The sequence below is a fragment of the Glycine max genome, chromosome 11, assembly GCF_000004515.6.
Source record: "Glycine max cultivar Williams 82 chromosome 11, Glycine_max_v4.0, whole genome shotgun sequence".
Taxonomy (NCBI): Eukaryota; Viridiplantae; Streptophyta; class Magnoliopsida; order Fabales; family Fabaceae; genus Glycine; species Glycine max.
Genome location: NC_038247.2, coordinates 9246587 through 9389474, shown reverse-complemented (window position 1 = coordinate 9389474; position 142888 = coordinate 9246587). Strand labels below are relative to the sequence as shown.

At 33.2% G+C, this 142888-nt stretch overlaps 19 protein-coding genes, 1 long non-coding RNA gene and 2 pseudogenes across 25 annotated transcripts; 11 read left to right on the top strand and 11 right to left on the bottom strand.

The window, feature by feature from the left end:
* Positions 1-409, bottom strand: part of LOC100809308 (pentatricopeptide repeat-containing protein At2g15630, mitochondrial-like) — a 2747-nt pseudogene extending 2338 nt beyond the window's left edge.
* Positions 410-1816: 1407 nt separating this feature from the next.
* On the bottom strand, positions 1817-2196 carry LOC100500529 (diphthamide biosynthesis protein 3). The gene has a single exon (XM_003537865.5). It carries the CDS (start codon positions 2082-2084, stop codon positions 1824-1826), a length of 261 nt encoding a protein of 86 aa, XP_003537913.2. The 5' UTR covers positions 2085-2196; the 3' UTR covers positions 1817-1823.
* A 1687-nt stretch (positions 2197-3883) lies between these two features.
* Positions 3884-19710, top strand: LOC100808763 (serine/threonine-protein kinase SMG1). Its single transcript, XM_014764002.3, has 15 exons — positions 3884-4202; positions 4317-9267; positions 9356-9544; positions 9969-10083; positions 10252-11302; positions 11619-12066; positions 12466-12519; positions 12635-15464; positions 15556-15669; positions 15813-15943; positions 16566-16658; positions 16797-17066; positions 17343-18000; positions 18546-18621; positions 18699-19710. The coding sequence occupies exons 1-15, from the start codon at positions 4000-4002 to the stop codon at positions 18796-18798; spliced, it is 11283 nt and encodes a 3760-aa protein (XP_014619488.1). The 5' UTR covers positions 3884-3999; the 3' UTR covers positions 18799-19710.
* A 3352-nt stretch (positions 19711-23062) lies between these two features.
* LOC112998379 (uncharacterized) lies at positions 23063-23546 on the top strand. The gene has a single exon (XM_026124395.2). It carries the CDS (start codon positions 23147-23149, stop codon positions 23363-23365), a length of 219 nt encoding a protein of 72 aa, XP_025980180.1. The 5' UTR covers positions 23063-23146; the 3' UTR covers positions 23366-23546.
* Positions 23547-24488: 942 nt separating this feature from the next.
* Positions 24489-29227, bottom strand: LOC100808238 (extra-large guanine nucleotide-binding protein 1-like; annotated as a pseudogene).
* A 2738-nt stretch (positions 29228-31965) lies between these two features.
* On the bottom strand, positions 31966-36079 carry LOC100807706 (putative uncharacterized protein DDB_G0282133). Its single transcript, XM_041006705.1, has one exon. It carries the CDS (start codon positions 35636-35638, stop codon positions 32564-32566), a length of 3075 nt encoding a protein of 1024 aa, XP_040862639.1. The 5' UTR covers positions 35639-36079; the 3' UTR covers positions 31966-32563.
* Positions 36080-46943: 10864 nt separating this feature from the next.
* Positions 46944-50881, top strand: LOC100812348 (proteasome assembly chaperone 2). Its single transcript, XM_003537863.5, has 7 exons — positions 46944-47128; positions 47374-47539; positions 47637-47695; positions 48561-48679; positions 48814-49051; positions 49933-50053; positions 50648-50881. The coding sequence occupies exons 1-7, from the start codon at positions 47069-47071 to the stop codon at positions 50725-50727; spliced, it is 843 nt and encodes a 280-aa protein (XP_003537911.1). The 5' UTR covers positions 46944-47068; the 3' UTR covers positions 50728-50881.
* A 3024-nt stretch (positions 50882-53905) lies between these two features.
* LOC106795171 (uncharacterized) lies at positions 53906-54764 on the top strand. Its single transcript, XR_001383468.3, has 2 exons — positions 53906-54124; positions 54410-54764. It is a non-coding gene; the product is annotated as an uncharacterized lncRNA (long non-coding RNA).
* Positions 54765-57227: 2463 nt separating this feature from the next.
* On the top strand, positions 57228-58736 carry LOC100810890 (9-divinyl ether synthase-like). The gene is given in 2 exon segments (NM_001317567.1): positions 57228-57987; positions 58055-58736. Coding segments are annotated over 2 exon segments (1437 nt in total). The 5' UTR covers positions 57228-57230; the 3' UTR covers positions 58735-58736.
* Positions 58737-65901: 7165 nt separating this feature from the next.
* Positions 65902-68974, top strand: LOC100811430 (cold-regulated 413 plasma membrane protein 1). Of its 2 annotated transcripts, XM_003537861.5 has the most exons (4): positions 65905-66271; positions 67518-67625; positions 67720-67790; positions 68405-68974. In XM_003537861.5, the coding sequence occupies exons 1-4, from the start codon at positions 66144-66146 to the stop codon at positions 68656-68658; spliced, it is 561 nt and encodes a 186-aa protein (XP_003537909.1). In that variant the 5' UTR covers positions 65905-66143; the 3' UTR covers positions 68659-68974. The 2 variants fall into 2 exon arrangements, with proteins under 2 accessions (XP_003537910.1, XP_003537909.1); XM_003537862.5 differs by lacking the exon at positions 67518-67625 and having other exon boundaries at positions 65902-66271.
* Positions 68975-69216: 242 nt separating this feature from the next.
* On the bottom strand, positions 69217-76893 carry LOC100806645 (long chain acyl-CoA synthetase 2). 2 transcript variants are annotated; one of them, XM_003538982.5, is made up of 19 exons: positions 76608-76893; positions 75878-75941; positions 75167-75256; positions 75027-75083; positions 74577-74625; positions 74356-74432; positions 73823-73859; positions 73634-73728; positions 73354-73518; positions 72776-72886; positions 72598-72685; positions 72381-72447; positions 72224-72299; positions 72035-72152; positions 71522-71767; positions 70894-71033; positions 70544-70726; positions 70103-70222; positions 69217-69680 (listed from the first exon to the last, which is right to left on the bottom strand). In XM_003538982.5, the coding sequence occupies exons 1-19, from the start codon at positions 76754-76756 to the stop codon at positions 69642-69644; spliced, it is 1971 nt and encodes a 656-aa protein (XP_003539030.1). In that variant the 5' UTR covers positions 76757-76893; the 3' UTR covers positions 69217-69641. The 2 variants fall into 2 exon arrangements, with proteins under 2 accessions (XP_003539030.1, XP_040862638.1); XM_041006704.1 differs by lacking the exons at positions 75878-75941; positions 76608-76893 and having other exon boundaries at positions 75178-75222.
* Positions 76894-80646: 3753 nt separating this feature from the next.
* Positions 80647-83071, bottom strand: LOC100806115 (RING-H2 finger protein ATL65). Its single transcript, XM_003538981.5, has one exon. It carries the CDS (start codon positions 82550-82552, stop codon positions 81353-81355), a length of 1200 nt encoding a protein of 399 aa, XP_003539029.1. The 5' UTR covers positions 82553-83071; the 3' UTR covers positions 80647-81352.
* Positions 83072-86754: 3683 nt separating this feature from the next.
* On the top strand, positions 86755-89325 carry LOC100805586 (mitochondrial import receptor subunit TOM6 homolog). 2 transcript variants are annotated; one of them, XR_005887130.1, is made up of 3 exons: positions 86755-87064; positions 87541-87577; positions 89123-89325. XR_005887130.1 is itself a non-coding variant. In XM_006590852.4 (2 exons), the coding sequence occupies exon 1, from the start codon at positions 86877-86879 to the stop codon at positions 87039-87041; it is 165 nt and encodes a 54-aa protein (XP_006590915.1). In that variant the 5' UTR covers positions 86763-86876; the 3' UTR covers positions 87042-87064; positions 89123-89325. The 2 variants fall into 2 exon arrangements, 1 of the variants encoding a protein (XP_006590915.1); XM_006590852.4 differs by lacking the exon at positions 87541-87577 and having other exon boundaries at positions 86763-87064.
* A 1105-nt stretch (positions 89326-90430) lies between these two features.
* LOC100810360 (CASP-like protein 5C1) lies at positions 90431-93419 on the top strand. Its single transcript, XM_003537859.5, has 3 exons — positions 90431-91741; positions 92813-92945; positions 93038-93419. The coding sequence occupies exons 1-3, from the start codon at positions 91611-91613 to the stop codon at positions 93239-93241; spliced, it is 468 nt and encodes a 155-aa protein (XP_003537907.1). The 5' UTR covers positions 90431-91610; the 3' UTR covers positions 93242-93419.
* A 521-nt stretch (positions 93420-93940) lies between these two features.
* Positions 93941-95404, bottom strand: LOC100809831 (pentatricopeptide repeat-containing protein At2g15980). The gene has a single exon (XM_003537858.2). The coding sequence runs from the start codon at positions 95402-95404 to the stop codon at positions 93941-93943; it is 1464 nt and encodes a 487-aa protein (XP_003537906.1).
* A 3122-nt stretch (positions 95405-98526) lies between these two features.
* Positions 98527-99719, top strand: LOC100805046 (uncharacterized). Its single transcript, XM_006590851.4, has one exon. The coding sequence runs from the start codon at positions 98901-98903 to the stop codon at positions 99618-99620; it is 720 nt and encodes a 239-aa protein (XP_006590914.1). The 5' UTR covers positions 98527-98900; the 3' UTR covers positions 99621-99719.
* Positions 99720-105001: 5282 nt separating this feature from the next.
* LOC100527018 (uncharacterized) lies at positions 105002-106123 on the top strand. The gene has a single exon (NM_001250443.3). The coding sequence runs from the start codon at positions 105282-105284 to the stop codon at positions 105714-105716; it is 435 nt and encodes a 144-aa protein (NP_001237372.2). The 5' UTR covers positions 105002-105281; the 3' UTR covers positions 105717-106123.
* A 1859-nt stretch (positions 106124-107982) lies between these two features.
* LOC102661758 (nonsymbiotic hemoglobin) lies at positions 107983-109446 on the bottom strand. Its single transcript, NM_001357481.1, has 4 exons — positions 109082-109446; positions 108866-108980; positions 108635-108751; positions 107983-108394 (listed from the first exon to the last, which is right to left on the bottom strand). Exons 1-4 carry the CDS (start codon positions 109192-109194, stop codon positions 108254-108256), a joined length of 486 nt encoding a protein of 161 aa, NP_001344410.1. The 5' UTR covers positions 109195-109446; the 3' UTR covers positions 107983-108253.
* Positions 109447-112638: 3192 nt separating this feature from the next.
* Positions 112639-114021, bottom strand: LOC100809295 (non-symbiotic hemoglobin 1-like). Its single transcript, NM_001255274.3, has 4 exons — positions 113864-114021; positions 113574-113688; positions 113343-113459; positions 112639-113000 (listed from the first exon to the last, which is right to left on the bottom strand). The coding sequence occupies exons 1-4, from the start codon at positions 113965-113967 to the stop codon at positions 112863-112865; spliced, it is 474 nt and encodes a 157-aa protein (NP_001242203.2). The 5' UTR covers positions 113968-114021; the 3' UTR covers positions 112639-112862.
* Positions 114022-117517: 3496 nt separating this feature from the next.
* Positions 117518-119555, bottom strand: LOC100804511 (plastid division protein PDV2-like). Its single transcript, NM_001317590.2, has 2 exons — positions 119148-119555; positions 117518-118315 (listed from the first exon to the last, which is right to left on the bottom strand). Exons 1-2 carry the CDS (start codon positions 119343-119345, stop codon positions 117644-117646), a joined length of 870 nt encoding a protein of 289 aa, NP_001304519.2. The 5' UTR covers positions 119346-119555; the 3' UTR covers positions 117518-117643.
* Positions 119556-121344: 1789 nt separating this feature from the next.
* Positions 121345-123907, top strand: LOC100803987 (putative pentatricopeptide repeat-containing protein At3g18840). Its single transcript, XM_003538977.5, has one exon. It carries the CDS (start codon positions 121567-121569, stop codon positions 123643-123645), a length of 2079 nt encoding a protein of 692 aa, XP_003539025.2. The 5' UTR covers positions 121345-121566; the 3' UTR covers positions 123646-123907.
* A 2274-nt stretch (positions 123908-126181) lies between these two features.
* Positions 126182-134459, bottom strand: LOC100803450 (uncharacterized). Of its 3 annotated transcripts, XM_006590847.4 has the most exons (12): positions 133724-134459; positions 133468-133584; positions 132895-132967; positions 132623-132706; positions 132328-132441; positions 131800-132234; positions 131300-131706; positions 131047-131146; positions 130894-130953; positions 130728-130814; positions 130461-130589; positions 126182-126909 (listed from the first exon to the last, which is right to left on the bottom strand). In XM_006590847.4, exons 2-12 carry the CDS (start codon positions 133557-133559, stop codon positions 126607-126609), a joined length of 1884 nt encoding a protein of 627 aa, XP_006590910.1. In that variant the 5' UTR covers positions 133560-133584; positions 133724-134459; the 3' UTR covers positions 126182-126606. The 3 variants fall into 3 exon arrangements, with proteins under 3 accessions (XP_006590910.1, XP_014619485.1, XP_006590911.1); XM_014763999.3 differs by having other exon boundaries at positions 133468-134459; XM_006590848.4 differs by lacking the exons at positions 133468-133584; positions 133724-134459 and adding an exon at positions 133226-133435.
* Between the last annotated feature and the right edge of the window lie 8429 nt (positions 134460-142888).

The window sequence follows — 142888 nt, the reverse complement described above, 5'->3', positions numbered from 1 at the left end:
AATATTTCGATTTGATGACCCCAACAAGACGTTAAAGACACTTTGAAAAGAAGAAAACACCATTGTTCCTTTTACGTATTTTACCTGGACGTGTTTCTTTTTGGTTTACGGAATGACTACCAGAGTCATTCCACCTTCTCCATCCCACCCCAACGGAAATGTTACCGACTCCCTAAAACGCACGACGAATCTCAAAGTAAACAATAGCCCGAAATTAAAGGGGGAAAAAGTGGCTAGAGTGACTTGTTCAAAAAGAAACATTAGCACATAAGTAGCTGATATAATTCTGTAAACGGGTGGTATTAAGAAGTCTATTACAACGATATGTTTCACACCAGATAATTGACATGATATCGTATCAAAGTTCAATGGCAAGAATCTTGGCTCCCTCTTCCCTTCAGAAGAGCAAATAACAATAGTATTCTTGCGGTAATATAAATCTATCATATTATTCATTTCTCCATTTCTCCATCAAAAATACCAAGAATTCCTATCTGCAAAACAATATATGTGATGGTATGATAAATCAAAGCCATGACAAAACCTACTCCGCTCTTCATGTCAGGACATCTGCAAGACAAAGCATACAGATTACAGTCATTTAAGCAGAGAATAATATAAATTATTTACAATTCTGTATAAAATCACAAGCAATAGTAAGTAATCAGCTCCCAAATAATAATAATCACAATAAGTAATCTGATTACAACTACATTCAAGTATTCTTCAACTTTCAACTCCTTGAAATCTATACTATGAGAATAGAACCACAACATGAAATCTAGAGTCCCAGACCCAAAGGTACACAGCATATGCAATCGATCACTCTTCCACAAACATAGACGCAATAAAAAGGAAATTTATAAAAAGCAAAATGAATGTCCGGTAATAAAAATAAATCCCAGTTTACAAGAACACACGAAAAATCATTTGCAATGGTGTGAGAGGGAGTTGCTGACCAGAAATAGAAAAGTATGAAAATTACAAGGTAAACTTAGTATAAAAAAACAGAGTCAACAACATTAATTCTGAGGATCCTAAAGCATGTGTTAAAACCCTTCTAGTTGCACAAAGGATGATAGAACTTATGTATTGGAATGAAACCCTTTTAGCCAACAACATGTGTTAAAACCCTTCCTTCAAGTTACATATTCTATGAAGAGATCCCTTGGAATTGATTTTTTGGCGGGATGGAATGGAAACAACAGCACTATGTTTCTTAAAGAAATTTTAAAATAGCAGAGATAGTAGAATCTGGGATAAATAATTTTCTACAAAGGATTCTTTACCACTAACGAGCCATGAGTGCACCAGCACAACCGATCACTGGATAAGAGGCTCTGTTACAAACAAGCACACACTTGTTCTCTAAGCTGTGTACCAAAAATGGCAAAACTTGGGTTACTAGAGAACTTCGAATTCAACCAAAGAGCCATCCTAAAAAAGTTGAATAGTTAGAGACACGCTAACTCCATTTGCTTCAACTGCTAAGCCACACACAGACACCAACAGAATTAGCACTTGCACCCTCCCACAGACCCACTATCCCACTGCTTATTTTTTAAAGTTCACAGGACCACCTTTCATTTAAGATAATCAGTCATTGTACCAACCATATCGAGAACCCCATAAATTGCCTAAAACTTAATCAATGTTTCTATTTTTTCTCTCTACACAATTACACATACTCTGATAGCACGAACTTATGCTTCTACTACATGCAATCCAATAGACTACGTGCAAAATTAAATTCATCAGGAATATAGAAACAGCCTATATCATTACGATTATGGATAAGAAATATCAAATAAGGGACCTGAAATTCAAGCAACGGTGAGGGGTTGCTGCTTGGAAGGTTGGAGGCCCTTGTTTGGTCGATTTTGATCGGAATCGGAGAGGAAATCTTCGAGGTTGTAGATGACGGTGATGTAGAGAGAGCAACTAGGGCATCGAGCAATCTCTTCGCCGAGCTTAAGGTCTTCCTTCGTGATCTGGAACAGGTCCCCGCACGGGCACGGGTACGTGTACGCCTGCAACTCCTCGTTCCACTCCATGTCCTCGATCTCCACATCGTCGTACGACATCGTTTCGCTCTCTCTGCGCTTTCGTTTCGACTTTGGGGTGGGCTTTTCAGAAGTACCAGCAACCCAACAACACTCCTATGCGGAACAAAAGAAGCTGTTGCTAAAATTAGGATTCTCTTAATTTGCTATTTAAATTATTTTTAATAGTTTAATTTAATCTCCAAATTTTAAAAGATTGAAGATATTCCAAATCAGACCACCAATACCCATAACTTGGGATACATTCGATCAACGACCATCAATTTTAAGTTTTACTGACGGATGAATTGGAGGAACCCAATTACTAATTGTAGTATAAGGGCCTAAAGATGCATGCAGTGCCTTGCATCATTGTGCTACCAAATAAAAGAATTTATTGTACTACCAAATTAAAAAACTTGTTACAAGCAACTAAATTTACTTTTGGGTTTTTTTTTTTTATTTGGAGTGATTAAGAAGATCTATCTCAATGTGGATTATTAAATGTTATAAATTTTCTGATATAATATTTAATTCTTATGAATAATAAAAACTTCTAAGTATATTTGTAAATATGATAATGTTTAAGAATTAATTAAACTTTTTAATATTCTGCTTAATTCTTACTAATAAAAAAATAAATTAAACAATTTAGACCCTCTAAAGTATAAGAGTGTAATTTTTAATAAAGTAACGAGATTATTGGTCTATATAACACTTTTTTTTTTTATATAGAAATACTATATAACACTTAAACCGTAGAACTTACCATATTTGATCCATGTTTTTTTATACACTCATATTGTTTGCATTTCAAAAAGTGATTAAAAATCAAATTAAAAGTCCCTTTAAAAATAATATTTTTTTTTATCATTTTATAGTGCAATTAATTGTCTGAAAATTATTCTTTATGGGTTTTGATTTGATATTGGTTATCTTGAAATGTATATAATTTTAAGTAGAATGACCATGGTTCTTTTATTTCATTAGCCTAGTTTTTTTTTTTTTTACTTTTACTAGCCCACAAAAAATATTTATTTTATTGAGGCATAAAAGGTCCACGGACAATCTATGAAACCTATAGTAAAGCCCGTTTAACGGGCAAACTAAAAAACCTACAATTTAAACCAGCTAAACAAATTGAATGCCATATATCATGGAGGGGTGCAGGCAACCCAGATGTCCAACTAGACTCACCTCGTGGTGGGAAGGATTTAGGAATGGTTTTGAGTATTTTCTTTCTATTAAGAAAAGTTTCACAAATTGAACACATCATATTATATTTTCTTTTATACTTTTCTCATGATTTTAGAAGACAAGTGCTCATGAAGTGTTGACTAAAAATTAAATAATTATTTGTCATAAAGTTTTCAAGAATAAAAATAATAAATATTGTTTCTTATATAAAACAATAATAGAATAAAAAATTAATAAGAATCAAAACAAATTTAATCATTTATTGAATAAAAACATATTTGAGTTTTGAGTTTTTTTTACTCTACGATCCTAATAACTTATTGTTGATTAAAAAGGTAAAGAATTAAATTTTTTCCTAACAAATTGATCCTTAAAAAAGAAAGATTTAAATTTAATATCTAAATATGTAAAAGATGTTGGTATAAATAAAATTTAATGATAAATTAATATTTAAATTTTATAATTTAATATTAAATTAATAAAAAAATATATCTTATTTTCAAATTAGTTGTCGAATATTATAAATTTAATAAAAAAATAATCATATAAATTTAGTGATATAATTAATTTATTTTACTTTTGATTTATTAAAAACTAAAGAATGATGAATGTGAATATGACAATTTGGAGGACGAATAAAAGAACATTTTTGGGAGGAGGAAAGGGGAAAGAGAAACGTATTAGCATGGTTGCTTGTGGGGCTAGAGGGGCACGGTAAGCAGCAGCAGCAGCAAAGCAAGCAATGAAATGAAACGCAGTGATGCAAGGCATTCAGCAACACCAGCACCTCGCTGCACTCGTCTCCGCTGCACTCCCCAAGGATGACTCCGCCGCCGACCCCTCCCCTCGTCTCGCCGCCATCCACTCTCTCCACCGCGCCATCCTCCACCCTCACAACTCCCTCCTCCTCTCTCACTCCGCCACTTTCCTCGCTCAGGCCTTCTCCCAACTCCTCTCCGACAAGTAGTTCACTCTTCTCACTTTTACTCCACTTTTAACCTAATTTCAACCTCACTTCACTCACTCACTCTTCTTTTCCGTTTTCAATTAACTTCCTTCTCTTCAATTTCCTCGCAGATGCTACGAGGTGCGCCAGGCAGCCGTCACGGCCTACGGCGCTCTCTGTGCCGTCCTCGCTTCGATCCCCGTCGCCGCCTCCAACGGCCGGCAGAACCACCTCATGCTCGTCGACCGCTTCATCGGCTGGGCCTTGCCGTCGCTCAACACCGCCGTCACCGTCGACGGCACTAAGGAACTCGCGCTCGAAGGCCTCCGCGAGTTCCTCAACGTCGGCGGAACCGACAGGTACGCTTTGCCGATTCTGAAGGCGTGTCAGGTGCTGCTTGAGGATGAGAGAACCTCCCTGGCTTTGTTGCATAGACTTATTGGTGTTATTACTCTGATTTCGTTGAAGTTTTTGAGGTGCTTTCAGCCTCATTTCCCTGACATTGTTGACTTGCTTCTCGGTTGGGCGTTGGTTCCTGATTTAGCCCAATCCGACAGGCGTGTTATTTTGGATAGCTTCTTGCAGTTTCAGGAGCATTGGGTTGGTAGTCTTCCCATGTCTCTGAGGTTGCTTACCAAATTCTTGGGGGACATGGAGGTTTTGCTTCATGATGGAACTCCCGGTACGCCACAGCAGCTTCGCCGGCTTTTTGCTCTGCTTTCTTGTTTTTCCACGATTCTGCAGTCCACTGCTTCGGGGTTACTAGAGATGAACATGCTTGAACAGATATGTGAGCCGCTTAGTGCCTTGTTGCCGCGATTGCTGAGGTGTTTGTCTATGATTGGGCAGAAATTTGGGTGGTCTGAGTGGATTGAGGATTCTTGGAAGTGTTTGACTCTTTTGGCTGAGATATTGCGGGAGAGGTTTTCGAGTTTTTATCCTCTTGCTATTGATATCTTGTTTCAGAGCTTGGAGTTTGGAGCAACTGTGCAGCGGGCAGGGTTTAGGAAGATTAGCTCTTTCCAAATTCATGGGGTTTTGAAGACTAATCTCCAGTTGTTGTCATTGCAAAAGCTTGGCCTCCTTTCGTCTTCGGTGAAGAAGTTATTGAAGTTTCATGCGGCGATTTCTCAGCTGCGATTGCATCCAAATCATTTGGTAACAGGGAGTTCTGCAGCTACTTATGTTTTCTTGCTTCAGCATGGGAATACAGAAGTTGTCAACGAAGCCATTGCCTCCTTGATTGAGGAACTGAAGCTGTTGAAGATTGTAATAGGAAATAACACTGGTCATTCAGATGAATCTAATTCTGTTGTAGATACTAAAGCATTTTCAAAACCTGAATTGTTGGCATTGATCAAGTTTGATTTGAAAGTTCTATTAGCGTGTGTTTCCATGGGCGGGGATAACAGTTTGATTGGACAAAAGGATGTTGCTTCATTGTATCTTAGTAGGTCAGAAAAGTTGGTGTCCTTTATTACAAAAGAGATGAATCCTTTTGAATTACCCATTCAGGCTTTCATTGAGTTGCAGATCACTGTTGTCAAGGCACTGGAGAGGCTAAATTCAGTTGAGTTCTTAATCAAGTGTTCTGATAGAGAACAGAACTGTAACAAAGCTTTTGTTGAGTTTCCAACTAAAACGGAGGACAGTGATGATCAATTCAGTAATGGGTTTTTGGCTGTGATTACTGAGCATTTGGAGAAGTATAGCAAGCTCCTTATAAAAGCCTTTCATGTTTCTTCTCCTCTGGCAATTAAATTAGTTGCTCTAGATTGGGGACAAAAGTTCTGTGAGAATGTAATGGCTTTTAATAAGATCTTAGGCACAAGAGATTTCTCCCATGAAGAATGCAAGTATGCTGGTGTAATCATGAACTTAGTTTTCTCACTTTTAGGTGGTACATTTGAGAGAGAACCAGAAGTAAGGTCACATGTTGCAAAAACTTTGGAGATGTTTATGCAAGCAAAACTTTTGCATCCTGTGTGTTTTTATCCCTTAGCTGAAGTGATACTGGAGAAACTTGGGGATCCAGCTACAGAAATACAGGATGCATATGTGAAACTACTTGCCCATATTTTGCCTACTACTATATATACATGTGGCCTCTATGATTATGGGAGATTTAGGCCTGTTGACCCTGTGTTAGGCAAAAATTCTAACATGCACTGGAAACAATTATTTGCCCTGAAGCAGTTGCCACTGCAACTTCACTCACAACAGCTTGTATCAATCTTAAGTTACATTTCACAAAGATGGAAGGTACCTCTTTATTCTTGGATCCAGCGCCTCATTCATGGTTGCCAGAGTTCAAAGGATGCTTTTTTAAGTCTGCCTGAGGAAACAGGAAATTTTGGTGCTAATTCTCCATGGTTGGATATACAAGTGGACGAGGACATACTTCAAAAAATCTGTTCTGTCAATAATTTAGCTGGTGCCTGGTGGGCTGTACAAGAAGCTGCTCGGTACTGTATTGCTACAAGACTACGGACTAACCTTGGTGGCCCTACCCAAACATTTGCTGCTCTAGAACGCATGCTTTTGGACATTGCACACCTTTTGCAACTTGATAATGAACAAAGCGATGGAAACTTAAGTATGATAGGGTCTTCTGGTGCTCACTTGCTACCAATGAGATTACTGTTGGATTTTGTCGAGGCTCTAAAGAAAAATGTATATAATGCATATGAGGGGTCTGTCATTTTACCACCTGCTTCCCGTCAGAGCACTTTATTTTTTCGAGCAAACAAAAAAGTATGTGAGGATTGGTTTTCTCGTATATGTGAGCCAATGATGAATGCTGGATTGGCTGTACATTGCAATGATGCCGTTATTCAATATTGTACACTTCGTTTGCAGGAGCTCAAGAATCTTTCCGTGTCAGCTTTGAAGGAAAAATCTAGGGCTCAGGTAACTGATAATCTCCATAATATCAAAGGAAGGTATAGAGGAGATGTCTTAAAAGTATTAAGACATATTTCACTAGCTCTTTGTAAGAGTTCTGATCCAGATTCTTTGATTGGTCTACGAAAATGGGTTTCAATTACCTTCTCCTCCTTACTTGGGGAGGAAAACCAGTCCTCCAGTGAGGGTGGAACTGCTGGACCCCTTTCTTGGATAAGTGGGCTTATATATCAGGCAAGAGGTGAGTACGAAAATGCTGCGGCTCACTTTACTCACTTGCTACAGACAGAAGAGTCACTCAGTTCCCTGGGTTCTGATGGTATACAGTTTGTCATAGCACGCATAATTGAGTGTTATGCAGCTGTATCTGATTGGAGATCTCTTGAAACCTGGCTATTAGAGTTGCAATTGCTTCGTGCTAAACATGCTGGAAGAAGTTATTCTGGTGCTCTGACAATGGCTGGCAATGAAGTTAATGCAATCCATGCATTAGCACGTTTTGATGAGGGTGATTATCAGGCTGCATGGTCAAGCCTTGATTTGACGCCTAAAAGCAACAGTGAGCTTACCCTTGATCCAAAAATAGCCTTGCAACGGAGTGAGCAGATGCTTCTGCAATCATTGCTCTTCCAGAAGGAGGAAAAAAGTGATAAGGTGCTGCATGATTTGCAGAAAGCAAGGTCAATGTTGGAGGAACCACTTTCTGTTCTGCCACTTGATGGCTTAGCTGAAGCAACACCTCTTGCAATTCAGTTGCACTGCATTTTCCTTGTAGAAGAGAATTGTAAGCTTAAAGCAACTCATGAGAAGGCCAAACAAATACCATCAATACTAAATTCTCTTAAATCACTGCCATCTTCTATTAGTAAAATCCGTCAAGATTGTAATCCATGGCTGAAAGTCCTTCGGGTTTATCAAACCATTTCCCCAAGTTCTCCTGTTACTCTAAAATTCTGCATGAATCTGCATAATTTAGCTCGCAAGCAAAATAATCTTTTGTTGGCAAATCATCTGAACAACTACATCAAAGATCACGTATCTGCTTGCCCTGAGGAGAGACATCGGAATCTTCTGGTCTTAAACTTGCAGTATGAGAGCATTTTACTACAGTATGCTGAAAACAAGTTTGAAGACGCTTTCACAAACCTTTGGTCATTTTTGCGTCCCTGCATGGTTTCTTCAACATCTAGAATACCTGATACTGAAGAGAGGATTCTGAAGGCCAAAGCATGCTTGAAACTCGCAGATTGGCTGACACGGGAATATTCAGACTGGAGTCCAGAGAGTATTGTTCTCAAGATGCCAGCAGATTTTGAAATGGCTGAATCAGCTACACTTGGCAAAGATGGCAATGAAGAAAATATAATTTGTAAATCGAATTTGGGTTCTATCACTGAGGAAATTGTTGGTACAGCAACAAAATTGTCTTCTCGTATTTGCCCCACCATGGGCAAGTCATGGATTTCTTATGCTTCTTGGTGCTTTAAGCAAGCCCGAGACTCACTCCTTGTTCAGAGGGAAACTATCCTCCATTCTTGCTCATTTTCTTCCATACTAGTTCCAGAAATTTTACCTGAGAGATTTAAGTTGACTAAGGACGAGGTGCAAAGAATTAAGTCATTGGTTTTGGGTCTTTTTCAGGACAACATTGATATGAAAGGTTTCATAGATGAACAGGAAGAGAGAAGCTCTTGGCTTGATTCTGCAGAGCACTCAATTAGTAGCAATCCTCTGCTGACATTGGTTTGGAATATAGTGAATATTATAGAAACTGCCGCAGGGGCACCAGGTGCAGAAAACTCTGGTGGTGAATGTCTTTCTGCTATGGTATCTTCTCAATTGAAGATTTGTTTGTTAAACACAAATTTTGGGCTGGGAGAATTTGACATAATATCTGCATTGGATGATTTTGTTGATATTTGGTGGTCTTTGAGGAGGAGAAGAGTGTCCTTGTATGGACATGCTGCTCATGGTTACACACAGTATCTTTCGTATTCTTCTTCCCCTATTTGCCATAGTCAGATGCATGGTTCTGAATACGAGGCTTTGAACCAAAAAACTGGCAGCTACACCCTGAGGGCTACATTGTATATATTGCATATACTTCTCAATTATGGTGTGGAGTTGAAAGATACTCTTGAATCTGCTCTTTTGGTTGTTCCTTTGTTGCCATGGCAGGTTGCATGCTAGATGGCTTTTACTTTAACTTATTTCAGTTTCAAGGGGAGGATAGTTTACTGAAATGTTACTGAAATTGTCTTTGTAGGAAGTTACGCCTCAACTGTTTGCACGTGTAAGTTCTCATCCTGAACTAGTGATTCGGAAGCAATTGGAGGGCTTACTGATCATGCTGGCCAAGCAATCTCCCTGTTCTATAGTGTACCCGACACTAGTTGATGTTAATGCTTATGAAGAGAAACCTTCAGAAGAGCTTCATCATGTGTTGGGTTGCCTGGTAATATGAAAAGTTCTGTGTGCATTTTGTAGCTTATATATTCTTTTTAAAACAAATATCCTCCCCACACCATGTGGATAATTAGTCATCAAAATTCTCACAATGTGACAATTCAACTGATCTTATTCTTTTCAGATTGATAAATGATTTCTTAGTCCCAAAGTCTGATGTGTATTAGGTATTTTAGTAGTTCTAATGTCTGTAATATACTTTGGAGGGACAGATAGATACTAATCTGGTTTTCAGCATAATAAACATCCTGATGGGTACTCATTAGTTTGACCTGGCATATTTATCAAAACACGTGATGTGCTTATTAATTTGACCCACATTTATTATTGTTATGGCTTTTATACTGACCTTTTGTTAGCTTGCTTGTTCAAAGTAGTGTATAGGATGATTAAAAATTATTTGTTTCATGCAGAGAGAACTTTACCCCCGATTGGTTCAGGATGTTCAGCTGATGATAAACGAACTTGGAAATGTTACTGTACTCTGGGAGGAATTATGGCTCAGTACTCTTCAGGATCTTCAAACAGGTTGCTTACCTTTTTTTCCCAACATTTTGTTGATTATGAGATCCATTTTTATTGAATTGCAATGAATAATTGATTACTCTTTTTTAATGTTTGGGGGATGTATATCATCATTTCTTTTTATTGCATAATTAGGTGAAGAGAAATGGGGTTAACTATATTTTGTTGCAGATGTGATGAGGCGAATAAATGTGCTGAAAGAAGAGGCTGCAAGAATCGCAGAAAATGTCACACTTAGTCAGAATGAGAAGAACAAGATAAATTCTGCTCGATATTCTGCAATGATGGCTCCAATAGTTGTGGCTTTGGAGCGTCGTTTGGCTTCAACGTCTCGAAAACCTGAGACTCCTCATGAAGCTTGGTTCCAGGAAGAGTATAAAGACCAACTGAAATCAGCTATAGTATCCTTTAAGATTCCTCCGGCATCTTCTGCAGCTATAGGTGATGTGTGGCGACCTTTTGATAGTATTGCTGCATCCTTGGCATCATATCAGAGGAAGTCTTCTGTTTCCTTGCGAGAAGTTGCACCTCATTTAGCTTTGCTATCATCTTCAGATGTTCCAATGCCAGGTCTTGAGAAACAAATGAAAGTACCTGACTCTGGCAAAGCAACTGATCTCCAAGGGGTTGTCACTATTGCTTCTTTTCATGAACAAGTCACTATCTTATCAACAAAGACAAAGCCTAAGAAACTAGGTATACTTGGTTCAGATGGTCAGAAGTACACATATCTCCTTAAAGGACGAGAAGATTTGCGCCTTGATGCTAGAATTATGCAATTACTGCAGGCTATAAATGGTTTTCTGCATTCTTCTTCTTCTGCATGTAGCAATTCTCTTAGCATTCGCTATTATTCTGTGACTCCAATCAGTGGTCGGGCTGGCCTAATCCAGTGGGTGGGCAATGTAGTAAGTATTTATAGTGTATTTAAAGCTTGGCAAACCCGTGTCCAGCTAGCACAGTTTTTGGCATTGGGCCCTGCAAATACAAAATCCTCAGCTCCTCCACCTGTTCCCCGTCCCAGTGATATGTTTTATGGGAAGATCATACCTGCACTTAAAGAGAAAGGAATCAAGAGAGTGATTTCCCGAAGGGATTGGCCTCATGAAGTCAAATGTAAAGTTCTTCTTGATCTCATGAAGGAGGTGCCTAGGCATCTTCTTTACCAGGAGCTATGGTGTGCTAGTGAAGGATATAAAGCTTTCAGCTCAAAAATGAAGAGGTACATTCAAGTAACTTCTGAGCCTTTATTGATGCATTTTGTGGTTATGCTATTTATAAATAAAGTTGAATGGTTAAAGTTCTTTGCACGAATATGGATTTGTTTTTTTTTTAAAAAAAAAAACTATCTATCCCTACAAGCATAGATGTGAGACTAATCCATGAACTTGGTTCCTCTTTTAAACCAAAAGTTTTGGTCAATCAACACTTTGAAGTCTTGTAATTCTTTTTTTACATACTCTACAGTTAGCTTTATAATCATCATCATCATTGTTGTTGTTGTTATTATTATTATTATTATTATCTTCAATCTGTAGGTATTCTGGAAGTGTTGCTGCAATGAGTATGGTTGGTCATGTTTTGGGGCTGGGCGACAGACATCTGGACAACATTCTTATAGATTTTTGTAATGGGGATATTGTACACATTGATTACAATGTGTGTTTTGATAAGGGACAAAGACTAAAAATTCCAGAGATTGTTCCCTTCCGTCTGACCCAAATGATTGAAGCAGCTTTAGGGCTTACTGGAATAGAGGGTAGCTTCAAATCAAACTGTGAGACAGTTATTGGCGTTCTAAGGAAGAACAAAGACATACTTTTGATGTTATTGGAAGTATTTGTTTGGGATCCACTTGTGGAGTGGACACGTGGTGATTTTCATGATGAAGCTGCAATTGGCGGTGAAGAAAGAAAAGGCATGGAGTTGGCTGTTAGCTTGAGTCTATTTGCATCTCGAGTACAGGAAATTCGTGTTCCCTTACAGGTATGTACTGATCTAAAAAGCTATACATGCCTTCTATGTAAGCAAGTATTTGTGTCTGACATAATTAGATAAGCAGTGTTCCAAACTCTGATATAGTTGATATCTGGTTCAGATGTGTTAAGAAAAATGTGTGCATGCACATGAATATTGTGTTTCAAGCATTTGTATAGTTTTTGGATATTACATGAGACATTTTAGAATTTGTGTAATGTATTTGATATCGATTTGCATACTTGTTTTTGTATTTAAATTCTTTAATTTGTAACCTTTAATTATAAAATCCAGTGTGTGAAAATTGTTGTAATACGATTTAGCTAGGTGTTTATACATTTGCTTATACTTGAGATCTATCTAACATGACTAATAGCTGATTTTTTTCTACCCCAAATCTGTGAATAGGAACATCATGATCAATTATTGACTAGCCTGCCAGCTGTTGAATCAGCACTTGAGGTATTGATGAAATAAATGCCATGAATTTTTTTTTGGCTACATTTAAATTGTGGCTTTGTTTTATTTTTTTCTCAATCCATAGTTTATTTAATTAACTTTGAGAATTATGTACCAGAGTTTTGCTGACATTCTAAACCACTATGAGCTTGCCTCTACTCTATACTGTCGAGCTGACCAGGAGAGGTCTGGTCTTATATTGCGTGAGACATCTGCAAAGTCGATTCTTGCTGAAGCAACCAGTAATTCAGAGAAAATTCGAGCTTCTTTTGAAATTCAGGCTCGGGAATTTGCCCAAGCAAAGGCTATGGTTGCTGAGAAAGCTCAGGAGGCAATGGCTTGGGCTGAGCAGCATGGAAGGATTCTTGATGCTTTACGGTGCAACTTAATCCCAGAAATAAATGTTTCTTTTAAGCTGAATAACATGGAAGCAGCCTTATCTCTTACATCTGCAGTCACTGTAGCAGGGGTTCCACTAACTGTTGTTCCTGAGCCAACACAAGCACAATGCCATGATATAGATAGGGAAGTTTCTCAATTCGTAGCTGAGTTGGGTGATGGACTAACTTCTGCCACAACTTCTTTGCAAGCATACTCCTTGGCTCTGCAAAGAATTCTACCATTAAATTACCTTTCAACCAGTGCAGTCCATAACTGGGCACAAGTTCTACAGCTATCTATCAATGCCCTGTCATCAGAGATTCTCTCTCTTGCCAGAAGGCAGGCTTCTGAACTTATTGCAAAATTTCATGTAGATAGCATTGATTCTATCAAATGCAGTCATGATGATCTTTGTTTCAGAGTGGAGAAGTATGCAGTAGAAATAGAAAAATTAGAAAAAGAGTGTGCTGAAATAGAGAGTTCTATTGGCTCTGAATCAGAATCAAAAACTAAAGATCGCTGTTTATCTGCTTTCATGAAATTCATGCAGTCCATTGGTCTTTTAAGAAAGGAAGATGTGATGTCTTCTGTTCAATCTAGACCTTTAGGTGAGCTAGAAGAGGAGAGGGAAAAGGCACTATCAATTCTCAATATTGCTGTGAGTTCACTTTATAATGACGTTAAGCATAGAATACAAAATATATATAATGATATGTCTGGAGGAAGAAATCAATACAATATGTTGCAGAATGACTCTGGAACTATTTTTGCTGAGTTTGAAGAACAAGTAGAGAAGTGTAATCTTGTGACAGAGTTTGTTAATGATCTATGTCAATTTATTGGAAAGGACACTCCTTCTGTTGATATTAACAAAGTTCGTTCAAAGTTTTCTTCTGAAAGTAATTGGGTTTCCATTTTCAAAGCCATTTTGATTTCCTGTAAGGGATTGGTTAGTCAAATGACAGAAGTTGTTCTGCCAAATGTAATACGAGCTGCTGTTTCATTAAATTCAGAGGTTATGGATGCATTTGGATTGATCTCACAAGTTCGAGGATCTATAGAAACTGCACTGGAGCAGCTTGTGGAGGTTGAAATGGAGAGAGCATCACTGATTGAACTTGAACAGAATTATTTTGTTAAGGTTGGTCTTATTACTGAGCAACAGCTTGCTCTTGAAGAAGCTGCGGTTAAGGGCAGAGATCATCTTTCATGGGAAGAGGCAGAGGAACTTGCATCCCAAGAGGAAGCTTGTAGAGCACAACTGGACCAACTTCATCAAACTTGGAATCAGAGGGATGTAAGGACTTCTTCTCTTATAAAGAGAGAAGCTGACATTAAAAATGCCCTGGTTTCTGTGAATTGTCAATTTCAATCTCTAGTTGGTTCGGAAGAAGAAAGGGAGCTACATATTTTGAGAAGCAAAGCACTATTGGCTGCCCTCTTTAAGCCTTTCTTGGAACTGGAGTCCATGGATATTATGCTGTCTGCAGCTGATGGTTCAGTTGCATTGCCCTCAAGTAAATTTCATACTTTGGCAGATTTGATAAATTCTGGGAATTCTATATCTGAGTATGTCTGGAAAGTTGGAGATCTATTGGATAACCATTCATTCTTTATTTGGAAAATAGGCGTCATAGATTATTTTCTTGATGCATGCATACATGATGTAGCTTCGTCAGTTGAGCAAAATCTAGGCTTTGACCAATCACTCAATTTTATGAAGAAAAGGCTTGAAATCCAACTTCAGAAACACATTGGTCATTATTTGAAAGAAAGAATTGCTCCTAGTTTACTGACTTGTTTAGATAAGGAAAATGAGCACTTGAAGCAACTTACAGAGTCATCAAAGGAACTTGCTTTAGACCAGGTGAAAAAGGATGGGGCTGCGAAAAAGGTTTTACTTATGCTTGAAGAATATTGTAATGCACATGAAACTGCTAGAGCAGCAAAATCAGCTGCTTCTCTCATGAAAAAACAAGTGAATGAATTGAAAGAAGCTCTACGAAAAACTGCACTTGAGGTAGTTCAGATGGAATGGATGCATGATGTTAGTTTGAACCCATCATATAACAGAAGAATCAGATTTGAGAAGTATCTTGATACTGATGACAGCTTGTATACAATCATCTTAAACCTCAGCAGATCTAAATTAATGGACAATATACAATCTGCCGTGTCAAAAATCACAACATCAATGGATTGTCTACAGTCTTGTGAACGAAATTCTCTTATAGCGGAAGGACAGCTTGAGAGAGCAATGGCTTGGGCGTGTGGAGGTCCCAATTCCAGTAGTTCTGGAAATACTTCAACTAAAAATTCAGGAATTCCTCCTGAGTTCCATGAACATATTAAGACTCGGAGGCAGATTTTATGGGAATCTAGAGAAAAGGCATCTGATATTGTGAAGTTATGTGTGTCAGTGTTAGAGTTTGAAGCATCAAGAGATGGGTTTTTGCTTATACCAGGCCAACCATATCCCTTCAGGAGTAGTGTTGATGGTAAGACATGGCAGCAAGTGTACTTGAATGCACTAACAAGATTGGATGTTACTTTCCATTCTTATACACGTGAGTTTACTATATTCCTCTGTTGTTGAACTCTCCTTGTTAGTTGAACTTCTGCATAAAGTAAATATGTACTCTACTGTTCTTTTAATAGGTACTGAACAAGAATGGAAGCTTGCTCAATGCACTGTTGAAGCTGCTTCCAATGGATTATATACTGCAACTAATGAGCTCTGCATTGCCTCTCTAAAAGCAAAGTCAGCTTCAGGTAGAGCTTGCCATCTTGGTTACTGTAAATGTATACATTGAATTTCATACATGCATAATGCATATGCTTGTTTTCTTTCTATGTTGATGTATCAGCATTGCGGTTGTGTATGTGTTGATTTAGCATTCTTTAACTGTTCATAGGTGATTTACAAAGCACGGTTCTTTCAATGAGGGATTGTGCATATGAGGCTAGTGTTGCACTGTCTGCTTTTGCTCGGGTTTCAAGGATCCATACTGCTCTAACTTCTGAAAGTGGTTCTATGCTTGAAGAGGTAATGCCCAAATTTGATATTTTCATGTGTTAATGGGGAGTCTAATTTTGAACAAATTTTTCCAGATGATTTATAGAATTTTATATCTGTATTGATGTCCAATCTAGGTATTATGCACATGGTTCTACATAGATAATTTTAGAGCTTCTAACTTGCAAGTAGGCAAAAGGATTTTAGGTTAATTAGATTTTGCTTTGCACTTGGTCTTTTAAATTATAATCGTAACATGACCCAAGTTGTTCACAAGTTCACATGATCAAATATAGCATCTGAACATAAATGCAATTTGATGCATTTGTTTCAAAATCTTCTGGCTCTGTAGATCATCCGTTAGCGATCCTGAAATAGGCAAACCCTACTTGTTAACGAAGTAATGTTAAATTACTGACTCCTCCCTCTCCCAAAACAATCCCAATTCATTAAAAAGGATTATATATACAAATAAGTGAAAGTGCCCATCATCACCAGATCTATTGTTTCTTATTATGAATATATGATTACTGTTAAGTTATTACAAACAATCTACAGAAAGTATGCAAATAAGTTACTATTTTTTCCATTCATTACCATTAAGTCCCTTCCTATGGATTTTTTGCAACAAAATGTTGCTTTGTTTTTGTAGGTTCTAGCAATAACTGAAGATATACATGATGTTTATAATCTGGGGAAAGAGGCAGCTGCTATCCACCTTTCTCTTATGGAAGGCCTTTCGAAGGTTTTTTTTTAACCCTTGTATCTCAGTTTGTAAAATATTGACCTTTTTAGGCTTCGCCTAAAACTGTCAATTCTATATTTTGTGATATTTACTTCCCTAAAGCCAAATTGTACTTTGGTGGTTTTTTGTTTTTGGTAGGCAAATGCAATCCTTTTTCCACTTGAATCAGTGTTGACTAAGGATGTAGCTGCTATGGCTGATGCTATAGCTCGGGAAAGTGAGATCAAGAAGGAAATATCACACATCCATGGACAAGCTATATATCAGTCGTATTGTTTAAGAATCAGGGAGGCTTGTCATACCTTTAAGCCCTTGGCACCCTCTCTGACGTCAGCTGTGAAGGGACTTTATTCATTGTTGGCTAGACTAGCAAGAACTGCTAATGTCCATGCTGGCAATCTGCACAAAGTAATGTTTCAAGATATTGTTGTTCTGTGTGTGTGTGTGTGTGTGTATGAAGAGGGATCAACTTACACCGAGACTAACTCTTCCATCCTCCCCATTCATTTTCATGGAATCTAACAGATAAGATTAGTGATTTATTACAACCATTAGATTTCAAAAAAATCAATGGTGAGGATGGAGAGTAATTCTAAAAGAGTTACTCATATATATATAAAATTATTTTGACTGGCCAAAGATTTTTTTTGTTTATGGTTTGAAAGATCCCTTTTCTGTTTTCAGGCGCTTGAAGGAATAGGAGATAGTCAGGAAGTAAAATCAGAGGATATTGCTTTGTCAAGATCAGATGGTGGTGGTGGTGATGCTGTTGAATTTGATGATAAAGAAGGGGAAAGTCTCTCTAGGTCCGAAGATGATAAGACTGATGATTTTATTGGCTTTTCTCGACTTTCTTTGGAAGACAAGGGATGGGTATCACCACCAGATAGCATCTACTGTAGTAGCTCGGGATCTGACATCTCATTAGCTGAAGTTAGTCTTCCTGATAGCTTGAATGATTCAGCAGGAAATAAAGACCTGCTTTCACAGGGGTCTGGTAGCAGAATCCCCACAGGTTATATGCATACCACTCTATTGTCTCAAACTGATGTGGAACAAATCTCACCTTTTGAGTTGTCAGAATCTTCTCCTGTGGAAACTGATCTTAATCGTGCTGGTTCTGTGAAGTCAATTAATGAGGCTACTGAACATGCTGAAGCTATATCTTTATCAGGTGATAAATCTGTTGCCATCCCTGGCAACTCCCAAATTCCATCGAATGAGAACCTAGACAAATTTGATGGTGAAGATGAACTGCTGTCTGCAAAAGAAGTTAAAAATGCTGCTGAACATCATGAAGCTCCTGATCCCTACATAAATGCCAATACTCGTGTTGGAAGGGGTATGTACAGAATCTTTTGTATACTATTTGTTCCTTGACCCTATTTATTTAATATACTAATTCCATATTAGTAAAATAACAGCCAGTTTTTCATTCAGAACTGGTTTAATCTTCTCCTGTGGTGTCCCACTCCCAATAAATAAACACATGAAAGAATATGAACCTTTCAAAATTGATGTTTCCTATAAAATAATCACAGTTTAAATTATCTATAAAATTTTAATTTCAAAAGGGACCAAGGCTTCAGGTGATATGCAGCTCAGTTTGCATTTCTGATATTTTAAACATCTAGAATAGGTTTTGAAGATTGCACTTTGATTCCCAAATATATTCGTGAACTGTAATTTTTTGAAAAAAGAGAAAAAAAAAAAAAACAGAAGTGGCTTTCTTTTCCAATGTATGAAGCTCAGAAGCATAAACATCAAATAATCTCTTACACCTACAAGTACCTCATAATATCTGTGTCCATTTGACGTCATAATATCTTATGAAAATAAAGGAATTGACGTGCCCTTTTTTGTTTGTCTTTTTGCACTTTACGCTAGGTAAAAATGCTTATGCCTTATCAGTATTGAGGCGGGTTGAGGTGAAAATTGATGGTCGAGATATCTCTGAAAACAGGTAAGTGTGGGTTTTTGGCAATCACAATATTTTGGTGAGTTTTTTTGTATTAATGCTGGGCCTTCTTTGGATTTCAGAGAAATTGGTACTGCAGAGCAAGTAGATTATCTACTAAAGCAAGCTACTAGTGTAGATAATCTCTGCAACATGTACGAAGGTTGGACACCATGGATTTGAGGTTTCAAGAGGTTCCTCAGACTCAAGCATCTCAAGTCCCATTATATTATGCAAGATTTGGCCTCAAGAATTGTTGTGTTGACCATGGTAAGGAATAAGTCCTTTGGCCTGATTATTTCCTGATGATAGGAAGCTGCCAGGACAATGTTTTTGCAGGTCCCATTAGTCTGGACTCGGGCCATATCTTGAAGTCTGCCATTGATCACAATCACTGATCTATCCATGGCCAAACTGTTTAGCTTCTGCCATCCCTTTGATTTCAGCATTTCTCCTGGCAGAGTTACTATTTTCCACCTTGCAGCGGGCTTGCTTGCATCTGTCATTCCATGTCATCTCACAGGGAAGTCCTTGGCTCCCAGCTGGTCTCGTGAGAGATGAAAAAGCATCACCATGCCTTCAATTCTGCTGGTTTAAACGGTAGCTTTTAACACCTACCACTTGCATTGCCATATTGATTGAGGAGTATGTTCTGGATCCTTAGCTCTTGAAGGCTGAAAGAAAGAATATCGTATGCTAACAACCAGGCAGCGAAATGGCTGGAGCATCATACTTTTGCAATAGTGAAGTCCAGATATGAGTTGCACATATCCATGTATCATTTATCTGTTGATAGGTGAAAGAATCAACTGCACATTGCTGGTTTATTCTTCATGTGATTGGACGTATTGAATCCAACATAGTGATTGTTCTTTTTGATCAATTGACGGAATTGTAACTTTTTTAATCCATTTACTGTCTTACCGCTCTTGGATTCTTTTTTCCTTCTTTTTAGACTGGAAATACCTTACGAGACCTTGTATGTGTATCCGAAAGCTGTCTACATATGCCTCACTTGTAGTACTGTTAGATCTAGTTGCTTGATGTAAGAGATTCAAACATGAAAATTTTCATAATAAATATCCTATTATCTCATCAGAATAATCTTACTATCTCATAGATTCAAACTTGTAGTACTGTTAGATCTAGTTGCTTGATTTAATAGTTTGCATCCCAATATCCTATTATCTCAGAATAATCATATTCGTATGACGCTAGTCCAATGTGGACATGCAAAGAATCAAACATGAAAATTTTCATGATAAATATATTTGGCTAAAGATAAGGATGCTGTGGATGAGCACCAAAAGTTAAAGAGTCATCCTTGCGCAAAACACTTGCGAAGGTGCCACTTGGAGCATTGAATCAGAGTGCGAGATTCTTCATTTGGGTTTGTGTGCCGTTAGCTAAAGCAAAAACCTCGTACTTGAGGCAGCCAACAGAAAAGAGCAATTGCAAAACTAAGACAATTTATTTATAAGGCGCCACGTCCTCATTCCACGGTTTCGCGCCAGCGGTTTTGCATGTTAATAATATAATACTATTATATTATATTGCTAGCACAAGATGAAACTAAAGCTTCTACTTCCCGTTTTACGTTGATTTCAGTTTCGAAGCACCCAGACAAAAAGAACACCTTTACATTTTTTATTGATAGTAACGAAATAAAATATTATTCTTTCTTATTCTTTAATATTATTCTTACTTAACCAAATGACTGACCTCGGTCTCATTATAAATATAACGGTTTTGGTTCAATTCTCACAAGAGGCAAAGCATCTCATATTTTTCTTGCTAGCTCTTTAGTGTTTGCTGCTTATTTTCAAATAATGTCTGCACTGGTGGATATATGGTCAAGGGAACTGACCAAGATCAGGGAAAAGGAGCAATCCCTTAATTCTGCTGCCCAGCCCCTCCAGGAAAATATGGACAAGAGCTCATCTGGGTTCGCTGTGGTTGCTGCCAAACTCATGCAATTTAACAAGCCTAGGTTTCTCTTTTCGGATGCTTCAATTTCCATCCTTGTTGAATGTTTTAGCCCTTGATGAGAAAAGAAATTAATGCTTCAGTGAGACTTTAGTTGGTTTCTTTTAACCCATAGAAATGATGTGTGCATAGTCTGTCTAGTAGAGCCAGAGGGAAAGATTTATTAGATAATATGTATAAAGTCATATGTTCCATTTCCAGTGACACCATTATTTTCTATTTGTGTGTTTTGTGTACAGATATATTTGTAAAAGAATGAGATATAATATGCAGAGAAGACACTTGAATATTTCATTCATGATCATGATAACATTTTATGAAAAACTTGTAAACCCATGTACATAATTTTCATCACAAATCCATTTTTATTATATCTATTAGATTTTATCAGATTGTTTAAGGAAAGATTTTTGAACCTTCCTCAGCCTTTGAATAACAAATGGTGGGTGTTTGGTGGTGTTTGTCACCACAAAGCAAGGACTAGTGGAAACGTGGTCCTGACTCTCTGGTACCATCTTAGAATGAATAATGTGAGAAGTATAACTCAATCTCAAAAGTTAGCTCAAGGGGTGAGAGTTGTTCTTCATTTATATGTATTCTAATTTGGCTTTATTTGTAGAAGACGTGGAATTTGGATTATTTTCAATATTTTCAAACCCATCTTTATTTCTCTATATTAATTTAAATTGAAGTATTTTACAAATTTAATTCACTTTAAATAATGATAAATAAATTCTTACTTTTTTATTTTACGAATTTCTTCATTTTAAAGAAATTAAATCTAATTAACAAGGCAAATGAATGGGACTGTCGTGGGAGTGCGACATGCTGGTTCATGTCAGTTTGTCAATCTGACTCAGGCTAGAGACTTTTCATTGTTGTTTGTTGCGTTTCTTTTCTTTTATTTGTCTCTCTCTTCCATTATAACAGATTGAACATTTGAACCATCACAATTCACAATGAGAAGAAGATTGGTTAACAAACAAAACTTTTGGGGACACATCTTGTTCGAAGTATCCCATTGACATTTTTTTTTCTAATAAATGACATTCTATATGTATTTTGTAAATAAAAAGTGAAACTCATGTAAATTAAATGAGATTTACATAAAATTTATTTAATAAAAATGAATTATAAAGGATATATCAAATTAATGTCAATTTTGTGTCGCAAGAAGGATTAAATGCATATCACGTCCTACTTCAACCATACATCAACATTCAACAGCAAACGAATTATATAAACAGCAGCATAAAGCAGAGGAGTGGTGTGTATAATTTTTATTTTCTATTATACTGAGTTCAAATAAGCTTTCAATATAGTTTAAGTACCTTAAAATTTTAATACAGGATAACGCTGTGTGTATTAAAATTATACACAACTAATAATAATTGATAAAGTAGTAGTAGTTTATGTCTCTTAATCAAGTGATCCAGAGTTTGAATTCTGATTGACCCTTAAATATGAAATAAATTATGTTGGAAGGAAAATATTTATCTTGTGAGCGCTCACGGAATGAAAATTGATCATTAATTTCAACTTAAAATTATTTTGTACCAATATCATCATTAAAAAAAAAAACTTAACCCAAAAGTTTATGCTGATAGGATTTCCCTTGATTCTTAAACACCTTCTCATTTTGTTGAAGGAGGATTTTAATTTAAAATATTTTCTATTTTATGGGAAGTCCTCTTCTAATATGTTTTAGATCGAATATTCCCATTGTCAAATAATTGACAATTGATATATGCAAATATCAAGTAATTATATTCTTATTGCAAGCAACTGTGATATGCAAATATCCTCATTATCAAGTAACAAAATTTCACGATTTGTTGCACATCTGTTGAAATTTTATGGTGGCCTGGATCACCGAACCTGTTTCTCTTTCGATATGCAAACAATGAGATAGCGAGAGTTTAGAAAAGTTGGAAAAAGGTTAGGGCGTCACTGAAATAAAGAGAGAACAAATCAAATAGAAATGCCGGGAGGTTAATTTTCTTAATCTGTTTAAACTTCCGCTGTTTTGGTGGTATGAATATATTGATCTGTGTAACATGTTTTATATCGTTTTATAAATCTTACATATGCATCTTTTGTAAGAGAGAAATGAACTACCTGAAATTCAGTAAAATTTGGGGGAGAATGGTACAATATAAGGAAAAAGAAAAGCAATAATTGAATGTTGACACTCATCTTATCCTTGCCCTCAATAAATTTCAAACCATGGTGCTATCACAATCAAATTCCATACCACTGGGGCCACAATTCTAGAAAAGTATTAATAGTAAGCCAATAGTATTCTCCCACCGAATATCCCAAACTTTAGAGTATATCCAATTGAATTGACTCGGTCCTGTGTGCCACCGCATCCAAGGTGCGCCAAAAGCTCATAGTTTTCAGACACAACACTACTAAGCCCCTTTCATTAGCCTTTCTACTATTCCTATATAAACCACACTCACCTCAGCTCCAACCTTCAAGCAAAAACAAGAGAACAAAGAGTTTTAATTATTGCCTCATTAGTTTCTAAGTGCTGAGAAAAATGTCTGCTATGGTAGAGGTATGGGTTGGGGAGCTGACAAAGCTTCGAGAAAAAGTTCTTGCCCGCAAGCCTTTCTTATTATCCAAAGCCAAAGAAGGATCAGAAAGGAACCAAGAAGAAAAGGAAACTCAAACTGCGGTGGTTAAGAGAGACACTACTAATGGAACCATGTCTGAGGCAACGGTGTGTTTGCTTATGGATCGATTTGTGCCTTGGTGATATGAGCAATAGCACAACCAAGATGTCTTGTATTTTCTTCAACTTTTTGGGGTTATGATATGTCTTGTATATTTACTATTTCCATCTATGAGTTCTTAGTCAGCGAAATATGTAATGGAAATGTTATCAACTATTGTACAGAAGTACTGATATCTAATCAAAACAAAATATTTGGTATGAAGTTTTGCGTTTTGGGTTTAATTTTATAGTACTTTATAGAAAATGCAGATAAGAATTTCTCTAGTACTTTAGAAGGTGATTCTGTGAATGTCTGTTTATCATAAGGGAGATGATGGGCGTGGCTTATGGTTAAGTTGTTTGATGCTAATTGTTGGTTTAACTGCCATTGTTTTTTTTTTTCTGCTGCTAAATTTCACAACTTTTTCTATGCCATAAAAGTTTAGATATTACAATTATTAGAAATAAAGTGCCCTCTCTTCTCTGGATATTTGTCAAGCCTAAAAAAAATCAGGGTCAGTACTCAGTACGAGACAAGATAGTTATAGTCATACCTACTAAAGTCATTGATTTTGTGATAAAGGTCTATTGAACAGTTTGCAACATAATATAAGGGTGATAAAGAAACAGATTCTTTCATACTAACAAAAAAACTTTATTTAAGCATTGAGTAAAGATCTTTCATTCATCCCAAAGATATTTTTTATATTAAAAAATACTCTTTCTAATCCTATGCATATTTATATGGTTCTTGAATTGGGTGACAATAGCAAATTGATCAACATAGGGATGAAAGTAGATAGGCCTGTGGTTCATCCATGTAAAGTCTATTTAGTCCAATTCATTTCAAAAAGTTAAACTCAAATTTTTTTTAAAAAATTATTTAGTTAAAGTTTTATGAAAAGTCTATTAACCATGATGGGCGGGTTCTTTTAGCAACAATATTTTATAATAAAAATATTATTATTAATATAACATATAATATTATAATTATTTTATTTAAATAATAATTATTTTAATTTTTGATAATTTGAATTATTTTAATTCATGTTTAAAATAGGTATTTTATTTAAATAATAATTATTTTAATTTTTGATAATTTGAATTATTTTAATTCATGTTTAAAATAGGTTATTTCATATAAGTATAGATGGATAATAAAAATATAGACTCTTTTTTGTAAGACGTAAAAGATTTTATAGAATGTAGCATGTAATGTTTATAGAAAAATTTTGTCTATATCTTGATTTAAAATTATTTTATTGTTTTTAGTAAAAAATTTGGTTTTGTTTAAAAATAATATTTTTTACACTTCTTAACATGAAACATACCTTTATAAACTCATGACAGATAATAAGATTAAACTTAAACTATAAAAATATAAAATAAGTCAAATCAGAATTTAATCAAGACCAATTCATTTTCACTCTAATAATCAACTCCAAAAAATGACACACACCCAAAAGAGAAAAAGAAATCATTGAAAGTAAAAAGAAAAAAAAAATTCAATGAAAGAATAAATTATTTAAATTTTTAATTGGTACCAATCAATGAATTTTTTTCAGGAAAACATTAAGAGATTGTAGACTACTAGTTTATAATGGGGCAAGGGATGACTGTGATAATAATTACTTCATTTGACTGGAAGCAATATAAGGTTATTGTAGGAAACTAAATAAGGTCCTTAATTTGACAATTAGTACTTTTTAATTTTAATTAGACATTTTCGCCTAAAAATAGTGAAAGAAAACAATAATTATATGTGCCAGGCGTATGATTTTAAGTACATTCTTAGAATACTTCAAAAAAAAAATATCTGCATAAAGTTTATCTCTATCTAGCACACAAATGCCAACGTCTATAGTTAAGTCGGCATTGAGAATGAACTTTGGTAAACTTTAATTTTGTGTGATTTTCATTTTATAAAATCTGATTTTAGTTAAAATTATATTTTAAGTGAAGTGAATTTTCTTTTTTGGCATAACCTGGTCTTCATGCATCTACATAATCCCCCTAGTGATTGTAAAATCACATTTAAAAAAAAAAAAAGTAAGTGCATGTTTAGGTTGCATCGTTTCCTTCAATATTAATCCCAGTATTGATTCCAAAATGTGAGAGAAAAAAAAAATCAATAGAATTTTCTAGGAGCGGTGGTAGTTATATTTTTCATAATGGAGGATGATTGCTATGTTTATTAATACTAGCCGTTTTATGTTTACTGAATCAAAGTCACAAAACCATTCACATTGTGTCAGAGGAACCTGTTCAATCTTTTCCTCAAGCAGGTCAAACTTGGTCAGCAATAAAAGGAATTTCTTGTTGCTGAAGACTCTCTGAGTGGTGATGCTTTCAAAGAGATGTTTGGCTGCTAAAATTTTGTTGATAGAAACTCCATTACTGTCTACTATGTACTCATCATAGTCAGTTAAGGCCACAGAAAATAAGACTACATCAGCGTCTTCAAACATGTCCAATCACTTGCAGTTTTCTCCAAGGCTTTTTGGATGTACTCTGGTGAGCTGGTACCTACAAGCACAACATAAAAATGTGGTAATAAAGATTTCTGTCCATTGCCAAGTTGTTTTTATCCATTGCAATGTCTATGCTTTGAGTGACATAAATCAGCTAGTTTAATTAGTTTTGGTTTGAAATTAAAAAAAAAAAAAGAAAAAAGATTGTGCATTACTCTAAAGCTAAAGATGGTTCGCTAACTAGACTTCAGTTCAATTCAAAAGTAATATATTATCATGTGTAAACTTGATGAAATGAAAGGTGACCTGAGTGAAGGATCATCTTCATACTCAGGGTCCAATGAGTCCTCATGACCTGTCACAGTATATGAAAATTCCATAGAAGAAAGGCCATTGGATAAGGTTATCCCCTCAGCATACAAGATGTCCATGTCCAAGGGTTCATAATCTATCCTGGAAATTTCAACAGCCTGCATCAGAAGAAATATTTAGAGGATGATGTGATTGAGGTAATCTTGTGTTACATATTCTCCATACAAAATTCCCACTAAACTGATTGAGGTGGTAATCCCGTGTCTTATTTAAAGTAACTCTAGTAGTCCAAATGGGATTAAAATAAGAAAAGATAAACAGTTTTTATACAGTGATAAACCATTTATATTGTGTCAAATCAGTTATTCCAACTCTATTCCCAAACAGAACTATTAATATAGAAAATGGCAACATAGTAGAAATAGAACAACTTCAGAAAAAAATAATAATAAAAAAGCTGCATTAAATGTTAATAAGTGGAATCAGTTATGAGAGTACAAATGAATTATCATGTGATGATGAACATGTGGAGGGCAAAGCATTATCTTACCCTTTCTAGAAAATAACTCGCACTTCTTGGTAGATATTTTATTTCATTTATCCTTTTGTATGTGGCCTGAATGGCTGCATCCCTCCACAGTTCCTCCACCAGTGGCGCATATTCACGTGCAGCTGCTGGAAATATTGCATCCAAGTTACCTGACACCATGTATTTGAGTAGCCATTCGGAGAATGCTCAGTCTTGGGCCAATGGAATAGGTTGTGTCAACAATTTCCCCAGTTATCCCTGTTGCAAATTAATTATTAATAGCTTTTGCCACTAACATATTACCAATATGTTACATGGAGATTTACAACACCATAGACACGTGGTGATTCTAGACTATACAAATATAATAATTTCTTCTGTGATCTCAACCAACCAAGTTAAATCCCGTTAATTCACATGTGTATTTTATAACTATATGACACTAACTAACCAAACTAACTTCACTAAGATAATACCCCACATTGAAAAGAAGTTCAGTGTCCGTGACTGATACCAAATAACAGTTTAACTTTGTGCATAACAAAGGAGGAAATTAACAGCACTCTTGTTATCAACTCATTCAAGATCAATGTTATCTAGGGGGAAAAATGGTGCACACAAATACTTCATTCAAACAGATCAGATCTCTTGGTTAGATTTTTATTCAAACAAAACAAATTACCAGAAGAAGTTGATTCATCAAAATGCTGTCCGTTAGTTTTCTCGCACAAACTTTCTTCAAAAATTTCTCGCGCCTCCAGTATTAACCCAAGGTACCTATACAAGTTGCTTTGAATTACCAGCTTGATGTTTTGGCGCTCATTTTCAGAGAGAGGAACATTATACAGAAGCTTGGCCTGCAATAAAAGGTTGAGTCTTAGTGTTACTAAAACTGAAGCCTTCAACTTGAAATTTACCAATAGTTCTTCAGATGTCAGGGAACTATACAGTATACACCACAAAAGGGAAAAATAAAATAAAGTCAAGACGCAATTTCTAAGGCAAAGATTAAGCACTAGCAATGTGTTTGACAAGAATCAACCATTAAATATTTATAAGCAAAATTGTCATTACTTACACACATATATCAACAAAAATCTTTCTAAAACTGATATTATGGAGAAAAATAAAAAAGGAGCTGCATGGAGGAACCTTAAAAGCTTTCAATACATTTTGCAGTAAACTCAAACTAATCTAAGTCTTACATACAATACTATATTGATTAAATTTGGACATAACATAGCCCATATTATGAGACTACAAGTAAATTCAAGAGCTGAAATTAGAAGCACATCAAATACAAAACAAATGCATGAGAAAATAATTTCTCTCTAGCAGCATCTTACCTGTTCAAATATGGTACATGTTCCTGACTTGACAGAACCAACTAGTAAAAATTTGTGAAGCGTTTACTGTTGAAGGTTATGTTCGCTAATTTCGTTTTCTCCTTGGCTGGCAGGAGTCAAAGAGCTAGAAGGAACTGGCAGTGACAGCATTAGAGAAGCTAGCTTCATTGTAGACTGTTAAAAGAATTCATACCACAGTTATTGGTGAGGGATTTATAACTATAGGAAAAGCCAAAACAAGGCAACATCCATATAACTTAATTAGAATGCACTGATTTTAAAAGTTTTTTACACCTTCCGTCGTCTAATCATGAAATTGTCAATTTGCCATGTATGTAACTTTCTAATAATTACTATAAAAGTCATATCAAATTACTTTTGACAGAATAAAAATCTTTACAAACAATGTATCAAAATTAAACTCTAACATCCATGTACACATGAATTACCTTCTCCCATATATGCCCCTTGACATTTTTCTGTCCCACTTCGATGTATGATCCATCATGACTCATCCAAAAGTCAGTTGTTCCATCACAGGGCACTCCTGCCCACTGCAAAACGAACAAACAGACAAAAGTAACACACTTCAGTTTAACAGTCTCAAAATCCATAACATGAAATTTGCCCAATTCAAGAACAAACCTTCAGTAACCAGAGCTCTTCTATGGTAATCTCTCGACCATTTACAGTTACATTTGTCTTTCCATTGCTTGCATTTCTCTCCAAGTTGCCCCCAACCTCCAACCGTGGGCAAATAATTTGACTTGGCCGTTGACCTTCCTGTATGATCAAGTAGCACACCATAATTAAGCTTTGCTTGTAAAAAAACACATAAAGAGTAACTTGAAGTTCAATAAGCAGCACTCCGAGTCAGATTAAACAAAAATAAAGAGTATTATTATATACGAAAGTTTGAATCTTTAATTACCTTCCCCCAAAATCCAGATGCTTTATCATACCAATAGAAACCGGGTTTCAATCCTTTTGGTGGGTTTGAACAGGTCAAAAGCAAAGTGAGCTTATCCCAATCAAGAGGCTCTCCATTCACAATAACATTTTCTGCTGGTATCTGATTTGTTTCACAAAACATCTCATCCTTAACTGATTTTTTGTTTCTTATTAGACTAATTTTTTGTTTCTACTGACAAAAAATTCTGGATTCTGGATCTCTTAGTGTCTATAACAATCAAACACATTAGGAGATAACCCTTTTTATACCAAGTACAGTTGTGTTTTTGGTCATATTCCAAAGATTCTTTTGGATATAAAGTTCGAAGTCCTATGTTTGTTAAGGGATCACTAAGACGTGGGAACCATATACTTCTCATCTCTGCTAACTCTTTATCTTTCTGATACTCCGTATTTCTTATTCTTCTAACATTCCTTTTGTCCCAAAGTGGGTATTTGGACTGAAGAAACTTGTTTATCTCATTTTAAGCTATTACTACTTCGAAGGTCCAAAAGACATTAATCTACGCAACAGAGGACTTGAAGAATAAAAAAAAAAAAGTAGTCACAAAACCATAGTATTTCCAATTTTGTTGTACTCCTGACTAAAAAAATGTCATTCACAAAGGGGAATTAATTAACTGAACACTTGTGTAATAGAATACTATTTAAAGTAATTAAGTAAGTCTTTGGGAGAATGATGGTAAAAGATTCTAATCCGAATATGTAAGTAAGGACATTTTCTGAAACATTTTTTACAAAGAGCTTAAATTATTTTTCATCGCCTCTACGACCATACCTTAAAAACCATACTAAAAACAACACAATATGAGGTAAGCTTTCACGTTCCGAGGAATTATGAAACAAAGAATGTTCTCATGTTGTGTTGGCCTTTTTTTTATTGTTGAAAGCGAATGGTCGTCCAATGCTGCTCTGTAAAATATCATGACTAACGATTAAGGCCACCATTAGTCCCTCCCATTTGGGGCACGAAAGCGTAACTTTCCGCGTCTCCCTCAATCATAGAAGCAACCAAAGTAATTCAAGTGCTCCTCTTGAAAGGGAACCTAACTGGGCCATCCCTTTTCTTAAGGCCCAAGCACATCCTCCTGTCATTATTACCACACCCAACCGTCCAAATATCAAGATTTTTTAACTGTATGTGATTGCAATTAAGACTGCATTGGCCGCATTTGTCTATGATTTTCTGTGATATCAACAAACGTGACAAAATCGCAATGTGGTTGCAATCGATATTTAAAACCATCTGCCAAACACCTTTCTTGCAATTAAAACTATGATCAAAGTAAGCACTGATGGAATGAATCCAGAAAAATTTGTAGACATTTGTTAGAGTCAGCATAGCTATTGATTTTTTCCACAGTAGCAGCAGGAAGGAAGAGATTAACATAAAGGAACTCTCATTCTTGAAGTACAACTGACATTTTAGAAAAAGACATTAATCTATGCTACAGAGGACTTGGGGGGGGGAAAAGTAGACACAAAACCATAGTATTTCCAAGCTAATGCCATGAAAACTTTTCAAGCTAAAGAAAAATTCTGTCACAACAATTGTAATAAAAAAACTCAATGGAAAGAAACATATTAAGAATACGTGTAGGCTGCTTCTACCTACACTGTGTTTGCCTAACAAAAGGGTTATATTCAAATAAATTTAATCTTGCAGCAACAACAGAATTAAAATCCCCAATTTTGCTGTAATCCAGACTAAAAAATCTCATTCACAAAAGGAGAATTAATTAACTGAACACTCATGTAATAGAATGCTATTTAAAGTAGTTAAATCAGTGTTTGGAAAATAATCGTGTTTAGCAGAGTGATGTTCAAAAAGTTTAATCCAAGTATGTAAGGAGCTGCTAGCATTTCCTGAAACAATTTTTACAAAGAGCATAAATTATTTTTGCTGTTAAATGTTCTCTGAATTTATTTATTTTTTTATGGTCAGAGGTATATATAAGTCTCATAATTTCTCAAATGCTTAAATGGTTTGCTTATTGACTTATTCATGTCAATTAAGTGCAGTAAGTCTGTTACTCAAATGACCAAGCCAGATATCACCCATACAAATACAATATTGATACAAATAAACTAAAGCTGATATGCTTATCAAATTTAACTCATGCAATCAAAATGGGTTAGAAGTACAGAAGTATTGTGTACAAAATGACCATAAAAAATATTGCTTATAATTTTGGTAAAAATGCTTTGACAAATTATCCAATTTTGTATGAAACATATCACATACCAGTACACGGATATGAGCTCTCAATTGTGAAGAGCATAATATCATATAACAGTAGTGCACTACCATCAGACACTGTTCCCCACTAATTAGATACCAGTTAGGCAGTCAATATAAAATAGCATTAGTATTTAAATTTATCACACTAGTATTTTTTGAATCAGTTGGCAACAATCTTTTATGCTTCATTCAAAGCTTTTTGCCCTGTAAAATTATATGGCAATATGTAGTATTCGTATTTCTATTAAAAGTGTACAGGTGCCGCATTATAAATAAAGGAATGAATAATAATATTTTCACACCTTAGAGAAATATAAAATGAGCTTATCAAGAGACATAGAAAAATTAGAAGAAAAGAAAAAATGTGATGGATAGTAGGGTGTTTGTTATAAAAAAGAATTGTAAACGAAACAATTTCATTAACAAAAGTTTAAAAAAATTAAAAGTTTTTCATGCGTTTATTTTAGTTTTCCAAATAATTAAAAACTAAAAAGAATATAAAATCTAATTAAAATGAGATAGCTTCTCATAAAAATCAGTTGTTTTTTTAGAAAAATAAATAACTTTTTAATCACAAACAAATATAAATCAATTTCTATTTCTTAAAAAAACTCTTAGAATACAATTACTTTTTCTCGTTTAAGTTTTTTTTTTTTTGGCAATTTGTAGAATAAAAAAGAAAGAAAAATTGTAAATGAAATATAAGAGAAAAGATGACGAAATCATAACTATAAAGTTAAAAAAAAAAAGGGAAAGAAGAAGGCAACACATCAGCAAAAGGTATATATATACAGGCTAGAAAAGCACATTTACAAACTCTAATTGATCCCACTTACTTACGCTAAACAAACAACTGCAAGCAGGGGAAATCCTAATGTTAAAACCTCTTCTCCATTGACGACCATACCTTAAAAACACAATTTAAGGTAAGCTTTCACGTTTTGAGGAATTATGAAACAAAAAATGTCTTGATGCTGTGTTGAAACTGAAAGCGAAGGGTTGTCTAACGCTGATCGAGTTAGGCCACCATAAGTCCCTCCCATTTGGGGCACCAAGGCATAACTTGCCGCGTCTCACTCAATCAAAGAAGCAACCAAAGTAATTCAAGTGCTCCACTTCGGAGGGAACCTAACTAGGCCATCCCTTTTCTTAAGGCCCAAACACCCCCCCCCTGTTACTATTACCACACCCAACCCAACCGTCCAATTTTCACTATCCCGCGTAAGTTCCACCTCTTTTCTATCTTCATTTCCTGCCTTTACTCTTTCTTCACATTGCTTCCACTTTTATGTACATGCAATTGAATTAATACACATCTTCCTAAACATTAATTAATTTCCTTTTGCAACAAACTAATAAATTACATTATTAATTACAATATTGATTTCTACTTTGCAACTGCCTCTCGTTCCTGTTTCGAGTGTCACCGGCACCGGTGCTATTGTTTTGGAAGGGGTTGTTTGTGTAATTATTGTTGGCATTGGCATTGCTTCTGGTACGATTACTGTTGCTGTTTTGGATGCTATTGCCATTGCTTTTAGCACCACCACTGCTACGGTTGCTATTGCTCTTTTCATTGCCATTTCCACTGCTTTTACCACCACTATTTTGGTTGTAATTTCCAATGACATTGCTTTTAGGACCATCACTGTTGCGGTTATAATTGCTATTTCCATTGCCAATGTCATTGCTTTTAGCACCACCACCGTTGCTGTTGTTATTGCTATTGCCATTACTTTTAGCACCACCACTCTTGTCGCTGCTGTTGTTATGGCCATTGGCATTGCTATTGCTTTTAAAACTATCATTGATGCGGTTGTTGTCTCCATTGTCACCGATTTTAGAACTATCATTGTTGCGGTTGGTGCTGCCATTGCCATAAGCAACATCAATGTTGTGGTGGTTGTTTCCATTGTCACCGCTTTTAGTGTTATCACTGTTGCGGTTGTTGCTGCTATTGTCGCCGCTTTTAGTGCTATCACTGTTGCGGTTATTGCCACCAATGCTTTTAGCACTATTAATGTTGCGATTGTTGTTGCCATTGCCAGAAGCACCATCAATGTTGTTGTTTTTCTTGCCATTGCCAGAAGCACCATCAATGTTGTTGTTTTTCTTGCCATTGCCAGAAGCATCATCAATGTTGTTGTTGTTGTTGTTGCCATTTCCAATGATTTTAGTGCTACTAGTGTCGTGGCTGTTGTTGGCATTGCTATAAGCACCATCATTGTTGGGGTTGTTGCTACCATTGTAACTGCTTTTGGTGCTATCACTGTTTCGGTTGTTGTTGCCACCAATGCTTTTAGCACTATTAATGTTGCGATTGTTGTTGCCATTGCCAGAAGCACCATCAATGTTGTTGTTTTTCTTGCCATTGCCAGAAGCACCATCAATGTTGTTGTTTTTCTTGCCATTGCCAGAAGCATCATCAATGTTGTTGTTGTTGTTGTTGTTGCCATTTCCAATGATTTTAGTGCTATTAGTGTCGTGGCTGTTGTTGGCATTGCTATAAGCACCATCATTGTTGGGGTTGTTGCTACCATTGTAACTGCTTTTGGTGCTATCACTGTTTCGGTTGTTGTTGCCACTGACAATGCTTTTAGCATTATCATTGTCGCAATCTTTGTTTTCATTGCCAATGCTTTTAGCTCTGTCATTGTTGTTGGGATTGTTGTTGCCACCGTCATTGCTTTTAGCACTGTGGTTATTGTTGTTGCCATTGTCCTCACTTTTAGTGTTATCATCATTGTTTTTAGCACCATCATCAGTGGTTCTGCTGTTATTGCCATTATCAAAACTTTTAGTACTATGACCATTGCCGTTGCTGTTTCCACTGTCATTGCTAACACTGAATATTCTGGGCAAAGAATAACTTGTTCGAAATGGGGAGGAAGAGGAATTGACCCTGATAGATCCGGGTGAGGAATAGCCGAATCCACCTGTTGCGGAAGTAACACCAATTCTTCTCGGCGATGAATAACTCCACGCAGGTGATGAACTAACACTAATTTTCCCCGGTGAACCGGCATGACCCGGTGTGGCCCAGCTTTGGAACATGCTCGCCTCCGGCGCTTGTTCAGACACGCACCACACCTTCACGGACTTGTCCAAGCTCCCGGTGTACACAAACCACCGTTGATCCTTCTTCTCGCAAGGCTCCTCCGGGGGCGGTTTTTCTTCCCTCACAGCAATACACTTAACAGGACCAGTGTGCCCCGTCAGAATCGAATGGCACGTGTGGAACCCATGTTCGTCACGCTTCCACAGGCAAACATTCTTATCTGCGGAGCCACTAAAGACAAGGTTCCCCGCCGCAGCGAGACAGAGAACAGCGAGCTTATGCCCCCTCAAAACGCCGCCGTGTGAGAACCCGCCTTTCTGGTCACACTCCCAGAAATTCACCAACCCATCAGAAGAACCGCAATAAACCACTTTTGCCAAACGGTTCACCGCCAGCGCCGTAACCGCGTTCTCCTGCTTCAGCAAAACGCGGTCCAGCACGTGCTTGGCCTTCTTCCCGTCGTTCTTCCTCCTCCATACCTTCACCGTCCCGTCCGCGGAGCCCGTCAACACGCACCCTCCGAACGCCGCCACCACCGCGTTCACGGCGTCCTCGTGCGCGTTAATCGAATCCAAGCACTTTGAATCCTCCACGCGCCACACCTTGAGCGTCTTGTCCCACGACCCCGAGTACAACAACCCTTCCTCCTCGTCCAAACTCAGGCTCGAAACGGCGTCGAAGTGCTTCACCTTCACCGCGTTCCGGTGCCGCCGAACCTCCACGTAGTTCTTCGGATTCATCGAACTCTTCACGTACTCTTTGAACGTCGGCAAGCTCCCGATACGTTTATGGTTGCGCGGATTCTTCGACGAAACCTTCCACACTCTGATCTTCCCGTCTTGATGGCCGGTGAAGATCTTCCCGCCGGAGATAACAATCGTTTTCACCAATCCGCTGCTTGATTTGAATCCCGCGAAGTCTTTGAGATCCTTCCACACTCTTATGTTCTTGCTGTCGGAGCCGGTGTAAAGCAAGTCCCCGGAAACGGCGAGGGAATATATGTGGCCCTCCTGGCGGACGATAGATCCGAAGAGGCCGTTTTCGGTATCGTCATGGTGGTGGTGGAAGTGGTTTATCGCCGGTGAAGAAGGCAATATCCACGGAGATTTATCGAGAGGAGAAGAAGAGTTGTTGTTGGGTTGGTAGCTCCACGGAGACATGGTGTTGGGAGAGGCATTGTTGCTGCTTGTGGTGCTGCTATCGGCGTAGTTTCTGGGGCTGGCGTTGCTGTGCCGTTGTTGGTTATGGGAGAATTCATCATCGTCGTTGTTGGAGGTGGAAAGCGACGTCGGTTCGGAGTGCAACAAGGCTCCGAATTTTTGTCTGCGTACGGTGCTGTTTGTATTTCGCTCTACTAACATGGCGCCACCGTGTGCGTTTGTCATTCAATAACTACTTGGTTAGGAAAAACTAAACAACAACACCTAATAACTGGGTTAGGTTTTTTTGGGGTTTCGGAGAATGGAAATTTGAAAATGTTGAGGTTGAATTTGTGTGGTGGAATTGGAATAGTTGGGCGAGAAGTTCGGGGACCCGTATATATATAGGGAGAGGTGGATAAATGTTGGGCTGATGGGTGGGTGACACGTGTGGCGCGGGGAAACCGGCTGAGCCGGTAATGTAGAAACCGAAAATGGTAACGATTTTTTTGTGGGGGAAAAAATGGAATGGGATAATCTACGTTGCGTGAGGATTGTAACTGAGTACGTGCTTTTGTGTGTTCATTCCATAAATGAATGAGAATGCGATTTGTAAATTTGAGATTGCTAAGTTTGACTTCTGAATTTTTATACTGGGGAAGGAAGGAAGGAAGGGATCGTCTTATTTTGACCTTTTTAGCTTGTCAAAATAGCACTTTTCAGCTGATGAAACCACAGCGTTTAAGACATCTACTCATTTACACATGCCGTGTGGCCCTTTGGTGGACGGTTTGACTATATTCTATTCTAACACCAATTTTTATTGTTTGGAATGGTAGTATATGTTTAATAATATCTACAAGAGATGTATTTTCTTTTTTCAGGGGAAAAGATTTACTTTTTTAGCATAAAAATTCTTATTGAATATTTTTTCACTATGTATTAAGGTATGCTGCTAAAGGCAGCTTCTTTAATTGCCAAATGTTCGTGCATGCAATACTTTTCAATTCTGTCAGCGATAATAGTCATTATTTACCTAACCCTTAATGATTTACCTTTTTAATTCGTGGCTAGCTCCATCTGTCTTATACTCAGTGAAATTGTCCTCCTTTTGAGTCCCTTGACTTTTGATTCCAGCAATAACTTTTTATATGATGCAAAATTTAAAGTGCAAAGATTGACAATGTTATTTTTTTGTCATATAATTCAAACAAGTGACCACCTCCTAACACTATGCAATGGAGGCAAGTTAATGTTGAAAATGTTGGATGACCTTAATGTCAAATTTATATATGCTGCTACGTATACATCTCTTGCAATAGTTGATCTGGTCCAAATATATATGTTCAATTAGTATGGGTTTTCCAGATTAATTAATAATTATCGCATTGGTTACAACAACCAAAACATAAACATTTCACCAAAAAGAAAGAAAAGAAATGGCAATAAAAGCATGTATGTTGCTTAACGCTTTTACATATGTAATTAATGTCCTTCGCTGTTATGATGAGATTCTTAATTGTGAAACCTTTACGGATAATGATGAAGAAGAAACTGAAGACATGTTGTCCGGAAGGCGTTAAGTTGATTTATTTCAATTTATTAAGAGTAAGTTAATAAGATCTAATAATGATTACAATAACTAATTAATTTTAACTATTGCATCTTAAGAAAATAAATAACAAGAATGAGAATAAATAACAAGAATGAGAAGTAACTCTTATGTGGATCATATGATTTTTAACCATTATATATAATATTTTTAATACGTGGATCATATGATTTTTTTTAAAGGGGTGGATCATATTTTTTTTTTTAAAGGAGTGGATCATATGATTGATTAATAATTAATAATGTAACAAATTTAAAAATCAAATTCGTACACGTGACAAAGTAGCTACAAAGAAAAGAAACATGTGACGACTAGCGTCTATGGATTAATCTATTACTGTTTCAAATGTATAGCACAATATATTAGAAGGTTCAACACGTTCAATGGGTCAATTTAGATTCCCATGGTCTAAGGAATATGTGCAATGGCACAGCCGGCCATGAACGAACATTCCTAGTGCAACATAAATTCGTGCCTAATGCCCATTGTCTCATTGTCCAATTCGTGCCTAATACACAATTCGGTATTTCGGTTTCCCTCACAAATTAGGAATTTTTTACATGACACAAGACACAGCCAAAAACTTGGGGTGTCAAGTCAAAATGTTTGTTGAACCATATGGCCTTTTATGGTACCATAATCCAAAGCTATCAAAAAATGTTTGCAACCGCGGTTTCATAATGCACTTCCTTTTTTGAACTTACTAAATAATTGCATAATGTCTGCGTTGCAGCGTACTATTTACACAAATTGCACCCATCTATCTACGTCTTTAATATTGCTATCAAAGTTTGAACGTTAGATTGAGTGAGGACCACTAGTTTCTAGAGTGGAAAAAGTCTTGCCCAGATCGAACTAATACCTGGCCAAAGATCTTCCTCGTTTGTCTTTCCCCTTTCATACTTATTAGGATCTGAACATTAGTAGAAAAGAAAAAGAAATGTTACAGTGTGAACTTGAATTCCAGCTGAATATGCTGCAGTTGTAATTTCTTAATGGATAATATTGCTGTATAATTAAATGGGTGAACGTGAATCAGCATCTATTCCATTGATTAGCCAAAATCTCATGGTCATCTATAAATTATTACTCAAAGTTTACTACTCTCCTTCCATCTCAAATTATGTCGATCGATCTCCGTAAGTATTTTATTTTAATTAATCTTAGCATATTTTTCATTTTTTAATTTTTTTTAAAAAATTATTAAATGTTATTCTTATAAATAATTCGATAAGGAGAACTTTTGTACGTAGAATAATTCTATATCTTCCCGACATGGTTTGGAAGCTCATTTGGATCCCAATGCATACGCATATATGACGTATGTGCAAAGAATGCCGCACTGATACGTTTACATATCTACAAGTGGGGATTGCTTCATTATTAGTATGTTATTAAAGCTTTGGTTTTCTGGTGGTGACCGGCACCTGGCTGCTTAAGTTTAAGAGAGATCAATCATGTAAAATATTTTTGAGTTTTCCAATTTATAATTGCATGAAAAATATCTTCTGAAAATTAAATAAATTTAATCATTAATTTGCATTGATTCCTGTATTTATTCATATACTTTATTTACTGTTCCATTATATACTTAAAAATCATATATTTTAAGTTCATAGACGAGCAAAATAAATATATTTTAATCGTTGCAGCACTTTGTTTCTAGCTAGAAAATTTCTAGCGGTGTAAAATAAAATTTTAAAAAAATATGATGGTAAGAAAAGGTTATTATTGGTAAAATAATTCACATTCAACAAATTATAAAATTAAGAGAGGAAGGGGGTTATTTATGTAAAAAAATCATCTTACATTTTATATAATTAACAAATTATAAATGGTTATTATATATAAATATTTTATTTAATTACTATATATAGCTCGCAAAAATATGCTAACTTTTTTTGTTTTCTTATTTTTCTCTTTTTACTTCTTTTTTTTCACTTTAGAAACCATTCTGTCTATTTTATCACATAATAGAACTGTGGAACTCAAGCTTATTAGTTTCAACGAGCATGCAAATGCAAGTTAAAAAAATATTTTATATTTTATGTTAATAAATTTTGAACTGCATTACAATTTTTCTCTAGAGGTCAAATTCTATCATGTCTTATGTTCAATATTTTTCGGGCTCTTTAAGTGTTAAATTGTATATTCATTATTTTCTTTTTGCTGGTAGGTAAAGGTATCCTTATTATATTAGCTTCCTTCAAAATGTAAGCAAACCTTTTTACCTACATTTTGACTTTCATACATATTGCAATTGCGTTAGGGATTGGGAGCCTTCTTACTCGTACATATATATACGATCAATATCATTTACTTTCTATTATCAATAACTCACGTCCTTTGTTATTATTATTATCATGAAGAAACAAAATATCGTAATGAAGATTAATTTTAGGTTTAAGTGGTAGTTAAACCCTTTAAAAAAAGTGGTTGTTAAACAAAACAAGCATCTTGTATACTTTATAATTATGTATGTATTTAATCCTTCAATACTAACATCCTCTTTAATCAATATTCCACGCAAACCTGTTAATTAGCAAATGTTTCTAAAAGATGCATGGTATTGAAATACTGGGCATTTTTTTTCAACAACAAAAAAAAAAAGTACTGCACATCTGTGAAGAAGATCAGAATTTAAGAGAAGAAAAATATAATCCAAAAGTAATCAACCAGGGATGTCGCATGCATGATCATGTAAGACGTCATATCACAAGCTTGATACCAAGGTTCGCACATGTGTCAATTTAAATTCACGTGTCACGAATGAACGTTATGTACGCATGCTTGAATTCAATGAAGGAATTGCACCAGGCTCTCGATCAATTCAAGTTCCAAAGGGTGCTGTTAGTGTTATACACGCGCGTGATTCATATTTCTGATACAATTAATTCTACTAGACAGTTTTCGATATTTTGTGATGACTAGTAAACATGCACAAAAAAATATTCATAATTAAACTAGCTACATGTATACCGTATAAGTGTTTGGTGTGAGGCTACACCAAATCAAAATCTCACCAAAGTGTCCCTAAGAATTTGTCTTGGACACTTGGCAAAAAAATGTAAACTTCATTTGGCTGAAAATGCAGAGTTGCTTCCTAGCATGTTTGCTAGCTCGTAGTTGCACCCAACTTCTCTGTTTACGTGTAAGTGAACAATCCTTGCCGTATTGCTCCGGCTACACAATAATAGAACATAAAAAGTGATGAGAAACTTTCAAATCAAGCAAATACGACTTTAGTATTTGATTTTGAAGTAAATGTGTTGTTGCTGAGAAACTCTCAATACTTTATTATTTTTTTTACTGTTTGGTTTTTTGTGCCTGCTAATCATCAAACACGTTATCCTAATGCCGAGCATGATTCTTACGTAATACTATACACTTCAGTGGCAATCTAACTAATTTTAGAAGAAAAAAAGTGCCACTGAAGGACTATAAATCTATAATTAAGAACCGGGAAGTAGTAGTTGTTTAGCAAAAACTTACACGCTCTAACATTGCAATTAATTAATCAGGGACAAGTGTCCCAGTGAGCTGTCACACAGCTGCTCCGGTTGCATCATAAGAATAAAGTATTGAGATATTTTTACACAAATAGCTCACTTTTAAGTTAAAAATTTATTAACTCATTCATCTATTTTTTTAGATAAAGGTTCTCACATAAATTCTACTAAAGAAAACTTGAATCTCAAAACAGATCGAAAATGAAAAAATAAACTAGCTAAAAAAAATTAAAAGGCCTAAGATAAAGAAGTTCAGACCAAACAAATTAAAGGCTTGCAAGAATGAAAACACACTAAAAGGATCTAATAACACTAATTAGTTTGGTTTAGTAGAAAAGTAAAGAAAGGATTGGCGATGGAAAATTTCAATCTGGCCGTCCTCTCTTTGGAAGAACATTTAGTAGGAAGGAAACAAAAATAATTATGAGTTCCATTCAAATATTTTTTTTTCTTAATTTAGAGAGAGAATGGTTATATGAATATATAAAAAAGACAACAATCAGATACGGAACTAAAGCATACTGTGTTACATGGGCAGTTCCCCTCCTAAATAACAGAGCCTCTTTATCTTTAACATTTACAATTAAGAAAAAAAAAAAAAAAAAAGGTCGTTCCCTCTCATATTCATTCCTAAGTCCATCTGACTGGAATGAATGAATTTGCTGTATATATTTATATAATAAGATTGTTACAGGGTTAGACTTTTCCCCAGAAATCTGTACAAAAAGTACATGGATGCACGTGTAGATAAAACCCCACTTTTAGTGTTAATAGTTCATCTTTTCAATTCAAGATTTACAATTAAAATTAAGAAAATGATTTTAGTTTTGGTTACCAAACTAAAGTGTTATATTGATAAAACAATCATACAATACCGTGTGTTAAATTTACTTTTATATGATATATGATATTTTATTTTCATTTCCTTATATTAAATTTTCGCCCCCTAGTATTTTTTTCTAGTTCGGTCGCAACATTCTTATTTATTATATATAACATTTTTTATTTAAAACATTTAACTTATTTGTTATATATATTTCCTTTCTTTTCTTTCAACTTTTTTTCTTAAATCAAACATTCCATAAATTTCAACAAATGAAAGAGCCAACAAGACTCTCGCCTCTAAAGCATTATATTTTGTGGGTTAAAACAAGTTAAATGAATTTATTTAAATTTATTTCTTGAAAAAATACTTATTTTAATAAAATAAGTACCTTTCTATTTTCTTAATATGTTCATCTAAAATGTTTTTGCTTAAAAAAGATATATTTTTATTTATTTTGATAAACAAACTCTATCTTATTAAAAATGCTTTTTTTTAAATATTATTTTAAAATTGTTTTTTGTTAAGTCTAAACAAATCGGTCCTGGATAGTTAAGAAAAAAATTACGAATTTAATCTCTCTTAAAAAAACTAACAAACTAATAATTAATATTTCTAAAAAAAAGTATAAGTAAGAAAGTTGGGAATTGAATGAGTCATGATATTTTTAAAACAAATAGGCCACTCGTGTTAAATTTGTTAACACACATTTTCCAAATTAAGATTTTGGACATGATGACTAAGGCTGTGATGGCTCTCATGTTAGATGATTTAGAATGTTCTATCAAAACCCACATAAAAGGATGTCACACCTCTCATACATGAGATTTCAAAATATTGAGCAAGTAAATGAATGAATGAATATTTATCCCGTGTTGCACTTGGAACTCCATCCTAAGCATAATTCACTTGCATATGAGCTCTATAAATATATAACATAAAAGAACCATCAAGTAACAACATTTTCCCTGATATAATATATATTGTGTTAGTTAATTCTTTGACTTGAATGTTACAGAATCTTTCCATCCCTCATATTCATCTCATGCATCTAAGAATATTACTCCATCCTCATCTCATATCTAACTAAAAACAAATGCCATGGACCATTGAAGACTAGGCTAGATGATAGATTCGTCAAACTATATAAACTCTAATGATCCCAAAAATATACGATGTAATTTTAAGAAATTAATAGTTATAATATTCACATCTTAAATGTGATTTTTCACTTCTCAACAGATTTCACACATGCTATCCCCGTTCATCTTCTTCTCTCTCTTTTTTCTTTTCAATTTATATTCCCTCTTCAATCCAAATTAGTTCAGCTTATAGAAGAGATATATCGATCGAGTAATTGGCTGGTTGGCTGTGCGTGGTTATGAAGCCAATCATAATAAAGTTGATAATTGCGTAGCAAGAACGTCAAAGAATTTGAATGATTTGAATTTTTTATTCATGATTGGAAAATTATGTTAGTGTTGACAATGTGGCACTCGTTCGTCTGTTATCCTTTTGCCATGAGATTCTTCATCCCCGAGAAAAAGAAAGTAGCTGCTTCTTCTTCTTTTTGCCCCCAACACAATCATTGATTTCTGGTCCCATACTATTTTTCTTATGCTCTGCCACAAATTAGCCACAAACAACTTAAAAATTATTTAAAATGAAAAAAAGCTTTTTAAGGGGACATTCAAATTGTCAGCTTCCATTTGTAACTACTAGCTGGGGATGATACTTCCAAACTGGAATTTTTCCTGGTTTTTCTGCAATTAAAAATATCCTTTACTGTATGTAATTAAATGTTTGTCATCTTGATCATGTTTTTTAAAGCAGGGACAATGAGAATAATAATAATAATAATAACTTATATAAATAAAATAAAGCTAATTTGATAGTACCAAATAGGAAAAAAAATATTTCAAGAACAGCTAATTAAGAACTTTTTACTGAAACAGTGTCCAGCAAGAAACCACGGGTTTTGTCATTTTCGGTGTATAATAAGCCTTTTTGTTTTGATTCATCATACCTTCAGTTATGCTGACATAAAGCCCAGACTTTACTGTGCCCTCCGTTTGTGAATAGTGATCAAATAGTATTAATACTAGTTTTGACTATCTTGCTTCTAAATGAAATATTGTTACTAGAATATCCACCTGAGATTGTTCAAAGCATCACTTCATGCTGAGCGTATATCAATATCATATATCATTGCCGTATAAACTCTTTCTAAGTTTCTATTCACTTGATACTTCCCATGTTGACAAATCAATTTTCAATGTATGATCAATTATGATTTTATTATTATCATTATTATTTTTATTACCGGGATCTTATTAATCTGTATGGTAATTATCTTACCATTTGGTCATACGAACAGAATATATATAAAAAAAAAACATAAAAAAAATTAAAACACATGCATGTGAAATAAATAAAATTGTGTAACTTCTTAACATAGTATGGAGGCATTATAAAAATATCAGAAGAGTGGGGAGGAGATCTAGAACTTCCATTCTTAGATGAAAAATGATGAACCATGGATCTAGGCTATAGTGCTTTACACATGGCGCCCTGATGCAGAATTATTGGAGCATATTGGTGTTGGGGTGCCCAGAAGTGACAATGGGGACACAAGAGAGTGTGTGTGTGCGTGCAGGTAACCAAATCATAACAGGTAGCCACCAAACGCTATTAGTGCTCTACAGATGGCTATATTCTGCTCACTGCACTACACATAGCTTGGGCCCATTCACCATACCCCAAAAAAAGAAGTGTCTTTGAGGAATGCATGCAGTCAAACTCCTCTTTTGACTCACAAACAAATATCTCCCATTTTGCTCAATGATGGAACAAGGATGATGATGTATCATGTTGCTTCATCCCTATATCCATTTAAGCACTAATTCTTCATCTATTATCTTTAATCATAAAGGATCATTATTGTATGAGTTGTTTTGTGACAAATTCTAATTTTTTTTTGCCACAGGATTATATTTTATATCTTCTGTAAGTGGATATATTAATTTGTTTCTGGTCCGACAGGTGTTTGAAGTGATTTTGTGGGGATGTTGTTGTTGAATTGACAATATTAATCATGGAAATGTACTGTACGTGTCGGGTGCTGGTGCACTGTAGTGGACAAAACAATGAAGATGAGGATAATGTTGAGATGGATGATAAACCAATAATTGCAATTTCTAGAGCTGTCACACTTCTTAATTAAACGTTGCTGATTGCGGTCTGCATACTCAGTTGATCGAGAACTAGAGTAACGTCAAGATCCAACACACGGTTAAGCTATATCTTAATTTCCAATGACATGACCTGATCAATGTAAGAAAAATCAATACCGTGTGGTACCAAAGATTTCTGGGTTTATATACGTGACAAAATATTTAACTTAATTTTAATAAATGTACACAACAACCTTGATTCTAATATAAATTGGTAAAAATCCTAATACACAATGATTCGACGGTAATATATGGATATTCTAACTCTCTATAATCAGTAATGACTATTAATGCTTCCAGGATCAGCAAACCATGCGTAAATTTGGTAAGACTGCTTATTAGGTTGTTGTGTTTGAAAACCTGTGAGAAGAATTTACGTTGAACGTGATTTGGAAAATGAAGGATGCAAACCTTTTTTAATCTTAGGAATCTTAGTTATATTCTCTCAAAAAAAATCTTTAGTATATTATAATGTCTATATGATTATTTTTTTTTTTATTTTTCTTATATTAACTAATGTTGGATTGTTTTATCTTAGCCAAAAGATTTTAAGTTTGAGTTCCTGAAAATGCAATAATAATTTGTATCTTTTAATCAAATTATTTTGAATTTAAATTTCATTTTATATATGAAATAAATCATAAGAAGAGAATTTATTATGTACCAATATCATAATAAGCAACAAAAAAAAATGCAATTGCATTAAAAGTTTGGATAAAAAATTATAGATGGTTCTAAAACCAAAAAAATGCATTTAAATGATTATTTTACTTTAAAAGTGTACTTAATATTTTATTTATTATTTTTTGTAATTTATTAATAAAATTTATATTTAAAGATATAAGTAGGAATAAAGAAAAATAAAGGATATAAAGGAATATCAAAATTCAAAGTGCTTAGCTTTTTTCAGAAGAAAAGACAAGTGAATCGTGATACACAAATAATAAGTTGGTCATATTCAAAATGTTTCATTTTTTTTAAAACAAAAGAAAAGACATTATAATTTAATCAAGCATGTGAGGGTGGATATATCGAGCATGCAAATTGGGCCTAACGACACCAATAACCAACCGCAAGTAGGCCTCCCATCTCATATTTGTAACGTGAGGATAGGCATATGTTATTTGCTACTTCTATTTTACCTGTTCACTCCTCAATTTTTTTTGTTTATTGTTTTTTCTTTTTTTTAACTGTTATTCTTTCTTCCACTTTCTTCACACTCACCCCTTTCCATCAGAAAATAAAAATAAAAAAATCACTCACTCCTTTCCTTTTGCGTACGTGATTCTCTTCCCTCCTGCATTCCATTTCTTCTTCTGTACTTGCCCAGGGTTATCAGGGAAATTTTCTCTGTAACACTCAATAAGAATGAATAATGTGTTACCTTGATAATTTCACATTTATATACACATACTAATTGGACTTTAGATGCATAGGTCCTACTTTTAAAATTAGTAAGGATACTAATCCATGATTACCTATTAATGAGATCTTGATGGTGATTGCATTACCTTTTAAATAATCTTTTACTATTAATTCTTAATGAGTTCCTTGCCTTAGCATACTCGAGGGGTGTTCATCTAAGGTTGATGAGGTGTCCAATTCAAGCCGAAGGGTACTTGCCAAATGTGAAGATATTTGGCTATGGTTGATGGGGATATTTGGCCTTATCCAAAGAGTGATATACTTGTCTTGTAGATTATCCCTTGTTTGGGGTGGTTATTTACTTGGAGGTGATCCTCAGTTATTAAGTCTTTATTTAAATTTATTTGTTGAAATAAATGTTTATTTTTATAAAATATGTAACTTTTTGTTTTAAAAAAATAATTTTGTTTATTTTAAGAAGGAAATTATATATATTTCTTAAAAAAAATTATTTATATAAAAAACACTTATTTTAATTTTTTTTAAAATTTAAACAAATTCATCCATTATCTTTCTTAAGTGCCTCTTCTCTTCTCCTACTTTATTGTGCTTTTTTGTTTTTTTTTTCTTTCGCTTGTTGCTAAACTGACAACAAAAAAATTATTTTGTATATGAATATATAATGAAAACTATTTTCCATTTTGTATTAAAATAATAACACAACAAAGACTTGTTTTTGTTAAGATAAATATTTTTTAAGAAAATAACACACCGGAACATTTGAATGTTTTTTGTGAAATATTTAACACTATAGAGATAAGTTTCTGGTGTACTAAAAATTAAAAATAATTTAAAAGTGAAAACTTGCTGCTGTCAAGCATATTTTTGTAGTAAGAAAAATCTGGAGACTGGGAATAACATGGGCCGCGCGAGTATGTTTTTAGGCCCTTAAGAAGCCCAACAGAGGCCCGTATTCAGAAGCCCACATGATGATCCTGTGTTTCGTCTTCCTCAAGTTGAAAACTTGACGTTGATCAGAAAAATTGAAAACAGCTGAAAAGAATAGCAAAGGCAGAAAGAGCTGAAGCTTCTTCGTGTGTGACAAAGTAACAAATTTCAGCATTAGCTTAGAAAATGGAGTTCGTTCCTGAAGAAGGCAAGCACCTTCACGAGGATTGCTCCACTTTGATTTTGGTGTGTTCATTTTTTAGGGTTTCGCCCACTCTTTATTTCCAATTTCATTTCTCTATCGTTTACACCGTTGTGTATAATCTCTCTATTCTGCAAAAAAGACATTAACTTTTATCTTCTTCTTTTCATTCCATTGCTGTAGTAGAAATGTGGGGTTAGCTCAATTTTATACCCAACTATTAACTATTAGTCTGGTGCTTAAGTGTGTCTATGAATGTTGCATGATCGTAATTTGTGTGTGTTTTCAGCCTGCTCTGTCGATTGGCAATGTGGGGCAGCTAGTTGCAGATCTTTTGATTTCATCAATGGGTTCTGAGAGAGTTGGGTATTTGGATGATCCTAACGTTTTGCCCTGTGTTGGCAATGATGCTTATGGACCCTTTCCTCAAGGAGACCTGGCTCTTCCTCTTGAAGGTGCTCCTTTGCTGGTGTCTTTTTATTATTTGTTTCTTTTTAATCTCGAATTCCCTGCTCCTAATATTTTCTGCTCTTTCTTATCACTTTTTTGCAGCTTATGATTCCCCTTCTAATGCTCTCACTATCATCCAACAGAGATCACCGGTGGTTAAGGTATCGCCCAAGTCAGCATCTACGTTGTTCTTTTAATTTGAAATTGCTTGCCTGAGTCTAATATGCTGGTTTTCTGGCTAGTGTATCATTAAGTCATTTGCAATGTATGGATTGTTCGTTATAAGCTTAATTGTTGGTACTTGGTAGTAAATATTAAATATGGAGAAGCTGAGATTTCAGTGTTACATTGTTACCTTTTTTATTTTTATTTTTTGCATGCATGAGCATTAATTTCAGGCCCCTTTCTTCTGTCATTCAAGTTTGTGAAATTGACTGATTCTGCTGGTTGTTGCCTAGTTATTATTCCCTTCAATAGATTGTCATTGGTTTATTAATAGATGGATAGTTATATTGCTAGAGTATTGCTTTTGTATATTTTCCTGTTGAACATCATGCCAGTTGCCCTTCTAATCAGAAACTTCCCAAGGCTGTGCATATTTCTGTGGTGGTTGGTTTGCTGCTCCCTTCAAAAATGGAGGGGAAAAATTCAAGGATGTGCTTTATATGAACAACTCTTTTCTGAAATCTGAAATTGATACTTCAATTTTAAAGGATATGCATGCCAAATACGCGATTGATTCTTAGTGTAATTATAAAGAGTGATATGTATAATTACTTCCTAATTTATGAATCAACAGTAACATAGAATTGTGGGTATTTGACTAGTGATTTGGCTGGAATAATTTACAATTTACTGCGCATGCCACTTGTTAATATTAATCTTCTTGATTATTTTGCGCTATGTACCTTACCTTAATGTTAGTTCCAAGCTAAATGTTTTATATTAGCTTCCATGGTGGAATTAACATAAGTAATTCTGGAATCTGTAAGAAGAAATTGCACTAATATATGATCACTTGAATAGGGTATGATGATTGAGTTTGCAAAAAATATGGCTGATTTTCTTGCTGGTAGTGGAAAGAAGCATATTGTTGTTCTCTCCAGCTTAGATTTTGGAAAATGGCAAAAAGTTGACATGTCAAGGTGAGGCAGTATATTTTTAAATAGCACTTATTTGTAATTAAGATATTTAATTCATTTATTTCTTTGATTGTCTGGTTTAGGAAATTGCATTGCGATACTTCCCATTCTGATATATCTATTGGCTATTATATTAGTGGTTTGCAGATTTATTACCTTTCTAGTTCCAACAGCAATGGAACAGATGAAAATTGTGAACAGCTTGGGTGGAAGAAACTTCAAGAGTATGACCCTTCTCAAATGCATTGGAAATATCTTAGTGATTTAGCTGAAGGAAATGTAACTGTGGAAGATATTACTTCGGTAGAAGATGAGCTAGAAGAAGAAAATTATTATGCTAGCTTGCCTTTTGCTGCACTTTTTTCTTTTCTCAAGGTAACTTGTATGCATTTAAATTTGATGATGCCATATTTCTTGTCACTCCTGTAATCATTTAAATGAGGAAGGGAAAAATGTTCTCATCACGTAACAAATTTGTTTTATGATTTATTTGTTCCTGTTGTCCTGAACTTTCTTTAAAAAGAATTCCTTCTAATTGGAAGTAGTTTTCCTTACTACACGTTATGCTCTATTTTGTTTGTATGCCATGATAAAGGCTCTACCTTCGAAGGCTCTACCTTGATTGTATGCCGTGAAAGGTGATGCCATGTGCATTAGGAATTTTGTGTTCATATAAAGAATAAATCTTCATGCCAGAGAATGGTAAAAGATAATAGCTTAATTGTTCACCATTTTATTTTAAAATAAAAAAATAAAAAAGATAAGCGAAGTGGTCAATGGCGGACCTATGTTCATGTGAGGGTGGGCAAATGCACCTCATTTTAATAAAATCATAAGTATTTTTCTTAAAATGTTATATTTTACATAAAATCATAAGTATTTCTCTTAAAATTTTATATTTACATTCCCTGACCTATTCTCATGTGAGACTAAGCAAATGCACCCTCCTTGTTTTATTTAAATAAAATCTCAAATATTTATCTTAAAATTTTATATTTTGGACCTCCTAGTTTTATATGTTTGAGCCCACTACCCCATTTTCTTATTCTTCTTTTATCTCTGTTCATGTCTTTATCTTTTTATGTATGATAGTTATTGTTAAATTTATTTTTTTAAACAGATTGTGTTCACTAACTCAGGGTCCTAAATATCCGCCAGCGGGGTGGTTATCCCTTATCTTTTCATTGCAAAATTGCAGAAATAGGGCATTAATTAATATAGATTGATGGATATAAGGTTTTGGTTTAATTTATCAGGCTAAAGGTTTGAAGGTCACCTGCTTGTTATGTTATTGCTCAGAAGGGGACAACATATCGGATGCTTTTCAGTTAGGCGATGCAGTATGTAAACTTCTCCAGCTGAGTCACCCTACTACTGGTGAGCTTTCTTTTTCTTTGTTGTCTTATATATATATATATATATATATATATATAATGATTTGTATGCTTTATTTATCTTTGTCGTCTTTTTATAAATAAAAAAAATCAATTAATTGTTTGTTATTAAGCTAAATAATTCATGCATATTCCAGTTGTTTGAATAAACACATTGTGAAGTTGACGGATTAATTGGTTCATACCAAAATTGTCTTATCATGACAAGTAATTCAATGATCTCATGATTCACTATTTTTTTTTATCTCTCAAACGTCACGTCATGATATTTCTGCCCCGATTTTTCACTTGAATGTGGATTTTGAAGATTAATATTTATAACCATTTTTCTGGCTCAATTGAAATACTTGTATTAGTACCCGTTATCTAGAATTTCATCTGAATGATAAATATCTCTAGCTCTCTGCATTGTACACTCATACAGGCTGTTCCGCAATTTTCTTTTAGTATTTATCGTATCAAAATCCACTTCTCTCATTTTGCAGAAGATTTAATTGTAACAAAGTGAATACACATGTTTGCAAGTAAAAGAAAAAGTAACAAGATAGAAATATTTCCTATAATTTGACATTTTCAGGAATTGAAGGTGGCAAATGGCGAGTTCCACTTTCTTGGATGAGTGTATATGGACCACCCCCAGATGTGTCCATCTTCTAAGGTTGGATTTATGTACTAATTTGTAAAATTAAATGGCTGCTGAAGATAAAAATTATAGTTTTAGAATATTCTCTCTTTTTTGGAATCAAACAGCGATGACCTGCATGCATTGATGTGCGTTTAGAGGTGAAATGTAACAATATATTTTTACGCAGTGTGGGGATTTTGTCTTCTGAAGGTTATATTAATTATAATTTTCACGTGATGCTGTTATAGGATATTAGAAAGAAACTTTTGAACTAAAAGAATTATATGATTGCTTAAGATTTTTAACTTTATTTTTATTTTTAACTTTAAAGTAGTTTTCATGATTAATAAATTAAAATTAGGTCAAATACTATTAATGACTTTTATCTCTTTTCATCGAGTTTGCATTTCTAAAATGTTGAAAATTACACTTTGAAAATAATATTGATAAATTGTTTTTATTGGTTTAAAGATATCTCAGCCTAACTTTTGTTTTTGGTGTATGTAAACATTAAAACTAGTCCTATGTAAGAAAATTATAGCTACTTTTATTATGGTGGTGGGGGAATTAGAATTTATTCAAGATAAACATACTAATTAGTATTGCTTTCGGACTTAAATTTAAGTCAAATTAATTAATAATTTTTGTATTAATTAAAAAAGTTAGTTATTAATTATATTTTATTGTTAATATAATATTACTCTTATTTATAAGTTCTATGATATCCGAATCCAATTTTGTAAGAACTAGTCAATGTTTGACTAGCGAAAAAAATAAACCATCTTTCAATTTTATTTATTTTTTACTTCACCAGCATTATTTTAATAGGGTTGATATCAACAAATTTTATTTAGATTACAATGAAATACTTTAAAAATAATCTGCTATTTTCTATTATATTTTTGTTGAAAAAGTCTTTGGCATTTGGCTAGTTAGTTAGAGAATACAATGAAAAGGACTTCTAAATTCTAATCTTTAGCGTTTTGAATTCTGATGAATATCTGTCACTTCCTCCGATATTTAAACACTTCAAGACATCCAAATTCAAATATCTACAAACTTGTCAATGTTTGACTTGTGAAATAGATAAATCACCTTTTTTTAACTCTATTTTTTCAAAAAAAAAAAAAGTTTCATAATAATTAGTATTTTTTTACTTAAATTACGATGGATTAATTTTTTTTATTTATTATTATACAATTAAAAAAATCTTCTGTAATTCACTATTTAATAAGAGAATATTCATACTTTTTTTATACTTACATAATAGTTTTTAATAATCTTTAACACAAAGTGGGATAAATTGGACATTCAAGTTAAAAGGCCCATATAATTCTTAAAGTGTGTTTGGATAAGACAATTTAAAATTTTAAAGAATTTTAAATTCTGAGAATTTCAAATTCTTTAATTTGAATTCTTTTATTTTTAAAATTTTGTGTTTGGATTCTTTTACTAAAATTCGAAGCTATCAATTTCCGACATTGTTGCCGCCGCCAACGACTTTTCCTCCGACACCTTCATGGGCAGAGGCAGCCACGACAGAGTCTACAGAGCCATCCTGGACACCAGCAAGCTTCTCGTCGCCGTCAAAACGACCAAACTTGTCGCCACCAGCACCTCTAAAAACCATGCCACCAAATGCACCGACTGCGGCAACTGCACCAGCCCTGTCGAAAATGAGATCGAGATCCTCTCTCAAATCCCCAACCCCTACCTCGTCAATCTCATCAGCTTCAGCACCAACCCAAACGACAACAAATTACTCGTCGTTGAATACATGCCCAACGGTGGAAGAAACGCTATTGATGTTAACTTTAGTCCTTCGTCGGTGGTGGACTGGGCAGTGCTGTTGATTAAGATTGGCGACTTTGTCGGAAACTGCGACCGTCGAATCGGTCCTCTACTGGACCCTGTCGTGGTGTGGCAGCTTGCAGTGTTGATCGCCATATGCGTGAGGTCGCAGATCTTGTTGGGTTGGTTCTTGACTGCGGAGACGCATTTCACGACGCTGTCGAAATATTTGAGAATTTGAAATTCACTCTCTTAAAGATAGAATTTGAAATTCTACTCTTTCAACTAGTTAAAATTCCTTTTAAAATTTTAAAATTTTGAATTCTTTTTACTAAAATATCTAAACAGTTACTTTTAACAAAAAAGAATTTAATTTCCTATAAAAAATACATTATTTAATTAAATTATCCTATTCAAACACACTTTTAGTGAAAAATAAGTTTATTTATTATTGTTAATGAATAATAAATTTTAATAAAGTCAAATTTATAAAATGTAAATATTATTTCATTTTATAACTATGCACAAGTTCTTATCGATATATAGAGTGAAGTGGCTTTCCTACGTAAAGTAATTGAATTTATAACTAGCAAATCATGAAACCCAGTGATATTTATCGGTTCCGATCAATTTGAGCAACTCGAAGATTCAAACCAGTTAAACTGCTTCAGCTTTTTCTAACCAGATTATAGTCTAAGACACAAACCTGACAATTTTTTAGACTGGGAATGGACATTAGATACGCGCTACAATTTAGGATTTCAAATATTAATTATTCCTATTCAATTTTATCTAAGAATTTAGTATTTATAATTAGGTTGTTTGAGGACAACTCAGTGTGCCAATCAATTGATACGTGTTATTTCAGATTTTTAGTTTAATGGGTAATTTCGAGTTTAAAAAAAATCTTGGATAGATAACTGCTTAAATATTTAGAGGATATGTGAAAAATCATTTTTTTTGGGAAAAAATGTAAATTATATTAAATCCAAAATGATACAATAATAAACGGGGCATACCCCGCAATTAAAGAAAATTAAAAGTCTCCCTAATACAAGAAGACATATATCAAGATGCTAAAACAAATGTAACAGTTGCGTTTGTCTATACTTAATCTTGCTAATAACCTTCTATGACAGAAAATTGATAATCTTCAAAAATCAGTTTGTTCCTAGACAGTCTACTTCATTTGACTGTAATTGTTATAGCCAGACAACTCCTTGAACACCTGATGTGGATCTGTCCCTAATTAAAAGTCAATAATACGTTGTAAAGAAGTGAAACGCATGCTGAAAGGAGCTCAATCACGAATATGATTTTTATGATAGGATATGTGTGGTCTAAAAAAATAATCTATGCAATTGAGATTTAAATGAATTAAAAAATTTTGATGACGGCATCTAGCATGGCGAAGGAAAATAAGTTGTCTCCATTGGACCATTATTTACAGCCTTTAGATTGATCTGAGAAGTAAAATTTTATCCTACACCTTATCCATCAAATTCCTTCCCCAACCTTCCACAGCCTCATGTTTTGTTCCTTTTTCACTTGTTTTCTGGCACTAGATCCGGAGATCTCTCCGTGCTACACGCCGTCGATCTCAAGCCCCCACATATTGGTGTTGGGGTTCAGGATCTGGTTCGACACCACCACCGTTTTCCAGATCCGTGTTTCAGATCTTATTCTTTTTTAACTCTATATTTTCTTGATCTGTGATCTACGATTTGGCATTGTATCTCAACTGATTTTGATTTTGGATCTGTTTTTAATCTTGATCTGATCCCGTAGTCTGGGTCTTAAAAACACAAACTTTATGGTTATAGTTTCTTGAATTTTATGATTTTGGACTTGGTATGCATTTTGTGTTGATTGGTGAATCTAATTATGGTGTTGTCTATTTGTGTTATGTTGTGGAGCAATTAGGTCGTCGATGCCGGAGAATTCGTCGGCGACGGCAAGCATGTCGGAGAATGACGGAAGTGTTGTCGAAGACTCTGGGAGGGAGAGTACAGAGAGGAAGAAAGGAAGACAAAGATTGGATGAGGAATGGTGTACAATAAAATTTTGCACCTAGATTCATCTGAAGGCTGTAAATAATGGTTTATGGAAGAGCATTTACTTTGCTTCTCCACGCTAGCCGCCGTCAATTTTGATGCATCGTATAAGAAATCAAATATTAAGGAAGTGTATTAGATTAAGATTTTAAAAGAAAATTTTCACAGTTTTTTTAGATTACATTTAAATTGATGGAAAAACTTATAAAATAAAACCCACTACCCACTAGTACAAATTTTATAATTTAAAATTTGATTAAATAGATTTTAACTTAATAAAACGTATCTTATTATATTTTATTCAAGTTTTCCTTTAACCCTTTTCCTACAATCAAGGGGCATTTGGAATTACTGGAGAGATGACCCTTTTATCTAATCAACCTACATATGAATCACTTCTAGAAAAAGCCTAATCAAGAAGCTGCTTTGGATCGTTACATGTTAGCATGAACCCCTTGAGTTGGACTAAAATCAAACCACCGTTATATTTTTGAGTTTTTATAAAAAAAATTATCGAAAAATCATAATTTATTATATTATTAATTTTTGTTAATAACAAGATTGAACTGATGATTTTTTTTCTCTTTAATGATCCAACCTATAGTGCTTCCATAATAATTTGAAAAATAAGGGAGTGACCAAATTAGAAATTAAGACGGTAATAGAAAAAAAAGAAATTGGAGCAAGACACTGCCGTGTTTGAGAGCTTGCTTCTTACCGTGTATGTCGTAAAACTGGAACTGGGAAAATCCATGTTCATAATACATCTTTAATCCATCTGACGTGATTTATTGATTGGAAAACGTATTTCCAAATATACATAAGAGGATATTACTAACCGTTAGATAGCTCTTGATTAGATATTACTAAGGTATCCGTGTAATTTATGAAAAAGTTCGACAATATAAATTGTTGTTAACATAAATGAATTATAATAAGCTTTTCTTTTTTGCAAAGCGAATTATAATAAAAATAATAATTCATTCTACTTTCACTCTTGGAGTCTTGGTACTTATCAGTAGTCTATTTATATTATTTTATCAAAAATTAAAACCATAAAATATAGCTTTATATTCTCTTTTACTTAGTTAATTTATTTAATTAATCAGTTTTTTAAGATTTCACGTTCAAGAGAGAATAGACTAAATTTACTTCTCATTTCTTTTTTGTCTTAAGTGAGAATTGGATAAATAATTAAAAAAAATATGTCAATGAAATATTGATTGATATTTATTGAGAACCTTAATAAGAAGTAAATCTTTTATAGATATATATTTTATATATTGATAATTAACTATTCAAATTAAGACTCATACAATATCTTTATTCATATCAATGATCATGATTTGGTTCATTTTGACAGACGTTTTATTTCTTGGGACAGATTCACATCAGCTGTTTTAAAAGAAATTTCGTTGTCTCGGCTATAACAATTACAGTCCATTACATCTGACTTGAAAATTATCAATTTTTTATAATAAAGATTATTAATAAGATTAAGTTTCTTATGGATATACAAGTACATATGTTACATTTGTTTTAACATTTTGATGCTTTTGATTTTTTTTAGTTGCGGAAATATATCTTGTTTATTGTTGTATATCTTGGATTTAATACAAACCATTTAAAAAAAATGATTGACGCGAATAATGAAACCAAAACGTGTTTCGTTTCGGATAATATCTTTTTTCCTTAAACTAGATATTAGGCGTCCCATGTGATGTGACACCATTCACACCGTTATTTTATTTCTAAGCAAGGCTTGGAAGAATGTTTAGTGCGTAATTCGCTGCACCTCGAACGGATCTTTGCATAAGCTAAGGAACATTTGGCATCTTTTGAATAATGAATTCAACGTAGGTCGAGGGAGGTGGCAATGGGTTTCCACACCTTCTGAATTAAACGCTGGTATCGCATTTATGGGGAAAAAAAAAAGAAAAAAAAAACGCTTGTGTCGCACACGTTTTTATGGGCAAAAGGTAAAACTTTGGAAACCAAACTGTCTTCGTTATATCCGGTGCTTCCTCTTACTCATCTTATATCTCCTTTTTTTGTTTCTATTTTTCTTATTCATCAGAATTTATTTATTTTTGTCTATTTCTCTCAGTTTTTTGACGTGTATACCCCCTCTCTCTCATGAGCACGGAATTTTTCAAATTCTTTTATTTGAGAAGTCCATTTCGTCTATTTCACGGTAATACAATTTTATTTTATTTTGTATAAATCCAGAAAAAAGAAACCATATTTTTCACTGTCGTTACCCGTTTGCCTTTGCGTTTAAATGTGCTATATGTACTTTCTAAAGAAAAGAAAAAAGAGTTTATGACCGTGTAGTGTGAACATACTTTCTGCAACGGTAATTGACTAATTGGTATTCTAAGCAACGCAACGCATCGCACGTGACTTCACCCAGAGAGAGTTTCATTTAAAAAAGCAAAAGGACACAAGAACAGTACAACGTTAAAGACAGGTAGGTGGCTTCGCTGGGCAAAAAAATTATGATGAAAATGGAGCCCGCCATTGTTACCTTATTATTATATAGTTATTGCGTCCACACTACACGTTGTAGACCCATCAACTTCTGAAAAAAAAAAGTATACATATTTGAATTGAGGTCATTTCCTTTCTCGTTCAGTCTCACCCTGCCACAACACTACACTAGCAAGCACACACCTTTAGCACAATCACCAATGGCTTCTTCCGACAGCAAGCTTCCCCTGAAACCCATCCCTGGAAGCTACGGGCTTCCTTTCTTTGGACCCATGAGTGACAGACATGACTATTTCTACAACCAAGGACGCGACAAGTTCTTTGCCGAACGAATTAAAAAGTACAACTCTACGGTTATACGAACCAACATGCCACCGGGTCCTTTCATTTCCTCTAATCCTAGAGTCATCGCTCTCCTCGACGGTGTCTCCTTCCCCATTCTATTCGACAACTCCAAGGTCGATAAGCGCGATGTTCTCGACGGCACCTTCATGCCTTCCACCTCCTTCACCGGCGGTTACCGCGCGTGTGCCTTCCAGGACACCACCGAACCCTCCCACGCGCTCCTCAAGCGCTTCTACCTTAACTTCCTCGCCTCCAAGCACGAAACCTTCCTCCCACTCTTCCGCAACAACCTCTCCGACCACTTCTCTGATCTGGAAGACAAGCTGGCCGGCAAATCCGGCAAGGCCAGCTTCAACTCCTCCGTCGGCTCCGCCACCTTCAACTTCCTCTTCCGTCTCCTCTCCGACAAAGACCCCTCCGAAACCATAATCGGCTCCGACGGCCCCAGCCTGGTCCAAACCTGGCTGGCAGCTCAGCTGGCTCCTCTGGCCACTCTAGGCTTACCCAGGATCTTCAACTACGTGGAGGATTTCTTAATCAGGTCAATCCCCTTTCCAGCATGGACTGTCAAATCCAGCTACAAGAAACTCTACGAAGGTCTCTCGACAGCAGGTAAAATTACAAATGGCATATTCTTAGTTAGTTGTTGTATCTTTTAACTGGGTGTATTATCTTTTAGGTACTGCGATTCTGGACGAAGCGGAGCGCGTGGGGATAAAGAGGGACGAAGCGTGCCACAATCTTGTGTTCATGTTATCGTTCAACGCGCAGGGTGGGTTAGTGAACCAGTTTCCGATTTTGATCAAGTGGCTAGGACTGGCTGGGGAGGGTTTACACAAGCAGCTCGCGGAGGAGATCAGGACCGTTGTTAAGGACGAAGGAGGGGTGAGTCTCCGGGCGTTGGATCAGATGACTTTGACCAAATCAGTGGTGTATGAGGTCCTGAGGATAGAGCCCGCGGTGCCGTTCCAGTACGCGAAGGCCAGGGAGGATCTGGTGGTGGAGAGCCACGATGCGGCGTACGAGATCAAGAAGGGAGAGATGATCTTCGGATATCAGCCGTTCGCTACCAAGGATCCGAAGATCTTCGAGAACGCCGAGGACTTTGTGGCCCACAGGTTCCTTGGCCACGACGGGGAAAAGCTCTTGAGACACGTCTTGTGGTCCAACGGACCCCAGACGGAGGAGCCCACACCGGATGATAAACAGTGTCCCGCCAAGAATCTGGTGGTGCTCATGTGCAGGCTCTACTTGGTGGAATTCTTCCTGCGTTACGACACGTTTACGTTCGATTTTAAACCAGTTGTTCTGGGTCCCGATGTTACCATCAAGTCACTCGCCAAGGCTTCTTCCTTCTGATCCTCCTCATCACCTACTCTACCTCAAACTTAAAATCAATCTTCTTTTTAATGTGTATTAGTTAATTAATAATTAAATAAAACAAAGTAAATATATATATTAAAAGTAGGATGTGCACTGGACAGCACAGCAGTACTCATGAATTGCCGCTTGTTGCATTTTGTGAGAGAGGTGTGTACATTATTTGCTACCTGTAACTTTTGCAGAGTGCTCTCTATATATATAATGTTAAAGTTTTACTTGTTTTGGTTGGCTTTGGCAATCAACTTGTCTTTTTTAATCAATGTATTGAATTTGATTTGTTTTTTGTTTTTGTTTTGAATAAAACATGTGTATCTGAGAGTTTTGTCTTTTGCATGATTCATTCAGATTAACTATAGATTAGTGCAGCATGTGGTTCGGGACCATTAATAATTGTTGGATATTTTTCAGATCAAACAAGCTGGAGTGTTCTTCAGTCATGGATTAATTAAGACTAACCCGTTTGGTTAGATATTTTTCTTGCTAGTCACTTTCTTGTATTGGCTGAATATTTCTTTACCATTCACTTCCTTCCTCTACTCCACTCCTAAGCAAGGAACTCTCCCTTTTTCATGGTAGGCTCTCTTTATTATTACATACTTATGGGATGCTTTGAAAGTCCTGTAACCATTAAACCAAATACACACTTAATTACTTGAGAATGGAATGCTTGTGGTGGTGGTCATCTAACCCTTAAACCAAATTAATACACCTCCATTACAAAGCAATTGAACATGAAATTGAATTTACCAAGTTCCTCTGCCTCTTGAATGTTTTGAGTAGAACATTGTGCTAGCGCCAAATCCTCAATTAGCTCCGAGACTGTTGAATTATGGTTATACCAAGACATATACAAATACATAATATAGTAGATCATCAAATTCTTAAAATTAAGTAGTAGCACAATAATATCATTACTTCACGAAGCAAATCAAGTAGTGGATGCCCCCAACTAAACATGGTAGGATCTTTTACATTATTCCTTCTTTTCTGTCTTTGTCTCTACGGACTGACTACGCCTCTATTTATTTTCCTAAAGGTTTGTGGTTTATTATTTTGGGTTGTATAAGTCCGTTACTCATATAAGAAAAATAGGGACACATAAAATAAGAGGAAAAATTCGTTTCCTAATCAATGAAATAGTAAGTGAAATAAATAAATCATACAAAAATCATTTTATATTAAATAAAACTATGTTCAACTAAAAAAATAAATCTTTTAATATATATAATTTTTTCTTAATATAAAATTATTTGTTAATTTTATGTTATAAAACATTATTTGATTGATAAACTAAATAAAATACAATAAATATTTCCCTTATATTTCATAAAAACACAAAAAATATTTTTATACGCAATTAAGATTTACAAAAGAAACTTTTTCTCATATTTTTTTTAAAATATAAACATAATATTTTCATTCTATTTCTTTCTCCTTTTTATTTTCTTCCTTCTTTTCTGATTTCACATATAATTTTGGGCTAGATTCTAATATGCTAGAGACATATTTGGATAATTTTTTTCGTTAGAACTTCTAGGATGATAAAATAAAATTAATTTCTTAGGTTAATTTATGTATAAATTAATTTTTAGAATTTTTTTATATTATTTTTTTAAAAAAATATTTGTAACTTATGTTTAAATTAATTTTAATCTATGAAAAAACTATCCAAACATACTAAACTTTGCAACGTTTTCCTGCAATTAATTTTCACCAATTGCACATGTATTTAATGTGGTTTACAAGTTCTGTAAAAAGAATGTATTTTACTTGTTGATATGCCATAGTGCATGGATAAACAAAACCGTGATGGCGTGATGTCCTTTACCCAATCCCCATGTTTGACACGCGGCACGCGCTGATCACCAACCCAACCCACATTCCTGGATCGGTGTTTACATAAATTTTATTTTATTTTCTAAAATTATCCATTTAATAAAGAAAAAGATATAGTCTCTTTAGAAAAAAAAATAAACATGGGAATTTTTCTTAAAAAAATTAATATTATCTTTTAAAAGGAATAAAAATTCAAGTAAAGTACTTAAAAATAGAGGCTGCTCTTCTTAAGGATATAAATGTGGAAGATAATAGATAAATGATCCATTAAAAAATGACCTTAACAATTGAATTATTCTAATACTTTGTACCAAAAAAATTATTCTAATAATTTATTGGAAAAAATTTAAAATTAATTAATTAAAAATAAAAATAAAAATACTATAAATATCCCAAATTCTTCAAAATCAAATATAATATTTTTTAGACTTAATTAATGTTTTAGTCCTTGAATTTATGAGTTTATTTTTTTAGTTCTTGAAATTTAAAAATATTTTATAGTCCTTAAATTTTGACAAATTATTTTTCTAATCCTTACCATAATAAATTGTTTCAACAACTTTTAAAATAAGTATAAAAATTGATCTTTGATATCAAAACTAATTTTAACCAAGGTTTAATTAATATTTTAGTCTCTTAATTTGGGATGTATGCATTTTTTGGTTCCTAAAATTTAAAAATGTTTTTTTCTTGAATTTTGATAAATTATTCTTTTTAGTCTCTCAAATAATACATTGATACTTTATAACATTTTTTAGCTGTCATAAATTAAATTTTCTTTTTAGCTGTTGAATTTATATTTTAAAACAGTCACAAAATGTTAAAAATAATCATAAAGTGTCAATTAAGGACTAAAATAAATAATTTATCAAAATTCAAGAACTAAAAAAACATTTTTAAATTTCAAGAACTAAATAAAACATATCTCCAAATTCAGACACTAAAATAGTAATTAATTTTTTTAGAATAAAATAAAATATAATGTTAAAGCCTCGTGTACAATAAATATATAAATTAAATAAAATAAAATTCAATTTTGGTCCTCCTATAATTTAAAATCCATGATTTTGGTTTTTTTATTTCTAAATCAAGACATTTAGTCTCCCTATATTTTAAAATAGACAATCTTGGTCCTTAAAAATTAAATGAAATGAAAAATAAAAAATGTCTTAATAGGAATTGAACTCGTATTTCTTTTCATAGATAAAATAATAAATCACTAACACATTTGTTACGTTTCATTATTTTCTAAGACCCTTTATTAGTAAGAATAGTTTACATATTTTTATTTTATCATTTTTAATTAAATTTCATTAATTAATATGTAAATTTTTTATATTTTTAAAGTTGATTTTAATATACATATTATTTTTACTCTAATTATTTATATAAAATTATTCATAGACAAAACAATAAAATACTTGTTTTGTTTAGTTAATTATATTAACATCATTATTTTCTATGTTTCATTATTCAGGATTTATTATTTTTTTTCAAATTATCAAAATTTAAAATTAAAAAATATTTAATATATAAATCTTTTAATTTTAGGTAAATAATTTGAGTAAAAATAATTTTTTTATTAAAATCAATTTACAAGAAAATTATATAAAAAATTTAAATATTAATTTATGAAATTTAATTAAATATAGGTAAAATAAAAATAAAAATATACAAAATATTTAAAGTAAAACATATAAAATAAAATAAAAATATTTATATAATAAACATTTCTTAATTTATAAATTTTGGTAATTTGAAAAGAAATTAATAACTCTTAACGAATGATAGTTAATCAAATAAAAAAATGTGCTAATAGTTTATTGTATTATCTATAAGTAAAAAGTCAGAGTTTAATTCTTATTAAGAATTTTTTTTTTTTATTTAATTTTTTTCACATAAGAATTATGTTACCGGCTTATATAAGCAAAAATAGGACACTAAATATTTTAATTTAAAAATAAAGAAACTAAAATTTCAAATTAGAAGTAACCAAAATTATAATTTAGTGAATTAAATAATGATACGAGTATGGCTAAGGCCCAAGGTAGAAACATCGAACTCCTTCAGACATATTTTATTATCTTAAAAAAGGAACAAGGTGCGGAACAATGATCAACAACATACACTTGTAAGAGTTAATGATGATCGATTCTATACACAACTTACTCTTCCATGAGGAGAAAAAAATATAATAAGCAAAGTTTTCATGATGACCAAGTGTTGATACAGAGAAACAAATATAAAGCCACGAAAAATAAATTTCGTGTAATCCAGCTGTGCATGATACCTACATGTTAACAATTACGTGTCTCTGTGGCCTCGCAATCCATAAGTTCTGATGATCAACCAGAATGCAGAATGCAAAATGTCGAAGCATAAATTTCTTTTTCTTACCATTACTTTCGTATACAAAGTGTTTGTGCTTATATTTTTAATTTTAATAAAAAAAAAATGTTATCCCAATTCACCTTGTCGCTAACTTGTTTGACCATTGACTGTGAGCTGAATTTCTTCCGTCCAACTCAACTCTAATCAAGTTTGATATGCGAACTACATTTCATTCTTATAACTTTTAAGATTTATGATCCGTTTGAAGGAAAAATAGAGAAATTATGAATAATGATTGCCCCATTGTACCTGGTGTGCATCTGTCATTCGCTGGGTAGTATCTTCTTTTTTCACACGATTCCTTTATATAACACAAGTTCATGGCTTTCTTCATAATAAAGGGGTGGATGTGATGCAATTGAATTAATTAAGGTGATTTAGAGATGAATGGTGTTAGATGAAATGAGAAGAAAATGTGAGTTTTATAGAGTAAAACTTTCAATTAAAATGAGATGAAATGAGGTAAAAGTAGAGAGAGAAGAAATCATAATTTTTGTTGTAGAAGAGACAAAAGAATAACAGACAAGAGAAGAGATAAGAAAATGAGTATCTCACATGTTCAATATATCCCTAACAGATTATGCAAAAATGTATAATTGATTATTCTTTTTTTAGTTTTTTTTCTTTTTTACCTATCAAATTACTTTAATTCAATTTTTTCATTCATTTTACATCCTCTTTCATCTTTACTAAATCACTTTACTTTACATTCTCTTTCATCTTTTTTCATTCATTTTCATTCTTCACACTTTTATTTCTTTTCACTCTTCTTCATTAAACACACCCTTAAAGAACATTAACAATTCTATCTATACACTTACCCTCTTATTATGACTGTGAGATTCTCCAAGAATCAAAATACATTTCCACTTCTTAAAATATACCTCTTAACTTGCTACATACTTATATTAATGTTTTTTTTTATAACTTACTTATATTTATGTTTGAAAATTGGAATTTGTTTTCCCAACAAAAAAATATTAGAATCAAATATATGACTCATTTAAATTTCAAAATTTCATTATCATCATTTTTTCTGCAATGTACCAAAGAATATTAAAATCAAGTAGACTCAGCCATGTACCTAATAGGTGTTGTCATATCCTCATTGATTACCTTCTTACACTTGTCATGTCTAATCAACTAAATCATATTTGAGTAAATAATTAATAATCAAGAATAACTTATCCCACTTAATTTATAACATTCCAAACATTTACATAATAGGTGGTGTCACATTCTCCTTTGAATGCATTCATACACATGTCATGTGCAATCAACTAAAGCATGTCATTGTAAATATTTACTAATCAAGATCAACTTACCTAAATTTAGAATAAGTCGATAACCCACTCACTTTGCATTATTATATACACTATGTCGGCACAAACCAATTTAAACCAAAACAGTCTTCCTAAAAAAACACACTTAAATTGGCCCAAAAACGAAACCGGCTGTTGAGTCGGCCGAATGTGACATATTGACCCATACGGCAGGAGGGAGGTATGTGCTGCTAGACATGGCCTCTTTTTCCCCATTGTTTATTTCCTTTTTTTTTTTAATGCAAACACCTCATATTATATCATTAAAAATAAAAAATTGGATACATATGGATTAAAATAAAAAAAATAAAAAAAACATGTCTACAAGTCAATGATTTAGATCTAATTAACTTATGAGGGACTTGATTGATTTATTGAATGCAAACTCAACAAGAATCAAGGATATGCTGAATTTTCTCCTTACATTCACATGACACCATTCACACAAATGATACAATATAAATAAATAAATAGATAAAAATATGTGTTTTTTCTGATAATTTCGATAAACTATAATTAAAGTTTCTATATAAAATACTAAAATATCAAATTAGTCCCTCATTTTTTGAAGCGCTGTCAATTTGATCCTTGAGATTTAAAAAATGTCAAAATGATCCTCGACTTTTCATTCTGTCTGTCACGTTAGTCCCTACCGTTAATAGTCTCTTAACACCATTAGTAAATGTGTGATGTACGCACACGTGGAACTTCCACATCAGTTTATTCTATTTGCCACGTAAAGAGGAACTAAATTGACATTAAAGGGACTAAAATGACATAATTTAGATGATCATCTTTTTTCCCAAAATGTTGAAACCCTAACTTCTTTTTGCAGAAACTCCAGTCTCAACCTTAGACCAAAGTCTGGTATTAGTTCTATTCTACCTATTTCAGTTGCACCAACATCAATGTCTTCATTAACCCACGAAAAGAAATTACATCGATCTGCATCTTGCTGCACAACACAAAATAGCTCTTCTACGACAATAGCAAAGACGGTTTGAAGTGACATTCTCCCTTGTGCTTAAATTAGCAGACATGGTTGACCACAAAATAAATAATAGAAGAACTACAAAGATGGATAAAGATGAATAGGAGAAAAATAAGAATTGGATAAGAGTATGAGTAGGAGGGAAAATGGAATGAAAGCGTGAATGTTAAAATAACCGTTAGGATTTTAATATTTTGGAAAAAAAGATGATCACTTAAATTATGTCATTTTTGTCCCTTTAATGTCAATTTAGTCTCTCCTTACGTGGCAAATGACACTTAACGTGCCACATCACACATCTGCTAACGGTGTTAAGAAACTACTAACGGAAGGAACTAACGTGACAAACGGAATGTAAAGTCGAGGATCATTTTGACATTTTTTAAATTTCAGAGACCAAATTGATCGCGCCTCCAAAAGTGAGGGATTAATTTGATACTTTACTCATTTTTATATTGATAAATTTGACATCAAACTTTAAACTTTAAAAATATGTACTTCTAAATAATTAATTAGGAATTAAATTTACATGTTTTTAGAAATATAAAAACAAAAATTCATCACTATAAAAATACAAAATCTTGACTACACTTAATAAAAAATACATGTAGATAGATACCGGAATTTTGTTGGTTGTAGGAGATTTCTTACTCGATATTGGAAAAGAAGAGTTTAGAGAAAGCAAGAGCAGCTGGTGTATCTATCTCTCTGTGTTCATTATTGGTAAAGCATTAATCTCCACGTGGCCTTTCCTTATCATGTGCAATTGTTGTGCATATAGATAAGCACATCCAAATGTCTGCTTTGACTTAGTTTCATACACTCCCTCCTGTTTGATTACGAAAATGTGGAAGAGAAGGGGATTTGAAGAAGAAGCAGTTCAATTGATAAACTCAGATTTCAGAGACCTAAGTCTAGCTGGCATAGGCTTTGGAGCCTCTTTCTTCGGATTCTTTGCTGCCATTGCTGCTATGTATGTACCCTCTTCTTATTTCTTCCATTTTTCAACTTCTTTAAAACTATATCAAACTTTGCAGTCTTTTTTTTTTTTTTAATGAATGATCTTTATCACTCAGTTGTTTTATGGATCATGTGAGTCGATCGCTCGTCCAGCTAGCGGACCTTGAATGAATGAATCTGTTAAAATGTTGCTGTGATTGAACTTTCATATCACTCACTATATACTGCGATCTGTGTTTTTTTATGATGTGTTACGGACGAGAATACTTTCATGTTAAATTTGTTCCATAATTCTAAGCTCCTAAACCAAGTTTTCCTTCTGCTTGTTCAGAAATTTTTATGTACTTAATATATTTATATGTTGTGCAATGAGCCAGTCATTGAATTGTTTCTCAGATAATAAAAAAAAAAAAGCTAATTCAATCTCTCTCTCTCTCTCTCTCTCTCTCTACAAATCTTTTCCAAAATAAAAATATATAATTACAAATTGCTATGAGTTTTACAATATACAATTAACTCGAGGGAAATAATTAATTTTAAAGGTATAATACATAACTTTATAAATAAGTATGGATAAACAGAAAAATATCATATAGTATGAATAATTTAAACATTTATGTGCTATGTTTTCTTTTACTTTAATTATTAATAACTGTATATAGTTTCTTAAAAGCAATAACTGTTAACGATCAAAATAATTATAATACGACTATAGAATTTTTCCACTACTAAATAAGTTGCTTACATAAAGTAGGTGGACGATGAAATCAATTTGGAGTGTGGATAAGGTTCATTCGACAGGCAAGATATTATTAAAGCTAAGAGGTCCATCATCTTATCTGCTCTCCTAATGTTAACGCACACGCACTCAATATCTTAAATTTGCTAATTCTGTGTTGAATTGTTTGCGATTATTCAAACTACTAGTTTTTTATTTATCCTACAAGGAACTGTGAAGCATGTGCATGGTGCAGCCAAACTTTTTTCTTTTTCCATTAAAAAAAATATCGTATTCAGATAAAAAAAATCATACATTTTTTTTTTCATTAAGACACTTTAAATTTTACTCGTTGGCGTCAATTGTCAAACTCCAACCAATCTGCGTTTTCTTCATGGAAGTCAATGCTGTGTGTGTGAGACAGTGAATAGCACAGCAAAAAATAGAGTCAATTGCACAAGCAAGCACACTTTGGAACTTACTTGATGTTAGCTTTCATAGTTTTTCTATGATTTCACTGATTATTTTAACATGTTTGCAGTTATCTGTTGATTTTGGATCGTACAAACTGGAAGACAAATATTCTCACAGCACTACTCATTCCATACATTTTCTTCAGCTTGCCTTCATTAATTTTCGACGTCTTCAGGCGATTAGCTTGTCACGCTTTATTGTTATCAATTTTGCACCATCATTTTTCTGTAATAGTAATTTTCCTTTTTATTATCATTCTACTTATGCAGGGGAGAGCTTGGAAAATGGATTGCTGCAGTTGCTGTTGTATTACGACTTTTCATTCCTAGACACTTCCCTGGTATGGTAGTATAATTGCTTAGTGCTTACATTACAGTATAGTATTATTATAAATTTTTAGTATTTTTTTTTATCAACAAATGTTAGTTTATTAAAATGTTAGTTTTGTTAATATAGGAGATTCAACCTGTGACCTTTACCCTCTTCACTTCATCCTTAACCATTCAACTCACCTTATATCTCCTACTATTTATCACTATTATAATTAGTGTCTCCTAAAGCAATGTGCTTTTACCCATTGATTGAACTTGACAACATCCAACTAATATATTTTGCTGCTATCCCTGTTGATGATCAGTGTCATTCCAGAACAAAGTACAGGAAATATTGAAGTAACCAACTTAACGTTTCTTTAGGACAAAACTTGGATATATTTTAGTTTCGTTTTCCAATCAAAAGTGATTTTTCACATCATTAATTCGCGTAATAAAATTTTGAATTAATAATCAGCATAAGTTACTAAAATAAAATTTCAATATTGATTGAAGAACAACACTAAAAACAATTAAGAAACTACTAGCCCACTTCGTATCAAAGATATAAATAATATCAGTCTTCTTAATGATTCTAAAAATTAAGTATAAGGTTAGTAACCAGGTATGATTGTTACTGCAGATTGGCTGGAATTGCCAGGTGCTTTGATTCTTCTTATCGTCGTAGCTCCTTCTCTAATTGCAAGCACTTTTAGAGACAACATTGTTGGGGTGGTGGTGTGCCTCATCATTGCATGCTATTTGCTGCAAGAACACATTCGGGCTTCTGGTGGTTTCAGAAACTCCTTCACTAAAGCTCACGGCGTATCAAATTCCATCGGCATAATACTTCTGTTGGTTTATCCCATCTGGGCACTGGTTGTCATACTTTTTTAGGCACCACCATTTGGACTTGTTGATTCGTGTGAATTAAACCAATTGTTTTCTGTACCATTCATTTGTTGGAACTTGATATCTATAAACACCCCGCCATTGTTTTGCGATTCATCTTTGTCCTAAAGTTAGCATGTGTAAAAAAGTGGAATAAAATCTCAGTTGTAGTCTTCTGGTTTCGTAGAATGTAAAAAAAACAAAATATGAAGAGGATTGGTGTGGTGTCTTTCTAGCTGTCGTGTATTCACAAATCATGTGTAATTTGGGAAATCATTGTATTTTTACCTGTGGGGTATAATATAAATTTACATTTGTTGTTGCTCTGAGTTATTACAGCATTTTGTTTCCCAGCAAATGCAATCCTAGCAACTATAACAGAATTCCTCTGAACATGAAAACTCAAATATGCCAAATAGAATGTCAAGACCCCAGAGGGTTTTGGAACTTGCAGAGGTGTCATGCTAAGTAAAGCAACTTTAAAAGTAGTTGCAACTTTTTAAGTTGGACTTTTTTAGTCCTTTAAAATGCTACTTTTATCTTTATCACACTTCAAAAGTGTAATTTCCGCCATCTCTTCAACTTTTCATTATCGACATATAATCAAAGCATTGTTAACAAGCATGAAAAAAAATACAGGTTCAGCATTACCCTAATCAACTGTATTCTATTGGCTAAAATTATAGACTTGATGAGGGAACAAAACACTAGGCCCAAAATAGCTTAATAAAAGAAAATGGAGCAAAAACAGAAGTTGCAAGACCACGAAATATCAAGCTTATAAAAATTTCCAACTATCATTTTGTAATCTTTTTAAGAATGCAGAGTGGATATGCTCAGTTGCCATTTCGATGTAAGGTTTTGTTTGTAGCTTTTCACTTCACTCAATGAACCAAAGTGTACAAAAAATTCGAATGGATTCTGTGGAAACTGTGTCGGGAATCAGTATAATTGCATATAATCCCCGTTAGACACCTGGCTCACACCATCTATGCCTTCGCTTCCTTGTATAGTTGATCAATACATTCCTGTAAATGATGTTGGCAAACAATAACATTTTATTAAATTATTTACTTGGGTACATGAGTAACATTTATATAATTAGTTTTATCTTTGATAATCTGCATAATCCTTTAATGCTAACTTTTATTACATGTTTTACCGAATTAAAACTCCAAGTCTAATTAGAAAACAGTATAAACAATACCTAAGAAATTGTTTGAGTTTTGTAATTTTGTTCTTAGTAAGTAAAGCACTCCAAAAGTCTAATTGAAATTATCAATACGGTAATACTTCCTGATTAGCTGAAACCGGTGCACATTTTGGTACAAACCATAAATCATACTAATTCAAGATGTTAAGGAAACAAATAACAAAAATAAAATTGTACTCTATAAAGTGAAATAGAAAGTTACTAATTACAATATTGATCATAGAACATGAGACAAACCTTATACTGCTTGAGCAATTGCGGTCTCTTCAACTTGAATGTTGGAGTTATCAGATCTCTCTCCATGTCAAAGGGAATTGGTTCCAAATGAACTGCTTTTAGCAGCTCAAAACCTCTAAGCTGATAGAATATCAATAACGTCAAATGTAACCAGCAAGACCAAAATATAGCGTAACACCAGAAACTAAACGAGTAAACTCTCAGTAGTCCTTGAGATTGTTTGGGTTGATTATTCTCTAACTTAACAAAATAACAATCAATTTTAGTCTGTCTTAGGTCCAAAACGACGATAAAAATAAAGTAAAAAAAAACTAAAATGAATGATTTTTCAAAGTTAGAAACTAACAAAATATTCATGATCTACTTATAACATAATCTCAAGGATTAATCTGATGTTTAATCGAAACTAAATTCATGGAATTGGGCATTCTATATACTTACTTGGTGTTTCTGACCAGTGTTGTTGAGCTCATCCAAAATGTATTTTCTTGCCTTTGGATTTTCACATAAAGATTTGAAATCATCTGTAGAATTATGCTTCACTGCCCAATACTCAAGGCCCTTTCTTTCAGGGACCACCACTGCCACCAAGAAAGATTCAAAACTGTTTCCATGGACCCAAATCTGCATATGGAATAAAAAAGTTATAGATTAATTGAATTACATAAATTTAATAATTGAGCTATTTGTGAGTCCACTTTCCCATAACAACTAGGCATCCAACACAAATGCAATACAATTAATGTTGCTCCAATTTTACTGAATGTTCTATGATTGAAGCATAAACATACCGATGTTATAAGGGGGCACTGTAAGTATTTGTTTTCAATATTCTCCACGGCAACATATTCTCCTTGAGACAACTTAAAGATATTCTTTTTTCTATCAATAATTTTCATGGCTCCATTTGGCTGCCATTCTCCAATGTCACCTGTAATGATTTTCAAATTATTCCAAAACGCACTGCATTTAGGGGCAAATTAACAACTTCAATGATCTATATGCACTATGCATTCAAACAAAAACCGAAATGGAGAAAGTCAGAAGTTCATGACAAAACTCTCTAACTTGATCTCCTATGTGTCCTCTTCACTGGGATTCCAAATTTAATAACCATAGTTGAACTAATTTTTATACGAAGGTCTTTCTGGATTTCTCAATTCTCAATGAAAATCCCCTTGAGGCCTTGAACACAGCATATCAAGAAATTACCTAGTGCTTAACAGTCCATAAAACCCTTTTGACTGTGTATGTGTCATCCTATCTAGTAGTAGCAGTTTACATGATTCCGAGTGGTGTCTGAAGTCTAAACAAGTAAGAATACTAAACCATTAAGTGGAGAATCCTAATGAAGCTTAGAAAAAGGAACTCTTCATTGACATTGTAGACCACCGTTTATTTCACAACATGAGGGTTTACCTGTATGAAACCAACCATCAACCATAACCTCTTCAGTAAGATCTTGATGCTTGTGGTAACCAGAGAACAAGGTATTCCCTCTAAGGCAAATTTCTCCCCGGGCTTCACTGGAGAGTGCATCATACCCCATCTCTGGCACAGATTCAAGCCTGGCCTCAATGGTTGTCATAGGGACTCCAATTGTTCCCATCATAGAAAACACATTACTTATTCCAGTGAAACACCCACCACAACTTTCGGTAAGACCTGTCACATCAAAATGATAATAATTTAACATTGCATAATTAAATGGCTACACACCCACATAGGCAAGTGGATTAGAAATATGATTAACATGTGACTAAGTCTACTATAGAATGAATATAAGAACCAAAAATTTAAAATCAAATCAAGGAATGCCAGAATCATGCTACAACAGATTAACAGAATTAAAATTTACTATTGAAGAGCTGTCATAAAAATGATATAAAACAATCCACCTGCACTTTTTAGCAAAAGATTCAAATACCATACCGTATCCTTGTGACATAGTAGCTCCAAAAGTGACCCTCAAAAACTCCTCCACATGCCTAGGCAAAGGAGCAGCTCCTGATAATAGGAGGCGAACCCGTCCACCTAATGCTTGTTTTATCTATCCATAAAACCAATATTTCAATTTTCAAACGAGTTTCTGAACAAGAATAACAGAGTAAAATAGAATACCTTATCAAACACAAGCTTATCAAACAAAGGTGCTGCTTTGTCTTGGGGAAGACCCTTCTCCAGATATCCCAACTTGCTGTCAGTAGATTCTAGATTAGTTGGCACTAGGATAGAAGTGCAGAAGTCTAAAATGGTAGAGTTTGGTAGCAGTACATACTAGTTATATGCATATTGAAACAATGTACTTTGCAGTGCTCCTCCAGATGAAATTTTGCTACTGATACCTTCAGGCACAAAGCTTATAGTCAATGCTTATTGGACAATATAGTTAGTAGTTACAACTTACAAGAGTACATGCAGCTTAAATTCAATACTTAGAGCACTATAGCACACACCAAGATAAGAGTGCTAGTACCAAAAACATATAGCCTTACAAGCATAAACACGATCATAAACTCTAGGAACACCACAAAATAGAGTTGGTTTCAGTGCCAGAATATCTTCCATTAAGAATCCAACATCCTGCCAGAATTAACATAAAAAAAAATCCATGAGAGAACATATTAGATAATGAGCCAAAACTTAATAATAGGAATTGAATACAAAACTTACGCCTTGCCAAAATCCAATTGAGGAGCCCTTATAAATGCAATAGGTCTCCATTATCTGGTCATATACATGAGCAAGAGGAAGGAAAGAAAAGTACACGTCGTCTTCTGTTCCCTATCAATAATACACAGTTTATGTTTTGTGTGAGCACATATCATTACATAAATATGACATACTCATGCATGTCTTTTTCCTCTTCATTCATCAACTTATAATGGAATATGACTAATACATTTGACATATGCCCCAAGTCCCTAGAAGATTGATGAGCTTTACTTTCTGTAGCATCAGAAAACTTCATTAAGTCTGGTCATGCATTTATCTAAATCATGGAAAAATAGCTATATAGATAAGGTCCTGGGCACCATGTTATTGTGAGAATGATAAAATAGAAGTGCACAAAATAAAAAGGAAATGAAGCCTAAGACTATCATCACCTACAATTCTCACATACTTGAAAATAAAGAAAACAACACAAATGGAAAAACTAATAGAAGTTTTTCTGAAGGGTGGGGGTGACAGATTTTTCCCTAGCTTGAAAAAATATAACATGAAACTAGTGAGAAAAATGATTATCATACCACTCTGTCAGTTAAATTAAGTATTTGGTCAATAGACAACACTTGAGTCATGAAAGCCTCATTCTTAATAATGACGCCTTTGGGTTCGCCTGTTGTTCCACTTGTGTACATTATTGTGCAGATGTTAGTCTTCTTTTTCGGTGGAAGGTCTAAATCGATATTTCCCTGGAGAAATGAAGATATATTCAATGTTAAAAAATCTATCTCTCAATACTCAATCAAAATGGCTCTTGCTGTTGATTATAAACATCAATATGAAATTAAGAATCAGGGTTCCTACCATCTGGAGAAACTCTTCCCACGAGAAGCAAGATGCACCAAGCTCCTCAGCTTCCTTCTTTTGTGTGGTTGAAACATTACCAAAACTCACAATAGCTGCATCAGTAAATTAAAGAGGCTGGTTACCATTAAAAAGATGGAAGACCCTTAAACTAATAGTAACAGAGACAAAATAAACACATTGGCTTACTTTTAAGACTTGACCACCGATCAAGGCATGACAAAACCTGTGGAAACAGTCATCACTTCAGTAGGAATGGGGGGGAAACAAACATATTAGAGAAATATCCAATGCTGTCCCAGATGATAGGCTAGTTATCTTCAAGAAGCTCAAAGGATAACTTAAAATGTTACAAGAAGTACAGCAAATAACAATATAAAAAAGAGCTAGCAGTATGTGCAACATTCTGTCAGTTTCAAATAGAATACCAGATTTTAACTATTGTTTTAAGCAAGTGGTTTACAGAAATATCAGAAAATATATTTATATAACTCATTTTAAAAGCTACTAATGACTTTTCTCATCCTACAATTTGTAAGGAAACAGATTGATGATCAATTGCAATAGTTATATGTTGAAGCCTTGAAGGTATCTAACATACAAAGCTAGCATCCAGAATAATAGAGGGAAAGAAAAACTTTCAGATGGTTCATCTTGCTGAAATCAAAATCCCTCCAAGGAAAAAATAAAGGTTGTGCTCCAAGAAATATGATAGAACTTACAGAAGGAATCTTGCTATCCTGTACAAATGCAATCGAAACTTCAGCATGGTTTATGATAAACTCCACGGCATTAGGACCTGCTAGGCATAAATTTAGAGTCGTTTTCTAGCTGAATGATGTGAGTGTAAAAGATACATGACAAACTCTGAGTTGCCAAGTTCTTTGGGGAAAGTAAAAGCAAAACACCTTGAGAGTGATTGGGAAAGGAACAAAACACAAACCCAGGGTGTCATATAATGGGACATAGGTTACTGCATAGCTATTGCAAGCCTGCAAACAGCAAATTTGAATCGTGTCACTCAAGTCCCACTGGAAAAATTACTAAGGATAAACATAAAATATAGTTATAAGGTATCAATCCTTGTGATGTTAAGTGAAGTACAATAATACAAACAAGGTTAGAGAACTAACTTTTTAGTTGCCTAATCATAATTTTAATTAGGAACAATAGAAAAATGTTAGCAACACACTCTTTCTAAACATACTCTTCAATTATTGAATGAATTCCCAATGTGCTCACTCTCTATTAGCTGAGTTTGTGTGAAAGAATATGTTGTTATAATTTCTCTTTAACCAGATAATTACTTAATTCAAGTTCATAACTAATTGTGATTAACATACTAAAAGAGTTGGTTAAGTGTAATTTCCCCTAAAAAAACATGGTGTCATACCTGCATTGCAATTATCCATTCGGGGCAGTTGGACCCATATATGCCACAACGGTATCCCTTGTTATACAAAAGCACGAGTTAGATTAATTGCATACGTATTTCCCAATACGTAGTATCTTAAATAAAGCAAGATGTGTTACAGGATTGACACCACGGCTTCTCATGGCGGAACCCATTCGTATGGCAGCATCATAAGCCTCCTGATATGTGATCCATTGATAGGGACCCACCTGCAAATTCAGTTCAATGTTCACATAGTGTACTTAATGCATGCTATGTTCATAAGCCTTAGTGTACAAAGATAAATTTGACAATTGGATTAGTATTAAAGTGTAAAGTTGAGGGATTAATTTAACAGGTTATAGTAAGACACAACATAATTATTATTCTACTTTTTACATATTCAAATAGTAAAAGTTTAAAACAGGAATTTCTTTCTTTTATAAACTAAATTCACATTCTTATACATTTTTGAGATAAAAGGTCATTTACCCATAAAATATAAAATATATAAGATAAATAATCAAATTTGTTTCTAAAAAGTGTAAAAAGTATGATAAATTAATTATTAGATTATCGTATTTTTTTTACATATTAAATTTGTGTTTTTTATATTATAAAGATCAATTTATTATTACATCACACACGAATTTAACTATTTATCCAAATATATACTACTACTAAATTATTATATTTAAGAAAAAATATTTTATCAATAAATAACACATAAGGAGCAAAACTACAAAAAAATGATATGCGACAAATAAAGTCTAAACTAGAATTGCCAAGCTACTGTAACACTGTAAGTAAGAAATGATGGAAGAAACAAAAACACATTAAAAAGTTGGTACCTTGGAATCGGATTTTTGACGCCGACCCAGCATTGGGTTGCTGGGGCACCTCGTTGTCGTGTCCCTGCATAGGGAATCATCGAAACTGCTAAGAATGATTTCCAAACCCCACTACAACTACAACTCATTGTACGACTTCGAATTCAATCTTCATTAGAGAGATTACATTTGTTACTTGCGTTATTCGCGTTTGGATAAAATAATTTTGGATATTTTTAACAATAATTTGGATTTTATCAATTCGCGTTTGCGTTTGGATAAAATTATTTATCAATAAAAAAATTATTTCAATCTTTGATTGTTTATCAATAACTCTTATTTAATAAAAAAAAGAGTTTAAAATATGTAAAAATTGATCTATTAGTTCAATTGGTTAGAACATCATATTAATAACGTGTAGGTTCAAGACCTGCATGAACCATTTGTTATTTTTTAAAAGTCTTTTTTAATTTAACATCAAATATAGTTATCCATAATTTAACTTAACATCTATTTTTTAATCTTAAATAAACATCTTTTTATTTTATTTAACATCAAAATTATTTCTAAAAGATGTAAGTAGAATTCAGGAAATGAATTAGCTTAACATCTAATTCTTTTTTTGTTTTTGGATCTGTTAACGTCTAAAATAAAACTGCGTGAAATGCAAAGAATGATTTGAGTTCTTTTTGACACATAGGAACATGGAATGCTTTTCTATTAATGAAAATTGAAAAGAAATGAAAGTAACCTGAAGAATTGCCATGGAGATTGAAAATGAGAAGGTAACTGAGTCAAAGCATCCTTGGCATAAATGCACCTGTAGACAGGACCTGCTGATGGCTTTTCATGAGTTGCAGGCCTTGCCTCTTCCACCTTCACAGAGTACAACTCCGGCATTGTTATGTGCAAAAGATATATGGGGATTCAATTGTTGTCGAAAGGCCTTTAAAGATTGGTAGATGAATTTAACTGAGACATGGCGTTAGAAGAGTTGGTTGAGCTGAAGGCTTTAGCAATAAATTCCTAGATTACGTTTTGGATATGAATATCATATCTCTACTAGTTATTTATGTAACGGTTTGGAACACTGTATGTTTTCGGCAATGCAACCACCTTGTAGCATTTATTTTCGCTGTCAAGCTGCCTTACCTCTATATCTCTCATCTCTCCTATTGACAACTAGACATTTTTGTTCTGTCAAAGAGATGCACTAGTGTTATTTTTTTTTTTTTTGTCGAGAAGGTATAATTTTAATTTTCACGGATAAAAAAAAGTTTTGTTAAAAAAATAAAAACTAAACAAATATGTAATTAGTGTGGGTTTGGATGCAGTCTTTTTTATATAATTATGTAATTTTTTAGTATATATATCTATAATATCAAAACCCCAAACTAAGTACAGTATATTTTAAGGTACTAAGCTTAACCCTAATTAATTTGTTGCACCCCTCGCCTGCATACTGGTTTAATTAGTGGTTACTACTTAATTACATTAGTAAGAAAATAATTGCTAATAAACACAATACGGATACTGCGTGTGCGTGTGTGTATATATATATATATATATATATATATATATATATATATGTTTTCATGAAATTTTGTAACTTTATCTAAACCTATGATTCCAAGTCTCAATTTGGAAAACTTTTCAATAATTTTTATAATAGATCAAGAAAATAAATTGCAAAGGAAAATAAAAAAATAAAATAAAATTCAAATGTATGACTTTGTAAAGTTTTAATGACAAAGTTTTCAACCTTATTATATTGTATAAATTGGTATTTATAAACAAAAAAAAAAATCATAACTACAAATAACTTCTAATAACTAGTTTTAGTAACTTTTAGCAGTGATCACTATTGATAACTTCTGGTTTTCACTCTCCACCATTAATATATACTTTATAGTCTTAATTCTTCTTCTCTTCAAATTTTCATTTTTAATGTAGTGGTGGGAAAGTAAAATATATTTTGACACTTATTCAAACTTATTTGGTTATAAACAGTCGAATCACCATTGTAAATTGTTGATTTTTTTTATAGGTTTTGTTGGTTAGTGTCCTAATTAAAACACTAGTTAAGAAATTAGAAGATAATGTTATTTATAAAAAATTATATGAAAACGCATTTAAAAATTATAAAAGGTTTATTTTTATGCATTTCAATAAAAAATAATATTTACTTTTTTATAAGTCTTTAACCAAGTTGCATATTCTAGACACAAATTCATCAAGACCATTAATAAAGCGTAAGTAACACCATCTCAATTAAGCCCAAGTAATAAAATAAGCATAATCAACTCACAAATCCACATTACTGTAGTTCTTACGATTGCACTGTGGTAGTATATGATTAGAAGCTGCTAGTAATTAATTAAAGGTTACTATATATACTAATATGGGCGAATTAATGGTCTCAGCTGATAGCTAGTGAATCCACTTGGCTGACAAATAATGCAACACCCTGCATCATCCGGCTAATAGAAGTGTCATTTACATTGCTCACGCATTGACTTGGAACCATAGCTCGTCTTTTATTTCGATTGTGTAGAAAAATGAACCCAATGACCAATGGCACTTTCATTCTGTATTTTTCAGTTTAAGAATTTCATCAGCAGAAATATCAAGTCAAACCTTTTTTTTTCTTTTATATTTTCACTTGCACGTTTTGTTTGTTGTATTCTTTACCGTGTCTTCCCAAGTATTGACATTTTAACAATTGGGGTAACGATGAATTGAATCATGTATCGAAAAACAAAACGATACTATATCTATATGGACAAGTAAACCATAGAAAAAAGAAAGAAAAAAACTTTTTAGATAGGTTAGGCAACTCGTGTGATTTGCCTACAAGAGTAGGTTAAATATCAGTGACTTATGTATATCCGAATTCCAAAACAAGTGATCATGCATCAAGTTAGTTCACTCCTAGAAAAAGAAGTTTGCATTGGTGCGAATTGTTGTAACAGAACTTATTATTAGGTGCTATTCTCTAAACAATAATGTACACTGCCCTAGCTTAAGTAATCAAATGACAATTGACAAATGCACTATATATATATATAGTTGAGCTGACCTTAATTGAATACTCACGAGTCACAACAAATAATAAATTTGTCTCTGCGTTCGGCCTACTGAGAAAGTGGATACTGGCTACCTAGCTAGAAAATGGATACAAATACATTTATTTTCTTGGTAATCTGAATGGATATGCATTTAACTTCATAGAATTATTTCGCAAGCACATGATGTGGACCCTTTATCAAACATGTATGGCAATTGTCAAATTTTCTAATGCTATAGTAGAAACATTTATGTGGATACTAAAAACAGATCGATAGTATAGATTAGGCTCATGCGTTCCAAAAAAAACTGTGCGTTGAAGTGAATTGTTCTAAATTATATAGTACCACTATTATAAATGTGTGTGAGAGAGAAGTAGAGTTCTAAAATTTTAATTAGCAAAGATAGTTTCTAAAAAAATCGAAAAATTCTCGCCTTATCATCAAGTTGAAAAGATAAAAGAGTAGTAGATTAATTATGAATAAATAATAGTATGATCAATACTTAAAGTAGTGTTCTTCTAATTTTATTAAGAATCAATTATAAAATCTTTCACCAGCAAATAAAAAAACTACAAAATACTATACTAAAAAGAAAACCTATACCTAACTTTTTGTGCTATCTTTAATGTTAGCTGCAACATTAATAATGCATGTAACTACAACAGATGGATATTACAGATTTTGATTTGATAATGTAGTAACCTCTTAACTCGATGTCAATGCATGTCTCGGATGAATTACATATCCTTTCCTCTGGCCACGTATTTTGGTTTTTCGAACAAAACAAAAATGCAACAAAGAGAGGAAAGATATTTCGTGAGATGTGTTTTTAGAGAAATATTAAGAAAGATATTAAAATTTATTGAAAATGATAAAATTTAGTAGGTTTTACATTATATTTAATGATACTTTCTCTTGATTTTATAGTTTTTAATAAATTTTAACCAATTAATTTTTTTTAAAATAAGTTAATAAAAATATGTTGCTGCCACTCCTCTTGTTTTTATATTTTGATATGCACTTGGGACCAACTTGAAATCTAATGGGCCGGTTTGTGCACTTACAACTCAGAGAAGGGTTAGGTTTAGGTTTGGGCTTGAAGACAGATTGTGAAGCTCACGTTGACTGTGCATGATAGCTTATTAGCTCCACAAGTTTACCACTATTGCTAATTATGGGTAAAAAGCAAGACAAACCAAAAAAGCTACTACCACTATTGGTGGCCAAAATGCCAAAGCTTGACTATGCCTTTAGATCTGTTTTGTCAGAAAAAGAAAAAAGTGGTTTCATGGAGTTCACATTTTGAGAGAGACGACGTAGGTAGATTCACAAACATGGGCGTTGAAAGGCATGGAATAGAAGTTGATGTAGACAAAACGTTACAGCAAAACATCAAATTACACTTAAATTTTCCATATGCGAGGCTCCACATTGCCCCTCACCACGTAAACTTTGAATGACATCCACAACTCCCCATGATTTACCTAAATTTATAGATTAGGAGGATGATTAAGTACGTAGCGACTTTCAGTTGAGCCAATTAGTTGAAGAGCCAAGTAAAAATCATTGTTATTTTGGTAGAAAGACATTATTTACAGCAACGTTAGCACTCTTATTATTTATTATTTAAGGAAAAAAGTGAGTTTAGCTTCCCCAATCCGCACTAATTAAAAAGGAAAAGGAAAAAAAGTGGAAATCGGACATGGCATTGATCACAAAAGATTCCAAAATTCAAAATCTTATAAATGGCATTAATTATCTGACGAAGAAAGAATTCACAGCAGAGTCACACACACAAACACTAAAGGAATCAACCAATGTTGCTTGTCAACATACCCAATGCCACAATTAATGCCTTGCGTCTGCGGGCATAAACCTAGAGAGTCACCTAGGTCACCACATCTCATTTGCATCTTCAATCCTTCCACATGGGGAGTTCAGTCGGTGCATAAAGAAACCACTACAAAACTCCGAAACCCCTCATCAAGAAGCCAAAACCTCTTTTGTTTGTAAAATACAAGTACATGAAAATACAAAATCCAATCCTCTTTAAAAACCCTCTTCCCCCCACCACCACAGACACAGAGAATAATAGATATATTTAGAGAGAGAGAAAAAAAAGAAAAGAAAAGAAAAAGAAACTCTCTTCAGTCCTTACTAATCACTTCTCAGCATGAAATGTCTTAGTTCTCTCTCCAATTAAATGCTCTTCCTACCATTCATTAATGACTCTCTACAAATTGCCAGACCGTCTCATTAAATTAAACCGCATGCGACCATCCTCCATTTAATTCCTCCTTTACCTCATCCCTCCACCCATCTCCGATCAACCCCCTCCACCAATCACTCTCCGCCACGTGTCCTCTTGCCGGCCATTCTCATTCATTTCAAAAATTCTACTAACACTTTTTCAACCCTTCCTTTATTTTCACCTCCCGTTAAACCTCTCCGGCGAAAGAAGCGCCTCGGGATCCCCGCACCTCAGCCTGCTCGACGAGAACGCCGCCGCCGACGTCACCCCCGACGACCGCAGAAACATCGGACTTGCTATCGACTTGCTCCGCCGCGACGAGCTCCCCCCGCCGCCGCCGCCGCCGCCGTACCTCACGCTCGACTCCGACAACGGAAAAAATCCCCTCCGCCGGAAGAACGGTGACTTCATTCCTCTATAATACCTAAACGAAAACACCCTCGGCTTCCCCAACGATCCAAACGGCGAAGGCCTCTTGCTCCAGAAACTACTACTCCCTCTCCGGTACCGCCACGGCGACGCTGTCGCCGGTTCCATCACCATCCTCTCCGACGCCAGACTCCGTTCAAATCCGAACGAGTACGATCTCTTCAGCAGAAAATCCCTAAAACAATCCTCTGAATTCACGTTTGCATGGTTCTGGTTCCTCCTTGGAGAATTCTCGTCGACGCAGGGAGTAATCTCCGGCACGGAGGAGATAGCCGCCGCAGGCAGCAGCGGCGGATCGATGAGAGGATCTATACTGATACGGTGGAGAATTGTGTCGTCGTCGAAGCTTGGTCGGATTCTGGCAGCCATCATCGGAGTGAAAGGTGAATCGGTGCAGAGAACTCCGGCGCGGCAGAGAGGACAGTTAGCGTGCGAGCGAAGCCACGCGTCGATGCAGTCCACGTGGAACGTGTGCGAACAAATGGGAAGCGTTCTCACGTAATCATCGTCTTCGAATTCGAGAAGGCAAACGGCGCAGTCGTTGCGAGACTCGTCAAAACGAGCGTCGTATTTCGCGGTGTAAAGCGAAAACGGAATTGTTTTAATCACCGTTTCGTCCAAACCGTAAGGAGAGAACACGTGCGGTCCATCAAAGGGAGACTCGTAGGGTAAGGACTCGAGGTCGCCGACGGAGGATGGGAGGAAGCGGCGTCGACGGAAGCGGCGGAGGAGGCGGTGGATGGGAGGTCTGAGGTGGCGCGCGATGAGGCGGGAGTAGGTGACGACGAGGAAAGCGGCGGCGACGACGACGACCATTGCAATCAAGGGCGGACTGAAGTCAACCGCCGGCGAGTTTGACGGTGGGGGAAAGAAAGACTTGTGGAGGATTGGTGTTGGTGTTAGAGATGGAGATGGGGCCCAATGAGGTGGCTGAGAAGGAGCCATCATGATGATGAGAAAATGGTAAGAATAAACAAAAAAGAGATGAATAGGGTTTTAGTGCTACAAACAAAGCAGAGAGAGAGAGAGAGTGCAGTTGGGTTTAATGCAGATAGATACAAACGTTGACTGTGGTTGTGTGCTTCTTTCTTTTTATTTTCGTGGTGGCTGCTCTGCTCCACGGAGACACGTCGGCGTTGGTGAAGTTGAGGCCAGTGGGGTTGTTTTCCCGTGTGCTTCTCGCCATTTTTCCATCTTATCCTATCACTTTCTTTTAACGACACGTCATCGATTCCTTCACGTGTTGCGTGCTCAATGGATTCGCTACTACTAGGTTTCTTACCTGCCAAGCACCATATATCTTCTTCTCCTTTTTAATATGCCTGTGTTTTTAGTGTATTATCAACAACCAACACTTGCCTGTTTTACACCTTATTGCAATTCATTTTTAATCATCTTATTTCTTACTATACATTAAAAATATCATATTAACCTCGATGGTTTCAAGATCGAGTATTTATTATGGGAGATAAATCCGCTTTAAACCATAAGTTGGGGATTATCACGCCCTAATAAATCTTTCAAACGTGATAGGAAGTAATTCGGTCATGATCATAATTGATTAAAAGATAAACTTACGAAACATTTAAGCACGTGATCACATGTACACTTAGCAAAACGAACTCCAATTAATTTTTTTGCCAAAATTTATTTATAGATGTATAACTCACTTATTTTCATACACTCACTACAAATATTTTAGTATATTTTTTAAGTAGTCGTTGAACTTTCTTCAACTTGGTCCTCCTCAATTGTATACCCTTCACAAAGACATATTACTACGATGACATCACAAGATTAGAATAATTTAAATATCAAATTCATACTTTGTAATTGCCTAATATGTTGTTTAAAGTAAACTCATACAATTTCATAACAATCTTAGCATCAAATAACAATTAAAAGGTCGAATAAAATCTAAATTGGAGTTGACTAAGACCAAAATAACAATAATCAAATAACTTTAAAATTTGTTAAAACTTGTTTAGGATCCAAGATGAGAACAGTGATAGAATAACATTGTAGGAGTCTTAATATATTTTATGGATAATCTTTTAACAAAATCAATAACTTAGCCAAGTACCAGATTACCAATGTGATACTAAGCATTTTGTTTCTCTATAACTCTCAGTAATAGAGTGCATAGTCAACACCATATAATAGTGATTGGTAACTATAGATAACACGTTAAACAAAAAAATAAATCAGGAATGAACTGTGAATAACATTTGAGGTTTTCTTTTTCTTTCTCATACAATTTAGAACATTTGACTGTCATATTTTTAAATATTGTTTTAGCATGAGGGTTTAAAAGGCAATGCAAAACCTTAACTCTTTCGTGTTCAACAAAAGATAAATGATAGTCGTATTTGATGATTATCTTACAAATTTTCTTATACTTTTCTTGATTTAGAGACAAATAAAAAAAAAATATTTCTCTTTCTACAACACATTTATTTGCATGCTTTCTTATGTTTAAAGTCACACTAGTATCTCTTGCCACGTAGACTTTACCATAATTTTTATAATTTGTTTCTTTATGATCAACAAACTTGTCAAGATAATTCCAAGTCATGAATGTTTTAGTTCCTTTTGAACTATTTGTTGAACTTTTTCCTTTTTAATTTGATGTTTTTCACAAAACTTATTACCTATGTTGATATCACGGGGTTAGAATATCTAAATATCAAATTTTACATTTTTCAATTACTTAAAAGCTATTTAAATTGAACTCTTACTATTTCATAACAATCTAATAAAGTTCAAAAGCATCAAATAACAATCTAAAAGGTGAACAACATCTAAATTTGAATTGATTAAAACCTATAACACAAATCAAATAACTTTAAATTTTGCTTGATACAAGATGTTTGAGCTACACATGTTTCATGGGTCTAAGTACTGTTCATGCATGAGATGAGATTAAACAACAATTAAATTTTAGGAAAAATGATACATGTTAGAAATATAAAATTTGTGTCTTCACTTGGGAGTTTTAACCTTTTGAAAAGATTAATCCATGTGATATAACCATTAGTGAAGGATCCAAGAATATTTCTCCGTGGAAGAAATAAATAATTTATAATATTTTTACAAAATAAAAATATAACAAATTTTTACAAAATAAAAAATTTCATAAAAAAAGAATAATAAAAATACTTAAATTTCTATCAATTATAATTGTTCTTTATGCATTTTCATTGAAAACGTCTTGTGATTTTTTCATTGTCAATATCATTAAAAAAATATATCTTTATATATGTAACCAACTAATCATTCATCTTTTCTTATGCGATTGTTTATTCTATTCTTCACAAAATTAATTCGAGAGAACCATTTTAAACGACAAATTCTCTTAATCCATTTCTCTTAATCCATTTCTTGCTCTGTTTAGAAATTGAGATGAAATAACTCAAATGAAAATATGTAGTGTAAGTTAGTAAATGGAATCCTTTTATATATATTAGGTTCAATTTAGTCCTTTTATTTTTAAAAAATTTATAATTAGGTTTTTATTTTTTAAAATAGATTCAATTTGGTCTCATATTTTGAAAATATTTGGTGACGATAGAAGAAAAATGGAATCAAATTAAACTCATTTAAAAAAAAAATCTAATATTTTAAAATTAAAGGAACCAAGTTGAATAAAAAAAATAAGTTAACAGACCCAAATAGTAATTAAGTCTAAAAATTAAAAGGATAAAATAGTAAACTTAGTATAAACTTATTATTTTTTTTATTTCTTATATTTTTATATATTTTAAAAATATTATCTTATAGGCCTATTGTTTTTATAAGGGTATTTTTTTTATTATACGTATATAAGTAAGAAAATAAATTTGGTGGGGGAAGTGCCCCCCAATGCAACTCAACATGTGGATCCATCCCTGATAATCACGGTCTCTTAATATTTTACATAGCATGTATATTGTTACTAAAACGAAAATTCCCATAAACTATATTGGAAAAAAAACTACAAATAACTTGTTTTTGTTAACATATTTGTTGTCTTTGTTTAAAAGGAATCATTAGAAAATATAAATGATAAAAAAATGAGACTTTTGAAACTTAAAGGATTAATGTACAAAAAAAAACATTAAAACATAATGTACCAGAATAATAATTTAATCTTTTTATTTTAAAATTTTCACATCTTATTTATTAAATCAACCTAAAATACTCAAAACACTAAATTTTAATAATTTTTTAAAGAATTTGTCAATGATTAAAATTAATCACGAACGACAACATAGATTATTTATTTTAAATTCAATATAAATTTATTATTTTTTATCATAAAATTTAATTATAATATAATTATTCTATTAAAAATATTTATTTATTATAAATTTGAATTATATAAGAAAATATTAATCTCATAATTGTACAAACTAAAATACTAGTTGTATTATCGTACACAACTTGCGATCCATCTATACCATTTAATAATATTTATTTTCCAATAAAAAAATAAAATTTCTTTTTATGCCTTAAAAAAAAACTAGTTTTCTAGGAAAGGATAAGTGGCTTGAAAGTTGAAATTTAGATTAGCTCCATTGAAGTGCAGGTGGATTAAAAAAAAAAGGTTAAATGGGAGGATGGGCTCCTCATTGGGCAGAAAATAAGGGCATTTCTACGTGAACCAAGCAAAATTACTGTTACACCTAACAATTATGCAATTTTTCCGTTTTGTCCTTCCGTAAAAGGGATATACATTAGCTAATCCGTATGAGACTTACGGATTAGCCTAATCCATACAAAACTCTAACCTACTAAACTAATAGACCAATTATATTATAAAATAAATAATGTTGTTATATATAATATTAAAATTTCTAATATATATTTAATGCTCATGTAAATTTAAATAATAAATTTTGTGATAATTAATTTTGATATAACTCATACGGATTAACTAATCCGTATGTTTTTTATAAATAAAAAAATTTACTATTAAAAAATATAAAATTATTTAATTAATAAATTAAAAGAAATACGGATTATGTAATCCGTTAAAGAAAAAAATACTTAAGAGCATTTTTAGAATTTTATTTGAATGCTGGGTGCATAAGCAATATGCATGTGCACCTAGCAACATCCAGAATATAAGCGTTATCCTTATGGGCCGTGATTGCTATTTGTTTGGAGAAAACAGAGAAGGTTAAGAAATATACATGTTGAGGTAGCAACAGAGAAACCCTAAATTGAAGAGAAGAGTGAAGATTGAGAGTTAGGGTTTAAGCGAAATCAGATCAGAGAAGAAGGCATCATCATGTTTCCAGGAATGTTCATGCGCAAGCCAGACAAAGCTGCAGCACTGAAGCAGCTGAAATCTCACGCGGCCATGTTCGGGGCATGGGTTGTTGTTATTCGAGTCACCCCTTACGTTCTTCACTTTCTCAGCACCGAGAAAGAGGAACTTAAGCTCGAGCTTTAGCTTCTCACTCTTCCTCGGCAGAGGTACCTTCCTCGTTTCTTCTCAATTGTCTTATTTTGTAGTGAAAAAGTTATGGAAACATCTTTAACAGAGTAAAATTAAAATGTAAATAGGGGAATATTTGCTCCCTTAAAATCTATTTCTTTTTCCCTTGATTTGGTAAAAAAAAAAATCCTCCCATAAAAAAAATATTATGAAGTGAAAATTGTACAGACAGGAGAGTAATATATGCCGTGCTAAACTCAGGAATTTACGACCCTAGCTGCAGTAAATTGGATAATAAATAATGAAAAGAACAAATGACAACATTTTGTGCTATTTGCATCCTGAACATTGTGCTGTTTCTAGCAATTGTTGCAAACCGTGATAGACATTGCATAGCTGAGATGATTTGACCTTGCACTCATGTTTGTGTAAAACCTTTTCTACATGAATTGTAAGTTACAAACCAACACGTGATTAACATTTATTTCAACATATGATTTTCTCGTGCCTGCAGGTTTTGCATCTTCATTGTCAATCTGGTGGTTTCCATGGTTGATATCTTACTGAATAAATTTTGACATTCGAATGATAAAATAGTACTATTGGTTTATTAGAATATGGTTAGATTATATGATGAGTGGAATTTTGGTGATGAGGAGTGAGCTTTTAGTCTGTTTTTACTGTGCATCCCTCTGTTTTTCATTCCATAAGACAATCAAGAGAGTTGAAAACTACAGATTGGATTTAGATTTAACAATAAGGAAGAAGAATATCCTTTTTGATTGGATTTATATGGTTGTTAAGCATTGATCATTAATCAATATGACTTCTAAAATTGACTTTTCCAAACTTGAGTAAGTGATTGCATTTTTGTTAGTATATAAGATAAGAAGATGCCATAACATAAACAGGGAATTTGAAGGCTGGTAGTTCTGTCTTATTAATAGTAGTTAATCGTGCCCTGGAGTGGCGTGGAGTGACTGTTTGCCTCTATCTGGAGCATGTTGTGTCTCAGTTTAGTGTTGTGTCTGGAGCGGGGTGAATCGCGGTCATTCTTGGCCACCACTGGCTCAGATACAAACCCCCCTTATTTCCCCCTCTTTTCACCCCTCGAACGATGCTTGTGCTGTTTAAGTGGGGGCCAATCTTTGGGATTTCACCCTTTTTACTTTATCTGACCCTATTTTCCACTCACATGCCTTTGGAGGGATAAATGACATTGATCTCTTCTCTTCTCTTTTCGATGCAAACCTTCTGACCCAGGGCTCCGAACTGTGTTTCTGGCCAACCATTGTACTGTGATGGAGTTTCTGGTCAACCCACGGCACTCCTGTGGAGTTTACAGCTAATTTGCAAACTGAAAGTCTGAAACATTGTTCTCTTGTCTCTTGCTGTTCATATCCTTTGGGGGGTATTCAGTTCATGTCAAATAGGGGTCTTATGTTTTGTTCTATATTCTTTCTCTCATGTACTTTTTTTTTCCTATTATATTACTGGACTCTTGCTGTTAGTAAGCATCTATATATGTGTGTGTATGATATTAATTATTTAATATAATTAAAAAATATTAAAATAACAGCCATCCCGCTATCCACTATCCCTTTTTGTGTCGTCTGCTCCGTATCTGGGATGGACTACTATGGCCTTATGTTTGTGTTGTTTGCTAAAGATGAACTTGTATCATCTACAGATCTAGTATCAAAATGCATAATTTGTGATCTTGGGTGGTATATGGCACTTGCCAATAGCTATTGTTTAGTGTATTTGCTGTCTCAATCTTGTAGTGTTGCACTCACTATTTTGTCCCCACTTCTAATTGTGACCTTTTAGCTGAAATATTATTCATTTTTGGTGTTTAACTGAATATTTCTATTTAATTATGGATTTCTCTCTCTCTCTCTCCTTTTGCAAACATAAAGGAAATCCAATTCTGCTGTGTCTTCCATTTCTACCCATGTAATGCTGTACAAGTTTATTTGCTATTCTAAGTGGGCAGTTAAATGTTTACTTCATAGCTGCCTTTTCCCTCGATTGACCACGTTTTGTATGCTGACGTAGTGACGTTCTTTTTCTTTTTCTTTCTTTTTTTGCTGCAGTGGATTTTGAGGAGTTGGATGTGTCCTTGGGTTCGGGACAATAATGGAGTAATGTATTTATGTAACCCTTGAAATTGTGAGGCCATGATGATATAGAGTTTAATCATATTTCCTTTTGCATTTGTAATATAAATGTGTTTGGGCTAGTTGTGAAACGATAGACAATTTCAATAGTCAATTATAGATATACTCAATTATTGTTATAATTGATTACATGGAATTTTATCTTGGACGTGTTTGGTGAAGGTTGGTTATAAGATGTAGTAATATATTTCTTTAAATTGTTTAAAAGATTAATTTTTTAATATATAATCTTTATTATTTTAAAAATTATTAAGTTATATAATGTTTATTAAAAAATTAGCTTTCTATTTTCAAAATTTCTGTCAAATATACTCAACAGGAAAAAAAGGTGAGGCCCCGAGGGAAAAACGGATTTTTTTGTTGATTCGGCCACTTGCCTATCTTACCAACATGTTCCCAAAGAAAAGAGAATGAAGGGATTTTTTTTATTTAAAATTTGGATTGAAGAGAAAAAGAATGAGAAGAAAAATCTACTATTTTTAAAAGTTAATTTTTTTTCTCTTTTATATTTCCTTTAATTAAATAAAAAGTATTATTATTTATATTATTTTTATTTATTTTCTTCCTCTTTGTCCAAACATATCATTAATGTTTACAGAGTAGCCATGTGACGGGAACGGTTGGTAGCTTGGTTCATGATTGAACTAATGTGAACAGTCGATTTGGTTTTCAAGAATAATGGTTTCTTTCTTGTGTTTTATCCATAAAAATTGATAGAGCGAAGCAGGAAGTATATAAATACAATTTTCTTTAATTTGTTAATACGTTAACCAACACGTTAGTTTAAGTGAAATTGAACTTAGGTCTTTTAAATAAGGTTTTGCATTAAGTTATGTAGATGAAAAAAATTGATTGGGAGGAGAGATCTTATTATTTGTCTAGTTTTTTTTTCGCAAAACTTAGTTACTGGTAAAATAGGTAAATACTTTGCACATATGGGGATGTTGCATTTAGTGTACCATTTTTGTTTATTTATCACTTGGGAATGATTTGGTTTGGGTCAAATTAAGGAGAGGAGGAAAAAAAGGCAAAAAAGGGAGGAGAAATGTGCATGAAGGGTTGATTTGGTTGAGAAGAGATGTGATTTATTTTTTAAAAAAAATCATGAGTTTCACACTTAAAAATTTTCTTAATAAAATTGAGATCTGAATGAAAATAGATAAAAACTACGTTCCTTTACATAATTTCTTTTCAATCAAATTACCTCTATTTTTCATCTTTTCTCTTCTAACCTATTATCTTCCACTCTCACTTTGTCTCCTCACAACCTTTACGCCTTGACGAAGTAAAGCTTCACAGTTCACAAGCTAAGGTGAGACTCCAACACCGATAGTCCTTATAGGCTTATAGCCTTTTGTCCCCCAACACAATTCTAGTTTCTCCTCCTCGTTACCACTTGCATTGCATCACATGATCACATCATTTTCCAATGAAAATGGGCACAATACTGGTTTGACAAATGGCGAATCCGAGTTCCCTCAAAGTACTGGTACACAATTTGCCGCTAGTCATTCCCATTCATAAATTCATTTTGGACACAGATGCTTCTCTTGTCTTGTCTGGTCCCTATCAACCAAGACTAACGACCGTTCAAAACCATATAAGCAACAAAAAACCATCGAATATAATATAAAAATAAACAACAAAAAACCATCGAATATAATATAAAAATAAACAACAAAAAAGGATCATATCTTAAAGCAAAAAAAAAAAAAAAAACATCTTTTGATCACCCTTTTGAACATATCTCATCCAAAAATATTTTACTCTTCTATTCTTTCCACCATGATGAGGCTAGAGTGGAGAAGGCAAAACGTTTCTGCTATAAACAGAAAAAGTTAGGACTCACCCCATTAAAGTCATGTCAAAGAAATCTATCTCATATTTAGCGGCACCAAGGACCTGCCACCGAAAAACGAAGTAGCCCATGTGTCAACACACCACCATCCTAATTAAAGCAACAACATTATTGCTCAAACAGCAGACAGAAAAAGCCTTGTCACAAAGTCCAAACTTGCACCTAACATAAACTTGCCGGAAATTCTCTGTCATGAAGTTTCTATTTGGAAGAGTGAGGTCTTCGTTGTCATAAAGTGCAACCCCATGTCCTTATTACATATTGGATTTCCTTTCCTTTCTTCCTTGTCTTGTTTCATTATTTGCACAAGGGATAATAGGGGTCAAGAACTTAGTACAAACATTGGGAGTAGTGAGATCTTAACTGGTATAGATGATGTTTTTGAACCACGAGAAGGTTTCAGCTGAAAGATGTAAACGTCGTTGATGACAAGAGGAGTTTGGTTTGAACTTGAAGGAGGAATATGATAGTGGAATATCACAAGGAAAGCCGAAAATCAAGAAATAGAATTGTAGAGTACTAGTATACATCTCATGCAATTAGTTAATGGATGAATTACCTGGCTCTGTGGGCACCAGCGCTAGCTTCAGTCTGAGATTGGGCCAGACCATGTTCTCTTCTGCTTCCCTTCTCTTTATGTCTCTGGGGGTTGAATTCTACAGCTACACGGCTTTCTGGTACCTTTTTCTTTCTCCTTTCTCCCCGCCATTCTGCAGTGTTTTAGCCGCTCTAATGCTTCTTTTTCCTCCATATATATATGTTATTCATAGATCATCTCATCTAGCATTGAGTTTATTCAGCTCAAAAACAGGAAAAAGAATAATTAATTTTATGCCAAGGGTGATTTTGGTCATTGAGTTCATTCAGCTCAAAAACAGGAAAAGGAGTAATTAATTTTATGCCAAAGATGATATTGGTGGATGATATATTTCTTAGCAAGTTTCCTCTTCGAGTAGACTTTTCAACTTTTTAGCGTCAGGTTGCTTAATCTTAGAGCAGTCAACTTATTCTCTATGGAGTGGCGGAAGAGAATTAATTCAGTTGTTTACCTTTAACTTTTCCTCCACCCTTTGGCTATTGTTTTGCACCCAGCGATGAGACAGAAGGATTTTGAATTTCGTTATTCTATTGATATTTCTTTACTATGATCAAATTGCTACTAAAATCAGTATTTTATATAATGATCCAATCTACTTAAGCACCAAATCTCTGTTTGCATATATAGTGTTAAGAACTGGTCGGTATAATGAAATGGCATCACAGTGATCTTGATCGATCCTATTTGTGATAAGTGACAAAAGAATATATATATATATACGCACACACACACTCATCTAAATTTATTATGAAATCATTATAAATTCTTCTCCTAGAGAGCAAAGAATTATATCAGCAAGAAAGCCGTTGTTATTAGTTCTTAAGAGAAGCTTTATGAAACTATTGAATTCTAAAACAAAAGCTTGATTTGTATTATTAAATTGTCAAGCACATTTTGTGAATTTCAACGGAAATTACTTTTTCTCCCATCTCACCATTTACTCAACAAAGCCGCAGTTCAGGTTGTCAGCACATTTGAATCTTTTATTGATAATCTTCTCTATCACTTGTTAAATATGCTTAAAATTCTGCTTCTGTTATTTGCATCACATAAATGGCAGGAGCTGAGCAGGCATCATTAGCATAATTGAATTTGTTGATTTTTCTGTTAATTAATTATCTTATTTTTGTCTCCACTATCCATGTCCTAGCTATTTGGTGACAATTATGGGGTTGGTCATACCATGGAGTTTCACATTAGCATTAGTAGATGGATATTCCGTTCTGGTCAAATGCCCCATTCGTCAACCAGGAATACTGTTGATTATCGTTGTGGGAGATTGGGTATGTAGTTTCTGATCCAAGTGTTATCTATTAGTTGATGGAGATACATATTGGCAACCATCCGTTAAGTGACTCATGTTTATTTGTTATAGGTATTATCAACCCTCATACTAGCAGCAGCTTGCTCAACAGCTAGTGTTGTGGATCTCCTTCTCAACACCCATGGGTCTTTTTGCCCTCCAAAGCTTTGTAGCAGGTACAGGATATCTGCAGTTATGGCTTTTTTGTCATGGTTTCTATCTATGGCATCCTCTCTATTTAACCTTTGGCTATTACCCTCTGTGATTCTCATTTAACTCCCCTGTAAAGTTATTAGATTAATCATTATTTATTTTGTATTTTTGCCCCTTCAATTATAGCATGAGAAATATCAGGGGGGCAGGATTTTAAATGTTGTATATTTATAGTTACAAAACTCATGTAACTTGTATTTGGAAAAGTTCAAAGTATAGAGGAGCTCAATGTTGAACCGTACACAGGAGCAAAGTACATCTTGAGTCCAATGAAAGTCATGCTCAGCTTCATAGCAGATACAAAAAATCAACAGTTGAATTTATGAATTACAGTATGATCATTACGCGACACCAGATAACAAAATAAATCGTCATTTCTGCTGCTACAAAGCAAATTAAATTCCTGGGATACGGTATCCTTTAAAAGCCTGCTTTTGACATCCAAAATATACTGTGGGAATATTAAGACAAGTAATTTGGCTTTAACTGCATCCAATGCACTAAGAACAGAATTTTACAAAAAAATGTGCTACACTTGTGTTCAATCAGCATTTGACAGCGTTGTTTCAATGTGTAATGCCATTTATCTTACGTTGATTATCGGGAGATAACCACTATTATCAACCACACCTGAGCATAAAAACAAATCAGGATATACAGTTCATCATCACCCCCCCCAACAAGTTCACTCAGGATGGCCACAGAATCGTACAAGAAAATTATTTTCACCAGATTTGGCAAAGTACAAAAGCTATTATTCTGTTAGCTCTGCATCTGATTTTGGAGCATTTCTTTCCTCAAAGCTTCTGCCATCTCCTCGTTCCCATGTCTAACATATCCATCAACAAAAGCACCATATATTTCAGAATTCGGTTGGAAACCTTTTCCAACCATCTCTGCCTGAACCTTCAACGCTTCTTCCATCCTCCCATCAAAACACAACCCCTTTATCAAGGCCTCATAACTCTTTTCCATTGGAATCAAATCAAATTTACCAACTGCACACCTCACAAACTCCAGAGATTCCCGAACCCTACCCTTATCACAAAGCAACCTAATCATTACGTCAAGGGTTGATGCATCAGGCCTTAAATCGCTCCTAGCCATATCCTTATAAACAAGAACAGCCGAATCAACATCCCCAATATTACAATACCCCTTCACAAGATGCTCATAAGTTGAAGCAGTGGTGCCAACACCAGCCACAGCCATTTCCCTGAAAAATTCCTCAGCCCTTCCAACATCTCCAATCGTACAAAACCCACCAATGATAGTATTATAACTAACAACATCAGGCTCAATTTTCTCACTTCTCAACTCTTCCCACAACTTTTCTGCATCCCCCATTCTCCCTTCATCACAAAAAGTAGCCATCAACACACTATAGCTATAAGCATTGGGTTTATAGTTACACTTCATTTCAATCCAAATCTTCTCCACCCTTTCCACCAAACCATCTTGGTAACAGCACAGCATCAAATCATTATAAGTATGGACATTAGGGGTGACTCTAAAACCAGAACCCCTTTTAGAAATTTCGTTGTTTTCCTCATCCAACCGAAAAAACTCGCGGTAAATTGCATACCCTTCATCCACCCCTCGACTTTTACAAACCCTAGAAATCAAAGAATTCAAGGTGCTAACTTTAGGGCTGATCCCGCGAGAGAGCAACATTCGAACGATCTCAATAGAAGGGTCAAGTTTTTTGGAATCCAAACACGCCTTGATCAACAAATCGAAGACGAAGGGAGCGGACCCGGAGTCTCGGTAGGTTTTAACGAGGGTTTCGAAGAGGTTCAGAGGCCGCGAGTTGAAACGACAATTTTCCTCGTCGTTTTGGTGGGAAGCGCGAATTGCGGTTCGGATGAGGTCGTAAGCGTGTGAGGAGAGGCGCGCACGTGCGAGGAGGTGGATGATGGAGGAGTACGAGGCGAGGTTGTGGTTGCAGAGGGATTTGGATTTGGTCCAAAGGAAGAAGCGAAGGGCGAGTTGGGGTTTGTTCTTGATGTGGAGGGTAATTTCGGAAAACTCGGCGGGGGTGATGCCGTTGGGGCACGCTGAACGGAGATTGCTCCAACGTGACTTGGAACGGTGATGGGTGAGAATGGAAACAGCGTCTGTCACTAAACTCTGGGAAGCATCGTTTGAACAAGAGAAAGAGAAGAACAGAGTCCAAGGTTTTGGTCTCAGAGTTTGGGAAAACTGTTTAAGGATTTGAATCGCCATTCAGATGTTTGTTGTCCTTCAATTTTCTATAGCAACTCTTCGCTAATATTTATTCTCTTGACAATCACTAAAAATGTATGGTATGATAAGTAGAGTAACTGATTTGATGTATTTTTTTTTTCTTTTAGGATAAATATTTTTCGTTTTTAAATATATAGTGCTTAAAACAATTCGTTTTTGAAAAATTAAAAATTTAAATTCTAGTTTATTCCTTAATTTCTGTCGTTTGAGACTATTCCTAAAAGAGTTAATGTGACACATACAAATGTTACAAAAATAATTATTTATAAGCATAACATTACATTAAACACTAAAAAAATAAGAAAATAAACATGAGTTAAAATAAACATAATATTGATACTATCATATTAAAAATTTCAGAAATAACATTAATTAATATTATTATGTTTATTTTAACTCAGGTTTGTTTTCTTATTTTTTAAATTTGTTATAATGTTATGGTTGTAACAATAAAAAAAGGAGGAAAATAAAGATTGAATTATATTTTATCCTTAAATGAAATAAAATTTAGAATATGATAAATTAGTCCAATGAAAACTTATATACATTTTGATCCAATAAAAACTTACTGATATTTTGATCCATTCTATTCAACAATCATGTTACAATAATTTTTGTGAGATTTTCGTCTTTTCGTTTCACTTTTTCATTAATGGTATCAAATGAAAATTAATGGATAAATGAATTTGTCGTATTTTTTTTATTTTTGGAAATTAAAATTTGAATTTATATCTTTCAGGATACAAATTTATCAATGCTATATACATTTATAGACAAAAATAATTATTTATATGTTATTGATATGAAATATTACTCATTTGATAATCTAACAAAACCTTCTTGGAGACTTGATTTAATTATTCTGCCAAATACGCCAAATACGTACCAGTAATTACTAAAATATAATACAATTACCTCATCTTATTATTAGTAACGAAGATCCAATAATGAATTTTTTTAATGATGATACAATAATGATTGGAATAAGAAAGGGAGAAACCAAGAAACAAGCAACAAAGGGAAAGATCAATTACCTCATCTTATTATTTAGTGCCTTTTTCTTTAGCTGTAGCGGTTGACTTGACTACTTTTTTTTTATTTGAAAGTAATCACTGATTAGTTTGTGAAACTGATATGGTCTATTGGGAATAAAATTGCTATACTTAATTATGGGATCTGTGTCACCCAAAGTAGATGCTTTGACAAAGTAACAGACCCTTTATTTTATTTTATTTTCTTATTAAGTTGATAAATGAACCGTTGCCTTTGACTGGTTGATTTCTTTGCAATATATATGTCTGGTATTTTGCTTACATACAGATCCATTCCTATCCCATACCATTCATTCTAATAATTTTAGTTATCGTGGGTAATTATGCATATAAAACTCAGAGAATTAGTTTCAATGCAGCTGCCAAAGATTAGTTTTGAAAGGCTTTGGAGAGGGAAGTTGGAAGGAATAATTTCATTCTTGATAAGGACAAAACAGAGATCAGCACCAATAACGGAGACCAGAAAAGAGAATCATATTAAACTTTCACTTTAGATGAAGATCAGATCATGCGAGTACCATTGCTGCAGCACAATTGAACGGAGAAAGTAACCAACCAAATGACTAACACTTTGACGAAAGATTCCAGATGTTTGTTTCAGTGGTAAAAGAAACAAAAAGAAAAATGGTCAAAAAAAATAAAGGATATAGAAAAAAAAAGATCAAAGTTGTATTTTGTCATTATTGTTCAACTGGGTTTCTTAATTCTTCTAGCATTTGTTCCTCGAGAAGTGAGAAGCAATACAATTGAGAAAGGGTATATTAATATAGCATAAGTTCTCCACAACCACATAGCCACTGTGAAACATCTATCACATTGTAACACTTTACAACCACTGTGCAGCTTCCATTAAACGCTTTTATGAATTGGTGATGGTAATGCTTTGCTAAGAAAATCCCATAACCTCATAAGGTCCAACTTGTCACGTACTAGAGATATTAAAGTATAAGAACTATTTGGAATCAATTCCTCATAATTGCATCATGGTTCATTACTAGTTGGAGCATCTCCAATAATATTTAACTTTAAATAATGTTTGTTTATTTTTTTTTCACGAGAACGGATGATATGTGGTTACTTATCATTACTAAACAAATTTATTCTATAAATAACATTTTTAAGTATTATAATATATGTAAAATTAAGTTAAACACTCATTTTAATAATTTTAGTATTAGAATGAATTTTCGTATAAAATACTTAAAGTTACAAGAAATTAAAAGACCCACAGCATTAAAATAAATAACTTATCTAATCAATTATGTTTTCAGATGATGTTAGCATTATTGGTGAAGATACAAAGAGATAAGAACTTAAAATTAGGCATAACCGAATGGACTTACAAGATTAGAAGGTACGAAACTACTAATTATGCAAAGGAATTTATTCCCTTCTTTATTTTTTTGTTTCAAAACTTCAATCACGGAAGAAGGTTGCGTGTCTCTGATTCTCAATCATCCTAGCTTTCAACTAAGCAAATCCAATTATAGATATTCAAAGCCCTTCATTCTTTGCGTATGCTTAAAACACGGGAAAATTCAATAAATACCAATGTTATCTGTACCACATCATTCAGACACTAAACTATTGCCAAGTAATTCGGTCCATTTCAACCCAACTTGATAGATGCTAAATTCTTATTCTGTAATGAAAAATTCCTAGATTGCACTTGATGATCCCTTCATTGTCTTTTTAAGTAAAAATTAACTTATCCACGTTAACTTTTAGAAAAGTTAAATGAAAAAAACACAAAAAATACATAAATTGATCTAATCTTATACAAGAAATTCAATTTATTTTACTTTAATTTTTTTTTTTAGAAATGATTACAGAAAAGTTTGTCCAAGTTCAATGCTAATTAGACCTCGATCTGGGCAGTTGGCATACACCCTTTTAACCCTCCTCTGAACAAGAAAATCCGTAGTTATGGGCTACTCCTGCACTTCTCAGTTGCTGGTTGTACATGATTTTTGCATAATACAATAACCAATTAATCATAAACCAGTCCTTAATTTTATGTGCAGATTGAAAACTTTTGCAGTAGACTAATATATATGTTAGACCATCAACTAAAGTGTAAACGATAATAACAAAAAAAAAAAAACTGGTATATATTCTGTGGTGGACACTACACAATATGCCTCATGTCTAGCTCTTTTCCTTCCCGTTGACGTGGTGATTCTCATGAAGTCTTTATTTACCACCATCACCACCATCTTTGGTAGAGGCATAATTCCTTTTCAATTGCTTCTACCATAAGCCAAATTAAACCCAAACCACTCATAATTACCCCTCCTCCAACAGAAATCGACATATAAATACAATTACCCTATGATGTCAAAACACATGCCATGCCACAAACCACTCTCTCATAAAATCAAAGACTCATACATACAATAAATACACAAGTAATTAACACAGCCATGAAATACAATGAGATATCCCATTTCAGCCACACTGAACACAAGCTGAGATTCGAGTACTCAGAATTCCCCTTCAAATGTGATGGCTGCAAGGAAGTAGGCATAGGGTCACGTTACAAATGCTCCATCTGTGACTTCGACCTTCACATGCACTGTGCCATGATAACCTCCCCGACCTTGCACCACCCTTTCTACACCAAATGCAACTTCCAGTTCATGTCAAAGCCACCGGGAGACACGCCTCGTTACTGCAACGCGTGCGAGAAGGACGTGAGTGGCTTCTTGTACCACTGCAAAGCGTGCGGCTTCGACCTCCACCCGTGTTGCGCCAAGCTACCGTTGCTCCTTGATGACGGCGAGGTGAAGCTGTACTTGTACAGGAAAGTGAGTTCACCGTGTCACCGTTGTGGAAGAAAAGGACGTAGCTGGAGTTATAGGTCCAAGTGCAAGAACTATAATCTGCATGTGGCGTGTGTGAGGGACATGTTGGTGGAGAATTGGCATGAGGTGTGTGTTAAAGGAAGGGGTGTGAATAGCAATATTCCTAGTCTCAGGAACACGCTTTACACTCCTCATAGCAGTAGGAGGAGTAAAGGGAAGGTGAAGAAGTGCTGTGAGATTGCTGGTTTGGCTGTGCAGGTTGTGATATCTGCTGTGTTGGGGGATCCAACGGCTCTCATTGCTGGCATTGTGGGGTCCTTCATGTCACGGGCTTCATGATGGCCACAACAGAATCTATCAGTTTAACTTTAAAGATTGTAAACAACTTCAGTTCACTACTTCATTAATGTGGTTGTCATGATTTTAATCTGACTTAAATGTGGTTCAAACTTTCTTATCACATCTCAATCTGACTTCACAAATGTTAATTTGAGCAATAGATTGTTATGTATACCAATTTATACTAACAATTTTTTTCCTTACAAATAGCATAGTACTAGAATTATAAAATTGATTTGAAGTTGAAAATATAAAAAAGGAGAAAAAGATCATAAGTTTAAATTTTTTTTACTAACATTCTTATAAAATTAATAAATAATATTTGTTAATAAAAGGATATGATAGGGAATGAAAGAGAAAAAAATGATATTATATAAATTATTTTATGTTTCATCATTTTTTGCTCTTCTAGTGGCAACTTCCAATGCCTTATTCCTATAACTAACCCAACACATGTGTATTTTTGAAATAAGATAAAATTTGAAAAGTTTAAATTTTAAGAAATGATTCTTGGAAGTTTTTTTTTATTTATAGAAATTTATGAGTAATTAATTCAAAATAAAATATAAAAAATTGTCGATTACAAGCAAAGTGTTTGAAGTTATAAAGAAGATATGTATATAATTGATTTTAAAAATGAATTGTATTTAAGACTTAGTTACGTGTGCTATTCTTTACGAAAGAATTAATTAAAAAACTCAGTAAGTATTTCTAAAAATATAGGAATTGTTATTATTTAATAAAAGTTCAGTTTGGACCCAAATGTTGGAAGCCCAATTCAAACTTTATAATCAATACAATAGTAATAACAAAAAGTCTTATTTCATCAAAGTGAGGTTGACTATAAAAATAACACAATGTTATTAAATCTAGTTAAAAACTAAATTTCAAAAATATTATTCACTGCTAGATTTTCCTTAACAAGTTTTTCTAATATTTTTCTTGGCTAATTCACCAAACTTCATGACCAAATGAAATAAATTTAATGCCTTTTTATATATATATAAAATTGAGCAAATGACGATAGGGGCGAAAAAGGGAACCCCAACTAGGTTATCGTCCCCAAAGTAAACTACAAACCAGTGAACAACTCACTACCAATATATTAAAACTAGATAAAAAAAAAGAAGAGAAAAATAGAACAAAGTTGAGGGGGACTAGGCCAAAACCCAACAAGAGAATCAACAAAACCTATAGTTTGAAAGATTTTGTCTATTTCTAAGGAACTCCTCTTTAACAAAAGGAGGGGATGGAGTTCAGCCAAAAATTAGTATTCCTAAATGACACATCAAAATTAACAAGTTTGTTTGTGCAAGAATTAACTTCTTTAAAAATATGGGAGCAAATGAAAACTATCTATTTACAAAAGGATAAGCAATTTTCGTATCTATATCTAACCTGCCAAGGGACAATAGAAGAATTTTTGAAAGCATGAATCACCAAGGTAGAGTCACACTCAAGCCAAATGTGATTCCAACCCTTCTTCTTAGCCATTTTAAGAGCAATAATAACTGCAAAAATCTCAGAAAAAAAAGCTAATTGAATCCCAATGTATTGAAAAAAAACAGGTGAACATGCCACCAAGATAATCACCAAAAATACCTTCAACAACAACGTGACCAAGAGAGCCCGTTGCTGAACCATCAGTAGTGCATTTTGTTATTGAGGTTCACCCTCCAAAGAGTCAAATTATCAAGCAAACTGTTTTAACTTTTCACTTTATTAACTCATACTAGAAAATCAAAGAATGGATTAAAAAAAATACTAGAAAATCTAAGCTACGAAACAACTGATTTGCCTTTCTCATACGATATCCACATGCAAGAAAGTTTCAGTTTAATGAAAATGTGACTCCTCCATTCCATAATTAAGTGTAATTTGTTAAGAATATATGCAAAACCAAACTACTTTCATCAAGTACATAGACTCAAATAAAATTCAGTACTGGGCTCATCGGACTAGTATAAGCGGTGTGGACAGAGACGAATCAGACTCAACATGTTGCTTTTTTGTTTTGAGGGAGCAATGGTCTTAACTCTTTTTTTTTTAATTATTATTAAGGAAATGGTCTAAACTCTAAAAAGTTTTCTCAACTAATTTAATTAATTAATTTTTTAATTTTTTTCTATAAAAATAAATTGTTTATTTTTGTAAAGAGCTTTTATGTTCGACTCAGCTACAACTTCTGCTTTTAAGGAGAAGATAAACTAAAGAAAGTTCAAGACAAACACACTCTAAGGTCATATGCGACTCAGTATCTTCCTTCTTAATTTTTTGTTTACACATTTTAAATGAATCTAACTATTATATCATTTACATGTTACTAATTCAAAGGATTTATAAGTTTAGCTTGGTAATAAAGAGAGGAAAAGGGAGGAAGAGATCGTGAATTTGAACCTTATTATTAACAAAAATTAATAACTAATATGTATCGTGATAAAATCAAATATTACTAATTCTTAATAATTTTAATTTAAGCAGTTCTACATTATCCACTAACTTCAAAACCTTTGCTTTACTTAACGAGTCATATAGCAGTTCTTAGATTTGATTCTTTTAAAGTGAATAGAATACACTTCAAATTTTGTTAAATATGTTTATAGCTAGCCGATGCTTCGTGGATGCTATGGCAAAAAAGTTCTATCTAAAATATTTCATAGCAATGAAAATTTTGTAGTCCCGTCTTTAAAAAAAAAAACTCGCTATATAATTAAATATATCTTAAAAGATTCGTTGAATGTGGAAAAATATTTTAATTACAAAAAATGTGACATTATTTTTTTAAAATTCAAATAAAATTTTCAAACTAAATGATCCTAAGTTTTCTAATTTTTTTTCTTCATATATTTTCTTTCAAACGCCACGCATTAGTATGCATCACATCATCACATGTGATGTAGTCAAACCCTCTTCTTTGGTCCATTTTCGGGTTTGTCCAGGAAGAGTATTCAATAATTTTTTTTTCAATTATTGATTTAATATTTTATATATCTATAGGGTACAGAATACAGTTTGAGAGAATAAAAAACATAATTAAGATAATTAAGATTTATAATTTATCTTGATTTAATTTTGATTCGATTTGTCTGGATGAACAAATTAACTATAGAATCAAACTAGTTTATAATAATTTGTGTACATAGTCGATATAATTTTGATTGAACACAAATAAACTTGATTTCAATTTTTTGAATATTAATTTTACTTTTTATTTAAAAAAATTCTGTCATCAAACTTGACAACCTAATTGATTTAATATTACTTTTGAAAAATAGTTCAATTAAAAAAATAGTAATATTTTTCAATTTATATATGATATAATTTTTAATATAAAATGACGTTATTTTTTAATAACAATATCGCCCATCCACCCAAACTTAATTTAACTCATTAGGATAGACATTAGAAGTGAGAAGTTTAAATAGTTTGTAAAATATTAGAATTTGAATTTAATCCTTCCTTTTTTTACTTCTTCTTCAACCACTAACTAAGCTAATTTTATTATATTTTGTATGTTTTTTGAGTTAGAGATGCAAGTGTTCTCAATTCACCGAAGTTAGATATTAATTCCACTAACAGTATATTTATGTTTGTGAAACATAATATTATTATTGGTTCAAAATATTTTTTTATCGTAAAAATTGAATAAATATTCTTTCATTAAATAAATTATTTTTACTTGTAGGAATCAACAAAACCATGCCAACCCCTTTGTAAAAAGCATTGTGATTTTAAATATTGGTGTATATATCCCTTAATTTTCATATTAATGGCCTGAAAATTTTCTAAACTAAATTTAAAGGCGCGCCTATTTATAACGTCATGACCTCTGTAACCTATAGCGCTACGAAACATGTTAGCAGTATTTTGTGCCCTTGCAATACCATTGCCCCCATTGGACACATGAACATGACACATCCTCTATGGTCTGCGTCACAGACATGTCAAGCGTGGTGTCTGTAATTCTGACATTCTGTTGATATGTTGTTTTGTCTCTTCGTATATATGTCGATGGGAAGGGCCGAAGGGGCTAGTTAAAATTAATCTACATGTTGTTTTTATATGTTGATATGTTGCTTAGAAGGTTGTAGGACCTTCCCATTAATTATATATGATTGAACTTGTTAAAATCTCAAATTAGTTTTAACATATAAAGATAAAAACATATATATTAAAATCACAAATAATCAGATATGAGAAGAAAGTTGGGGTAGTAAGTTTAGATATATAAAAATAGGTGACAAAATATAAAAATTTGAAATATGTACTTTTGATTTTATCAAAATGAGAGGAGAGGGGTGCATCCACCACTATATTTATAATCCTTCTACTTCGAGTGTTAAATCTCATAGACGTTTGCACCAAAAAATAAAAATAAAAGTAATCATAGACGTGAGGGCTTGCATAAATCAACCTTCCAAAATGTTCCACTACTCTTCAAACGTAAAGTCTTATAAGCGTGGAGGCTAGCTAGCTTGCATTAGCATTGTTTGGCGTTGGAGAACGGTCCAACATGACAAAATAATAAAGACTCATTCATTCATGAGTATATATGAAAAAAGGGAATGCACACAGTGGAAAGTGGAAACATATAAACGCGAAAAGATCATAGTTTGTCGTAAAGAGAGGCTCCAACCCATGCAAAGTATTAATGTGAAAACAAAATAGGTATGAGCAGAGAAAATTCAAGGATGTTTCCTCGCTTGCTTGAACCCATACGCACACCGCTCCAAAGACTTCAAACTTGACATACTTATTTTTTGGGGGGCCATATCGTGATGTGATTTTATTATCACATTGTTAAGAAGAAAACAAAAAGCATTTTCGTGAATTTCTAGCACTCTCCTCCGTTGATCGGTCTAATTAATTCTCCCTTTTATCTCTTGAAAGAGAAATTAATTCCCAGCTAGACAATTTCCAATAATAATAAATAATATGCATCACCAAAATCTTCAATGAAATGGAATTAATTAGTTTAACCAATTGGATAGAATACTGTAGCTCCAACAAAAAGTTTTGGGGTTGGATTTATGCTAAATTGCTAATGACATTTTATTACTTACTCATAAGTAAGTACTTGAGTTTTAACCTAAACTATTGTCTACAGAGAAAAGTTACAAGAAAAAGCATTTAATTTATACCTACAATCTGACTTTTTTTTTTTTTTTTTTTATACCTGTCGTTTTAATTTGAACAGTAAAGAATGAATCGATACCGATTGATACTTTTTCTTCCAAATATGTTATTAGAATCCATGATTCTCTTGACGCCACGTGGAAAACGGGACCAAAACGGGTGTCAAGCAATGCACTTACGCATGGCATAACAACTGTATACATGTACAGGTTCGTTTATTTGCACATTCTTAGAAAGGAAGCAACGAAGAAACATATCCAAAATTCCAATCACTTCCCGTGCTTAATTTGCATGCAATTTTCATATATTAACATAAAATCAATCAACAATAATGTCTCCTTGATTTAAGTTGTACTTTACTCGTTTTCTTTTTCCTCTCCTTTGCCTATAAATAGCACCACACACTTCCCAACCCTTCCCTCACAAAAACGAGTGATAGATAACTAATTTCTTTGTTTCATTCTTTCCCACTTTCTACCACAGAGACTAGTGATCGATTAAGCAACTTAACACAGAATTGCATATATGGGAAACACTTGTGCACCAACTCAATACGCAAGCAAAGGCGGAAACCATAGTTGGCAATCCACGGTGAACATAGTTCACTTAGATGGAAAGTTGCAACAATTGAAGGAGTCAATTAAGGCATGGAAAGTGTTGTCTGAGAACCCAAACTGCTACATATGCTGCTCAGAATCCATGTATGTTGGGTCACCGATGCCTCCTTTGGCTCCAAGTGAAGAGCTTCAATTGGGTCTCATATACTTCCTTGTTCCAATTCCCAAATCAAGAATCCCACTCTCTCTTCAGGACTTGGGGGCACTAGCCATCAAGGCTAATGCAGCTCTTGCTGCTGCTGCAACACCTAATAACAACTACCCTATCTTAAAACCCAGTTCACAAAAAAAGTTCCGCACACACCCTACTTTTTCTAACGTTTCTATGGGATATTCCCATTAGATCTTCGAAGATGGGTTTGAAGGTTGAATTGTGATATATTCTTCACCTATGCATGTTGTAAAAGCTGCGGATTCTGCTTGATGATGATCGATGGTGATGAAGTTAAGCGACAGGAACTATATATCCTTAATTGCAGTAGTTGCAGACAATTGCAGTTGCAGTTTACAAGTCCTACAGAAACTTTCATGATATAGAATGAAGAATTATGATAGTTGAAAGGTGACATGAGCTAAGGAATTTAGGAGACGGAGACGGAGACGGAGACCAGATCAATTCCTCTATACTTTGGAATACAGTACACATGTACAACTTGTATAAGCCAAATCCAACTTGTATGCTATGAGATAATAAACATTTGTGCCACATAATTATTTCATTTATAAAAATAATATTAATTTTTTCCACTTAATTGTTTTAGCTTTATTGTGTTGGTTATGGTCTGGTTTGTTTAAATTTTTAAAAAATAATTCTAAAATAAAAACAATTTTGACAAACACACTAAAAAATAGAAAATTTCTTATTTTATTAAAATTGATGTTTTTTTTTTCAAAAAATATGTTTAGATAATATTTGTCTCTGCAGAAGCTTTAATTTTGAGATCATTGAGTAGTTTTAGTTGTATGCTACAGTAATAGTTTCGTCTTGATAAGAAAAGAAACGCAAACCGTATAATAATATTCATGAAGAAGAAAAAAATAATATTGGATCATTCCACTTTCCAAAAGGCGGTTGAATTGAATTTGAGCAGTAATTAAGTTTGTAAAGAGTTTGCCATCTATCTCGATCGCTTCAAATCATCTTCATGTGCATATGTGCGTGTTACATATGTTTACATGACATAAGTGATTCCATCATATTAAAAATTCGACAATGCATATGGGACCGGTATATTTTTTCACAGACTGCATTAATCTTATTCCAAATTTAGATCTAATTGCTTGTTAATTAGTCAAGGTCTTAATTCCAATATATATAGAATCCCTATTACTCCACAATAGCGAACTAGAGAAGACCTGGACTACATATGATATGTATAGATAAGTATAGATATTTTGATTTTTTGTTTTATTTTTAGTTTCATTTAAACTGGAACATGGACGAGGAGCAAGAGAAAATTAATCCACAAGTAGGAAAAATAGAAGAGAAGAAACATATGATTCTAAATTTCTAATAAAGTCTAAAGGGGTTAGCTGCAGGAAATCTGAAGCATTAAAGTAAACACAAATCGACTCAAATTTTGAAACCCGTCCAATAGCGATGTGAAAATAAAAACATCAAATACGTGTAAACAACCAAACTCGGAAACTTGAAGGATACTTCCTAAGCTTGAATCATCTTCATCGATGGGACATCTTTTCTCTTCTTTTTCCCATTAATCCCATCATGTTCAACAAAAATGGAAATAGTAGTCCTTTGTTGAATTTTTTGTGTTAGATATAGAAAAGTGTCCCTTAAAATGAAAACGTGCCTCTTCAAATTGTATATTTGGGAGAGATACACTCCTTAAATGGATCTCACCTTAAATAGATGTCAGTATTTTTTAAAAATTAAAAAAATTACTAGTCTTTTAGCTGGGCTCATGCAAATATTTGTATCATAAATACAAATGTTAATTATATTGAGAATTACTTTCCCTCTAAAATAGAAGACATGCAGTTGGAAACTTTGATATTAAAAAAAAACAGATATTTATTTAATAAAGTTACTATAGGACAATTGGTAATTAACTCAATTTAAGGAGAAATTGTATTTCCCCTGTTATGTGGTGCCCATTCCAGATTCCATTAGCAAAGAGACACAAAGACAAGCGCAAACACGTAGAGACAAATGGGTACATATCACATGTGCATTCTCTCAATTCACAAGCAAAGGTGGAAAATTTAGTTGGATGGTAGGGTACAGCAATTCCAAGAGCGCGTACCAAAATTAAGTTAAAGTTTGTAAATAATGCTGACTTCCAACGTTCTTCACCAACATTGGAGTCATTACTGGTCTGATTTGTCCCTTGTGAATGCAGAAGAGAGATATAAACAATAATAGTTTCAGGAGAGGTATGCAATTACATTACAAGGAATTGACTTACTGGTATTATTATTATTACGATGATTTATGGTCATAATATTTTCATTTTCAAAATAATGTTTTGATATAAATATTTCAAATAAGTTTCATATTCAGTAAAATTCTCATTTAGTGTAAATCATGTCCAACTGGGTTATCTTTTGCCATAACGTGTGTGTTATGCATAAAAACAACAAAGGATATTGGTGCAATCACATAAGTGATCGGGAAGAATTATGTTGAATCGCAGATAAGTATAAAGAAACAAATAGCTATAATTCATTTAATCACCTTCAACTACAGAATTGTTGAATGCGAAACACTTCCCAACCTAGCAACTCCCAATAGCCAAGTCTACGTACACAAAGTATATTACATTCACACAAAATAAAAGCACAAGCCTAAACTTTCTCACTTTTATTAATATAACAATTTGAGAATTGAGAGGGAAGGAAAGGAACTGCTTAAACTGGAGTCTAAGAGGAGGGTGGTTTCATTTCAGATTTAATGGCATCGACCAGCTGATCATAAGCTTCTCCCCATGCATTCTTCATAGCCGGTGACCACATTTCTGGTACAGCTTCTTTTATGGTCTCCAACAGTGCAAACTTTGTCACCTTAAAACCAAACAATAAACTATATACATCATGCTTCTAGAGAATTACCCTCCAAAGTGTAGTTAAAAAACACAAATAAATACAAGTCTTGCCATCACTTATTTATGCCAATTATATTTTTGAATGTAACAATTGATATAAATAGTTATGAGCAAATGTCATTTTCAATCTATAAATTGACCCTTGCTAATAAACAATGTTTAATTTGGCAATTATACTCATACTAAGATGTTTATATACCTCGAAATGCTCGTTTGCTACGCCGGTTCTAAAATGGGTAGCACCTAATTTTTTCAAGTTTGATTCTCTGACAGTGACTTTCCCGGCCTTCCGCAGCTGAACTGCTGAATCACAGGTCTGCAATGACAAAAACAAAATAAATTGATATTACCAATTAAGAGACATGGCTTCTATAATTTATGGTTATAATGGTTTAACTGGAATTTGGTTTAGTATTTAATTTTAGCTTACCATTACAAAGACAGACACGGCATGGGGCTTGAGCTTGGGATTTTGCTCCAAAGGAACCGTTGAATCTCTCAAGAATGAGAACAATTTCTGAGCTGATGGAGCAATCTCAAATATTCTACCAAGTTTGAAGTCATTAATTAGTTCAATTGTTTTGAGCAAGATAAAATTGAAATATAACCAAGAGAGTTTAATTAAAGAGTTGAAAAAATGGCTTACTTCAAGAAAAACTTGAGACCCAACTCTCCAGAATTCTTCTTCATGACATTCCATGACTTCACCACCAGAGCTTCTTGCTCTTCCGAGAAACCTCTTTCCAATGTGGTGGTCATGTTGTCTAGTAGTATGTTAAATGCTAAGATGTTTTTGTTTCAGGATTGTGATTCCAGTGAAAGTGGATGAGGAAATGGTTGATGTTTTAGCTTTTGCATTGCTAAAGTTTTTATAGTGGGATTCATTGAAAATGAAGTTGGCCCTTCATTGTAATGGGGAGTCATTCCCATTTGTGTGGCTTACCTTGTTACTCAAGTTTTCGTAGTCCATTTTGCTTTCTAAATAGTGGAATATATCCAAACAGTAATTTTTTTCGATTATATCTGAATCAATTTGAGTCATGCCACCTTAGTTATATATCCAAATACAAAGGTACACTTGCAATGTGCCATACTAGGTGCTCGTGCCCCAAAACCAGGGGCTGCTTGCGGCGAGAAAAAAATGGTTTTGGCCAGTCAACATGACCGTGCCATTGAATTTCAATTAGTTTAGTTGACCACTCCTTGGGTAAGCCATGACCAAATCAAATTATTTTTTGGGAAAAAATGTAAATTATATTAAACCCAAAATGATACAATAATAAATGGGGCATACCCCGCAGTTAAAGAAAATCAAAAGTCTCCCTAATACAAGAATAACTATATCAAGATGCTAAAACAAATGCAATAGATGCGCTTGTCTATATATAAGAAACTTAATCTTGCTAATAACTTCTATTTTTGATAATCTTCAAAAATCAGCTTGTTCCTAGACAGCCAAATGCAGTAGACTGTAATTGTTATAATCAGACAACGTAATTTTACTTGAACACCTGATGTGGATCTACCCCTAATTAAAGAGTCAGTAATGCGTTGTAAAGAAGTGAAACGCCTGCGGAAAAGAGTCAAATCACGAATGTGAGCCCAAACTTGGAGAGATTTCCGGCAAGAAAAGAACAAATGAGCATTTGGCTCAGGCTCATTTGAACATAAAGGGCAGAGGGAACCCTTGTTCAAAAAAGCAGCTTTGTCAAGAGTAAGCAGCCGATTCCTTCTAGCAAGCCACAAAATGAAAGACATCTTAGGGGGGATTGCTGGGTTCCATATAACAGAACACCAACTAACAGTAGGCTTGACACCTCTAATGTATTCATAGACTTTGCCAACAAGCAATTGTTCATTGGTGCTCCAAGATTGAATCCTCTTTTTGGCCTCTTCAGTACTTAACTCTTTAGAGATAATAAAGTCCCTTATTTAAATGATTTTCTTTATCAAAACTGAATCTGACGAAGAAGTATTGTAATTTCACGCATCCCTCCCTCTGAAATAGTAATGGTGAACCCACCGAACCCATCCAAATCAAATTATTTTTTGTTCATATACTTTCACAATTTTTTTAATTTGATTATCTCTCTATTTTAACTTTATATATTTTTCATCTTAGTATCTTATATTATTTATTGCAACTCTTTTTTTTTTTTTCCTTTTTACCCACTACACCAAAAGTTAAAAAGTACAAAACGATTTTCCTTTTCTATTGCAAATAAGGCAATCCATTAACCTAACTTAACCAAAAAATAAAGAGTACAACGACGTTTTTCCTTTTCCTATAGTAATTAAGGCAGTCCATTCTTGATGATTAACTTATTCTCGTGTGTCCAAACACAACTGATATGCACAGTATATCAACAAAAGAATTCAACTTTTAAAAGTATATACCAGCCCGGTACACATGCATTTACATCATTGCATGGGTCACTTTGGTATTTATCTATATTTTAAAATGGCCTGTGTATATAATTAATAATTCATTTAAAAATAGTTATTAATTAAATTTGTCGGAAAGAAAGATTAAGATACTGGGGAGAAGATACAACATACCAAGTAATAAGAACAAAACTATAAAAATATATTAATAAAGAATTGGAAAAAAGATCGACAATGTCATCAAATAACAAATTTTATATAAATATTAGAATAACTAAATACAAAAAAAAAATATCTATGGGTTGAGTGAGAAACAATTGGATAGGTTTGAGCTTTGAAATTTTCTTGAATTAGTTTTTGAAAAAAAATTCAACCCAAAAAAATAATTTTTTAGTGTCTATTGGAAGTATTTTCCTTTACCCATCTTTTTTATTAAAGAAATTTATTTGATTGTTGTTGGTTATCATTGAAATGAGAAAATCGTTTATATTTTAATTAAACTGAAAATAAAAAGCTAAGTCAAAATTGTAAATAAGCATTAAAACTAAAAATATTATATTATCACAAAGATAAAAGTGTTAATATAACGACATAAAAAATGTTAATATAAAAAAATACGTTTTCACCTTAAAAATGATTTTAAATTAATTATTGCAAAAGTTTATACGTGTAAGTCTATGTTTGAATAAATGATAGAGAAAAATAATCACATGCATGGTTAATACATTTAGCTTCCTAATCCCTACTCCCTGCACCGCTCCAACAAAACCAAAAGCCCCACATAACTATCTTCTGTGTTTCCCCATTCTACGAGAGAAACACAATTACACAAACACAGAGACATATGGGTATGTGTACGTCCTCTCTAATCAAAAGAAAAGGTGAAGAACTTTGTTGACAAACCAATGTAAATATTATTATTCACTTGGACAGTAGGCTACAGCAATTCAAACAGCCTAAGAAAGCAGGGCATGTCCTGTCCCAAAACCCCAACTGCTTCCTCTGCATCTCAGAGTCTATGCCAATTGGCTTGGCTCAGTATTGCCCTGTGTGGATCCTAGTGAAGAGCTTCATTTGTATCACATGTATACTTCTTCATGCCACTCTCCAAATCCCAAAAGTGTTATTATTCCAAATATACAGATATTGGTTTCAATAAAAGTTAATTTGATCTTTTTAAAGTAAAGTCTCAATTTCGAGTTTTATAGAAAAAAATATAATTAATTAATAAAAGTGATAAATCAAGTTTTTGACAGAGATTAATCATTAATTAAAAATTATTGAATATTTTATAGTATCAATAATATGATTACTCCCAAAAAAAAAACTCATTTTTTTTTACATGATGGCATGATAATGAAAGACTCACATGAAGTTGCCACTTTAGTCAAAGAATGAGCAAAACATTTGTTTGTCTCCTCACAAACTGAACAATATAGTTTGGTTGTTGCATAAGTTTTTACATTGAAGAATAATAATACCCAAGTCCGAGCTATCAAGGGCTCATTCTTATTATTTCATAAAATAACTTCTTGGTTCAATTTATTAGTAAGTGACATCAAGTTTTACTTATAAAATAATTATATTATTCATATAACACTTTCTAAAATATTAGTTTTGTTTATTCTTCTTTTTCTCCATTGTGCAAAAAGTTACAAATATAAATTTTCAATAAGATTTAGACCCTAACTAATTAGTGGAGAACTAGCATAGCATGCATTTTTACCTACCAATAAAAAAGTGTGTTACTTGCACTGTTCGCGTGTGAATGAATGATGATTCATTTTATATAGCAAATGGATTCTAAAGACACAGAATAAAATTGTAACAATTCATACCATCCATGCATTTATCATTTTCCCTTTCCTTACAATTCACATCACCTTCAATAACTGAATTGTTAAAATGTGAACACTTTCCGACATAGCAACCCCAATAGCAACATAGATACATTATTAAAATTCATACAAACGAGAAGCACAGACCCAAACACCACCACCCTATCAATCTTATTCAATTTGAGAGAAAGCAACTACTAGAGTCTAATCAGAGGGCTTCATTTCAGATTTGATGGCTTCGGCCAGCTGATCATGAGCTTCTTCCCATGCATTCTTCATGGCTGGTGACCACATTTCAGGCACTGCTTCTTTTATGGTCTCCAATAGTGCCAACTTTGTTACCTTAATACAAAGCAAAAGAATAAACTATGCATTACTCTTCTAGAAAGCACTCTCTTTACTCCACAAAAAAACAAGCACTCACTATGCAAGATTATCATAAAGTGCTGAGATATGTACATGTTTTCCCCCCTATTATATTATTTTATACTACTCTCATGCATTTGGATGGAATCTCAATCCTTAATGCCACAACTAGCGTCAAATTTTAATGCAAACATTGATATAACAAATCTGACCAATGTTATTTTCAATTTTATACATGTTGATAGTTGACACTAACTAACAAATAAACCATACTTTTAGATATATATATATATATGCTCTTATTGAAAGTAGATATACCTCGAAATGCTCAGCTGCTACACCGGCTTTAAAATGAGTAGCACCTAATCTTTTCAAGTTTGATTCCCTCACAGTGACTTTACCAGCTTTCCTCAGTTGAACAGCTGATTCACACGTCTATAATAGTTTAACTTTAAATTTAGTTTTTTCATGTGTTGTTATCCATCCAAATGGTGCAGCTAGTCTCATGAGTTTCATGATAATGGGTGTAGAAGGAGCTAATAAGCTTACCATGACAAAGACAGCCATGGCATGGGGCTTGAGCTTGGGGTTTTCCTCCAAAGGAACAGTTGAATCCTTCAAGAATGAGAACAATTGCTGAGCTGCTGGAGCAATCTCCAATATTCTAAATGTTTAATTGAATTAGTCATATATCACTCATTACTTCAATTGTTCAAAAACATGCATTAAGTTGTGTTACTAACTAACATTAGCTGATAGAATATAAAAAAAACAAAATGTGTCACTAACTAGCTAGTTGGAGATAAGGTTGAAAGAGATGAAGAAATTAAACGGCTTACTTCTTGAAAAATTTAAGACCGAGTTCTTGAGAATTCTTCTTCATTTCGTTCCATGATTTCACCACCAGAGCTTCTTGCTCTTCCGTGAAACCTTTGCCCTCCATGTTCTCTACTCTCTAGCTACTAGCTAGTATTGGTATATATGATTGTCATATGATGGCAGTGGTTGATGTTGTAGCTTGGTTTTGTAGTGAGATATTTCCCCTTCAAGATGAGGTTGCCCCTTCAATGTAATGGGAAGGCATTCCCATGCTTTTGGTTGCCACGTTCTTTGATTGAGCTTTCAAGAAACAAACAATATCAATTAAAATATTAATATAATCACCATATCAATAAGATGGAAAATAGCATCACATTATCTGCCACCAATTAAATTGTATATAATGAGGTAAATGAAATAAAAATGCGTATATAATAACAATAAATAAATATATGCACTTTTTATTTTGACTGAAGATAAATATATGCACTGAAAATGTCTTCTAATTATTTTAAACTCTCATATTACAATTTTTTTTTCTGATTATATAACAAGTTTGTTAAATTTTATGATAATTATTTTTAAAATTATAATAATAATGATATTTTATTAATTGACGGTATAAAAAATGTATGTCAATGAAACTTTATATTCTCTCTGGTTTTATTATAAAGTTTAATTAAGTAATTAATTAGGATCTTAAAATAAGTACGTTTGATTTCATTTACACCTTTCCGGTCCCCACCGTTACTTGATTCATGAATTGGCCAAATGCCAAATTAGTGACGTCCATAGAATGTGCCCATAAACAAGGTGCCGCGACCGCGAGATGATAACGGTGTTGCCCAGCCAACGACGTGGATTGAAGTTTCAACAATCCAATTTTAACACGTGTTGAGCAACCCCTTGTTTAAGCCATATATGGACAAAATCATTTTTTAGGGAAATATTAGCAACTTGATCGATAATACTTTTTAACAAACTCTAGACTTGTAATAAAAAAATATTTATTAACAATTTATCATTAGATTTATCCTGGTTGATATAATGTTTATTTAATAGGAATCGGGTGGTAAATATTGGTAATGAGTATATACTTATAATATCATGTTTTTTATTGCACCAAAATAAATATAATGTGCTATCATATTTACAAACAATTTAATTAATATATTATCATTGCATTATGTTATTTGTATAGACTCATAATTATACTAACAATTCAACTCTTGTGAAAAACAAAATCGAGACTAACGAAGACTAATCAAATGATAAAGCATTGATGTTTTTTTAAATGACTATAAGGTCAAACTTATTTTAAGATCTACTAAGAAAACAATCTTAAATAATTAGTGGAGAGAATAAACTCAATTAGTATAATTAAGTTACTAACACACGTTGAATTTTTAGAAAAATCTAGATTCATTCCGATCTATGTTTGGATTAATGGAAAGAAATGGGACGGATTAATTTTAATGATCATTGTTTGGATTCAGATATAAAGAATCGAATGGGCCATAATAGAACTCATTCTACCTGATTCCATTGTTTTAAACCTTTTTCCTTACCTCCCAAATTTACTCTATCTCTTTTTATTATGAATTTACTATGTTGTCCTTTTTAACTTCTCCACCGCCAATGCCCCAATGTTGATGTACGCGACCAACCAGATATCTGAACACGTAAAATCTCGCGAATAGTACCTCGACGAAGCACTCCCAAATCATGTTCATCATCTTCTGTTGCCAAATTTGCCAAAGAAACCTATCGAAAATGTGACTCATCCCTCATGCAGAAACCCATTTACCAACTTTCCACCACTTGATGCAAACATGGTGATCTGAGATCTAATGAGTCCGAAGGATTTCTGTAAGGATTATCACCTTATCAATCACACTTACATATCAAATACATAGCACTCTATCCTTCAAAAAGTTTTTTAAAGAGGATCAGATTTATAGAAAGAAAATATTTCTATCAACAGAAAAGAGTACAAATTGATTCCAAGGCTATTATTTATAAAATCACCTTATAATAAGGATAATATGAAAATTGGGAAATTATAATTTATTCTACTCCATTCTTTTTCCAAATGATGGGATGGGATATTTGTTCCATTCTAATATAAATTATCCAAACAATAAAATGGTATTTTAAATTCATCCCATTCTGTTCTATTATGTTTTGATCATTTCCGCTTCATTCTCTACCACTAATACTAATTCAAACATAGCCTTAATGACTATTAGGTTAAATTATTCCTAATAAATGAATATCACTTATTAAATAACTACTGAATTTTTTATTTTCTAAAAATTATTATTATTAAGTAAAAATATATATTCTAAGAGATATGCAATCATATCTCAACAAGTGAAAATGTTCTCAAGATTTAAACTCGTAACTTCTATTAGATGACAAAACCACATATAACAATATGCCAAGACTCGCCATCAGTGTAATGAACTATAAATTAGAAAATATTAAAAATTAATATGATTATCACGTGTTTACACCTTTTAAAGTATGCTAGTTTACAAGATATGTTTCCCCCCAAAAAAATCATGCATTACAAGTTACATGAAAATATCTTATAAAAGATACTAGTCCATGATATTCTACTACAAGTCACATGGCAAATGCCTTACATAAAACAAAAGATATATTGCAAGTCATATAATAAATCTTATTAAGAAATATTATTAATTCATGCCGCATCTTAGAAGATGCGGACGTGAACTAATACTTCTCACGAAACACTGACTATACATCCACCCACCATCCCCGTTTATTTAAACACTAGCTTCCAACTACATAGGCAAATTGAATCTCCCATATTTTTATTCTATATAATCTTTCATAATATTATATAATTAATTAATATATTTATTTACTCATGTGAGTAAATAAGGTGTGTTTGCAATGATTTACATAGTTAAAGGATTTTGGGGAGACCAAATATAACTGGGGATTAATTGGTTATTTATGCATATTCAATTGTGTGTGAAGAATAGATTCCCACTTCCTTCCATCATACCCTGGGTAGGATACTCCCTACTGTGCACAATCCAAGACATGTAATTTTCATGTTTGAGGCTTCACAAAATAATTACAAGTTTCAGCATTTGATATTCTCTTTATTTAAGAGTTTAATATCTATATACTAACAATATCCAATCACAAATCATCATTTAATTATTTTAAGATAATTATTTTAAAAGTCAATAAACTTAACATGCATGATGACTTATAATTGAATGATTACGTGAACTTTTTACAATATCACTATATAATCCTTTTTCTCTTTGTTTAAATATAAGTAACTTAAGAGATGATTGGACTGCAGGTCATTTATAGAAACCAACCAAGATATACTACCATACTATTAATAAAAATTTGATTGAATGACACGAGCATGACACTCATCAAACCCATCAAGGAAAAAGAGGAGATCGAGTTAAAGGTTTTGAATACCTAGTCTCTTGATTGGGTGTAAAACACCCCCAACTCAAGATAACCTACCGTGTACTCATCAGTCATCAAACGATGAGGCACAGCATTAATGCCTTACCATAAACTTTAAAAATAGAGCATATTTTTCAAAGTATAAGTGACCTCAGATCAAAATTTCTCCCATTTTCAAAATAAAGGGTCAACTGCATCACCTACCAAAATCAAGACAATCAGCCACTGAATATAATATTTTAAATAGCATATTGACAAAAAGTAGAACAAAGTAAAAAAAATGAAGGAAAAGGGAGGAGTGAAATGATTTACAATACGGAGAACGAATGCTATTGTCAACCACATCCATAGTTTATATCAGGTGTTGCAGCAACAGCTGAAAATGGAATTTCAACTCTCTCTTTCACTAGGCATCGAGCTTCCCCATTTTCCCACACTAGAATTCTCCCTGGTGGACACTGAATATTTGGTCTCTCACCCCCATTTTTAGTTGTAGATCTCTCCTCATTTTCTACTCTGTGACGCCAGCCTTGCACACTGAAACGAACGCCCAACTTAGGCCCAAAACCAGACAAACTTAATATTGATACCACACCAACTACCGTGAGCATTGCTTTGGCTGCAGAAGTTATAAAAAATCCCAATCCTTTTCTCGAATTTTTAGCCCCATTTTCAACATGATTTTGCTCTTTTTCACTGAGATTCTTGTTAGCCTCAATCATTGGATCAAGTGTGATTAACCCATTGCGACCAGACTTATTCACGGAAGGAATCTGTGAGAGATATTCCTTGTCCATAGACACAGAGTATGGAGGGCGGCTAGGATATGGAGGAAGTAGTAGATCATTGTTGGGCTCCACTGTTTCACTAGCAAAAGTGGAAGCTTCTTGTATCACTTCCAATTCCTTACCTTTGTACTCCTTGAGCTTGTCAATTAACATTTTACGGCTGCTTTCAATCTCAGCCAAGGCAATTTCTCTTTCGTACCGTTGTTGTTGTTGCAGAACCTGTAATTTGCACATAATACATATGATTCCCAAATTATTATCTTATTCACATTTTTATTATTTCCTCCTGGCAAAGCATAAAAATAAATCAGAAAAACTTTCAAAATCATCTTACAAGCACTAATACAAGCTCAATGCTACTATCCTCATAGTTCTAAGAAACAAAATCATATTCTTGTAGTGGTACAAAGTAGCCAAGAGTGTGAAACCAATGAATCAAATTTCAGTTCACATTGTGGATTTGCTAGATCAAGAATGAGGAAACCATTCATTTAGAATGTAAATGTACAACGGAATTGTGTGCTTGTAAGAAAGCACAAATGTATACACCGAGTTTTCACTTTTCACAATAATCGAATCAAGTATCTTATGCAATTCGTATAGAAAACCATTAAAACAATAAAAGAGTTATTTTCACTAGTTAGTATAAAAGAATTTAAAAACATGAAACAAAATGTAAATAAGATAGTATTGTTGTAATTAAAAGTGAAAACAGGAAATAAATAAAATAAAAAAAAACATTTTCTCAGACCATACAACCTTTAAAATATTCTTGGCTGCAAACACTATGGTGGCAGCCAACCACAGCCTTCTCGAACATGAACATATCCCAGCTAGTGTAGCTAGTTTTTCATTACTAGATTAAGTTAGTGACAAGAATGAACTAAAGCAAGCATCATAATAACAGAAATATTCACACTTGGAATCAAGTAAGCGACAAGTAAGCATCAAAACCCAATCCAAAAAAAAGACAGACCATGACACCCCACAATTCCCAATAACTAAAAATCCCCAAATAAAAAAAAAAACCCTAATTTTGAAATGAGGGTACCTGCAAGGAAGAGAGCTGGGTCTCCAAGGCTTCAAGGGCATCGCAAATGTTGAGAAGGCGTTCGGTGGCTTCATCGTCGTCGTCGTCGTCAGCGTGCGGCGAGGGACCATTGGCGGTGGCTCTTTGGATGCAATTGCTGATTTTTAATCGGAGTTCTGTGGCTCTCGCCAACACTAACCCTATGCCTTCCTCTTCCATTCCCCTTTCTCTCTCGCTCGCTCTGTCTTTGTTTTTTTCTTATGTTGGGTTCTATTCTAACCCTGGAAAAGTTTGATATGAAATACAAACCCGCCAAAAAACACCCCTCTGCTTCCTCTTTCGCTGTCTCCTCTCAGACCCAGTGGTGGGTGGGGATTCTGATTTAGTGACTGTGGTGCTCCCAAACACATAGAAAATCTATTCTCCCTCACTTTTGCGTTTTGTCAAACTTCCTAATCAGACAAATAATATGGACACATTTTATCATTTCCACTAAATACTACTACTATTTTATTTTTCTTCTCTTCAATAGTTCTTATAAATATTATATTATGGGACGCTAGGTTTTGGTATAACCACACTATAGTACTTCAACATTATTTGTTAAGGTAAAATAATTTTGGGTTAATTAATTTACATATGTATGGTGGTTTAACTAAAGGATTGATAAAGTGATGAAAAAATCTTGTTGTCATATGGAGAACTATTTATTTAACAAGAATATTTTATATTTGATTTTTGTGGGTAAAATTTCATGATAATCTAGATTAGTATTTGATTTAGTGATTTAAAAAACATATTGTGATTTCTAACCTAAGACAAAATAATGTCTCATAATTTATAGGACCTAAAATAATGATTAATGAATATAAATTACATTTTTAGTAAATTATTAGAGTTCATAAAATATTAAAGAAAGTATATTTTGTCTTGTATTTAATAAGATTAATATTATATATATTTATATATACATGTGTTTTTTTAACTAGATGTATCTGATCCTTCTTATTTCGCATCTAACTAATCTCTTCGCACTGGATGAGCTATTTTAGAGTAAAATGGTGCTTCTACTTGCATGAATTTTAATAGTACATTTGAGAACTTTTTTAAAAAAAAAATTGTCCTTTTTATGAAATAAGATATTTGAGTATCTTATTCAAGATTTAAGGACTATTTTTTTAAAATACAAAAACTTATTTAAGAAATTAATATTTTTTAACATATGTTTATCTATATATATTGACTTAAATATTAAACTCTTAATAATATGTTTAAAGGATAATGTTATTTATCAACTATATCCTATATTATATTAGTAAAATATTTGTCTATTAATGTTAAATACATAACTCAATTTTTATCATAACTTTTTATATCTATGTTAAGAGATATCCTATCTTTTATTAAAGAAATTATGATTTAACCAATGAGATTCTCTTTAAAAATAATAATGCGACTTACATAATAGAAATAGTAAGTTTTTCTCTATCAAAATTTTAACTCCCGCAATCAACATGATGTATTATGGATAATACATAATAATATTTCTTAAGTAGTATATGATTAAGAATTTGATTTTTAAGTTCATATATATATATATATATATATATATATATATATATTAGAATAAGTGAACTTTTAAAATAAATTTACACTTTTAGTGACTAATCTATGTCTTTCGGCAACAAAATACCCCAAGCACAAAAAAAAAGTTTGAGTTCTCACTTTCATCTTTAATTCTCAACCATATCTGGAGCATAATTATTTTCAAAAGATGACTTGTGAGAAATAAAAAAAAGGTTTTTTAGTATAAAAACAAATAATAATCAAGCATATTTAAATATTTAATAACACGTGATATAGAAAAGTATAAAATAAAATAAATATTATGAGGCCGTTTGTTTAAGCTTATTACAAAATATTTTAATAAAATAAATAATTTTCTATTTTTTTAAGGTGTTTGTCTATTTTTTTTAGAGTTTTCTACTTTTATTTATAAGAAAATCCTGCTTCTTAAAAAAGTTAAAATAATTTTGTTTAAGTTTAAACAGACTGATCAAATATTTGATTTTATTTTAAACAATTTAAATTTAAATCCATGACAATTAATTTCATCTATTTTGATGAATCCCATCATAAGCTGAGTTGTAATAATGAATTATTGTTGTACTTAGCTTTTTTTGATTGGGAAGAGATGCTTCCGATAAACGGTGCCAAATGTGAAAGTCACACAAGTTCACGTGCACCTTTATTCCCATTTCTTTTGATATGCATGCATAAATTATAGGAGCGTAAATTAAAATGCAAAGCAAACCTAGAACGTCACCACATATATTCAATGTTTTGATGTTTTTGATGAATTCAATATTTTTGTTTGTCCAAATTTTTTGAATGGTGTTAGCCTTTTTATTTTGGTCCTAGAAGTAACAAACAAGTGGCAATGGCAATTAGATCCCTGAGAGTGAGAGATGCTATGGTATACCTTGACCATGTCCAAGCAATAAAATCTGGTTTGGTATCAAGCATTTTCACTTGTAATCAACTCATTCACCTTTATTCCAACCATGGCCTTTTACAAGAGGCCCACAAACTGTTCGATGAAATGCCCCATCCAAACGTATTCTCTTGGAATGCCATAATCATGGCTTACATAAAAGCACACAACTTGACTCAAGCGCGAGCCCTTTTTGACTCTGCCTCTCACAGAGATTTGGTTTCTTATAATTCCCTGTTGTCTGCTTATGTTGGTTCAGATGGGTACGAGACTGAGGCACTTGATTTGTTTACTAGAATGCAATCTGCACGTGACACAATTGGGATTGATGAGATCACTCTCACAAACATGCTTAACCTTGCTGCCAAACTACGTGTGCTGTGTTATGGAAAACAGATGCATTCGTATATGGTGAAAACTGCAAATGATTTAAGTAAGTTTGCTTTGAGTTCTCTCATAGACATGTACTCCAAATGTGGCTGCTTTCAAGAAGCATGCAATTTATTTGGCAGTTGTGATGAGATGGTGGACTTGGTTTCTAAGAATGCAATGGTTGCAGCTTGTTGTAGGGAAGGAAAGATGGACATGGCCTTAAATGTATTTTGGAAAAATCCTGAATTAAAGGATACTGTATCTTGGAACACATTGATTGCAGGATACTCCCAGAATGGCTATATGGAGAAATCACTTACCTTTTTTGTTGAGATGATTGAAAATGGTATTGATTTCAACGAACACACTTTAGCAAGTGTTTTGAATGCCTGCTCTGCTCTAAAATGTTCAAAACTTGGCAAGTCTGTCCATGCTTGGGTGTTAAAAAAGGGTTATAGTTCAAATCAATTTATTAGCAGTGGCGTTGTTGACTTCTACTCTAAGTGCGGGAATATAAGATATGCAGAGTTAGTCTATGCAAAAATTGGGATTAAAAGTCCATTTGCAGTTGCGTCGTTGATTGCAGCCTACTCATCTCAGGGTAACATGACAGAAGCCCAAAGGCTTTTTGATTCACTGTTGGAAAGAAACTCTGTTGTATGGACAGCTCTATGTTCTGGCTATGTCAAATCACAACAATGTGAAGCAGTCTTCAAACTTTTCAGAGAGTTTAGAACTAAAGAAGCACTAGTTCCTGATGCAATGATCATTGTCAGTATTCTTGGTGCCTGTGCAATACAGGCTGACCTTAGTTTGGGAAAGCAAATTCATGCTTACATCTTGAGAATGAGATTTAAGGTGGATAAGAAATTACTGAGTTCTTTGGTTGATATGTACTCAAAATGTGGGAATGTTGCATATGCCGAGAAACTCTTCAGACTAGTTACTGATAGTGATAGAGATGCAATCTTATATAATGTCATAATAGCTGGTTATGCTCATCATGGTTTTGAAAATAAAGCAATTGAGCTTTTTCAGGAAATGTTGAATAAAAGTGTCAAGCCCGACGCAGTCACTTTTGTTGCACTTCTATCAGCTTGTCGACACCGTGGATTAGTAGAACTAGGAGAGCAATTTTTTATGTCCATGGAACATTACAACGTATTGCCTGAGATTTACCACTATGCATGTATGGTGGATATGTATGGAAGGGCTAATCAACTAGAAAAGGCAGTAGAGTTCATGAGGAAGATTCCCATAAAGATAGATGCTACAATCTGGGGAGCATTTCTTAACGCTTGTCAGATGAGCAGCGATGCAGCACTTGTCAAACAGGCAGAAGAGGAACTATTGAAAGTTGAGGCAGATAATGGGTCCAGATATGTGCAGTTGGCCAATGCGTATGCTGCCAAAGGGAAATGGGATGAGATGGGAAGAATAAGAAAGAAAATGAGAGGACACGAGGCTAAGAAGCTTGCTGGTTGCAGTTGGATATATGTGGAAAATGGCATTCATGTATTTACTTCTGGTGATAGATCCCATTCAAAAGCAGAAGCAGTATATTCAACTCTGACATGCTTGAATGGGAAACTGTATTTATCTTTCAAAGAACAGAAGCAACTTTATGAAATTCAAAGTGATGTTGATTGTTGAGGATATATTTTGATGGTTAACTAGCCAATGCCACTAAAAGTGGATCCTCTGCCATATAGGGATCATAAGACCACCATCCAATGCAACATGCTTATAGATACTATCATAGGCAGACCTATGTAGGATTGAGAGGGTGCAAATGCACCCACTATGAGAAAAATACATGTATATACCCCAATTTTTCAGCCATTGTCAAATTTTGTTTTTCATTGGATAGTTTCTTTCTTATGTTTTGCTCTCTTTTTAGCTCGCTATATATTTTTTGTTTTATCCAATTGCACATTTTATTTCATCTCTTGTTTTATTTTCATATGTATGATTGATGCGTGAAATATGTACTCGTTAAGGACAAATGTATCCTATGTTGTAGTATCAGTGGACTCGAAAGTTTCAATATCGTATCCTAAAGACTAGTTGTGTTCTCAAATAATCTAAATCGCATAAACTAAATAAATTTGGATTTTTATCTTGAGTTGGAGATTGTTTATGTTTGCATTGAGAAAACTAAAGACAAGACAATATTTTTAAAGAAAAAATATGTATGAATAAAAAGTGACTCGGATTATGATTTCATAATTGTCTAATACCTCTTATTTTAATTATCAGTCTGTGGTCAAGGTCTCAAAATACTCTTTCCCCTAAATAAATACTGCATTGATCATTGGGGATTTAATTTAGGGTTAATGATAAATAATAAAGAAGTGTGTAAAAATGAGATTCATACTGCCAGTTTGGTCATGCAAGCTTTATGAATCCTATCATTCTATAAGTTATTTAATTATGAGAAGATGGTCACAAACATGCAATTAACTAATAATCAAAGTGATTAGTTCCAATATAAAAGTGAAAACAATAAAAAGATACAATTAATTGAATAACATTGAAGAACTTTACTAAAAAGATGAACTAGAGTACATAGGTACAACTACATCACAATTTGAGTTCCAAGGGGTTTAGCCAACCATGGTTATAGAATAACTAAAGAGCATACAATATTGCATTAGAAATAAAAAAGATCGAAAAATCTTACACATTCGGACCCCAATTGTTCCCGATGTAGTTCTCCTCTCAAAAGCTATTGTTGTTCGTAAAATGTATAATGAATTTCAAATCCCCAAAGTACAAACTCCAAGTTCTTATTTATAGACTCTTAAAGATAATTACTTTAATTAGGCACACTATAGATAAATATTCTAATATGATCTCTAAAGATAATTAATTTAATTAGGTGCACTATAAATAAATATTCCAATTAGATCCCTAAAGATAATTACTTTAATTAGACATCTAAAGATATTTTTTTTTTAATTAAGCTCACTACGGTCATGGTGATATCCACCACAACCATATCATAATCCTAGCGTTAAAGCTTGAGATGTTGTGAAATGACAAGGACCCTAATGATTTACCATGGCCTTCTTGGTTGATCATAGCGTGATCAATGTACCACTGTTGTTATCAAGGAAAAATAACATTAGATCTTCATGAAATTGTGCATTTTTTAACTTTTTCACTTGATTGAGTAATTGCACTACTGTACGATAAAAACTAATGTTCAAATGTGAGTTTTGCAAAGAAAATACATGAAATAACACTCACATAAATGATAATCATGATTTTTAATTGTGATCCACAACCACAATTAAAGTCACAATGTAAAGGTTTTGGGACTTAATGCAACTGTATCACAAATGCAATTGCAGTTGTGTCAACCATATTTTTCCCCAATATCAAGAATGGCAACAAAACTAAAACTGCAATTGCAATCACAACCACAATTTAAAACCATGATGGTAATAATTATTATTTTTTAAAATAAATTGTCCCCACTGATTCCGAGTCCTAGATCTGCCACTAGATCTATTGCAGCAAGGAATTGGATTTCTAGTCAATCTGAGTTATTGTTTTTTTTTTTATCAGCAGATGCTAATGGTTAATTTGTTAGTTTTTTTTAGTGGGGGAACTCGAACCCGTGACCTATCCCTTCCTCCCTTCTCCCTTCACCATCAAGCAAAACATTATATCTCCCAATTGGAGTTATAGTACTGCTACAAAACTATTTGGAAGACTTGTTTTTCATTGAAGTGTATTTGGAAGAGATGTAATTAAGACAGTTTTTAGAGGCTGAGACTCCTTCGCCTTCATGCCAAGCAGTTTGTGGATAAAGGACACATGCAGACCAAGACATGCAACAAGAACCATCCTTCACCCTGCGTAGTTTTGCTGCACCTACATGTTATGTGTTTCTCTGAAGGATTAATTTGCATGGGTTCTTGGACATATTTTAGATACATTTTACCTATTATGTTTATGGTTAGTTAATAATTCAGTACTCTAACACTTTCATCAGTTTATAATGTTATCTGTAATGTGATTTAAATTTTAAAGTAGATTGAAATTTATTAATTTCTCTCCATAAAGAAAAACGAGAAACCATGGTTCTATCTAAATAACTTGTAGGAACAATTAAAATTTGAGAAAATTTTGGAGTAAATGATTTTTTCCCGATGATTCTCTTATCACCTTTCATGCTGTATGATCAAAAGGCCACAAGAATGTGCTTCTTAGTATTGCTGGGTGGCAATAAAGATTTCTACTGAGCACAGTGAGAAAAATTGTTCAGGATTGTTCCATCAGACAAAGCAGATGCTGAGGAAAAGAATTAAGAATATACATTCAATTGAAAAAAGAAAAACAATATAGCTATGGTAAAATACTTAAACACAGGGACCTTAAACTAGAGTTATGCAGCAAAACTTTTGTAGTCCATGCTCCCAAAATTTCCAGATTGTCACTAGGCAGACAATTATTATTCACCAGTTATGCTTTGAGGCAGACACATTTCTTTCTTGCACATTACATCAGTGCTTACCATCAAATGTAAGTCTTGGATAGATATGGATAGACAGACGATTATTCTACCCACATACATACACGGATGAATCCTACCAAGGCATTCCATTACCAAGCTAATTCCTTTGAAATCAAGTAATGGAAAGTGAAGTTATGATGGGTTAATTCAATGCTTTTCCAGCTTGTCTTTGATTGAAACTCTTGAATGCTCTTCATTTGAGAATCGGGTAGATAAGGCTTAACCATCTCCACCAAATCAGATGCTCCTAGACCTGAATTTTTTGCAAAGGAATCAACCATCTTTGGGAGAACTAGTTTCTGTTCCTTGCTTATGGTGATGGTGGACTGAATGTATTCCTCTTTGGCACATAGTAACTCCTCAAAGACTCTCTTGGATGTGTACAAACGTACCTGAGAAGGTTACAACCAAAACCAGGTGAGATTATTGAAAATGACCAATAAGAGGAATTCTTTAGGGCAGGGGGCTTTGGAAAGCTACATATATGCCAAGTATAGAGTCATGTCTATTATTTTTAACATTAATCTTAAGAAGGCTGTAACTATCTAAATGCAAGAATCTTAAGTCATATCTATTATTGAAAACTTTCGTTTATTCAAATCATTTATATTCAGACCTATAGTCAATGTTTCAATTTGGAAATCTACATCGTTAGAGATAGGACTTTCTATTTCCTTGACTTACCAGGAGAAGAGGTAAATCAGCAAAAAATGTAGATTTGTACATGTAACATTCCGTTTTTTTTTAAAATAAATTAAAAAAAAGTTTTATTTAAAAATAAACAATGTTTTAGAAAAATAATGAGATTTTTTGTAATTAAATAAATAAGACGAAATAGTTTTATTAATTAAAATAATGATATTTAAAATAAATATGTGTTTTTAGAAAATAAAAATGATGTTTTATTTATTTATTTAATGGGGAGTAAAATAAAACTCTCTTTTATGAAATAAAAAAATAAAAAAAAATAAATAATAGACTTGGAATCCTAATTATAAATAAAGACATATTAGGTCAGTTCTTATAATTACTACACGTCTCTAAGTTCTTATAATTATTACACGTTTCTAAGTTTTTTCTTCCTCTCAAATTTGTTCTCCCTTTTTCCTCTCCCTAAATCCTCTCTTTTCTCACATATACACCCAAATTTGAGATAGTAAAACTACAATTAAGAAATTGTTAATTGTTGGATCGTTCTCAAATTTGAACATCATCTTCAGAACTCATTTTTGCACATTTCCACTGCTGGATTTGCCAAATAATTCCTATAGAGAGAGAACTATCCCTCGTATGAAAACAACAAAATTGAGGCTCCAATCACTTCTCCTTCTCTCTAACGCTTGAAAATCCTAGTAGAGCAACCAAAGAAAAAGTTTAAAGAATCTTAGGGAACTGCTAGAAACACCACTATGGATGTTGAACTTTACAAGGGAGTCCGCTTAGAGGTAAAAGATGGATTATTCACAGTTGGGGAGAAGAAAAAATATGTATAGGGATCCGTAGAAGATTAATTAGGATGGATTTTTGGGGTGTTTCTACAATTTTGATTTTATCTTTACAATTATAACTGAAAATTATATATGTTTGACGGTCAATTGATGTTCCGATACGAAATTGATGTATTCTTGTATTGAGTGCGAACCCTAAAAATTGATTGTTTTTCTAATTAGCATGAATTGATGAAACTGAATTGATAAAGAATAAATGGTCAAAAGAAAAAAAAAGATCCCTCTTTGTTTGTTTTGCATATTGCGGTGGATCGAAAAAGGCATTGTGATGTTATATTAAAATAAACTTTTAAATCAAATCGAAATTACATGCGTTGACACCACGCACATCAATTGCACTTTATTAAAGATTGTGAACTGTACTCTAAATAATCTTCTCTTTAATTGCTTATTTTATACAACTTATTGTCTTTGTCATGTATCCTCCCACAATGATAATCAACATGTTATATATACATTTAATAATAAAAGTAATAAAATAATAAATTAAAGAAAGTTGTAAAATTAATGTTTAGTAGTAATTTATTTTGATATAATTTTAATTTAATAATTGTAAAAACTCTTTTTAATTGAAAATAATATAGTTTGATTTAATATATATATATATATATATATATATATATATATATATATATATATATATATATATATATATATTGGGCCATGTAAATATTAAAATTGTGTGATGTGAATATGATTCATGAGGTATGATAATTTGTTATATTGTGATTATGAATTGTGATTGAGATTGTGTATAAGTGATAAATTAAGTATTTGTTGAATTGTAAGATACATGCATATTGAAATTTTGTATGCATTAAGTTGTGAGCTATGAATTGTACAATCACACAATTGTTAGACCCTTTAAGAGTGACGAGTTAAGCACGACGAGTATTGTGTTGGGCTTCACTGTGGGAACCCAACAAGTTGAATCACTTTAAGACATGTCGAGTTAAAATGATTTTGAAAATAATTGAGTAGTTTGTGTATTGCATTATTCATAGGTAAAGTCTGTGATTGTGTCATGTATATATTAATATTGTGTGATATGTATATGATTCATGAGGTGTGATAACATATTTTTTGGGGATTATAACATTGTGATTGAGATTGGGTGTATGTAATAAATTGAGTATGTGTTAAATTGTAAGATACATGTGTATTGAGATATTGTACGTATTGAGTTGTGAGCTATGAATCGTACAATCACACGATTGTAAGAATCTTTAAGGGCAACGACTTAATGCGTGACGAGTATTGTAATAGGATTCATTGTGGGAATTCAACTAGTTTAATCACTTTGAAACGCGACAAATTAAAATTATTTTGAAAACAATTGAGAAGTTGTGTGTTTTGTATAGTTCATAGATAAAGTCTACATGTTAAAATGTTTTTTGGGTTGAACCTGAATCAGGAGGGAAAGGTCCTGTCAGACTCTTCGGAGTCTAGGCCTTAGGGGTAAATACATTTGGTTTGAGTACTCCTTTAAGCCTGTGTCGATCTCACATGGTTGACACATTCTCGTAAAACAACGTGATCATGACTGGTCTCCCAATGATTTTACCTATTGAGAGTGACATGATTTACCGGTGTGTGATTTGTCTTATCATATACTCTTAGGCGCCCAATAAGGTTTTTCAATGACATGACACTACATTATATATATGATTAAGTCTTAGTGAATTTGTTGCATAACGTTTGTGTATTATTGTGACTTGTTACGTGATGGTGGGTAATGAATTGTGTGAGTGTGAGATGTTGTGTTGTACTTGGGATGTGTTGTTTTGATCACGTGATTAATGTGAAGGTGCGGAATGTGATTTTGTGATTAAATCCTTGGGACAAGTGATGTTACGCAATGAGTGGTAAAATGATGTAAATTGTGTTAAGTTAAACTTGTTATACTTATATTATATATATGTGCTTTTGTTTATCTTTACATGTTTATGAATGTGATAACTCACTCCTTGTGTATTGTTTGTGCTTAGATCTTGTGATTATCTCAAACCTTATGTTTGTGGGAGAAGATAGTTAAGTGAATGATTATGGAGAACCTTATGCTACCTACAAGAGGACATTATGCTCTGATTGGATGTGACATCGGACCTTAGGGTTTTATGTTGTTTTTATCATATGCTATTTGAGATATGTAGTTGAACATGATTTATTTTTATGTTTCTCATTGGAATTTCAATTATAATACCGGTACAATATTTGTTTGGAGCTGAAACTCGTTTTTATATTCTTACTGATAAGTTTTAACTGATTAAATTGTGAATGTGGACCTTTTATTCCGTTGAAAAGTTTTATTTTGAGTTGTGAAATAAATATTTTTAAATTAGTTCCGTTATTTCATATTTTCTTTCATTATATGTATCAGAGTACATATCAACATTGACAAATATGAAATAAGTACAAAAAGACCAGAAGTCTACCGCAGGATCAGAATGGCTTCCTGAGCATAGAGCAAAGAGTAATAAAGGTTCTGGACGATGTATAGCATATCCTTTTCTTGCATCTCTAACCTTTGGTTTTGTCATTGAAGGAAACCACAACCTCAGCCACTAGTAGAAAAAGAAAGGTGCAATACTGTGTTAACAAAGGTGTATGGACAATAGTATTTGATCTATGCTAAACTAATAATTTTACTATGTAAAATGAAATATGCAGCAGTCTCAGAAGATTCTGGAAATCAGATTTACTTGTCCTGGGCGAGGCAATCTGCATCCCAGAATGAAGTTCTGTATCAGGTCTACGCTTAGAGTATGTCCCCCAATGTTATATGCGGCCTGAAATATCCTGGCTTATTTTAGTAAAAATTCATACATACCAGCCAATTCCCTGGAGTTTTATGAATGAGAAACTTACCTTCAGTACCGAAGACATTCTTTTAACATGGTTGGCTGAAACTCCATAAACTAATAAGGCCTGTGGAGGACAGACAACATGATAGCGTTGGTTCACTGATTTGGAGCAATACAATGCATGAGATAAAGAAGATTAGAGATTTAGAAATTTTACATGCATTGCTAAGGAATTGTGCACATTAATCCAAAAGGCAAGTTTTTCTTCATGCTTCATATTTCTAGGATTAACATCTTCCAGCCGAGAAACAAGTGACCTGCAAGAAAGTAGGATATGTAGTTATTCTATCACACACATCGGGGTGCACAATTTTCATCGTATTCTCCATCCAACTAACAGATCATTTAGAAGGGAAACTTATGAATTTGAATAAAACAAGATAAAAAATACGCACTATAAGATGGTTTACCTAAACCTTCGTAGCATGTACTCAATTTCTTTTAATTTCTGACTATCTGTGCATAATTGCTGTATCCTTATCATAGAGCAATAAGGTCCACTAAATTCTTTGGACCCTCTGACGTGGAAAGGGTTAGTGGAGTTTAAATTGAAGGATGAATGCTCCTTCCAATGTGATCCCTTCTTAGTACACTGGCTCTGTGTAGATAACTCGTTACCAGAAGATGAGAATGAAATAGGTGATGGAGCATTTTTATGACCAAGAGAAGGTGGCTCTGTAAGTTCACAATATATAGCCGATATGCACCTAATCATCTCCTCAGAAAGCCAATTTGGTGTTTCTGGAACATTAGCAACATAGCTACTCCCAAGATGCTCTGCCAGGCTGGTTGAACTTGATTTAGCATACTGAGCTTGCTGGTGAAATAAATTTTGGAAGCCAGATATTAGAGAGGTATGCATAAGAAATAAAAGGATGCCACCACTTTTCTGGTTTTCATTATACTTTACCTCCAACATGGATAATGGTAGAGAATGGTAAGAGTCAACAACAGCTTTGGTCTCAATGTTCCCAGGAGAAGCTTCAATTGAGCATGTTGTTCGTTGAGATAGTGTGGAGTGACATCGATGAATACTAGAGTCTAAACCAGTTTCTGCTCCCAACTGGTTATTGCATTCCTTAAGCTTAAACCCAGATGAATTTCTGGGTGAAATGACATTACTACAGTGCACAACTGAAATTTCTTTGTCAGAGATAGCATCATTTCCAGGCACTGCGGATGTTCCTTGATTAGTGTCTGAAGCTAATTCCAATCTTCTTTCCTTGGTTGATAGAGTTGAAATTTGTTGATCAAATCTTTTCCGATACAAAGAAAGTAGGTATTGTTCCAAATGCACAACTTCTAATTCTAATATTCCAATTTCCTTAATCAGTTCCTTTGCAGCCTAAAATTACACAAGAGATGTATATAATTGTTAGTCAGAAGCAAGATCAAAAATTTCAATTGACAGTAAAACTGTACTTCCATGTAACTGTACCTTGGGTATTGAATTTTCTATTGTAGCATCCTGTGAAAAAGGCACATAACATGCTTTCTCTAATGCGCGCCGTATCACGAATTGTTGCTGTAGTCGTTTTTGAAGCTGAAGAATCTTCAGATATACAAAAACTATATATTATGAAAAGCTATCAACCAAGTGCAAATAAATAAAAATGAATACTGAATTCTTTGACTCAAGGCTTATCTAAGCCATGTCTAACTAGGACAATTCTAATGTTACTAGAAATACTCAAAAACGACTCTAGTCATAAGCTTACTACTACGAACTGTACCTCTTGAGTCAAAGAACTTTGAAGATCCATATTATGGTATTGCCTCTTCTTGGATTCAATGTTTTGCTTTAGTTCCCCCGGATCCTTTGGTAATATAAAAGAAAGAGAAAATTACTAAGAGTATAAGTATTTGCTTCTATGATCTGAAAGACATTCTTTTATGAGAATACTAAAATCTGGGCTAATAAATCAAAGGAAAATGCTCAATATAATGCTCAGAAATATGCAGCAAGAAGGTAAAGACGGTCTGAGAGAGGCGGATGGAGAAATACCACTTCAGGCTGACAAGAAGCTTCACTGATGCTCCCTAATCCATCTCCCATGACTCTCCTCTTCATTGGGTCACTGCCAAACATTAACAAAAATGTCAAAAATAGGGAATGAAGCACATAGCATCATTAAAGTTAACATTGATCCTGTTAGCCTGCAAAAAACTTCCTTATGGGACCAATTTTGGCATTGTAGACAACGGAATTGAACCTTGTTTTTTTAAACTACTTACTAATGATTATATGTATTCAAGGAATGTGAGATTCAGTATTAGAAACTATAAACTGTTAGGTTAATATAGTGTTATGATCTTGTGAAACAATGTAAGATTACCTATATTTAGTAACATATATCTGAAGAAGCAAAAATTCTGGATAATTTGAAAAACCATTTGGTTCAAAAGTGAATATACTGAAGAAGAAGAAGATTATGATGATGTGTGTCACTGCCACTCTTTCTTGAATTTATTTGGTTTAGAAAGACAAAAAGTTGCTCAAATGAGACAGAGACACAAACTTAGAAAAAGAAAGAATAGAAAATGTTGAAAGTAGGACACGAATTGTGTCTGCAAAAACCTGTTGGAGCGCTTGTGACTTGAAATTGAAACTGTTGGGTCCATGAACTTGAATTGCTTGGAACCAGAATCGCGCCACTTTATTTCATGCATGTTAGTGTCAGAATTGGCTTAAACACTGACAATAAATGCACCAAAAAACCATTAAATGCTGCAGACGCCAGGACCAGATATTGACAAAGTTTCATAAATGTGACATTGTCAAAATAGGAAGAAACATCCGAAATACATTAATTTTAAAGCATAGCTGCGCTTACAAGTAGCAGAATCTCCACTCTGATGGAATGAGACTTCTCACACAGACAAGCTTTTGGAAAGCTGAACCAAGTTTGGTGGTTCAAAATCCAAACAGCCTCACTCAGTTATATCTATTTCAATTCCAAAAACACATTGTCCTTTTTTAATATACGTCAGGTTAATGTTATTTTCAACTGCTATGGTCTATGGTATAAAGAAAAGAACAAGAGTATATTTATGTTGTACTTCTGTTGACAAACAATCTATGAACCTCATAAGACCCTTTTTTTTAGTTTTTGACTAGTCACACTCTCACATGACTAACCAAACCACACCCTTTTGGAAGCCTTTGAAAAAGTTGCTGTGGTTTTTGGCATTTCATTAAAAGGAGGAAAATCATGTCATAGCTTTTGTAGAATGTATTTTCAAAGTAAAACTTGGGGATTAGAAAAGAATGATAAGACAAGAAACATGGAGGCAAACTGAGGTATGTGGTATTGCAGATTATGCTATCAACAATAATGATGCAAATGTATTGCATGCATTTTAAAGGCATCAACTTTGAAGCTTTTGTGCTGGTTGGCTTTATGCATCGCATTAAAAGAAGCACATCAGTTTGGTTTTTCCCTTTATCTTATAGCAGTGTCTAAAAGCTGAGACCTTCACCGTTTAGAATGGAACATAGTGACAAAATACAGAGTGGTGATTAAGATGCCAGTTTTGTTGGACAAATGGTGCACACAGTTCCATCCACTCGTGCACTTGATTTCTTTTCTATGCCCTTCCAAGAGCAAACTCCCATGTCATGTGATGCATCTCACAAATCATTTACTATCATTTGGTTTAAATGGTAAAAGTGTAGTATCCTTGAAGTTTGATCAAGTCATTTTTGTTTTTCCTTCTTTTGCCCTCGACTTCATTAAAGAAAGGTAAATTTATCACTTAGTTTAGTTTAAAGTGAAACATGGCCCCTAATTGTTTATAGTAGTACTAAACACAAACAAATTTTACCTACCAATTAGACTACTTGACACGATCCTCCTATTACAATGGCAGGTGAAACCGATTGGTAATAACTTCACTACCTAATCTTGAAAGTATTTAGTCTAACTATTGGCCACATTTGTCTAAAGAATTATAATGCTATATAGACAAAAAAAATAAAGGATATACTTAGTTACTATCTTATACAAGAAATTTTAATATTGGTCCAAAAAATTTACTAATTTTGTCAAAAACTATTTTTTTTTGGAAAATTTAGTTGTTCGTTTTTAATTAAAAAAAATACAATTACATTTTTTTATCTAAAAGAGTTAAATTTAAGATTTTACTTGAGAAATATGAGACTGACTCCATTTATAGTGGTTTCAACATATCGCTACATAATTTACAGATAATTTTAAGAATGTAAAAAATATATTAATAATTGCAGCACGTATTTATAGTGTTACCCCTCATGACCCCTCCACTAGGCGATGCTACCAACGTCCGGGAAGATTGAAGAAGAAAACACAGTGAGTTTGGTCACTTGGAATAAAAAGGAAAACGCACTTATAGAAAAGCAGCCTCAAAAGGGCTGAAAGTTTATTGTCAAAGGAAGAACCAGTGTATGTTTTTTGTTATGAAGTGACTGGTTTTGGTGGGCTATCTTTTGTCTAATTTCATAGAGAAACTTGGATACAACCAATTCTTGCATTGTCAATGACTTTGGTGGGAAAAAGTGCCCTGCCTTTTGTCATTGGAGAGGGTGCTATACACGTAGGGAAGAGCATAAAAAAAATGTCTCTATGTAGTTACAATAATGGGTATAGATATTTGCATGCTTGTTTAGTTAATACTACTACTATGTACACATATTTTGCATTAGACAAATAATACCCTTTTATGAACACTGTTTTCTTTTTCCCCATCTTTGACCATAAATAAAAGATGGAAAGAGCTTTTACAAGTTGACAATAGAATATGCCCACCCTCTATTTTTATTTTAATTTAATTTGCATGTATATGGTAAGTGAAATTTCCTTTATAATGTCATAATTAATTTGAAATATTTCTTGACATAGAACAAACTTATTAAATATTTGTTGATTAATTTTTGTAATTCAAATTCTAAAATACTTTATTGAGAGGCACAAGTCCTTATTACTTGTATCATTGTTAGTTTAGTGGAAAATATAAATATGCACGTTTATTTGTCCAATTTTTTTATTTTTTGGAAATTGAACAATTAGTATAACTTTTTTATATATTGGGTAGCTTAGTGAAGGAAAAGTCGCTGAATTCAGATGTTTTTTATTTTTGCACAGCACTGAATTGAGATGTTAAAACATAATAGTGAGATGGTTTACTATATCAATTGAAAGATAAAGAAGTCCAAAAAAAATGTAGACACTAGAACAGTTTATCATGTTTCCATTAATCAGGTTTTTTTTTAAATTAAACATTAATCAGGTTATAGATGATTGAATGAAAAAAAACTTCTATATCTTTTTTTCCTGCATCTCAATAAAAATGTAAAAAATAAAAAAGATCTGTTCTGCTTTATTAATTCCATATATATCAGATGGGTGCACAGTGCACTATATATATTAAAACTTAAAACCAGTTTTGGCTCTTGCAACTTCTAAATTCTGAGTTTCTGACGCACTTTCTGATATGTCACGAAGTTTCAACTTTCTAGTTTGACTTGTGGCTTGGTTAAACCTGGAGAACCAATGTCCTTCTATTTTAGTATTTCCCTTTGTTGGGAGTCCCTAATCTAAGTATCTGACTCCGATCTACACAAACAGAAATAATTAATTAGAAATTAGCCTCTCTGATCGAGCAAAACCATTAGGAGTGTCAATTTTCTAAAGGAAACTGACAGACATACTTGTGGCTTTAATAATGTAAACCAGAGCTTTGTACGACTGTTTCATTCAATAATCCAATGCGAACCAAAATTCTACTAATTTCAAGACCTCAAAATTAGTGCAAACGTATCTAATTAATGTGTCATGAGATAAGGTCATTTATTTTTTTACAAATATTTTTTCTTGGAAACAATTATGATTATGTTTGAGCCAGAGACAAGATCACTAAAAATAAAGTCGAATATGACTTCCTAATTACAGTATTTATTAATATGTCTACTATCACTAAAGTGAACATAGAAATTGGGAGACTAAAAATTTTATATTTTAAAATAATATATTTTTTATTAAATACTCTCCTAGAACAGCTAGTTACAGTACAAACTTCAGCTATTATACAGAAATTTATTAGCAGCAGGTCAAACAGCTTACCAAAATTTATAATTTATGAAGAGAGATGCAACAAGCTAGAACTTGTGTTATTGAGCTTTAAAGTTTGGTATTTTTTTAATGATATTATTGATTCAGAGTATACATAGACAAAAGGTTGGAACCTAAAACTTTATTTAAAGCTATCGAATTCAATATGACTTTCAAACCAATGAATTATTAGTTAAACTAATTAAATGAAATAAAGTTTGGTATAGGCACATATATCAATATGAAAACTTATTAAACGAACCATTTACTGATATTCTTAATGCACCAATTAATGAATGAGCTGCCGCACCTCTCATAGTATATGGAACCAATGCATGCATATTGGGGTTGGTAACATTTTATAATCTTGTCAGAAAGTAACCGAAGTTTCTTTCAACACAAAACAAATAAAACAGAATCTTATCGTTGTGATTAGTGAGACTGAGAGTGTTTTCCTGCCCTTCTGTGTGTGAGACTGAGAGAGAGAAAGAGAGACAAAAGGCATGGAAATTGGAAACCAGTAACAGATACAAAATGTTAGCAGCAGCAAGCAAAGTCATGCCGAAATGAGTAATTATGATTATTTTAGAAAGAAAAAGTCATTTTTTGTCAAATAAAAACTTACCATAATTAACTTTGGGTCTATTATTCTTTTAATATAATGTTACTTAACAATACGAGAATATCTGAATCCATGCCGTATTGCCCATGATACGATCTTAGAATTTGTAACTATCGTAGCCAAAAATATGCAAGTGGAAAAATCTGAGATGTGTAATAGTTATAATAATGTCTTCAAAGACTTGTGTGTACAAGTATGTAAGCCTCCCAGAATTTAGCAAATCCTTGTCAATGATAATCAAGGACACAGAGCTAACAAAATTAAATTGATAAAGAACCCCAGCTATTAAGAAATTTTAGAGAGGTATAGAGATGGAGCGTATTTGCAAAATTAGGGTTAATCACTAAAAGGGTTTTCTAAATAAGGGTTTAAGTAATATAAATTTGAAAATTAAAATAAACATTATTTTTTTGGATTAAATAATTTTTAGATTAAAAAAATCTATTTTCATGTAAGCTCAACTTTAAAATTAAATGATATTTCTGAAAATAATCGAAGGGGGAAAAAATTAAAATCTATGAGGCTCATTTTGAGTGCAAGAGAGACAAATTCGAAGATTTGCACTACACCAAATCCATTTAGGCCAATCTCATGCACACTCATGCCTTTGAAAGCTCTAAACAAAAGTTGACGCATATGTATTTGAAAGTAAAAGTAAAATCAAATAATATATGACTTGGACTCTCTGAAATACTCTCAAAAGCACATCAGAAATAGCACCTTCATTGTCACGATTATATTAGCATCTGCAGAGTGTACATTGCAAAAAGTTAAACTTTGCTCTCTTTTTTTGTTAATATGTAAATTGTGATTAGCAAACAAAACTTCACTGATATAAACTTGATGATAATCATCATAGACTGCATTGTCTCCAAAAAATTTCTTTTGATTGTTTGTTTCTCTATGGACTCTTTTTCGGCTTTTTTTATTGTTAATGTTTAACAAAATTAGTTAGAAGCTCAAAAGTTAACTGATAATAAAAAATTTAGTTAAAAGTTAAGAAGTTATTTCATTTAATTATAAGTGTTTAATAAAGTTATCAGTTGGAGTAGCTAAAAAATATAAAATTATATAAAGGATAAAAATATTTTTTTTTAACCTTAAATAGAAAAGATTTCAAAATTTCTAATAAAAATATTTTAAGAAAAAAATAAATATAAAAAGTTAGAAACAAGAAGTTAGCGGTTTACAAAATGTTACTTGAAGTAACATATCGGAAAATATGACACTCTCTATCCTGATATACATATTTATATAATAAAATACATGAAAATGCGGAATTACATAAAATAATTTTATTCAATAAACATAAAGAAGTTCACGAGGGTAAAAAGTTCACATTCACATTAATCAACAAATTAAAAACTTGTCAATTAAGGGTATGAAAACATTTCTAACTCAAAATAAAGTCGTTCAAGTTTACAAAAGAACTCAAGTTAAGTAGCTAAATAAAATAAAGTAAAATGGCATGTTTGAAACATCATGCAATTAAAATAGAAACTCATGTCTCAATGTCACATCTGTTGGATCTTGTGGTCTCAATAACTTACGAAGGGATGAATTAATTTTCCACTAACGAACTTTTAATCCCCTTCTAAAAGAGATGGGCTCAAAATACAGAAGAAGCAGCAATCAATTTAATAATGTTCTTTAAACATGAAAGACACAATTGATTGCAATAAGATAAGGAAAGAGAGAATGCAAACACAGTTTTATACTGGTTCGGCAAATTTCGTGCCTACGTCCAATACTCAAGCAACCCACTTGAGATTTTCCACTCCCTTTGTAAAAATCCGTTTACAAAGTCTGAACCACACAGGGACAACCCTTCCCTTGTGTTCAACATTCCTTACAACTTAAGAGACCTTCGGTCCCTTAAACAATCTCTTTGAATGAGAAGAAAGAAAAAAGAATTCTCTCTTAAAGAGAAGGATATTACAATTGATGTCCATGAATGAATTCTTAATAGATTTGCAGGTGTTTGCCCAAGAGTTTCTTTTGAAAGAGCATTTGATAATAAAGTTTTCTTGGAATCTCTCTTATTTTCTTTTGAGAGGATAAGACATTCTGGACCAGCAAAACTCTCTACCAATTTCGTCCCAAATCACACATATATATAGGCCTTTGATGGCCATTCAAAATCCAAATGATAAGATGTAACTGTTGGCGATATTCCTTGAAAATCCTCTCTGGTAATCGATTATAGCATTAGTGTAATCGATTACACAGTTATTTTTCTTGAACAGTTGTGACTCTTCATTTAAAATTTGAATTCCCAACGTTCCGAATCTCTGGTAATCGATTACATATGATGTGTAATCGATTACACACTTTCATGTGTCTTGGTAATCGATTACATGTGTCTTGGATGACTTGAAACCTTTTCATTTTGAGACAAGGCTTGATCTTGAAGAAATCTTGAATCAAGGCTTTGTTTGTTGAAACAATCTTGTATTAATCTTGAAGCAAATGAGCCTTGTTTGATTCTTCTTTTGACATCATCAAAATCATGTATACATACATTCACAACATCCTATTAGAGTACTGTGTCCTGACGTCCTCTAGCACGAGATTTCTTAAAGCAATTCACATAGTCATCTGCTCCAACAAACACAATGTTCAAGATCATCATAAGATTCAAACACAAACAACACACGGGGAGTAAGTTATCACATTCCTAAACATGTAGAAATAAACGAAGACACTTATATATAGTATAAGTATAACAAACTCAACTTAGCACAATTGACATCATTTTAACACTCATTGTGGAACATCACTTTGTCTCAAGGATTTAATCACAAAATCACATTTCACACCTTCACATTAATCACGTGTTCAAAATAATAAATCTCAAGTACAACACAATATCTCACATTCACACAATTCATTATCCACCATCACATAACAAGTCATAATGATCATTACACAAACGTTATGCAACAGATACACTAAGACCTCATCGGGCGCCTAAGAGTACATGACAAGACAGACCAAACACTGGTAAGTCAGGTCACTCTCATTAGGTAAAATCATAGGGAGACTAGTAAGGATCACACTATTTTACGAGAATGTTCCAACCATGTGAGATTAGCACAGGCTTAAAAGAACACTCAAACTGGGTGTATTTACCCCCAAGGTCTAGACTTCGAAGAGTCCGACAGAGCTTTTCCCTCCTGATTTAGGTTCAACCCGGAAAATATTTTAACACGCAGACTTTATCTATGAACTATACAAAACATACGACTCTTCAATTGTTCTCAAAATAATTTTAACTCATCACGCCTCAAAGTGATTCAACTTGTCGGGTTCCCACAGTGGACTCATCACAATACTCATCATACATTAACTCATCTCCCTTAAAGGGTCTTACAGTCGTGTGATTGTACGGTTCATAGCTCACAACTCTATGCACATAACATCTCAATACACGTGTGATCTCACAATTTAACACATACTCAACTAATCACATACACTCAATCTCAATCACAATGTTATAATCCCAAAGCAACATGTTATCACACCTCATGAATCATATACACATCACACAATATTAATATATACATGACACAAACACAGACTTTACCTATGAATTATGCAATACGCACAACTATTAAATTGTTTTCAAAATCATTTTAACTTATCACGCCTCAAAGTGATTCAACTCATCGGGTTCTCACAGTGGATCTCATCACAATACTCGTTGTGTAAAAAATCATCGCCCTTAAAGGGTCTTACAATTGTGTGATTGTATATTTCATAGCTCACAACTCAATGTCATCACTTTACACTTCACAATAACATGTATAATTACATTGAGAAATATATTAATCCTACGCTTGTTCACAGCACATGTCTCATCACACCTTGTCACTAACACATTATTACTTTTCATACATCATATATATATATATATATATATATATATATATATATATATATATATATATATATATATATATATATATATATATATATATATATTGTGTATGTGTGTGTGTATCATACAATAACAATCTTTCAACATTTAAGGCATATGATCACATCATGGGGAACAAAACCCGTCAATTAATTTCAAGAAAACATACAAGAATCAAGAATTTCTAAATTTCTAGGTTTCTAACACTCAAAGCCAAACACTCAATTAAACCATTCAATTCGCATTAGGGCATCAATTGAACCGTCAAACATGAACAATTCGTAGTTATCATTGTACAGGTAAAATTAAAACGCATAAAAACACCCCAAAATTAACCCTATCTTGATCTTCTAAGGATTCCTACACATGTTCACTCTAACCCCAATTGCAATAAACTCATCTCTTACCTCTAAGCGGACTCACATGTGTAGTCCGACAATGATAATGGTGTCTCTAACGATTTCCAAAGATTCCTCAAGTTTTTCCTTTGATTGCTCTGCTAGAGTTTCCAAGCGTTAAAAAGAAGGGGGAGAGATTGAAGCCTTAATTTTACTGTCTCTAAGTAAGGGAAATTTCTCTCTCTACTGGCATTATTTCACAAATCCCAACAATGAGAATGTGAGAAAATGAGTTCCGAAGATGGTGTCCAAATTTTAGGATAATCCAATGATTAAGGAGTCCAAGATTGTAGTTTTATGCGATATGTTTAGATGTATGCAAGAAAAATAAAAGGTTTTGAAAAAGAGAGAAGAGAGAACAATTTTAGAAGGAAGAGAGAGCATATAAACATATTGTAAAGGTAAAAACTAACCTAATATATCTTTATTTATAGATAAGGTACTATGAGCCTATTATTTCCTTTATTTTTTTATTTTATAAAAAGTAACTCTATTTTACTATTTCATTAAATAAATAACCAATTAAAACATTTTTTATTTTCTAAAATATCATTTTACTCTATTTATTTTTTAATATTATGAAACCCTTATTTTAATTAACAACAACCTTTTTTCTCTCATTTATTTAATTTCTAAAAATTCTATTAATTTTTAAATAAAATTCTTTTATTTATTTTATGAAAAATTAGACGTTACATAAAACACTAAAGACTACTAAAAAATTTGTTTATTAAATGGTCAAACAAGTTTTTTCAGCTAATTAAAAAAATTAAAAACCACTTAAAATATCTTGTCAAACACACTCTTGGTGGACTAAATCGAACATATAAAATTGATTTAGTGATAAAGGATAAAAATTTACCAATAAAAATTAACAAACTAACAATTAACATTTATCAATAAAAAAAAAGTGAGCAAAACCAAATTATTTCTTTTAAATATTAAACCAAAATCTATTTACTATCAAACAAAAC

Coding starts and splice junctions, on each gene's coding strand:
- LOC112998379 (XM_026124395.2), top strand. CDS start 23,147: ATGTCTGCTATGGTAGAGGTATGGGTTGGGGAGCTGACAAAGCTTCGA.
- LOC100810360 (XM_003537859.5), top strand. CDS start 91,611: ATGGATGAATTACCTGGCTCTGTGGGCACCAGCGCTAGCTTCAGTCTG. Junction 91,742..92,812: donor TACAGCTACACGGCTTTCTG/GTACCTTTTTCT, acceptor TCCATGTCCTAG/CTATTTGGTGACAATTATGG. Junction 92,946..93,037: donor TTATCGTTGTGGGAGATTGG/GTATGTAGTTTC, acceptor TATTTGTTATAG/GTATTATCAACCCTCATACT.
- LOC100805046 (XM_006590851.4), top strand. CDS start 98,901: ATGAAATACAATGAGATATCCCATTTCAGCCACACTGAACACAAGCTG.
- LOC100809831 (XM_003537858.2), bottom strand. CDS start 95,404: ATGGCGATTCAAATCCTTAAACAGTTTTCCCAAACTCTGAGACCAAAA.
- LOC100806645 (XM_003538982.5), bottom strand. CDS start 76,756: ATGCCGGAGTTGTACTCTGTGAAGGTGGAAGAGGCAAGGCCTGCAACT. Junction 72,686..72,775: donor CAATTGGATTTTGGCAAGGC/GTAAGTTTTGTA, acceptor TAATTCTGGCAG/GATGTTGGATTCTTAATGGA. Junction 70,727..70,893: donor AGTGCCCCCTTATAACATCG/GTATGTTTATGC, acceptor TTCCATATGCAG/ATTTGGGTCCATGGAAACAG.
- LOC100812348 (XM_003537863.5), top strand. CDS start 47,069: ATGGAGTTCGTTCCTGAAGAAGGCAAGCACCTTCACGAGGATTGCTCC. Junction 47,129..47,373: donor ATTGCTCCACTTTGATTTTG/GTGTGTTCATTT, acceptor GTGTGTTTTCAG/CCTGCTCTGTCGATTGGCAA. Junction 48,680..48,813: donor CAAAAAGTTGACATGTCAAG/GTGAGGCAGTAT, acceptor CTATTATATTAG/TGGTTTGCAGATTTATTACC.
- LOC100811430 (XM_003537861.5), top strand. CDS start 66,144: ATGTGGAAGAGAAGGGGATTTGAAGAAGAAGCAGTTCAATTGATAAAC. Junction 66,272..67,517: donor TTTGCTGCCATTGCTGCTAT/GTATGTACCCTC, acceptor ACATGTTTGCAG/TTATCTGTTGATTTTGGATC. Junction 67,791..68,404: donor CATTCCTAGACACTTCCCTG/GTATGGTAGTAT, acceptor TTGTTACTGCAG/ATTGGCTGGAATTGCCAGGT.
- LOC100809295 (NM_001255274.3), bottom strand. CDS start 113,967: ATGGAGGGCAAAGGTTTCACGGAAGAGCAAGAAGCTCTGGTGGTGAAA. Junction 113,460..113,573: donor CCATGGCTGTCTTTGTCATG/GTAAGCTTATTA, acceptor AAACTATTATAG/ACGTGTGAATCAGCTGTTCA. Junction 113,001..113,342: donor TAGCAGCTGAGCATTTCGAG/GTATATCTACTT, acceptor CTTTGTATTAAG/GTAACAAAGTTGGCACTATT.
- LOC100803987 (XM_003538977.5), top strand. CDS start 121,567: ATGGCAATTAGATCCCTGAGAGTGAGAGATGCTATGGTATACCTTGAC.
- LOC100805586 (XM_006590852.4), top strand. CDS start 86,877: ATGTTTCCAGGAATGTTCATGCGCAAGCCAGACAAAGCTGCAGCACTG.
- LOC100527018 (NM_001250443.3), top strand. CDS start 105,282: ATGGGAAACACTTGTGCACCAACTCAATACGCAAGCAAAGGCGGAAAC.
- LOC100807706 (XM_041006705.1), bottom strand. CDS start 35,638: ATGACAAACGCACACGGTGGCGCCATGTTAGTAGAGCGAAATACAAAC.
- LOC102661758 (NM_001357481.1), bottom strand. CDS start 109,194: ATGACCACCACATTGGAAAGAGGTTTCTCGGAAGAGCAAGAAGCTCTG. Junction 108,752..108,865: donor CCGTGTCTGTCTTTGTAATG/GTAAGCTAAAAT, acceptor TTGTCATTGCAG/ACCTGTGATTCAGCAGTTCA. Junction 108,395..108,634: donor TAGCAAACGAGCATTTCGAG/GTATATAAACAT, acceptor TTTGGTTTTAAG/GTGACAAAGTTTGCACTGTT.
- LOC100808763 (XM_014764002.3), top strand. CDS start 4,000: ATGCAAGGCATTCAGCAACACCAGCACCTCGCTGCACTCGTCTCCGCT. Junction 15,465..15,555: donor TACTTTCCATTCTTATACAC/GTGAGTTTACTA, acceptor TTCTTTTAATAG/GTACTGAACAAGAATGGAAG. Junction 18,622..18,698: donor CGAGATATCTCTGAAAACAG/GTAAGTGTGGGT, acceptor TTTGGATTTCAG/AGAAATTGGTACTGCAGAGC.
- LOC100803450 (XM_014763999.3), bottom strand. CDS start 133,559: ATGCATGAAATAAAGTGGCGCGATTCTGGTTCCAAGCAATTCAAGTTC. Junction 132,968..133,467: donor AGTCACAAGCGCTCCAACAG/GTTTTTGCAGAC, acceptor AATGTTTGGCAG/TGACCCAATGAAGAGGAGAG. Junction 132,235..132,327: donor TAGAAAATTCAATACCCAAG/GTACAGTTACAT, acceptor GTGTAATTTTAG/GCTGCAAAGGAACTGATTAA.
- LOC100806115 (XM_003538981.5), bottom strand. CDS start 82,552: ATGATGGCTCCTTCTCAGCCACCTCATTGGGCCCCATCTCCATCTCTA.
- LOC100804511 (NM_001317590.2), bottom strand. CDS start 119,345: ATGGAAGAGGAAGGCATAGGGTTAGTGTTGGCGAGAGCCACAGAACTC. Junction 118,316..119,147: donor CCCAGCTCTCTTCCTTGCAG/GTACCCTCATTT, acceptor TGCAAATTACAG/GTTCTGCAACAACAACAACG.
- LOC100500529 (XM_003537865.5), bottom strand. CDS start 2,084: ATGTCGTACGACGATGTGGAGATCGAGGACATGGAGTGGAACGAGGAG.